The sequence below is a fragment of the Bombus vancouverensis genome, unplaced genomic scaffold (assembly GCF_051014615.1).
Source record: "Bombus vancouverensis nearcticus unplaced genomic scaffold, iyBomVanc1_principal scaffold0033, whole genome shotgun sequence".
Taxonomy (NCBI): Eukaryota; Metazoa; Arthropoda; class Insecta; order Hymenoptera; family Apidae; genus Bombus; species Bombus vancouverensis.
In genome coordinates this window covers 640,121-754,988 of record NW_027468924.1, presented here as the reverse complement: position 1 = coordinate 754,988, position 114,868 = coordinate 640,121, and the positions used below count along the sequence as shown (strand labels likewise).

At 38.7% G+C, this 114,868-nt stretch overlaps 1 long non-coding RNA gene and 1 pseudogene across 1 annotated transcript; both read left to right on the top strand.

The window, feature by feature from the left end:
- Positions 1 to 15,298: 15,298 nt before the first annotated feature.
- LOC143304373 (uncharacterized) lies at positions 15,299 to 21,086 on the top strand (annotated as a pseudogene).
- Positions 21,087 to 27,155: 6,069 nt separating this feature from the next.
- Positions 27,156 to 109,399, top strand: LOC143304396 (uncharacterized). Its single transcript, XR_013061086.1, has 4 exons — positions 27,156 to 28,006; positions 28,364 to 28,396; positions 28,781 to 28,908; positions 108,604 to 109,399. It is a non-coding gene; the product is annotated as an uncharacterized LOC143304396 (long non-coding RNA).
- Positions 109,400 to 114,868: the final 5,469 nt, after the last annotated feature.

The following is a 114,868-nucleotide window of genomic DNA, read 5'->3' as shown; positions in this document are numbered from 1 at the left end:
AATACTCTGAAATATCAGCTGTGCTATATATTTGAATCTAAAGTATTTCACGCTTTCTCATCGTTCAAGTTAGCTGTATCTGGAATTACGTCGTTTTCACAAAAATATCGAATACCGTTTAAACAAACAGGACCAAGATTAATTAAGAAATATTCGTTTCGATATTATATAGTATGTATATATTCTATATGTAAATAATATTCAGTTTTAATGAGAAAATTTTGCAAAACAACCTGTACATTTCGATATTATAATAACGAACTTTAATCATTTTTATTACGTTTTATTACGTTTTATTACGTTGACCAAACGGTAACGGCATTTGCAAATTTTTCTTCCAACTAGATTTCCAACTAGAAGGAAATTATTCAAATAATTAACTTTAAAACGTATGCATGCATGCGCAGAGACTAGATAATATGTAATATCGGTATTGTCAACAACTATTTTTCAGCCAAACAAAAGATATCAACTTTTCCATAATAATTTCAATATATTGACTCTTTATATTTGGATAATACGAATATAGATGTCTTTGTTTCTTATTTTTCTTTGTATTTCTATTGCTTTTTAAAACCAAACAAGTTATATCAGAAATCATTATTTACGAATTAGTTGTATTTAAATGTGCGTTGATAGGTGCGTTTAGAATGTATAATGGATAAGCTGTGTATCACAATAAGAGTCGAGTTGTTTTAAAAGTTTAACATATTCTTAATAACCTTAATTGTACAAGATGGCTTATAAACATTGACTTAATCTAAAATAAATATTTGACAATTTAATTTTTCTTCGAAATTCCATTCATTTACCATTTAATAATTATTTCAACATTTAATTTTACATTTTAACATTTAATCTCTTTATAACAAAATGTTTGCTCACTCCTTTTTGATACTCGCCGAAAATACCTACCAAATTTTATCCAATCCTACGTTACGTTATAATTTTAAAAACATTCTCTGTTAATGCCAATTTCTCTTTAACATAGTCTTTATAACATTTACTTAGTTCGTTCGTTTACTTGTACGTGCATACATACGCGCATACGTATGTAGATCATATGTATTTGTACATATAGTCATGACAGTCCGTGTATGCGTACGCGTATTCGTATACGTATTGCACGTGTAATGTATACACATGTACAGTATATAGTTTGCGGTCGTGATAAGATCGAGAAGGAACTTGCGCAATCTCGAGTTGCGATTACCACTGTCGTGGACAGACCCGTCGCCGCCACTGTCGATAGATTTTACCTGTATCTTGTATTTTCTATTCTATTAACGGAGAAACTACTCGTTACCTTAAAACTTTAAGATATAGAGATAGATACAAGAATCGTATGAAACTTCTTGATGAAAATGACTTTCGTAATGTTTCCAACGGTAACTCTACTTTTATCTTGCATTGCCATATTCTCAAGTCGGTGCTTAAAGGTTACGTTAACACGAGATACATACAACGAGGCTAGGCTATCTCTATCGCATGTATCGCGTAATAGTTGCCATTACATTTTTATTTTTTTCCCATCTATCTAGTATCCAGAATTTGAAGTTTCGAAGGAAGAAATTTTAATCGACCGAGTGTTTACAGAATATTTTTCTAGGTTAGGAAATACGTACCGTTCGTTCATTGCAAATCCGCGAGATGACCTCGAAAGTGATTTGCAGGCTTTGGAAGAGGCGATTGCAAAATCGGAATGTCTGATAGCAATACGCGTTTCCATGAAATTTCAGATACGCAGCGTGAAACATCGTGGATGAGCAACATTTGACAACTTATAGACGTTATTATTGGATTTCCTATATGATTTTACATTTAATCTGAACAATTGAAAATGCAAACGATACGATTAATACGATTGCTTTCAATTTACTAGTTCATTTCGCTAGACATTTATTCACATGTTACAAATTCCACGACTAATTTATTTTTCTTATTTTAAATTTTTAACATTTTTCTTATTTTCACATGTCACATGTAAATACATACATATATGTATATACGACAGAGGATTCGGCCGAATAACGTGATTAATAATAATTGATAATAACACGAGGCGATTCTTTATGCAGAAATAAGAAGGACATATAGAATACAAGTTTTCTTATGTGACGCTTCGTTCTCGAGAAAATCGGCTTTGAAAATTTGTCAATGATTCTATGCTCGAACGTGGCTAATTCCGAAATGGGCAGTAGTACGTAAACAACCGTAATTCCTGTGATCTTAGTAAAGCAATTATCTACCTTAGGTAGATATAAATATATAATAGATATATAAATAAATGCAGCGAATTTTTATCATTATTATTGGTAAATGTTCGCAAAACATGTCCATGATTCTTTGACATGTCGTCAAGGTCATCAACCCGAGCAGTGTTACAAAGCTTTTGTTCGAGTGTCGCCGTTCGTTAAAAACTTATTATTTAAAAAATGTTTAAACGAAAGTACATCATTTTTCGCACATTATTTACATTGAAATACAAGCTGATTCTTGATTAACTTAAAATTCGATTTGCATCACTGTTATCATATATATGATAAAGTATAATATTATTATATTCAATTATAATAATCAATGTATATATGTATATATGTATATTGATCCTACTGTATCGAAATATCAAATAATTGTAATATAAACTTTTCAATGTGACAATAACTTTTTAACAAACGGCGACATCTAATTGAAATCTTCGCAATGCTTTACTCAGGTTAACGACCTTGTATTATTTTTGAAAAATGACAAGCGACATGATAGATATAGAAGAAAGTATGTCGGTGCTAAAATTTGTATCAATAACGTCATTACTGATTGTGTTCGCTATTCTCACGTATACCGCTATAGGCTAACGCCCCATTCATTCGATCCCGTTTCCTTTTTTCTGTAACAGCCAGCCTCGAGTCAGTGATTTTCTCGTGTTCTTCTACTTCTTCTCCCTATTCTCTCAACCGTTTTCCTTTGTCTTTCTCAATTTAGTTCATTATTTCGATAAAGAATATAAGAAGAATGAATTTACTGTACGAATTCTTCTTAATTTATTATACGAAGATTGATTTAGCTTCAAGGAATAAATTAAAGCAGAAACAAAATACATCCAGCGTGCTCGTGTACATACTCAAAAATGATTGATTGTAATATGCGCAAGCCTCGATGTAATAAGGAAATACTATACAATACGATACGATACGATACGATACGATACGATACGATACGATACGATGCGATGCGATGCGATACGATGCGATGCGATACGATACAATTTCAGTAAAGAATTATTAGTAACATACATTTTGTAGAACAGAAAGCATTATTAAATTGTTTGAGAAAGTTGTATAACTTTGATTGTACACCATATGTCGTAAGATGAACTCGTTTTCTAATTATTTTCTTTACTGCTTATCTTAATGCACAACCTTATTTTACCCTTATCTTGCTATTACATTTATTTTGCTATTTTGCTATTTTATTATTTTGCTATTGTCTATTCAATCTAACGTATTCGAACGTTATCCAACTACTAACCATTATGTGTATACGTCTATCTATTATTTATTGCACAAATCTTTACCTTTTTATCTAATTTACCTAGTTAATTAGCTACGCACTTTATCTTCGCACTGTCCTTCTTCTTCTTTTCCAATTTCTTCATCAGTCTACAGCCCTATTTTTACTCCTTTGTTCTTTATCTCTCCTATACTAAATATCTATATATGCTATTACTGATCCCTCTAATTGCCTATACTCTCTTGTCACGAACTCAAATAAATAAATAAATATATATATATGAACTAGCAAGAAACTATAAACTCTGGCATAACAAGATTATTGTACGCTATACACTATATATTAAATCGATTCGATTCAACGATAGTTTACATTTTCGAAATAATTCTTGTAAATGGAGTGTTTTATTAATTCGAGTAACTTCCCATTATAAAAACTTCATCGTGAAAGGGGGGAATGAGAAGTACTATAGTTTAGGTCGGAGGAAAGTAAAAAAGATCAATATTGAGATGAAAGAATCGTATAACCTAAACAGGACAGCTAATTATTCTTACATAATTTTTAGTCTACATAACAGTGTAATTCTTGCATCGTTCTATATAGTTTTCATAATTCTGGTATATCAAAATACGATTTGGTAATAAATACAGAAATTCCATTAGCGAACATTAATTAAAATCCAATACGATCATAGAATGTCAGACTTTCGTTTCAAGTTCCTTGATCGAAGATAACTTGACTACGCGCTAGATTTCGCGTTCGACCTTCGATTTGATAACGTTAGGATAACATTTCGATGAGAATGCATTTATCACCTCACGCGGAGCGATTAAACCGACTCACATAAGATTTCATACACGTGAAAAGTGATATCCTTATTAAAAGAAAAACGAAACACGACATACTAGTACTAATAAAAGCGTTCCACAAATAGATAAAACTAAAACTACTAAAAATATTGCTAGCACTCTACAAATACTTTCCCCCTATATTAAAACAATATTTACTTTTTTTCTCTGCATTACTACAACCAAAAATTTAAATGAAAATGATTTCAATTAAATGATCTCTGCACATTTTTATTCGTTACTTATTCCACGACGATCCTTCTTTCCACATACTAGAATCTCCAACGTTCGAATTTTTCCAACGTTCGAAATTCGAATTTTTCTGTAGTTGTTTAAACGCATAAAGACGTTAAACATCTATAACGACATAATAACAAAGTGGATGCGTAGACAAGCATGGGCTGGAATTCGATAGCTCCGTTTCACATACAGAAGTCACCAAATTGCATCATGAGATGGTGAATTCCAATTTCCATGTCGATCTTTAAACACATAAAGGTGTCGAGCGTCGACGAGTCAACATAGTGGTTTCGTAGACGAGTTAGAGATCGAACTGGAGCTCGATAACTCGTCTTCTTGGCTTGACGGATTCACTTAGAACACGAAACGTCCATATACAGCGCGTTGCGAGAGAAAGAAGTCAGCGTGCGCGCGCGCTGCACGTGCACCGGGAGTCGGCCTTCCCAGAGAGTTAGGATGAGTTCGTCCGATGTTGCAGGGGTGGCGAGGCTTTTCTGGTCCCGATAAAATTGAGAAGGCGTCCTGTCGCCTAGTAGTTCGTTCTCTATTATTTTGCGTAGGCGTCGGGCGTCTGACTCGCCCAGCTCTTAATGAGTTCCTTTTTGAGGAATTCGTACTGCTCGCTCTCCGGTGGATTGACTAAGATGTCGCGGATGAGTCGGACATGAGGTTTATCGATATTCGAGATGGCAGCATTATATTTGGCCTCCTCGCTCGTAATCTGGGCGTCTTTGAACTGTGCCTCCAACACATTAAACCATAGCTCTACATCGTCCGCCCAGGACGGTGGTATGCGGACCTGAGCGTTTACCGCGTCCACGTTAGCGAGCTCGTTCTTGTCGGTAGTCGTCATCTCGAACACTCTAATACTCGCGTAGTTCGAAGTCTTGTCGGCACTCTCCCGATTATTTCTATCACTCAGATCACCTCGGGGTCACCAATGTGGAGGATAGATCTGTTTTGATGTAGCGAAATAACGTAGACGAATTATTGCCGTCGCAATCCGTTAAATATATCTTCAATCAAATAGTTAATTACAGACAAATTACGAGTCCGCTGGTATAATTTTGTGTCACGGAATAAATACCCGTGAAACACTCAGAGAAACTTCGTAGATCTGTGCGATGCCTGTTTAAGCGTCAAAATGCTTCGACTCTGTTCGATGAACTCTCACGCTCGTGATTGCGTCTGCTTATTTATACTGGTCAGGGGACAGCCGGAAAATTTGAACTCGACTGCGTTTGACGGTTGTAAGTAGCGGAGTTCATTACTCCTTACAATACTTGTGACCTAACGGTCTTGATACTCCGAAGCAAAACAACAACAGGATTTGACTTGTCCTGCTCACGTGCCGCTACAGTGCTTTCCGGAATGGTTTGGTAGAGCAGGTCTTGCGATCGTCTGGACAGTTCCAAGTTGGTCTGAAGAATGCGCATTTTCTCAATCACCTAAAGTTTCCATGGCTTCCTCCGTGCCAGCCTCCTTCCTCGCGGGCTTTGAGTGGGGCATTCCCTGCAGCGGCGAGCCCTTTTCGTTGTCACGTGCCACCGCAGATCACGCTTGCTTCCGCGTGTCGCAAGGGTGACGCCACGAGGACCTTGCTCGGATCCAGGGTCTGCGAAAGAAGGCGACCGGCCTTCTCCCACTTCTGGTCCTCGGAGACCTCCAGAACGACGTCTTCGGTCATAGTTTTACGTATCCTTGCCACTCTGCTGCCGACCTCGGCCACAGGGACCTTGTCCTGGGCCGCGGTCGACACTTCCGCGTAAGATTGGCCTGATTGTCCTTCAGCGTGCTCGTTACCGCCGATGATCGCGGTGTGTTTGGGGGAGGCAGCTTGTCTCCCGCTCCTTGTACGTTCTCCAATTCTCTCTCCGGGGCTTTCCTCGTGCTCTTCGCCCCTGTCCCCGGAGTTCTCTTTGTCGGTTGTTTCCCTGCCAGCTCCTTCTTTTTGTCTCTTCCTCTTTCAACGGTCTGCCATTCCATAGCAACCGCTTGTCCTTCCTTGGACGCCGGAGTGTGCGGAACGCCAGGCTCCACCCTTCTCGTGGTCTCCTCGGAGACGACCTCCATTTCCCTTCTTCTTTCCATGTTTTGGAGGCGTTCCTCCATCAGCTGGATCAGCAATGGGCCTAGCTCCTCCATTTTGCGTTCGATCGCGGCGAGACGCGCTGTCCCGCCGTTCTGCTCTTCCGTGGAGCGCGAGGCCAGCACTTTTCGGAGCGCCTCGTTCTCCGCCTCTAATGCCGCTATGCGCCCTTCCATGATCGGGAAGGCGCCAGGTGCGGTGTCCATCTTTTTCACAATCTCTGTTGCGCCAGCGGCGATTGACCTCGCCGCTTCTCTCAGCATCTCCACGTGTGTGTCGTTGAGGTTGCGAGATGTTTCGACAACCTTGGTTACCTCGGAAGCGGGACGGAGCAGTTCCGCTCGCCTGTCCGCCGTAGTAAATGTCCTCATCTCGACGGCCAGTTCCGTGGAAAGATATGGAGATCCGTTGGCCTTTCTCTTCTTCGCGCGGGGCGCTCCGACAGAGCAGGTCTCTTCTTCCTCCGAAATTTGCTCGGTCCGTAGGCTCCCCGTGTTCAGTGAGGAGCGGAAGGACCCCTCCTCAAACCCCACCGTCTTCCTCGTACGTCTGGAGCTAACGTGTATAGGCTCAGCAGCCAACTTCGCTTCGTCCCCTCTTCTCATGGTTTCATCCGCCTCTTTCTCCTCCTCTAAAATTGTGTCCTTTGTTCCCACTAGGCGCGCAAAATGAACACTCATACCCGCGCCTGCCACTGCCACCAGTCACTATCACTTTCATATGGCCGGCAGGACGCATTTTCGGCGCGCATACCAGTATGGTTGTGTCCGTGTAGTTCCCCTGGTAGCTCGTGCTGAGGCACTGTTGTCACGTGTTCCAATATGGCTTTCACACCATCACAAACTCACACATGATTTTATTTCACTTGTCACGTCCTTTCAGGACCGAATTCCGCTACTTTTACACCCACTATCTTTTACAGGCACTATCCCTTCATTGGCTAACTTCCTTGACCGAATTCTCCGGTTTTCCCGGAGATTTCGACCACGCTGACAGCTTCGTCCTCTCTACGACTGCTCCACACAGGTGCTCATCACAGACACTACCTATATTTCAAATATCCCAGAGCGGTCGATGCCCGTATGGAATCGATAAAGATTGGACCCACATAAAAATAAGTATAAAGCTCAGGAGTACGTCGTTTGGGTATTCAATTGTGTGTTCACTATCGTTACTATTCACACTCCGCACATCGTAGTACAAATCGACAAATTTTTACAATTTATTAATTTATCAACCACAGTTGATCATTTTACAATCCACAGAAAAATGCTCGATATTCTACTTTGTGTTTGAAGATACATAAAAAATATATATTTGACGGAGATGAAAGAACACCAGAGCCTTTGGAATTTTGGATAATCCCGCAACATTGTAATCTAGACAATTGTAGTTATTCAATCCGATTGTAATTGTTCGAGAGTTGTGATAATGAGCTTGGGCTCGAGGCGACAGTCAGTCGCCGAACGTAGCCGCGGTCACGGGATGAACAAACGGGGTCTAACAAAGGTATGGAGTAATTCTATAGCTCTCCTTAAAGGAAATATTCGTGGCGACACGCGACAGTAAACATTCCAACGGTTTCTGTCCCGTGGCTCGCCACACGCAGACCCTATTCTTCGAGTAAGATGACTGCCAGATGTCGATGCGTCTCCGCAGTACATGTTCGGCTAGCTCGAGGGCCCGTTATAAATCCTAAGATTTAGTCAACTAAAGTCCTTCAAACAGACAAACAGTCTTTGTCCCAACTACGAGAAGATACAGGATACCTATTTTTCAACGAACGACGTCTCCCACTAGAAACTTTCTCTCGAGGGCAGCTAGCATCTCTTTCTAACCACCGATATAGAAATTGACCAATTAGCAGCAACGCCAATTTCCCTTACTTTCTAAACGAAGGTTGCCCTCTACGAATCCGATGATCTCGCGTCCTTAGACACACCCCATCATAGTTTTCCTCGGTGGCATCATCGGGACGGAGATGCATTCTTTTTGCGATCTCATCGACGGGGAGTAACGCCTTACGGTTCGTGAGTGTTACACGCTTGAGTTAGTGTATCGCGCAAGTAGATCTATCATCCCGTCACATATATTCTCCAGATATTAGTTCCTATCTGTATACCCACGTCGTTATTAACAAGATGTTTATGTATTTCCGTTATCCTTATTTTAAAATTCACTGTTATTTTGGGAATTTGTTAAAAAATCTCTTAATCCTTTTAGGAGATGTATGGCTAAACTCAGATCACAGGTTTTTTTTATTTTATTGATTACATTCACAATTTTTCCAGTTTGGACATTTGGTAGAACTTTTTAGCTGTTAGATTATCATGTGGGTGGCTACCCCCAGTGGGATACCATCTTCGTGTTTGTTAGGTTGTGTCCTTTATGAGGTCTGCTGGGTGTTTCCTTTTCAATCTTCTATCCATGTGTTGATCATTTCCACAGCTAGTCGGTTTGGTTTCCTATTCTTTCTTTATATTTTCCTGCGTGTCTGTTAATTTCCTCTTTGTCCGTTGGTATTCCCAGGTCCTTCCGTATATCCTCGTTTCTAACGTACCACGGGGCGTTTTATACTATTGTTCTAAGAATTTTAGCTTGTACTGTCTCTATTTTGTTTATATGGCTCATTGCTGCTGTCCCCCATAGTGGTATTCCTTACGTCCAGATTGGTTTTATGATCGTTTTGTATATTTTTAATTTATTTTTTATGCTTAATTTGGATTTTCGACTTGTTAGCCAATGCATTTGTCTCCTTGTTGTCTGTATTTTGTCTATTATTGATTTTGTATGCTGTTTCCATGTGAGTTGTGTTTCTAGGTGGAGTCCTAGGTATTTGACTTGCCTTGTTTGCGGTATGTGCGTGCCCTTCAGTAGGATGTTTGGTGGTGCCTGTTTTCGCAGTGTGAATGTAATATGGTTGCATTTATCGGGGTTTGCTGTTATTTGTTTATCTTGCAGCCACTTTTCTATTTTTGTGACATGTTCTTGTAGTAATTTGTTATTGGCAGTATTTTGCTATTGGTAGTTGTTGGTATGTTGGCCGTGTATAGTGTGTATAGTATTGGTCCTAAGACGCTTCCGTCCGGAATCCCTGCCTTGATGTCTTTAACTTCCGAGTATGTGTCCTTGATTTTTATTACGAAGGTCCTGCTGCTTAAGTAAGATTTTCTTAACTGGTATATTTGCTCCGGGAATTGTTTCCTGATTGTTTGTAATAGGCTTTCGTGGTTTATTTTGTCAAATGCTTTCTCTATGTCCATATAAGAGGGCTGTACAGTATTGTTTGTTTTCTAATGCTAGTATTATTTCGTTAATGAGCCTGTGCATTTGCTGTATAGTGGAGTGTTGCTGTTGTTGATATTATGTGGTGTAAATGTGTTGTACAGGTAGTTGGAAAATTCTTCAGCTTGCTCTTCGTTGCTTCTTGCCCATGTGTTGTCTGCTCTTCTGATTGCTGGTACCATTTTTGTTGTCTTCTTTATTCTTTTTGTGGCTTTCCATAGCTAGTAGTTGTAGTTCTCGTGAGCAGATAGTGACTCGATGAACTTTGTGAACTCGTTGTTGTTGTGCTCTTTTATTTTGTTTTTTGTTTCTTTTGTGAGTTTGTTTAGGTGTTTTTTTTCTTTTGTTCTGTGTTTTTGCCATTTTGCTTTCGCTTTTCTTTTTTCTCTAATTTTTTCAAGTATGTCTGCTGGAATTATTTTTGTTTGTCTGTTGGTTGCTTCAGGTATAGTGGTTGCCCATGCTGCTTCTTGGATAGTTTCTGTCAATGTTGTCACTGCCTGTTCGATGCGTTCGGGTGTTTCCAATGGGATGTTGCAGTTGGTTTTGCTCTCGATTATTTCTTTAAAAGTTTGCCATTTGGTGGTTTTGTTGCGTGGTGTCTCTGGATTGCTATAAAGTATTGGTTTGTATCTGTATGCAATTATTATGCGTGTATGATCGGAGCTAAGCTCGAGACTGGGTGTTATTTTTAGTTTATTTGCGTTTAGTCTCCTTGTAACTGCAAAACTGAGTAGGTCAGGGATTTTGCTCAGGTCTGTCGGCCAATATGTCGGTCTTCCTGTGGATAATATATTGAGGTTGTTGTTTCTAATGTATTTTTCCAGAGTTCTACCTCGAGTGTGGCAATTCTTGACCCTGATCTTGATGTTATTGCCACTATTGTCGATATACGCTTTTGGCAGGACGATAATCGCCGATTGCGTGTCCATGGCGCCCTTCGTATCATCTGCACTTCCACCTCTCCACCATCTTTAATTTTGAGCTCCTTTATCAGGGCCTCAACAAGTTCCTCCCTACTCACCAGGGGATTCACCTCCTTGATCTCGGTCGACACCTTATCCTGTAAAGGCGTCGCTCGCACCTTATCGCCTATGAGCTCATTTAGCTTATTGGCAGCAATTTCCACATCGCTGTCAGTCCTCATCTCTATCAAAATATCATCAACTCTTGTTTTTCGTATACCAGATCTTTCCTTTAGGATGTCCTTCGCTACCATTAACTCTTTGTAAACTTGCAGCCATTCCTTACCCTCTCCTACTTTGATAAGAATGGCCTCAGGCCTTTTACGGGCTCTCGGCATCCTCGGCCCTCGATCTTCGATAGGCAGAGGGAGATGAGCCGGTTGCGATGAACATAATCGCGGTAACGTCGGGTGGAAACAACACGGATGGTTGCGATGAAGTTTTCGTAGAATGTACAGAGTATCGTGCAAACTATAGAGTCGAACAGACAAGGCCTAGTTCTAAGACGCGAAGGAAAAGCGAGAATAAGGCGGCTACGAGCAAATTTGAGGTAGTGCGAATACGAGATATCAATCTGGCCTCTTGTTGGCGAAGGACGTTTAACAAGAGGCGCAAGAAGGCGACAACATACAAGACAGGGGATCTAGTGAAGGTCGAGAGGACGTAGGGTGGTCCTGGGCTGAAGTTGCAGTCAAAGTTCCTTGAGCCGTACCGCGTAGTGAAAGTCTTGCGGAATGGTACAACGAGAAAGCGAATATGAAGGGCCGCCAACGACCTCCACGGCGGTTGATCACATAAAATGGGGGGGGGGGGCGTTGTTGAAGTGATGCGGCAAATAATAACAATTGTTTGAGGGACGGTTGTGCGTAATCTTCGTCATGTGATCCAAGTCTGCATACTCTTGGATCACCATACTATACACGGCTTCGAATTGCTTGTCGCGTTGGAATCGGCGATAAAGAGAGGCGAGTCTACTCATTGCAACGGACCTTAACGTCCCAAGCGTGGGAAGCTTCTCGTTGAATGGCAGGGCGACGATGTATCGCCCTTCCTTGTTGCGTTGGACATGGTTGCGGAAATGCTCTTCACATTGCAATTTCGATTCCGATAAATGTATGGTGGATGGTCCTTCATCGATTTCCCAAAATCGTGCGAGATCCGCTTATATGTCGGTTGTGGTAGCGTGAAACGAGTGTGTACATCGATTGAGCGGGTGGGCTCCCCCCGATAACCCAACCGAATCGAACCTTTTGCAAACACAACTCAGTATCCATGGAGTGGGATATTTTGCTCTGCCCGACACATAATGATGCTAAAGTTGGTCTCGAACTTAATAATATTTCGATTGGGCTTGGTATGTAGAATGCTGGGTCGGCTAATCTTAGATTTTTGGGTATCTGGATGGCGGACCGATCGATTGGTCTGGGACTAACGACGATATTGTTGGGATTATTAAGAACGTTGCTGTACATTCATATTTGCCATCCATAGAAACAATGGTTGCCGTTATCTGGCTCCTAGCGACTGTAGTCAAGTCGTCGAGGGCGCCGATTGGGACCGAACTGTTAAGGTAAAGAAAGGATTCGGAAATACAAATAGTTTACTTTATTTCACACACAGCAGCTATGCACATATCTTACACTCTGAAGACCTCGACAACCTTGTTGCACGCACGCTTGTTCTCAACCGACTCTTCCAGATTCTTCTAACATCTGGCAACAGTCTTTTGTCTCTATTAAGACCTGGACACCCTCTAATGCTTACACACACATTCACATGTACAGTATAAATGTATCATCTACCCAACACGAACATCTCCTTCGTTTCATGCCGAGGGAGTTTGCGAATTTCTCAGTCATGAAATTCATACTATATCCAATGTCTAGCTCGGCTCGGATTGGTAATGCTCTTTTGTCTAGCACATCGATCTGTGCTGTGACCAGCAGATCATGATGCAGTGTGACGTTTGGAGATGTGTTTGTCAACTCGGCCCCCCTTTTTGTGGTCTGCTTCTTTAGTCAGTTTTGCTCCGGTTGGGATTTAGACGAGGAGTTTGAGACGGTGCCCTTGGTCCGTGATGGGCGTGACTCATACGAAGCATGAACTTTCGTATCTCTTGGAGCCGAAGGTGTACGTTTCTGTGAAGATTCGGATGTCCGTCACGCATGGTGGAACGAACTCGACTTCGATGATCCAGATGGCGATTGTCCATTAGAGGATCGTTTGTGCGATGAACGACTGCCCGACGACCGACCGCTCGATGAACGGCTGCCCGACGACTAACCGCTCGACGACCGTGAAACTGCCTGTGTTTGTTGTCGGTTTAGGTCAGTATGGTGTCGTTGCCCGCAGATATGACACGAACTCGCTGTACACTGTGTCCTCGAGTGTCCTCTGCCTAGACAGTTTGTACATAGCGATGCCTTCTTTTATGAATTGAAAACGTTTTGTAGCCGATTTGGCTTTGAAGACCTTATAATATCTGAGTTCGTGGAGTCCGTTGCAGGTCGGACACACCAGCGTCCTGCTGGTTGTGGTAAAGGTTCGCCCATGCGGTGTGTTTTGTCGGTGACGATGATGTTTGTGGGTTGACCCTTTTGTTTCCTTTGCTTTAGAGAGGAGTTGATTTCCGTTTTGAGAAAATCCATCAGATGTTGATAGGATGGCACTTGTTGGTTTTGAAACGTGCGTTGCCATTTATGCATGCTGGCCGAAGGTAATTTCGACGCGAGCAACTCGATAAACACTACATCTGATGTTACAGGTTGTCTTAATTTTTCGAGCGCTTTGAGATTAACGTTGACGGTTTCTAGCAAATTCTCTATGGCTTCTGGAGTTTCCTTTTTGATTTCGGGATAACTGCGCATCAATTCCCAATGACGCATACAGATCCTGAGGGAACAATTAAATTTCTCCTTCAAGGTGTTAAGCGCGATGGAGTAATTGGCCTCTGTGAGTTCCCATGATTGGATACTTCGTGCGGTCCGTCCAGTTATAGATGAGCGTAGATGTTGGGACTTTTGGACCTTTGTTAAATTTTCATTGCGGTCCACTGTGGATGAGAACGTGTCGTAGAAATAGGCACCGTCAAATTGGGGCAAGCGGACCTCTGGTAAAGTGATTGGTGTCGGCTCCGGTTTTCCGCATGTATCGCGTGTTTTTGTTGGCGAAGCGGTTATTGCTGGTATTTGGTCAAAGAGATTTAGGATCCGTATTTCAATCTCCAGACGATCTTGCGATAAAGAATCTGCACGAGCAATTTCCCCCTCATCTAACGCTTCTAATTCATCTTTAACCGCGCTGATCTTCCTCCCATTCTCGTCGAACGATTTACGGCAAGCTATTAAAAAGTTCTTGTCTACCCGTCCAGACGCTTCATATTCGTCGAGTTGACGCTTCGTGGTTGCAAATCGGCTGACTAAGGCGCTTCGTCTCCGCCGCGATGTGCTGATCGGTTCAGCTTGGACCATATTTGATTTTAATAATAGGAACGAGTTTACCTTAGTCGAATGGACGTTGTCCGGTCGCGAGGGCTGGAGTGCAAATGTTTTAGGCGACGTAACAGTTAGTATACCATTGTATAAATATCTCAATACCTGATCGTTATTTTTACAACCGCGGACGCTAACAGAAAATTATTTTACGTGAAGATACAATTATGGAAATTGATAATTGTTCGACTAATCAAATTACATCGGATGCAATTTAAATTCTAGAGAAAAATGACGCGCCCGGGAGAATAGATGGCGTTAAATGCAATGATCCAAATTGAACTGAAAAGTCGTTATGTATTTAGAGGACTTGTGTGTAGAGGATGGTTGATCGTGAGATTTATTAGACGAGATTGCCCGTTGTAGAAACCGTCAAGTATATTTTAAAATGATTAAATAAATAAGAACAGATAATGTTCGCAAAGACACTCGCACTAACGGATTCGCTCAGACAGTGTATAATCGCTCGCTGATAACTTGTGAGTAACTGATCAATACTCGGTAGATAGTCGGTAGAGTCATAGGACGAGGCGGATCGAGAGCGACTCATGTTGTTGTTGTGCCTTGCAACACGGACTCCGCCTTGATGAACGAAACATATCGATAGGTAAACTCCGAACAAAAGAAAGTCGCAATAATAACCGATCCACCAGCGCAAAATGAAGCATCGAAGCAAGCATGGCTCGCCGTTTTCAACACGTTAAGCGATCAGATGAACCAACTGATGGCTCAGATGTGTGCGACGAGTATCAACCATTATTCGCGTCGGCGATCGAGATTGAAAAGTCGGAGTAGATCGAGGTCGCGAGAAAGAACGTACGATTCCGGCCTGTGCTATTATAACCAGACATTACGAGAACGCGCGCGAAAATGTCGATCCCCGTGCAATTGGAAATAGGGAAATGCGACCAGCCGTCCGTAAACGCGGCATACGACGACGGCTTGGAAATCCGCCGCATCTGCGTCAAGGAAAAGCTGACAAACATTTCGGTTTTAGTGGGCACTGGTGCCGACATATGTGTTTATCCGCGCAATAAGGTACGTGCGAAATCCTGCGACCATACGTACCGGAATCGTTACGACGCACTGTATTTCAGTCGCTGCATGGGCTTTCCCATCCGGGGATACGAGCTACGAAAAAATTGGTGACGACGCGTTTCGTCTGGCCGTCCATCAATAATGATTGTCGAACGTGGACGCGACAATGTATACCGTGTCAAAGGTGCAAAGTCACCAGGCATGTATCCTCACACGTCGGAACGTTAAGAACGTTAGCAGACCGGTTCGAACACATATACTTAGATATTATCGTCATGCAATATTCGCGAGGTTGTCGATATTGTCTAACGAGTATCGATCGTTTTTCGTGTTGGCCCGAAGCCGTTTCCATTGCTGATATGGAAGCGCCACCCGTTGCCTCGGCCCTCCTTTCGACTTGCATAGCTCGTTTCGGCGTCCCCTTAAAAATAACGACCGACCAAAGACCACAATTTGAATCGCGACTGTTTGAGGAGTTATGCCGGTTGCTCGGTGTCAAGCACTTAGGCACGACGGCCTATCATCCCGCGCCTACACAGACAACTGAAAGCGGCAATCGAGTGACACGATACGAACAACTGGGTCGAAATTCTGCCGATAGTACTATTAGGCATTCAAACCGAGATAAAGGAGGGCCTAAATGCAACGGCAGCCGACATGACTTACGGCACCGGCATACGATTGTCGGCGGAATGTTTCTTAGCAACCAAGCAGCGGGCCAACTCGGAATACGCGAACCGGCTAAAAGAACGGATGGAGAAGGTCAGGCCATACCCAGTGACGCGTCATGGCGAAAAGAATATTTTCATTTTTAAAGAACTAGAATCATCGCTGTATGTTTTCTTGCGCTATAACGCAAGGCTCTTTACAGCCGCGGCACAACGGGCCGTTTAAAGTTGTAAAAAGGGATGAAAAAAATTATATTATTAAAATAAGTAATCGCGACGTGTCCATAGACCGATTAAAACCCGCGTTTGTAGTACCGGACGATTTAGAGGAAAAAACCGCCGAATCTCGTAACGTACTGATTCCGGTAGGTTAAGCGAACGCCCGCGACGAAAGCGATGCAAACAAGAACAATCGAATAGCGGAAGAAAACACCAGGAATGAGTACGTTACGCGGTCTGCGCGAAGAGTACGTTTTCGCGATTGGTTTCAGGCAGGTTTCGTGTAAGAACCGTAAATTGTCGGACACAGAATATATTGTATATGTTCAACTTTTAAAATTGCGACGACTTGCGAGAATAGTGTAAATAATTTTTTTACGAATATGACCTAATAATCACGTTATCACTGGTAGGGGGTGATGCAGCGGCACATGAGTCATAGGACGTGGCGAAAAATATCGATAGGTAAACTCCGAACAAAGCAAAGTCACCGTTATGGGCAACCGTCGATCTAAGATGAATTCAAATTTTCTGACTCCCCCCCCCCCTCCCCCAATATAAATAAACGGACGCGATCAGGAGAGAGTTAGTATATACAGAGTATATACGAATTATCGATCAATATCTACGAGTTATTATCCGAGACATTATCCGAGTTATAGTTATCGAGTTTTTCGCGAGTGATCATACCCTAGCTTCGCGAATATATTTGTACGCGCGCCTCTCGACGGTATTTATGTTTATTCTTATTTATTTTATTTATTCTAAATATATTTGAATCCGTTTAAACTGGTGTAGTTAAACTGTAGTTAAACTGGTCGGGGGAGAGTCGGAAAATTCAAATTCGTCTTCATTCGACAGTAGCACGTAACGGCGACATTGTTTTGCCTGGAGTTTATTTACTATTACATTATGTATGTCCTAACGATATTGATACTCCAAGGCAAAAAAACAACAACATGATTTGAATTGTCCTCTAGCTCATGTGCCGCTACATGTACTTTCAAGGACCAAAACTGGCACAATTCCGCTTGTGACGCGAAACGGAGATTATCATTTCACTTCCTTGAACGCATTTTGCCATTGAAAGACGCTAATTTCTGTGACTTGCTTTATCTCTGTCATAAATGTTTATATTTAAAATTTCATAGTTTTTGTGCAAACGTAAAAGGTAAGTAAATATTAATAAATATTATAATAATATAATATAGTACTGTATAATAATATTAATAAATGCTTCGCTATTTACTAGTTTTATGTCCATTAAAGTATATTGTATTTTTCATTAGACTACTTTCATTTTTATTTGGTGTAATAATAAACATATACGTTAATATTCATTGACATCAGTGTAATTGTAAGCTTCACTGTAAATTTAATAAAATTGATAAGAACGGAATTGTTAAAAGGGTATATATGTATAATTAAACTAGATTTTATTCTCAACGTTACTCCATTATTTTACTATTGTTCCATATAAATATTTTTTTTTATATAATTTACATATGTTTCTAAGTTAAGTGTTTGTATTAATTTTATATATGTCATAATTTCAACCACAATATTAAATTATGGTATGTATTATTAAAAAGTGTAGTTTAATGTATATGTCGGAGATGAAAAGAACACCGGAGCCTTTGGAATTTTGGATAATCCCGCAACATTGTAATCTAGAGTTCACTATAGCTGTGATTAAACAATTGTAGTTACTCAATCCGATTGTAGTTGTTCGCGAGTTGTGATAGTGAGCTTGGGCTCGAGGCGACAGCCAGTCGCCGAGCGTAGCCGCGCTCAGGGGATGAATCCTTTGTCTAACAAAGATATGGAGTAAATCCATAGCTCTCCTTAAAAGAAATATTTGTGGCGGCACGCGACAGTAAACGGTTTCTGTCCCGTAGCTCGCCACACGCAGACCCTATTCTTCGAGTAAGATGATTGCCAGATGTAGATGCGTTTCCGCAGTACATGTTCAGCTAGGCTGAGGGCCCGTCATAAATCTTAGAATTTAGTTGACTAAAGTCCTTCAAACAAACAGTCTTTGTCCCAGCTACGGGAAGATAGGAGAGCCCTATTTTTCAACAAACGGCGTCTCCCACTAGCAACTTTCCCTCGAGGGCGGCTAGCATCTTTTTCTAACCACCGATATGGAAATTGACCAATTAGTAGCAACGCCAAATTCCCTCACCTTCTGAACGAAGGCTATCCTCGACGAATCCGATGATCTTGTGTCCTCGGACACGCCCCATCATAGCTTTCCTCTGCAGCATCATCGCGACGGAGAGTCATTCTCTCGTGAGGTCGTATTAGCGAGTTACTTAGAGTCTGTACGCTCGGTGGATATTCCACGTTTTCGCAAAGAGTCCAACTTAGATTTTTGTGAGCACGTACATCTATCATCCCGTTGACCGCGGATTCGTTATTGAACCAAAGACCAACATCACTAGTATCGCGAGTGTCCAACCGCCACGGTTGATTGTCAAGTCGGTAGTATCCATACTCGTATTAACAGACCGTACCTTCGTTATAACCCAACGATGGCCAATTCCAATGAAGATTTATCAAACGTCCACAACCCTACTCCTGACGCTTCTCCGACATATATATTAAATACTTATAAAGAATTTATTTGTAGATTTTAAATATGAGAACTAGATCAAAGAATGAGATTAAAGCAATGATTACCAAAGATATATCGAATATACATGTCGGAGATGAAAGGACACCAGAGCCTTCCCTTTGGAACTTCGGGAAAATCCGTAAAACTGTAATTGAAGTTTACAGTCGTAATTAAACAATTTGCCGTCATCCTGCCCAATTGTACTTGTTTGCGATTTGTGATAATAAACTTGGGCTCAAGGCGACCATCCGTCGCCGAACGTAGCCGCGGTCAACGGGACGGGCGCTTCGCCTAACAGAGGTGTGGAATTATAGTATGACCCTCATTAAAAGAAATACCAACAGAGGTACTTGACAGTAAAACATTCCAACGGTTCCTTCGGAGAATGAATACCTGATGTTGAGGCACGTACACAGCACAGGTCCAGTTAGCCCGAGGGCCCGCTATAAAACCTGGGTTTTGCCGGCAATTAAGATTTTCCAAACGGACAGACAGTCTTTGTCCCAAACTGACCAATTGACAGCGACGCCAATTTCCCTTACTTTCGGAACGAGGGCTATACCCGACGGATCCGATGATCTCGTGTCCTTAGACACACCCCGTGATAGTTTTCCTCTGCGGCATCATCGGAACGGGAAAGGCATTCTCGCTCGCGATCTCATCGATTAAAGAGTAACATCTTCGCGATCAGTGGTTATTTCACGTTTTACTAACAAAGAACCAGACTTAGACTTTGTGAGTACGTTCTTTTGTCATCCCGTTGGCCGCGGATTCGTTATTGTGCCTGAGACCATCGTCACTAGTGTCGCGAGTGCCGAACCGCCGTGATCAATTGTCAAGACTGTAATTATTCTATCATTGCAATAAACTACACCTGTGTGTACTGTACCAATGGCTAATTCTCGAGAAGATTCATTTGACGCCCACAACCCTACTCCCAGTGCAAATCCGACATATAGATACTATTATAACGTTGTTAAATACATTCTAAATTTTTAGAGGAAATGTGGAAACCGATCTAAAAAAAATGAAAGGGGTAGAAGTAGTTCAGATGAAAAAAACACACAAGGTCCTACAAAACATAGTAAAACAGAAAAGAATGTTTTAAGCGAAACAATTTCAAGGAGGATCGCTGGTACTTCACAGATACATTCACAGGATCATCTTTTTATAGTGGAAGATGCAATACAGCCAGAAAAGATGGAACCATTAAAGTCTTCAATGACAACAAGAAATAGTAATATAAAGAGAATTTTTTCACAGAGTGAAAACACGGAGAGTAAAAATTCTAATACTATTGATGATACAGTAATCGCACCAACAGGAAATGATATTGAAGAACTTTCAATGTGCGAGAATGCACTTGAGATATTTACTTCTCTTATGAATTCCACGATGGACATCAATTCTACTTGTACGCAGAAGATTAGATTAGAATCTTTATCACCAATAAAATTAAACGAAACTGTAGTAATTAATAAAAACTTGACTAGTAGTATAGGAAAAAATAATGAACCTAAATTTACATCATCGTCGTCAATAACATTGCAGGATAAGATGCAGCAGATAAAAGAAACGATGACAAACAAAGAGTTTGATGAATTACTCACAGAAGATGAGTCATCCCCTGAAGCGAAAAAGTCTAAAGCAAATATTAAGAAACAAGGAATTAAAAAACGACAAAAACGGCAGAACAGATCTATGACATCGAGCGAAGATTCGATACTTAATACTCCAACAAAACCATCTCCGAGGGAAAAGAATACAATTACAGGATTCCAGGAAATAAGAAACACGTATAAATCGAATTCTCTATTGGATCAATATATCAAGATATCTGTAAAAAAAAGAATTGAGGCATTTGAACAGGCAGGCATGAACAGTCCAAAACTTGCTGTTGATATTGATGCACCAACTAGAATAACTCGAACAAAAACATGAGAACAAAACACTAGAGCTGCTGCACAAACAGAAGCTTCGGAAAATGCAAACATTGCGGAGAAAGCGATTGCTCATAAATTAGCACGATAGTCGCTTGCAAAAACCAAAAAAATTCTATTAGCAAAACAGAATAAGGACGTCGATTGTTGACGACTTGGCGAGTCTTGTTGGTTTATGAGGAGATATATTTGGAAGGTTTACTGTGAGATATTATGACGACCGGCTACGAAAAAGGGCATTCTTAAGTTAAAAATAAGGATAAAGTTAATAAAGGAAAGAAAATTACGACACAGGGGTTTCGGAGCCCCCAGGCCCCGTCGGCGACTGGAGTAGCGTCCCAGGCTCGACCCGACGGTCATTATACGACTGGACGAACGACGAGAGATTTAACGAAGATTATCGTTGTAGCTGTTATACATGCGTGTAAAATTAACAAATACGAGTAGTTTTACTGTAACGTTATTACATACTTCCTGATAATTTCTCGTTATTTATACCATGAGAAAGAATCAACGAGGAACTCTTATCTCGAACGTGGATCTATTTGTCGATAATGCATGCTTGTAATGCTCGTTCATACAGTGTAAATATACGTGTAGATACGTAAACCTTTTATGACTTTTGTATCAAAGGCAGACATGCTATAATACTCGCAAGTGAAATATAATTCCACGAAAGAAAATGGAGAAAAAGAGTTTCTTTGGCAGTATGTTCTTCCTTGTTCATTACAAGTTTCCACTTTGTTGTGCTCCTGTTACATTATAATCCTGCTAGATTCACGCGCGTAAAATTTCACTTTGTTGTACTATATCGCATCATCACCATCTGTCGAACATCTGTGAGAAACGCGGTTTACTTTGTCTAAAAGCGAGAAAACGTCTAATTTAACAAATAGGATTTTCATCAACAGCGAGAAGGACATATACGATGTAATGGAGGCTGTAATGGCGTCCTAGGTCTTACGGTGGTTATCACGATGCCGGAAGTAGCGTTGAGCAGACACGTCAAGGGGGAATCAGAATCGCTATTGGGAAAACCATCACGAACATTTGTTGTTTGCGTCATCAAAATTCTATCTTCTGAGATATTTTTCGCGTTTCCGAGGTCATCGCCACTGTCCTCATCTTTGCTTTACGACGTATAATATCTCGATTTTACGGTAGTTAGAAATTTGTATTAATTGGGAGAACCTTGCAAAAGTACGCAGATCTGCTACGATAGTTAGATAGAGAGTATCGGCAGAGATCTGTTCCTTTATCGTGAAACTCTCTCGGACAACTTAAATGTTATAGATATCGGTTCTCGCAGCCAACCATTCCGTAATAAACGTAGATCGTCCAAGAAATTTGTCCATTGTCATCCGTTAATTTCGCGCACTTTTGCTTTATTTTAGCTACGTGGGAACCTATGGGAACCTATCTTAATCCGTCTCCTCTGTGCTAAATATCGTTCACGCATAGAATCAAAGTTACATAAAACCGCGTACAATTGCATCAGGGAATAATTTTCTCGTCTCGCAGGGCGAAAACAGGCTCACGAATAATCCCTCTGTCCTGGCTATCGAATGTACCGCAAGCACGTAGTTTCAAGCGTCCGTTCTCTAGAAAATGCGAAACAATTTAAGGCCGACGGTCGAGTCAACGGTGCGACAGTCGAGTCGGAAAGATCAGAAAGACAAATCGTCATAGTCCGAACACACCGGGGAGCAGAAACGCACTTCCATGATCATTTGTATCGTTGTTCGTAAGCTGTTGATTTTTCTTTTTCTGCGACGCTGCTATACCCTACGCTCTATGCTCTATACCGTTCTTTTGCACGCTATTTGCGTTGTACGCGAACTTTTTATCACTAGTAGATTGCGAAAAGGTCGAACCCGCGGTTGCGATCGCCCGCAATAAATATTTTACGTTCTCGCTCGAGTTTTACTTTATTTCAAGGACAGTCAAGTTAAGCTATTGCTCAGCTTCTCCTTTTATATCACGAATTTTACGTAACAATGCGTAAGTCAAGGCGGATGTAGGTCGTAAGACAAAGGAAAGTGTAAATAAATAAGACAAGGTGTATTTAAAAATAATAAGTTATTTATTATAATTTATTTAATATGTATACAGGCCATTCGTATTATAGTGGCGATAGCTAGCGTTAAATTAACAATGATAATTGAATGATCGAATGAAAATGATCGAAGAAGAGACGAAGCGAATTAAAAACTATAGTTGCAAATCAAATCGCGCTCATACGCAAAATTATAAAATACGACAGTATTAAATTAACCGATGAAGTAAGAGTAGAACTTGACGAATATATGATGAATACCACTAAAGAGAGACTACTAACAGATTCCATTCGATGAAATATTCAACGCTATAAATATGTACTGTTTATCGAAAATTATAAGAAAGCATTATGACATCACCTGTATAACACAGCAATAGAAACGAAATACAAAAATTATTAATTCATTCTAGATATATCAAGGCTAACTGTATTCGCTGTCACAAGTAATGTTTTCTTTAAAATAATTGTACCTTTGCTAACAGATTCGGCATGGGATATAGTGCGAGTATACCTCATACCAACCAAAAGAAGCCATGCATTTCTGGCACCAGTAGTTGAACATCCAATATTTTTTACACAACAATATACATACATGAGCGTTGATAATGAATACCTCGATCAAAAGTCTAATATAAAAATAGGAATTACAATGTGCAAACAAACACAAGCCATACACGATAAGAAATCCATTCACCATTGTGCGTCAGAAATCATCAACTTTTGCAGAAAGATAGATATTTGTAAATTTGCTGTTTACAAAATCGAAGACATGACTTTTTGTCGTTATTTCTATACTCAGAGGTAAGATGACAATAGTTATTATTTTATTGAATGGATAAATCTATCACACTGTTCTGAGCCAAAAAACCGTTATTGCACGCGCTTACAAAAACTAGGGATAAAAACAAAAAGGCATCTTAAGCATATCGATTAAATCAATCGAATGTAACTAGGATCACCCTTTAGTTACTATTTCTTATAATTAACGCATCTGCATATGGATGGCGAGCACGAACTCACGTTGTAATTTTCAACACCCCCTCTCATCGGAATTCGAATGCTCGTCAAACCAATGGTCATTATATGAGCACTTGGCTTGCCCAAGCTTTTCGTTAGTAAATTAACATATAGTGAATTCCAATGATTCCTTTTTGGAAAATCTTACGAATATATTGATGGCGGATGTCTATATGTTTCGTGCGACCATGGAATACTGGATTTTGGACTAATTTGGCTGTACTCAGGTTGTCACAATATATTTCGGTTGCTCTTTCTTCAGCCATCATATCAAACTTGCATAGAAATCGTCGCAAGTATACGGCTTCTCTAGTGGCTTCTGTTAGCGCCATGTATTCTGCTTTGGTGCTGGAAATTGCTACACTTTTTTGCTTTCTAGATTCCCATGATATAGCACCATTCGATAGTTTGAATATGAAGCCAGTTCTGGATTTTCTATCATCAACATCACACCCCCCCCCCGCCAGTCGGAGTCGACATATCCTGTTATATCATCACCAATATCCCTGAAACACAGACCAATGTTAGACGTTCCCTTAAGGTAACTGTTTCGACCGTTCGCGGAGAGACGCGATCGCGAGATAGCACGTCAACGAGAGTTGTAAGTTCCCGTTACGATTAAATAATCGACGCCACGAACTGATCGATCCCCTTATTTCGATTATGATAATAAGGGTAGTTCAATGAAATTCCACGGAATTAACACAAATAATGTTTATTTCAACAACTTATTAACTAGAAAGATATAAATGGAACAAAAAAAAATGTAACTGCGTTTGGTTGATAAATAATGCGCGACATATGAGATGTGTTGACGGTTCGACTTCTCGAAAAGTTCTGAACGCCTTTCGATTTTTTTTCGTTTTTTCTGGAAGGCGACCCCCACTACGTTCGGATCACGCCACATTCTTTTACGCGAGGTAAAATAACGGCCACGAGTCGACGTTTCTAGAAGTCGCCCTGCTTAATGAACCATGCGCTTGCCACTACAATGTTTGTTTGCCGGGCAGACGCGACGATCCGTCTGCGACATTATAGTGCTGCGATCGACAGTTAAGAATATGACCTATGGTAAGCCGCATGGCGTAACAGTAACGTCAGCCCCTTTTGGCGAATAACCAATGACTTTCCTTTGGGTTGTTATCAAAACAACTTTGCTTTCAATGGGGTAGTTGCAATTTCCGCATCCTCAAGACCGAATTTCCTCACCATATCTGTAATATATTACTCTTGACATACTTTTATCTCTTTGGTCTCTTTATCTTGATAAAATTGCAGACCCAAACGAAAATTTTATGCAATATTCTTCGAATGTCATACTTTAATGTACTATTGCTTTTAAAAAAGAAATTTTAACTGTATCGTCAGAAAAAATTCACAAAACACGCCTTTTTTTGTACGAATAAACTTTAACCCCCCCCCCTCTTAATAATGGATATACAGATTTAGCTTCATATTGGCTTCTTGAAAATCTTGAATGCTGCAAGCGATGCTCTGTTCTTACCGCCGAGTTACTTGACTCGTCTAGGGGACCGTCGCCCTATTATTTAGTGAAGTGAGAGGAGCCGGTTCACTATTGAGCTATGTTGCTGCGGTATAAACGTGAAGATTTCCCCTATAAGTTTAGAGTTTGAGCTTTGTATTGTAGTATTTAGCCGTTTCTCCAAGGACAGTATTAGGGTTGTGGTTCATATTTAGCCATCAAATATATCGCGATGAAATAAGGGAATACAGAGGTTAGGACAATTATCTAGTTATTATTCGATGGAATTTGACTGCAAGTAATTTTTGAATCACTTGTTTCACGAACGAATCGTATTTATTTGTTTCGGTCTTCGTTAATATTCCAAATTCTCTTTTGCTATCGGCATTTTAACACTAATAATAAGCGTTGAGAGCAATCTTGATGTGAACAGGATGATCAAAATTTTTACACCACACGCAACAAGGTTGATTTGTATTATCCTCTGGAATCTGGATTAATACGTTCCTCTGGATCATAATTTATCGTTGAATTTAACGCTGCGGCAGTCTGTTGCAGTTAGAAGCCACATGGCCTAAACGTTGGCAAGTCTTACATTGCATTTTGTTTGTCAAATCTAATTGCTGGTGAAAGGTCGGTGGCAAAATACTGAAAATCAGCCGAAGATCAGAAATTGAATAAAATTTCAGGCTGGCTTTTGACACTAATGTCATCAGGCCCGGTCACATAACTGGTTTTAAAAGTTGAGAAATCAATTAATCGGAGAATATAAGAATTCATCTAAACTTAGATGAACAAAAGAAATAACGATAAATGTACAATTTTAAATTAGATCTTTAAACCAGTCATTTGACTAGCCCTGTAAGGTTAGTGCTTATTAAATAGTTTAGTAGTCGTTGCGCGACATTTTGAATATTCATTCGTATAATAATTAGCGAAATAACTTTCCTTCGTTGATTCCTCCGCCATAATTTATTTTCATTATTTACATCCTTCACTGTACATTTCTTAATTCTCCGTATTCAAGATATTTCTAAGAATAAAAATCATTGGATTGGTCAAAATTTCAGATACTATGTCGTGATAATAAAAATGTTATAGAGAAAATATCAATGGACTTCAAATTTTTAATCGTGAGAAAATTATTCTCTTGCCACATTTTTCGCTTAGGAATAAATAACTTTCCTCTTTTATTATTTTTATATTAGTATTAACAGCGAATACGCACTTAAAAAGCGCTTAACCCTTCTTCTGCGGGTCATTTCCGACCGGTAATTTTAAGTAATTTTTCATTTTCTGCATGCTGTTGTTTCAATCTTGCTTTCTTTAACGAAATTAAGATTATAAAGTAACTAAGGTAATAAGTTAGACAAATGTGTCTGTGATGTTGCCAGTAGGGCTACGAATTATTGTACGATGTTTGTAAATATCGGTGTAGAGAAAGAGTCGTGCTGCGCAATTCGAAAGATTCCTGCTGCGTAATTCGAAAGGAAGTTCTCCGTAGAATAGGAATGTTTTTGTTGATGTATACATTTCTTTGTCTAGTAACGTGTAATCGTTAACTGCTTAGCTGCTTGTGCCACCGGCTCGTGTGTCCCCCCTTCCATCGCCACTTTGGAAGTTGCTATGCGAAACTAAGGTACAAGGAGTCATTTAGTCGTCTCATTTCGTACCGATAACGTGGATAACGTTGCGTCAGGTTTGTAACGTATTAAAACCTATTGGTGGCATCGGTTCTTTATTACTTTCATTAGTGTATTTTTCGCATTATTCATTACTATATTTTCTACCATCGTTTAACTTCGTAACATATGTTCCTTTGATAGAGGTGACGCGCAACTAAACTCAAGTACTTTAAAACAAGATTTCGCATGCGTTTCTGTAGTATTATTTAAGTATATTTAGTTGTGAACTTTCGAATTCTTGCAAATATTTTCAACTGTTTATAACGCGGGATTATAGTGTATTAGTGGAGTGTATATCTCATATTCTAGTAACGAACATTCATAGTATAATTCTTGCAAATGCTTACATTGCATTCATGGTACTCGTAAAAACATTTGTTCGATATCGAGGAATATCTTATAATTTTAAATTAATATTTTTCATACGTAAAAGAAAAGTAGCAGTATTTTCTAAATAAACGTTCGATAGAGAAAAGAAGAAAAACATCGAAACAATATTTCGCTTCTTTTCTACTCCCCATTCCACCCCACCCCACCCATAAACAACTTTATTTTTAGGGAATATTTGTGACCGCGTGCAATGCGGTTTGTAGAGTCAGTGTTTGCTCCGCAAAAGTATTTTTCAATATTTTCAAATCACGGTCGTTTTGATTAAATTCAATTAAATAATCACACGCGAAAGTAGTAAAATTTTATCAAACAATTTTCCACGCGACATTAGAGCTCTTGTTCGCCGGTTATAATTTTTGCGGTCGTGGTAATGTGGTCTTATTTTATATTCTTTTGAACATTCTTTTTCGATACTAGAGTCAGTGCATCAAGAAAACAAAGCCTCTGCAGGAGCTCAAGAATGTAAGTAGTTTTACATATTGTATTTCAATTTGTTCTATTTATTATATTTTTTTTGAAATATTGTTAATTATACAATAAAACGATTGATAATTTAGAAAGCTGTAAATGTCCTTTTTAATTGAAATAAAGTCTTAAAATCTTAACATTAAGGTACAATAAAACTGTCTGATACGTATCAAAAATCAGTGAATGTTTTATTCTCAAACTTTTATATTAGAGTTTCAATTTATATACTTATTAGAGTTTAGTCTTTATTGTTGTTAAATTTCCATGCTTATTATTGTGTATTAACAATATTAATGATATTTTCTGTTTTGTTATAGACATATCACAGCTTGAATTTCTTTGTCTTTTTAGGAATACTCCAACGGTGGCTCAAAAGCCAAGAATGTAAGTAACTTCACATATCTTACTTGAATTATGTGTATTCTGTATATTTTGCTTTGAATACTATTGATTAAGAAATACAATTTGATTCAAAATTTCATAGGTTAGGGTTTTCTAAGATTATTCTTCTATTAAAATAAAAAAAGTGTTAAAGTCTTAATACCAAATTATAAAACAAATGACTAATATATTTAAAAAATCGTTAGACTTCTGATTTCTAGATTTTAAACTTTTATATTAGAGTTTAAGTTTTTACATTTATGGATGTTTATTAGAATTTCAATCTTTATTATTACTAATGTTACGAGTGTAATAAATTTCCATTTTTCACAATCTCCAACATTCCAAATAATCAGCGATCACTTATCGTGTTTTGTTTTGTAACAGATTTTTCATAACCTCCATTTCCACCATTGGATTTTCGACAGTTCCTGCCTGATGTTAGTCCTTGAAATGATATTTGCTGAGATAATGCAGTGTCGATGGGAACGTTTTCCGCTTCTCCGCTTCTAATGGTGAGTCGCATGCGTTTTTGTTCCTCCGGTCACTCAATCATGTCGTAGGATGAAAGGTCCGAATCGGCACGGGTGACTGGTTGTATTATGTGGAATTTTTTGCGAGCATAGTGACCGCGGGTATTTTTTACACCCGTGAGTAGTAACATTTTTTTTCATAGCTTTATTTATTAGTTCAGGATAGGTCTTCTTACACATCGCGATTATAATCATTAATTTTTTAATAATTAGTTTAAACATATAAATTTGAGAATATATTCGTGGTACTGACAAATATGTATAATAGTATTCAGTATAAATATTTGCAAAAGGCAAATATCTAGACGAATATACTTGTATGACATAAATACACTTAATCTTAAGCAATGAATTTTAGTATAAATAATAGGTACCGAAGGAAAAATCGGATGCCCTCCGATTTCGTTGGAATGAAAGATGCTATTTTTACTCAATGATAATGACGATACATGCAATAAACGATACATTCATTTTGTGACAATATTAATTGTAATATATCACATTCTTTTGTTTGACTTCAGATACTATAAACGTAAGTAGAATTTAAAATATGAATTAAAATTTATTTCTTTTCCGTACAAGAATCTGTGAAATTTTATGTGCAAGAAGAAACTTCGCGACAGGCAGATTTTTGAAACAAAGCAATAATTTTGAACACTGTTTGTTACGTCGCGTAACACTCTACCTAGCCCAGGCCACACACCGCGGGCAATATGGCAACCAGATGTCTTCGGATACTCGCAGCGTATCCTCCATAGTTTCAAGTACCTTCCATAAATCTCATAGATTTCCTAGAAAAGGTCCTTCAAACGAAACAAACATCTGGTTCCGAGGAATTTCTAGAGACTATTGTCTACCACAGCTGAAAATGGAAAGTTAGTTTTTCTCACGTACGCTGCAACTTTCCTCCCACTAACCACTTTCTCTCGAGGGCGGTTAAGACCCTTCGTTTAACCAATTAACGACGAAGCCTACTCCCTCACTCTCCTAACTAAAATCGTCACGAACAAATCCGATGGTCCCGTGCGCTAGACACACCCATCCTTAGCTTTCCTCCGACACAGCATCGTCTCCCAAGACAGTACTGATTTTACATCCTTCGAACGGTCAACGTCCTTCCACCGGGTATACACACCCGCAGATCAGTCACTCACTCATCTCGTACATACGCATCAGCGTAACTGTCTTCGTTATAAGTTGTTGGAATAAACGGTGAAATATAACTTACTACTGTGTCATATTCATTTAACCACCTCTGTTATCTTAACCGAAACAGGGGAACGACTACTTCGCGGCGTCGATTCACCGAATCGTAGCGAGAATTTACGCCTCTCGCTGACGCGTTTTTCTCGCGACCGCGTCTCTCCGCGAACGGTCGTAACACTGTTTCTGCATTTTTGGAAATGTGCTTTGACGAAGAGATTGCCGAAGATTATTTCTATCTTGGTAATGCATTTAGAGACAATTATTCTATTTCATCGAGTCTTAGTCTTTTTTCAATTAATGTTACTTTTTTGATAATATTAAAATTTCAGTAATTTATTAAATTAATAAAGCAGAGTTATTATAATCCAAAACGAAGTAATAAAATGTAAAATCAAAGGACGTTAGTCCGTTAAATACAAATGAGACAAACTAATCATGCTTTTAGATTAGGATTTTCAGATTTAACAATTGCCGTGCCCATTGTCAGGATGTCATTCACGTGCTCAGGTGTTACTTGAATGGGAAAAAGACATTGGGCACGATGACTATAATTAATGCAAAAATTTCTCAGCTGCTGACCATGTGTTAGGGTATCGTGCACGACGTATTTTCCATATTGTGTATGTGTGTGGTTAGGCTGTGGAATTGCGTCGTTTTTCTCATTCGCTACAACTTAAGATACGAAAAATGTGGAGACGTATCAATACAATCACAATTCGTGGTAATATTAGCTACACGATTAAGCGTAACCACGCTGTGGAGGTGAACCTCTGATCGGTTAGACGCGTTTTCGAGTGACCAACCTGTTTCAGGGAATTTCATTCGAATAATCGACGGTATAGCTGGCACCAATGAAACATGTCATCGTCTCTGGCTTTGCCCGTCGATTTTTTTAATTTCGCGGTCGTGATCGCGAGTAGTTTTCGAAACGAACTTTAATATTGCTCGAGCATGCAAATGCAAACGGACAACGACCGCTATATGATCGTTGTTCATCCATGTGCACTCGGATCAGCTTCCGCGATTTATGTTTTTATTTCACCTTTATACTTTATTTTTTGGTTTGCGATTTTGAAAGTCTCGAGCTTACATGAAACTTCAGCGGGCATTGCGCCCGAAGAAAGAAGAGGTTACGAGCCGAAGAGGACCGGCCATAGAAGAGGGCAAGTACCAATGACTCCCCATCCTCTGGACTATCCAGAGCCCGGGAAGCCATTCTTGTTACTACTTTGTCACTACGCTCGCTTTTAGTATTTGTAGTAGTAGTAGTACTTCTTTTCTTTGGCCGATGTATATAACAGATAGTAAAAGTTAAAAGACAAGTGTTTGTATGTATCGTCGGAGAAAGGGATGAACGTATCGGGTTAAAACAAAAACTAGCCGGACAAGAAGGCGTGGAGACTGTACCGCGGCTTGGTAGATAAGCTAGATTTATGCGACGAATACAGAAGTTCGTAGTCAGATTACGATCGATCTGTCTGTACTCACGATCGCTTCGTAATCTCCAAGTTCGCATTCGACGAAAACGAACAGCATTGTACTGCCGAAGATTAAAATAGTTTAACTTTCGATTGATTATATTGGTAAAATGCAATTACGTTTCAGAAGTTCCGAGTTGACCTGTACGTTCTATCGTTTCGGTTTTTTAAAAAAAGGGAATTCAATTGTTTCAACTATAATTTATATTACATAGTTAGTATTCGATACAATATTCATCGTTATTAATTGCACGCGTATATACGAACTTTTACGAAATTGTTAAGGTATAGAGAGGATTCGGAAATACAAATAGTTCACTTTATTTCGCACACAACAGCTATACTTATATATTACACTCCGAAGACCTCGATAACCTTCTTGCACGCACGCTTGTTGTCAACCGACTCTTCTAGATTCTTCTAACAGGCTCCAATCGTCTTTTGTCTCAACTGAGACCTGGACGCCCTCTGACGCTTACGCACACATTCACATGTACAGTATAACTGTATCATCTAACTGTAACGATTTGACGATTCCATGAATTTTCATTGTTCGAATCGCTCGATTAATGTGATATTACATCGTTGAATCGCGTCAGCAGTGTTTAAATGTGATTGTTAAATCTGTCAATAAGTTAATTAATTTGGACGATTTAATAATCTATTCTAATAATATTATTTGTAGTAATTAGAGCACGTTACATGTGTAGGATTCTCAGAATTAATTTAACCGGACCGTAACTGATACTGCTTCCTTTTGTATCTGTTACAACAAATCAATCAAATACATAGTAGTTCGTATCGATTAGAGCGCTAGAAATTTCAATCACCGAGTAGTAACGATAAAGACGAACAATGAAATAGCGATATAAATAGAATAAACGACAATAAGAAATACGTGCGATTAAAAGTCATATCTCAATGGTAATTAAAATCGTATGCTGCAACAACGTCATTCTTTTAATCAACCATATCCTTTTCTCAAATTTTTCAACTTTAAAACGAATAGATTAAATTGTGTTCGTAATTCTAATTCTACTTTTACCGCGCAAATTTTGTATTGCATTATACGATGTACTGACCGATCCGAGACGAATGTAAAATATCAAAAAAAAAAAAGCGAACGTTATCCATTCAAGTTCTTTAATTAACGTTATAACTATAACTAGATCGTATGCTAATTTATCTTTTATTTACATGGAAACGACAGAAAGCAGTATTCATCCCTGGCGCGAGTCTCCTTCAATTTCCCTTCCTTTGATTATATTTCGCGCGATGCTAAAGAAAGTTCTTCGGTTAATGCTGTCTCAATATTTATATCTGCCGGAAGCTAATTGTTCAAAAGAGATCCTTTTATTTCACGGGCCGGCCGGAGCGTCGCTTCTTCAGCTCCGTGTTTTACCTTCTCTCTTTCCCTTTTCGAATCATAATTCGAGTTTCAAAGGAAAAGCTAAGTAGAATCCGAAACAAAACCACGTGGTCAGCCAGGTGGTAATTATTAACGCGACGGCAAGAAGGTTGCCGCGATTAATAAGGGGAAAGCAAAAATTCCGACGGAAGGAAATAAGAGGGAAGAAGAGAGAGGGATAGCGAAGAGATTAGTTGAATAGCCCGACAACGTGTTTCACCTACATGCACACACCTGCGTTGTAATGTTTTGCAATATGATATTATGCGGCACTCACAATATGACAGGGTATTATCCTCACGCAGCGCGGATTTCCATATTGCGGCTAACGTGGCATTACGCGAAATCAACTGTACAACTACGAGTTTACCGTTAAACGTCGTTAGCTACCGCGCCGTGAGTCTAAATGCACGTCGTGTCTCAATATCACGAGGACTTTTCTCGATTACCGACCTGTTAATCCACAATCGCCATTTTCTAGCGGAACAACTCGCGCCTAAAATATTTATATCTTACGTTGGATGCTCGACTTCGATTCCACCAGAACTGCCGTTTCATTTTTGCCAAATCGGATAAATAGCAGTTACCATTTTCAACGTATAACGTAGAATCGAAGTGTATGGAATAATGAGGGAACATCGTTCGTTTGCTATTACCAATTAAAGTATGAATTTTGAATAAAACGTTCACTGTGAGCTAAGAACTTTCACGTACGAAGAGTAGAAAAACGAAAATCACAAGTCACGTTTCTCGGTTTTTATAGAAAAACAATTTTCAATAACAAAATAGTAGTAGAACAGCTGAAGGTAATTGTAGAAAATATATAGAAAAAAGATAGCAAAATAGTAGCTTTTATACTTAACGATTATTAACTAGTAATCCGTTCGTAACGCGACTTGTTAATTATTATACGTAAATACATACAGCACGCAATCGCACGTATGTATGTTGGTCGAATATACGTTTTCCTTCTAGAAAGTAATAAAATCTTGTTCCAAGCTTTCAAACTTTTTGATACTAAATCCTTACTATATAAATACGCTACACTCGTAATTAGCCTCCGTAAGGAAAGACCCGTTTCAGTTAGTTACCTAAAAAAATATGGAAAATATTTCAGTTTTTAAGCTCGTTATACCGGCTTCCTAATTATACCTATTTTTGTACTGGCTAACTAACGTTCAATTTCCTTTATTATCCTTACACGATAAACACGTACAGAATGTCCTCCTCCTACGTCTCTTTGAATATTTCGCATATAATTAAAAATTACGTGAAAACACACGAAAACGTTATTAAAGTGTACCATTAATGTATAATGTTGCATTTGAACGAAATAAGTTTTACGTCGTTACTTTTATTCCATACAACTATATTTACGATAAAGACTTACAGTCTACGTAAGATCTAAAAAAAATATCCAAAATTTTAAGGTTTAGAGAATGGAACAAATCTCTGCTCACGTACCGTTTCCTTGATTGCGTTCATAAAAGTGTGAATTTGCGTGAACATCCGCATTGCTAAAGACTTGGAATGGTCGATTATAATTTCGACGATAACGTCGATAATAGCCTCAAATATGATTTAGACTAAAATTATATCTGCGAAGAATGGCGAAGAAGAAACGAAGAAAAGCGGATAGGAAATATTATCAGGAAGCATAGGAAGCGATTAGATACATTAAAAGTAGCGTTAAGTAAGACCAATATAAGTATGTCGGAGATGAAATGAAAACCGGAGCCTTCCCTATGCAATTTTGAGGAGGCCTTTTAATGCTTTAGCCCAGATTTTATCATAACTGTAATTAAATAATTGTCATCTGTAATTGTTTGACATTTGTGAAAAGCGAAAGTGGGTTCGAGGTGACAACTGGTCGCTGAACGTAGCCACGGTCACGGGATAAACGTTTTGCCTGACGAAGGTGTGGATTGGTTGTATTATTCTCCCTAGAAATCACATAGAATTGTACTTTAGAGATGCCGATATAATGGGACACACGTTGTATGAGGAATCAATCTCCAGACAGATATTGCCTAGCAACAACGATTGGAACCTTCTCGATGTTTCCAGCGAGAATACAACAAACAAATGCAGTCGTATTACGAAAAAGATTTTAATCAGGGAGGGATTCGTGTGATCGCCTTGGAAAGTGATACATCGAGTAATTTTTTCCGAGTGATTCAGCAAACGTATTTTTTTTGTGTTATAAAAATTGTTTAAAGTTTTCCCGTTGACCGTGGATTCGTTTGAACCCCGGATCATTGTTTATAGCGTAAATTAAATTCAATATTTGTAAATTTATCAATCGTTAATTTTCATTATTCGTTAAATTAGTAAATCGTAAGATATATTATTCGTTTCTTTTATTGTTCGATAAAACTTATTATTCTTTAATCTAATTAATAATTTAATTTATCATTTGTTAATCAATCATATCATTTACAAAATTCATTATTCATAATATTTGTAAAACCTTGTTTATTCGTGTAAATATATTCTCTGTTTTGTAAAACAATGGCTAATTCAAACGAAGAATCGTTACGCGCCTTAAATCCTAATGTTAACCCGACATCAGAAGTGGGATCAAGCCCAAGTGTCACTTTGGAACAACTCATGAAAATCATGAACCAGATGACTCAGCCTAGGGAGCAAAAGTCGAGTATGGAACCTAAGGATGTAACGTTGTCACGTTTTGATCCTGAAGGCACGGGCGCTGATCCATTCGCGTGGTGCTCATACACAGATGTGATTTTGAAAGACTATCCGATGCAAGATAGTGTGTTACTTTCTGCTTTAAATCGTGCCCTAAAGGGATCTGCTGCACATTGGCTTTCACAAATAGTGCGTGGTGGAAAACTTTCCTGGCCAACGTTTAAGGAACAATTCCTTTCGCGTTTTGGTGGCACAGAGACAGCCGCCACGGCATTAATAAGGATGTCCAGAGAACGACCGACGGAGACCGAAACTCTAGGAGCTTACGGTAGTCGCCTCCGTTCCATGTTGCAGATAAAGATGCAAGATCTAACGATGCCCGAAGTACTCAATGCCTTAACTCTTTATATGCTAAACTTACAAGATCAACGCTTTCATCGATTAACGCTCGCAAATAATATCAAGACGGAGGAACAATTTTATGATGAAATGAGAGCTTATCCTTACAACGATCTGCCGGCAACTTTGTTAGGAAATACATCGGAGGAACCTGAAGTTAAACGACGCAAGTTATCGCATTACCGGGTGAAGTGTCATTATTGTGGTACTCTTGGACACAAAATAACGGAGTGTCGCAAGAGGATGCGTAGTGAACAGCGGAAGGATACAAAGGATACACAACACCAGGAAAGAAACCGTCCAGCTTCATCGTCCAAGGTGGTTTGCTTCAAGTGTCGTGCGGAGGGTCATATCGCACCTGATTGTCCACAACTGCAGAACAGAAAATCCGGCTTCAAGAATGAACGTCGAGTCGACTCCTGTGTGGTAGAGCCTCCAGCTGGTAAATTAAGTCATCTGGGTGAGTCGTACCCATTTTATTTCGATTCCGGAGCCGAATGCTCATTAATCAAAGAATCCGTAGCTTCGAAATTTTCTGGCAAACGAACGACTGATGTAGTAATAATGCGAGGCATAGGGAATACTTGTGTTAACAGTACATCTCAGATTTTATCCACTGTATGTATTAACGGTTTTACATTGGAGATAACTTTTCATGCCCTTTCTGATAATTACTTAAAATACGATATCATGATTGGTCGTGAAATTTTGAGCCAAGGTTTTGACGTGAATGTTACACGAAACAGTGTCGATATTTGTAAGACAAAAATAGTTAACGCTTGTAGCAGAGTCGCGGAAGATGTGATCAACATTAATGAGGTCGACACTGATGTAGTTGGTAACGATAAAGATCGATTGATTTCTGTTCTCGAGAAATACAAAGAGTCATTTATTACGGGTTTTCCGCGGAATCATGTAAATACGGGTCAATTAGAAATTCGTTTAATTGATCCCAACGTTACCGTGCAACGAAGTCCTTATAGACTCAGTGAGGAGGAGCGGGGAATAGTTCGAGAGAGGATAGGTGAACTGATCCGAGCAAAAATCATAAGACCGAGTAATTCACCATTCGCAAGCCCTTTATTACTTGTTAAAAAAAAGAACGGTTCAGATAGATTATGTGTAGATTACCGAGCATTAAATAAAAACACCGTCGCGGATCGGTACCCTCTTCCTCTCATAGCTGACCAGATCGCGAGACTGAGAGGGGCGAAATACTTTATAAGCCTGGATATGGCCAGCGGGTTTCATCAAATTCCTATTCACCCGAATTCGACTGAATATACCGCGTTCGTTACTCCTGATGGTCAATATGAATACATGACGATGCCGTTTGGATTGAAGAATGCACCGTCTGTTTTTCAGAGGGCCATTTTCAATGGCTTAGGTGATCTTGCTTATTCATATGTTGTCGTTTATTTGGATGATGTTTTAATTATTGCCGATACGATAGATCAGGCGTTAGAAAGATTAAACACCGTCCTAGATACCCTCGTAAACGCCGGATTCTCTTTCAACTTTTCTAAATGTTCTTTCTTGAAGACGTCAGTACTTTATCTGGGTTATGTGATTCATAACGTATGTGATTCATAACGGAGAAGTCCGACCAAACCCAGGTAAAGTACAAGCCTTGAGCTCTTTGCCCGCACCAACGACTGTTACACAGCTCCGGCAATTCATTGGTTTAGCTTCTTACTTTCGAAAATTTGTTCCTAAATTCTCACAGGTAATGAAATCTTTGTATGCTCTCACTTCCGGTAGCAAGAACATAAATTGGACGGATAAACATGAAAAAATTAGGCAAAAAGTAATTTCTATTCTGACCAATGAGCCGGTGCTAATGATTTTTGACCCCAAATATCCAATAGAACTACATACGGATGCTAGTTCCGAAGGATTTGGGGCTATCCTAATGCATAGGGTCGAAGGTAAAAATAGAGTAGTTGAGTATTATAGCAAGCGGACTAGCCCTGCGGAATCTAGATATCATTCTTATGAGTTAGAAACGCTGGCAGTGGTAAACGCCATCAAGCATTTTCGTCACTATCTGCACGGTCGGGAATTTCTTGTTGTCACTGATTGTAATTCTCTGAAGGCATCCAGTGACAAGGTACATTTAAATGACAGGGTTTACAGATGGTGGGCTTACCTGCAAACTTTTACCTTTGACATTATGTATCGGGAAGGCAAACGAATGGCTCATGTAGATTTCTTTTCGAGAAATCCCGTAGATCTGCATCATCGTACGATCAACAAAATTGTAGAGAAAGAAATCAATCTATCTGAAATCTCCGATGATTGGTTGTTAGCAGAACAACGTCGCGACCCACAAATCTCTGAGATCGTCCGTAAGTTGCAAAATGAGGAGCTCGCGGAAGATATTGCGAATACGTATGAATTACGGTCTGGTACACTCCATCGGAAAATACAGAGAAAAGGTAGAACTCTTTGCTTGCCCATTGTCCCAAGGGGTTTCAGGTGGTCCGTCATTAATCATGTGCATCAGTCCATTATGCACTTAGGTTGGGATAAAACGCTTGAGAAACTATACGAGTATTACTGGTTTGAAGGAATGGCGAAATATGTTCGCAAATTCGTTGAGAACTGTCATGCTTGTCGAGTTTCGAAGGCTAGTTCAGGTAAAGTACAAGCTGAACTACATCCCATACCTAAGACCAGCATACCCTGGCATACGGTACACATGGATATAACGGGTAAATTAAGTGGTAAGAGTGACTCGAAAGAGTATATCATTGTTTTAGTTGATGCTTTCACGAAATTTGTATACCTGTATCATACTCGTAATACCATTGTAGCACTTAAGTCCGCTATATTTTTATTCGGCAATCCCTGCCGGGTAATAGCAGACCAAGGAAGGTGTTTTACGGGTAAAGATTTCCAAAATTTCTGCCAGAATAGACATATTAGACTTCACTTAATAGCAACTGGTGCGAGTAGGGCCAATGGACAGGTAGAGCGTGTTATGAGTACGCTGAAAAATATGTTAACGACGGTGGAAACGACCGGGCGATCTTGGCAAGACGCGATTGGGGAGATACAACTGGCCTTGAATTGCACTACCAATCGTGTAACCAAATCAAGTCCTCTGGAATTATTAATTGGGAAGGCAGCTAGGCCCTACGGTTTATTGTTGCCTGATAATATTGAGGAAAAGGAAGTAGACATCTTCAATGTAAGGCAACAAGCGATACGGAACATAGGGACTTGCGCCAGTTGTGATAAAGACCGGTTTGACAAAACGAAAGCGAAGATAGTTAGGTTTAATCTCGGTGACTTTGTGTTACGTAAGAACGAGGAGAGAAACCAAACAAAGCTAGATCCGAAATTCAAGGGTCCATTCGTGATAACGGAAGTTTTAGAGGGGGATAGATATATTTTAAAAACTCTAGATGGCAAACGGTCATATAAGGATAGACACGACAAGTTGAGGAAGAGGCCAGATGGTTGTATTCCTGCTGAGTTGGATGTCTGCGGTGATGACAGCGACGGTGATAATAACGATGCGAGCACATTGATCTCTGGGAATCATTAACGCCGCATTGTGGTCATAGTAATATACCCAGTGTAGTGTATGCGCCTTTTTATAATACTCCCAGTGTAGTGTATGCGCCTTTTATAATTCTCCCAGTGTAGTGTGTGCGCCTTTTATAATTCTCTCAGTGTAGTGTATGCGCCTTTTATAATATCCTCACTGGTGCCCTGCGCTTTCTATAATATCCTCACTGGTGCCCTGCGCTTTCTATAATATCCTCACTGGTGCCCTGCGCTTATTATAATATCCTCACTGGTGCCCTGTGCTTTCTATAATATCCTCACTGGTGTCTTGTGCTTTTTGTTATGCATCCAACGTGGTTATGCGATTCAACAAACTGAGATCTTTGTGTGGAGTCGAAAATGATCTGTCGTGTCATTGCGGTCTGACTGGTGATTTACGGAGTGCAACTGGCACTTTGAATACAAACTATAACACTAATTTGAGTTCTTTTTCATTTCCTTGCTTGTCAAATTTTTGAACAGAGCTTGTTGCTGAATTGGACCCTTGACTTATTTGGAACATCTAATCGAATGGTAAATAATATCAGTTACACCGAGTCTAATGTTAAAACTCTGTATTTTAGCTGCACACGAGGACGTGTGATAGTCAGTATGGCCGTGTCGGAGATGAAATGAAAACCGGAGCCTTCCCTATGCAATTTTGAGGAGGCCTTTTAATGCTTTAGCCCAGATTTTATCATAACTGTAATTAAGTAATTGTCATCTGTAATTGTTTGACATTTGTGAAAAGCGAAAGTGGGTTCGAGGTGACAACTGGTCGCTGAACGTAGCCACGGTCACGGGATAAACGTTTTGCCTGACGAAGGTGTGGATTGGTTGTTTTGTTCTCCCTAGAAATCACATAGAATTGTACTTTAGAGATGTCGATATAATGGGACACACGTTGTATGAGGAATCAATCTCCAGACAGAAACTGCCTAGCAACGGCGTTTGGATCTTTCTCGATGTTTCCAAGGAGTATATAACAAACTTTTGACAGATATTGCCTAGCAACAACGATTGGAACCTTCTCGATGTTTCCAGCGAGAATATAACAAACAAATGCAGTCGTATTACGAAAAAGATTTTAATCAGGGAGGGATTCGTGTGATCGCCTTGGAAAGTGATACATCGAGTAATTTTTTCCGAGTGATTCAGCAAACGTATTTTTTTTGTGTTATAAAAATTGTTTAAAGTTTTCCCGTTGACCGTGGATTCGTTTGAACCCCGGATCATTGTTTGTAGCGTAAATTAAATTCAATATTTGTAAATTTATCAATCGTTAATTTTCATTATTCGTTAAATTAGTAAATCGTAAGATATATTATTCGTTTCTTTTATTGTTCGATAAAACTTATTATTCTTTAATCTAATTAATAATTTAATTTATCATTTGTTAATCAATCATATCATTTATAAAAATTCATTATTCATAATATTTGTAAAACCTTGTTTATTCGTGTAAATATATTCTCTGTTTTGTAAAACAATGGCTAATTCAAACGAAGAATCGTTACGCGCCTTAAATCCTAATGTTAACCCGACAAGTATAAATGCAGAATGTTGGTACACGTTATCGTGCACATAAAACCGTATACCTTATATCGAAACTCGGAAGTATAGTTGCTTTTAAAACGGATGCCCACACCCCGCGTAAAACGTCTGTTTGAATGATAGGTGGGAGTGTCCGGAAGTCAGTGGCATAGCGCGAGCTAGCCAACGTGAATTACGAATTCCTTTGTTCGTCCTTTGAAAAAAGTCCGCCCTTGTCGGCATCAAAAGAGCATTAAAACGTAGGAATAAAAAGTCTCTCTATCGACTGATATACTTTATAAGGATCTGGCTATTCTCGAGTGTGACACGGTATTACCGCAAGCGCATGCTCGTACTTTACGAAAATCATTTTCGTAAATATCGAGGTTCTCACGCAGTTCTAATAGCTCGATTTTTATTTTACTTTTTGATTTTATTTGCTTACTCGTGGATAACAAAACGTATTTAACAAAAGCAACAACGTTGCTTTATTTACAACGATTCCACAAAATTTCTAACAATCCTGATATGTCAAAGTTTTCTCAGTTCTTCGAGTTCTTCGAGTTGAGAGCTCTAATGTCCTACATATGTAGTTCGCGAAAGTCTTGAGTTTTAGAAATCCATGAAATTGTTAATTATAAAATCCGTGATTCCTGTGCCATTCTTAAAAAGTCCAAATAACTCTATTCTATAATATAAATATAATAATAGTAAAAATTGATAGTACAGCATGGTAATAGCTAAACTAAAAATTTATGCTTTATAACATTTTAACACTGAATAGTGCTTTAATTCCATTAACAGACTTAACAGCAGAATTTAATCAATAGTATGATCAGGTGATATTTCATCTTTTCACGCGAGCACGTAATTCCACTGTTCTAACATAAAAATAACGAACGCTATTCGTTCGAATATCAATTTCAATGTCCCCTACTATTAACGACAGGGTACTCGTTGCTTAATTAACGACCTTAACCAACTACATTTCGATTTTATTAGCCTCGATCGAGCAACGAGCAAAAGGCAAGAGCGACCGCCGCCAGTTTCATCCCTTTTCCGTTCTTTAATCAGAATCTTCATCTATGAAATTGAAGCTTGCAGCAGCATATCGAATTAAAGTGGAAGCATGTATCGGTGAATAAATAGCCGACCGTTCGAATCGTTCGTACGTCTCTTCGCATGCATTCACGTTCGTTTTAGTTACGGTTTGTAAAAATTTTTAAGCGCCACGCCGGATCATTAATTTTTGTTAACACCGCTTCGCGAATATCGCGACAAAAGACGGAAAGAGAAAAGCGTGGTTAACGGAGATATGCACGGGGCCGATGCGTTCTCAGGACCGTATCGCGTCTCTCTGTCTGACACGAGCCACGTAATGTTTCCTGGCGGGACCGATCCGCTTCGATCGATCCATACTTGAGAGACAAAGAAGAAAATAAAACATTGAATTTTTCACGCGGACAGGAAATTGCGAGTGCTTTTTAAACATCCCTGTTTTTTAAGCGCAACTTTCCGTAATAAATCTTTTGTTAGTATGATATCGACAAATGCAACAGGGTTGCGTGTTATTACGCAAAACGGTATGAAAAATGCAACGACAAGGGTAATCGTTTCTTAGTAGCAAAGTATCGGATTGTCCGGAAAGGTTAGAAGTTTTGATATATTTTTATATTTTTGTTCATCTTCGCGCGGTAAAGAGTGACATGTTTTTGTAACTAATTCGATTTTATCATGAAATCTCGTAAATGATCGATAAAGAGTCGTTTCGTATCTACGTTAGTGTAATGCGAAGGAACACCGTCGTATAGAAATTTGCAAATATAACTACGCGTTAAACGATTATCCTTAGGTGTTACATCTGTAATTAAATCCTTTGAGAAGGATCTTGGTTTCCAGATTAATCTTCAGACGACTAGGATAACAGTCTGCCTGTTGCAATAGTTAACAACGAAATTACTTGGATTATCTGTATTTAGTATAATTATGTTCGTATAATTAATCGATCGTGCCACGTCTATTACACGCTTTTCTTATTAGTACGCAGATTCTGCAAGCGATGAATTTTTATAAACAATGTTTTGTTTATTTATTGTATTGGATTAAAATCCTTGTTAACGATTTTCCAATTGATACATCAAACGACGAATAGGACATTGTAAAGGGTTTGTAGTAACGTACTATGTAATCGAAAGTAGAACGTACGTTAAGAGAATATTGCTATCAGTAGCGAATTTTATCGTTGAACGAATTAAATAATCGAACGACTAATTTCTTTTAATCCGAAAGGTTCGACTTTTACTTCAAGTACAAATAAAAATATTTCATTATCTTTTCTATGTTTATACCACTTCTCAAATGTTACAGATTTTTCCACTTGTTCTTGCCATCGAATAATACGTTATATAAGTTTTAGACACTCGGTTGACATTTTCAATTTCGATGATCGATACAACTAATACATTTTACACGGTACAATGTATGTGAGTAGATATCTGAGATTCCAAATGATCGTATTTATCTTTTACGATTATTCCACGATACAAAATTATCTATTTCGCTATTCGTTTACTTATTTGCACAGTCCTTCGCGAGTAATAGCTAGTGATTATTATTTATGTAGTATCGTGGACGAAAGGCCTAAGAAATATCGGGCGAACTATGAACAATGTCGCGAGAGCCGAGGCGCCGTCGGGCCCATCGGTCTTTTCAAGTGCATAGTTTCGTGGAAAAGACCTACGTGACCCTGGCTACGAGCGTCTGCAGAACACGTGTGCGGTGGGCCTAGGAAAAAGGCAATAGGATGCGACAACGGCCAGAGTGCGAGTCGAGAAGCCGAGTGCGAGTTGAGCGGAGACAGAGTTTGCTAGTGGCGTTGCCGAGAGAGTGTGGATTGCGCTGTTTTCTGTACGTTTGGTATGAATAGTTCAAGTTAATCAACAATCGTCTTTTTCTGTCTGATTAACATCTCTATTGTCCACTCTTTGTAAACATATTACATCACGATATTACATTTATTTTTAATTGAATGTTTAAGGCGAGTTCGAACAATTTCGCTGTTTTCGTCGAAATATTTATGTCTACTCGTATAAGGTTGCGCATAATACATACCGTGCGGCATGAAAGTTATAAAATTTCAACCTCTTAAAGGGGAACGAGTACATAAATTTGCAGTTCGCAAGAAAGTTGTAGATCGAGGCAGCGTAAAGGATGTTCTAACGCCATAAAAAACATTTCCTTGCGTTTTTCTGCGTTGGTGGTAATGATATCATTAGTAACTATGATAGCACAGTATAATTGGTAACACGATACCTTAGTGCTGCGTGAAACTTTGAGACACTTTGTATAAAATATAGACGAAGGCTAGTAATTATTTTCTAGCGCTAATGCTCCTTACGAACTTAACTTCCTTTTTCCTCTGTAACCAGTCTTGTTACTTTGTTTCTCAAATTAATAAACCATAATTGCATAGTAGCGAACCACTGGAAACTCAACAACCATCAACTATTCCATTGTTTGTCATATGTAGGCAATTTGCGAAAAAACAAGGCATGCAAGTTACGATATAAGTGCCGTATACAACGCCATATAATTAATTCGATATAAAAATCTGAAACTTTCGCAAATTTTATTTTATTTGGAATTTTATATGTTATTATAAGGCACGTATGACGCGAATGAAATAATACATAGACGATAAAAGCGGCGATGAAAAGCATCGAATTTGTGATATACGTCGGCAGAGTCCTGCCGTACGATCGAATTAATATTGTTAATGGAAAGTTTCGAAATCGCAAGTTACAAGTCACTAATATCGATATGACAAATATCCTGCATAACGCGTTCACAAGTTTAATAACGAAATAAATGAAATTTCATAAGTAAATTTTACAAATTATAAATTATTTGATTGTCTCGTTTGATGAAAAATTACGAAATTACGAACAAGAAGTCTATAATCTACGACATGTGACTTGTCGATTTATTAATATTATTCGTAGGTAAATTACCGTGGAAGAAGACCGAGGCCCGGTTGAATTTTACCAAAGTATACACATCACGAGACAAAACGAACGACTAGTAGCAAAATTTGTTGTAATATGCCCAAATGGTCCATTAAAAGATTGGCTATAGTATATCGTAATTGAAGTACACGTGGCTTAGCTTTGTTCGTTAAAACGTCGCGTCGATTTTAAATATCACTGCTTGAATCAAGTCGGCGGAAGTATTTACGCTGATTCGAAAGAACATTATTTAACTTACAATTTAAAAATCAACGATTTCGAGAAGCTGAAGAATGTTTTTGATAACAAGATCGTTCCTCAAGGTTTACCTAGGCAATAATCTACGCTACGTAATAGTCAATTCGATTGATTCAATAAGAAAACTCATAAAATCTAGTTACAATATAAAAAATTTATGATCGATATTGGCAATATTATCCGTAACACGTTAACGCAAGAGTAAAAATAAGATGTAAAAGATGTTCGTATCGCGTACGATTACGCTCGATGATATGCTAAACAAGTATAAAGCTTGCAAGCCCATCATCGTTTATCCAATTTAATTGAGTCGTGAACGACAAGAAGGATTATTGAAGGATAATGATAGATTTTCTCGAAGCAAGCAGCCGCAATTGGGTTATCTGTATAGGAGTATTTACTGACCCCGGTCTGTTGCGCCACTCCATCACTTAGGGCAGGGCGTTTTCTCCATGAAGTTCCCTTGGGCTTCCGAGGTTATGTCCCAGCGAAAAAGGAAACTTTGTGCGAGCTGCGTTTCAAACATGTCCTAAATCTTTCGGATATCTACTCGAATAGAGCCAATCGATCTTTCCATTTGGAAAAGGGAACGATGAAAGAGAAACCAAGTATCAATTTAACCATCTTCTTGATTTTTTCATTTCACGTCGTTGCGATTTTTAATATTTTGCAATTTCTTTTGCATCATCTTCTCTACGATCTTCTGTTTGTAGGATTTTTCAAATTTAAGTAGTACCGTTCGTCGTTATTTGGAGAAACGGTTATTAAGAAATTTAATGAAAACGAATTTGACGAAGGGATGGTTTTACTATCGTATATTATAGCGTCGTTCATATCGAATCGTAATTGTAAGTATCTACTTAGTTCTCACCGTTAGTAAAGGATTTTATATATTATTTTTACTGGGTTTTTCTTCTTCAAAGAATTCTGTTTCGTATTCGCTACGTTGGCCATCTTTTTCGCAATAATCTCGATGCTCTCTAATTAAAAAAAAGAAAAATATATATCGTTTGAAATATATAATCTATTCTTTATTCTATAAAATATCCAGGCTATCAACGTATCTTCTATGCTGACAGTAGACGTACTTTCGTTCGGGAAGTGGCGTCTTTCCCAATCGATTATACAAGCGTACAAATGTAACACGCATATTATCTAGAAACTAGACCGGGTATTTCAGTCGAAATCTCGTCAAATATCTCTAGAATAGCTCCATAGAATAAAGTCACTTTATAAAGCGAATTTAGCGAATTTTTTCTTCATTGCATTTTAGACGTGTATTTAGGTAACGTGTATCTGGAAATCATCATTATCCGCATTCAAATCAATTTTTAAATAATGCATATTTTATTAAATACTTTGTTACAATACACATTGCAGAATTCCAATTACTTCTCCAATTATATCTTTAATATGGGAATACTACCGTAATCCCTCTATCTTTCCTACAGTTACATCGATCAATGCTCATTCTGTAACTTCGCGTTACATAATAATAATAATAATAATAATAACAATAATAATAATAATAATAATAATAATGGTTCTAATTGTGCCGCTTTAAATGTTGATTTCGCAAAATACGTTACGCGATATAACGTTGTACACGATACAAGCGAAATCAAAGAGTGGAACCATTAGTAATGCCACAGTTACTATTATTCGCAGTTAATTAAAGATTACACGCATGCTGTGCGATCGAACAAGCAGAAATATTCCACGGTTTTCTGAAACAATTATTTCAATGCCCGAAGTAAATAAATCGCCAAACTGAGTAGAAAGGATATAATATATTCGTTTTCGATTTACTATTTCATGAATGGAAAATATCATTTGAAAATAAGAAACAAAAGCTGTTCGCTATCATTCGAATTACATTTTTCGATATTCTGTTTTGCGCCGTGGCAGTTTTCGTCGGTGTCTAAACAATGTCCAGTCCGTGACGGTTTATATGCTTACATCCGCACGCCGATGTTTGACAATAGGCTCGATGATCGAGTGAAAATTTAACAATTTGCGCCTGAAAGCTCGATCGAATTCACCGTCACGCCTCTCTGCGCTTGATACCGTATTTAAGAACAATGCCAGATAGACGATATCGGGCACAATATGAAATCGAAGAGTGGAATTAGTAGCGATATTGTCAACGATAAAGGTTAATTAACCTTTGATTCTGGGAAAGAAGGGAATACGACTCGTACGAATCGTCGAAACAGAATCAATCGTGCCAGTGTATGGATAATAGATAACTAATTAATTGGCAATTAGCGATTTATCGAACGCTGAATATTTCTCCATAGATTCTCACGTAGAACTGTTCTTATCTTCTTTTCGTACAGGCATACGGGAAATAAGTTTTGTTATATTTAATTAATAATATATTCTAAGAATTTATACAGTAAATACACGCGGAGAAATATGGTATTAATAAAGTGATCCGAGAATTAAACGTAGGAATTTAATCGAGTTGACAAATTGAATCGAAAATAGATTTCAGTCTGAATTAATCCATCGATGTACATTTTTTACTTTTATTTCATAATTTATGCGGATCCCATTTTTCCTCTGGAAAAGATCTACTTATGGAAATTGGATAGATAAAGTATCGAATAAGGACAAGATAAGAGAAGAATCAAGCAATGATTGTAAAAGAGCGATAAAAATGATTAATTAACCTTCTCCGTTTTCTTCTCTTTATGATATTCATTTACGTTTTTTAAATTGTCTTTGAAAGGATTATTTCCCAGTTATTAGTAAGAAATTACTCACAAACCATTACGCCGGAATTAATATAAAATTTCCGTTATTTTACCTCCATTTATAAATTATCAAATTTATTTAAAAGGCAAAAGGTATAAAAAGAAGCGACTGATTTTAATTACGCAATTAAATCTATCAAAAAATAGATGTAGATATAAATGAGTTTCATTTTCGAAATTATTGATTTCATCCATTATTATATTATATAATCTTCCTTTATTTATACTTTGCCATTACGATCAAGAAGAAAATGAATAGAATAAAAATATCCGATAAGATCGAAAGGATATTCTTTCTGAATTTTTAACACTGCGAGATTCGCTGCGAAAAATTATATCGATATAGATTCTCGTTAGATTTTTCTTTGATACCGAGCGCAGGCTACCTGGTCAGTAACCACCAATCGATCTTAAGGTGTTTCCGAACCATTAATTGATATCGCTTCGTCGTCCACTTACATCTCATCGCAACAACAGGTCTTCTCGTATTCATATAAGCCAACGATGCTCTCGACTTAATCGGTATGTATCAGATTTTCTATTTTTATCCTTATTTTTGTAACTTCTTGCGTCTATTATTTATAAAATCTTGTATATCTTTGAAAAAAGTTAATATCTTTTACTCAAATCGAAACGAATCGAATTATTAATATAAAAATAATACGTGTGTCGATTGTGCAGTTAGGCAATGTAATTGCGATTACACGGATTAAAACAATTTTTATGCTGCGACGAGAATTAACGAAAATTGGTAAGAATAGAATACTCCAATTGAAAAACGAATTGATCATTAGATGAAAGAAAATCTAAATCAAGGTCGATGAATAGATAATAAATCTGCGGTATTCATAAAACTGAGTAACTAACTAGGATAAAGGTGGTCAGCTGTGTACACAAAGCGGATTAGCTTTATTATTAAGTAGTCAGCAACGAAACTTTATTACCAGCAATATTGGTTTTCATTGTTCGTATCATGGTACATAAACTATATTTATATTGTTGCGTGCCCGTGGCATAACTTGCTTTATTTGCATCTTTATACAATGGATTAACGTTCATGCAGTTTTCTGATTAAGACGAGATCGAAACACGTGCGCGCAATTCGAACTTTCGAACGCGGTTCGCGTTGGCAATGGCATTCCACACAGCGACTGTCAAATACTCGTGTTCCACACTGTGGCTGTCACATGCTTGCGTCATTGCCCCCTCTCGTGAAAAGGCGGGCGAGTCGATCGCGGCAACTTTATTCTGTTTATCGGCAACTTTGCATCTCAGCGGCCAGATGCAACGAATATTCCTTGTACCTCGAACAGGTACTTTACTATTTACCTGCGTCGCTTTTTACAGACAACCAACGCCTCGAAATTCGTCCAAAGTCCCAGGGCGAAACCGCGTAAAAGTCCCCCGCGAGACATCGGTATCCGTATCCGAAATTTCTCTATCCTCCGAATGACTAATTTGCATTCTCGCCTTCACTTTGCTTTTTCAATTTTGAACTTTTTGTTTCGTGAAACCTTCTTTCCCTCGCAAACCGCCACCAGAATCCCATCGGCGGTGCAATTATGGAACACCGGCTGATCGGCCACCCTCTGCTTAGTCTCTAGCCTTTTCCAACGAGACGCCCTCTTCTTGGCCCAGACTGCGGAGTCCTCTCTTCCCCTCTGTGCAACAGTCGGTCTAAGAATGTGTATTTCCCCCAAAAGCACTCTTACACTCTGCTCGCGTCTTGCTCAGAGCAACGTTCTACAGGCGCGTTCTTCGTGATCGCGCTGACCCGGAAGGAGATTTGCTTCTGTATTATTCAGGCTTCTTCATAGGACCGCCACAATCAGAGCTCGTTCGTACTCGCGAGTGGCCGCCCCGGAGCTCCGAAGCGAATCCACGTTCCAGCGGCCCCGACATTCACCGATTTCAGAGTCCCAACTTTCTCCTCCCGAGGTTCGCTGACACCACTCTTCGGATGACACGATTCTCCCATTCTTCGCCAGCGTTCGTCGCATCAACATCTTTCAACCGACCTTCGCTCTCGTGGATTAAAACGAGTTCTTCTTTCGAAGGATTCGCGACGAGCGTCCCGCGGTTCAGAACGAATTTGACAAGCGAGGAAGCAGTTGACGAAATTGCACGTGTACCCGCTACGTCGTCCTTTTCCCGTATCCCTGAACCTTTTCCCTTTTCCAGCAATCCTTCTGCAGCTGTCTTGACTTCCAACAGGCGTCCAACAGGTTTCAATCTCGTGATTCCTGTCCTCGATCTTTCTTCCATCCATCGACGTTCGTGCCTCCGAACGGGCAACGTCCACGGCCACCTACCACTCTTATTGCAACCGACGCTGTTCTTCCCAGCGGGTCCAAACTGCTTCTCTATCGGGTTCTAGAGTTTCTTCGCTAATTTCTAGAGTACCGGATCTGCAACCAAAGATCGAATTGGTATCCCACTCCTGACACCTTTATACGATACAGTTTTCTGATTATGCAAGATATCGATATCGTCGAGGGTCGACTTTCTAACGATATTATAACATAAACAGGAGAGAGAGAGAGAGAGAGAGAGAGAGAGAGACTTCTCTATAACAACACAGATAAATGAAATATCGTAATCTTACGATATCGACGATTATCTATTAAATGTGGCTTCGTGGGTATAATAAATTTTTATTATTAATTTAATGAGATATACAAAAATTCGGACCTTTCACTTTTTACAGTGAAATCGTTTAAAAAATCAAATACGATGTCAATTAATCTCATGTGACCAAAATTATTTTCTTATGTGATTTTGAGATTAAAGAATTATCTGTTTTTTCTACACCCTTCGCATAGCATGGAAAGTATGTCTTTTAACAGAAAGTATGTATCTTTGGCTCCTATAAAACTTCGTTAATTATATCTTTATGCCTAACAGGTTCTTTCATCTTTTAACTATTTTATATTAAAATATTTCTTTTTAGTCATAAGATGAAACAAAATTAGAGTAGAAGAGTCAGATAGTGAAATATTAAAGGAACGTCTGAAAGAGATAGAAAGAGAGAGTAGCACGATGACGAAGTGACAAGAAGAAAGGAGAGAATTTTACCAAAGAAATGACCTATCAACAACAGAAGTAGAAAGAAGAAGGGATGCTTTAGAGAGTAAAATAGGCGAGAAGAGAGAAATAAAACTACAAAGGCAATGGCTGTGCAGTAAGAGAGAAAAATCAAAATATAATCGAAGATAGAAAGAAATCGAGAGAAATTGACAAAAACGTCAAAATACCTAACAAGAGAAAGAAGGAATATACTACTACCATCGTTCTATACGTTTTTGCATCTTGAAATTTTCCAGTTTAGACATTAATATTCTACCGAGCACTGTTGCTCCTTTAAATTGACGTATCTAAAATTTTCAACTAATTTCGGTTAAATGTATAATAGTAGGGTTAATAGTAGGGTTTCCCTCCTTTTTACGGTTAGTTAACTTCTGGAAATTTGAGCATTCGATCTGATCGTTAACGGTTGATCGGTCGATGAATACTGCCTCGGTCCTTTCTGTTTCGATCAGAGCTGAACCACGTGTCTAGGGAATTAGTGCATCATTGAGGATGATACAAACCGATTGGTTTACGTACTAAAATTGTTCGCTATCGATTCACGGCCGAATACGTGATCGTCGAAAAGGATGCTTTTATCAAAGGGACATCGTAATCCGGAATGCAAAGTAAAATTTTTTGATATACACTTTTTACACCACACATTTATTTACGTTTCAATTTGGAATAGTCTTTTAAAAAGAGAGTTCTCCGATGTTTCGGTCATTTTACTTGTCCGATTCGAAAAAACGATATGATTCTCGATACGAGTATAAAAGTGGTCATAACGTAAACCGGAATGGAAAAGAATATTTTGAAAGTTAACAAATATCCTATCAATTAGAATTAGATGATCAAATTTTCATAAAAATATAATGCATAGTTAATTCGTTTTCGGACTACGGACAAAACGAGATTCGATAAACGAGCCAAGAATATCGACCAACGTTTTTCTCGCAATTTGTCAGCTTATCAACTCCTCTGAAAACACGCGGCGAAATATTAAACTGGCCTTTGAATTTCAATTCGACGTTATTCTAGTTCCGTGGTTGGAAATTAGTTGGGAATATTTTTATAAACGGTCCGGGGAATATGAAATACCATGCATATTGTAAAATAGGATGAAAATTGTGGCGTACGTGAATACACGCATGCAAACTTCTGCATAACTGTTTAAATGCAGATGAAGCAGAGTGGACGTTCGAATAGAGTGATTTAAATCAACTAACCCCCGCTAGCTCTGGCTGACCTTGTATGTAGATAATACTGGTACGGGTGGCAGTGCTCATAAATCTCGTAAGGAAATTTCAGTAGAAAGAAAAATAGTTCTCGGCTACAGTGATTGATTTACGAGCCACGAGATGCGCTTCATTGTATATTAGTCTCGCTATATAAGCATGCATGATCTTATATAATACATGTAGTAGAGGAGTTCCGTTTTAACTGCGCGTATCGTTGGAAACGTATTAAATTGGAAAGGTGGAACACAAGAATTTTGAGAACGCGAGCTAGACAGCATTTAAGACATCACGCAAACTAAACAGTTAAATAATATACTGCTAAAAGCGTTTGATTTACCTGAAATACCGTCTATTTTTCCCCGTGTTACCTCATACCTTTTTAATATAAGATCAAATAATATAATAATTTAGCGATACTCACAAATATGATTATTATTTCGTATCGTATTTTCGAAACAGACGCGATATTGATTCTGAATTTCAGCTCACAGAGAAAATTAATAACTTTCGAAACACGAATATCGATTCTTAGAAACGTAACGTTTAGAGTTAAAAGTTAAAAAATCGAAAACTTATTTTTCAGTATTTCGTAACGTTTAATTTGCGTTTTAGAGATTCATACGACTTGCATCTCGGACGTACGCGAACGAATATATTAATCCAAAACTTATAACAAACTAATAATCGTTATAAGTGGATGGTCAGTGCGTAGCTGTCGTAACTAGATACGTGGGAAATAACTTTTGAATTATAACAATGTTACGGAGTACTAAGTATGAATTTCGATGAAGCGTTGATCGGCTACAAAATGATAAAAGTCGAAGGCAACATTTTTTTCCAACTAGTTTGCAAAATAAGTTCCCAATAAGCTGGCGTAGATGGAAAAGCATTACGACTATATTTTTTTCGAGTGGAAACAATATCGGCAATGAAGAAAAGTGTAGATTTTGATGTTACAATCAACCGGTATGTGTTGTAGCCGATATCCGGGCTCAGCAATACCCGGACAATAGAAGCCAAATGAGAGTTGTACGTTGCGGCGACTCTGCTGGACCGACACTCACCCTCCGCTCCTCCCATCGTACCAAACCCTCGCTAAACAGCTTTTCCTCCATTTCTTTAACTAAATGTCAACAAATAAATTTGCAACGCGTCATTGACTAAACTTCAACGTGCGTTACAGTGTGCGTAATATAGTATTTCGATTTATTGACAGCCACTCCTGTCTATTTTCATACCGTCCTGTTGCAATAAAGAGTTCCTTGACCTGCGAAGCGTCGCACAAAATTGTTTAGGTACCGCAGGAAAGAGAACGAGGGAAGAACGGAAAAGGCAAAGCTTGTAACGCTTACGTTGCCGTCCTTTTTTAATACTTTGAATGTCCAGAAGGTTGCCGGGATAATATCGGAAGGTTGAGATTCACAATGGTGTAAAACAAATCGCTGCTAGTTTTCGTAAAACGGTGCTCTGCGCTTATTATTACAAAACATTCGTTATATTTTTCCCTGTCATGAACAAAGTATCGTAAAAATCATACTGGTATGTTTCAAATTTTGCCGTAAATGTCACAGTAAAAGAAAAAGCAAAACGAAATGCGGGAACGAGCTGATATTACCATGTGATAGTAAATGCTTGTTCTTACAGCAGTCTTGTCCTGTTGGCGACAGGAAACGGAAAACTTCGCATCGTTCGGAGAACGTTCCTTTGTATCGCTGATAGTTCGTCGGTCGGAACATCCACTGTCTCGTTCGTGAATTAATTAGCCAAGATTAATTCTTTGTCAATCGATAGCGAAATTAACGGTACTGAAAAAATTGTAATTTAGTTGCCACAAAAATTTGCAATCCATTTCGATGCTTTTTATATTCCGTAAAAAATAAGTAGAATCGAGCAAAATAGATTGTTCTCGATTTTATATTTATTTTATACAGTTATATTTCGTTTCACGTTTCACTATCTCGATTATTGTATACAAAATTCAGTGCTAAACACTTCTTGTACCATTGCGCGAAAATTCTTCCCTCTATTAGCTCGTGCAATGGAAGGTCTACTATACGTATAACTTGTATAAAGAACGTTTATCTCATAATCGGTATTACCTCGCACTTTGTCTCAAATATTTTGAAACTATAACGTTAAAGAGTATTTATAAGAGTATTTAAAATAAACAGTAGTACATGAATTTATTGTCAGCAGTGGTTTGTAAACTTTACGAATTTAATGGATATTTGTATTTCCTCGATAAACATTTTCTGGATGAAATTAATGGTAGGAGAATTTGGTTACTCGAGGCAGGGAAATTGATTAATAATCTACGTAATAGTAATCATAAAGTTATTGTATAATCTGCCAAGTTTACCAGTTGGAAAGTACCATAACTTGCACATCAGTTGGAGAAATTCCCTTTTGCAAACTTATCACGTCTCGAACTCTGGCGATGCGTGACTTAAGTACAACCTGGAATATTCGTGTTAGAAAAGACGGTTTACAAGAGTCAAAGGTGCTCACGGTTCTCGTGAAACTGTTTTTAAATCATATCAAACGGTTTTAAAAAAGCACGTGCATCGAAATGATAATACAGATCTGTATGCATATTTATATATATATGTATATATACGTACGATATAGTGGCTCATGAGTATTTCAACAGTTTAAACAAATTTTTTATGGATACAGCTTGCGTCTTGACGAAATGAAACAAATAATTAATTTCGTGACTGAACGATTCAGTCTATAAGAAATCTAGAGAACGAAACGAGAATTTCGTAATAGTGCTTATATACTGTTATTAGTTAAATATTATCTGCAGATATATTTTTAGCCTAAGATTGAAAACTTTTTATACGTTCTTGAGAAAGTTTAGATAAGGAAGTTATTTTTTAAGGTTTGATCGAAAGAGCATAGTTGATATATTATCGATTTTCATAGTTGTACTCAATTTTTCAACGTTATTCGTTATTATTTTTATAATCACGTTCTCTTCGTTCTTATAATTTTATAACACGTAGGTTACAGAACCGCGTGTATGTACGTATATTTCCAGACTACCGTTTCGTATACTAATAATTATTGCTGAAATGCAAAATAATGGGTTATACACGTACACGTGTACACACGTGAAAGCATAAACCACACAGGCTACAAATATGGGGTATAAACGACGATTAGTGGGCAAATTTTCGGCATTGTTTCATTGGAATTCGGTATTATCGTTCTATAACATCGTTCCATTGTTCGTATTGCCTTTGACTTGGTTTGAAAATCTGTTGGTGATTTTACGATTATTGAATTCTGCGAATGTCGAAATTAATCGTATTTATACATTATAACATATTTCCTACGTTGTATGTATTTCTGACAGCGGTAAAATAGCCCTTTACACTGACATAATACGATGTATTATCTCCATTTTTGCGAACTCCTTCGAACCTTCCGTATTTTACTATTTAACGTTGACTTTTAATTCGTTATAATTTTTAATATCATGGAAACAGCGTCAATTTAAAATTTATGTAATTATTTTAGAGACCGTACACTTTGCATCTGTATCGCTTTCCATGTATAGGTATTGAACCAAAATTTGACACCAGTTTCACCCAAAACGATACATTTATCGTTTAGTTAATTGATAATCGTATAATAATTGTGAACGAGTTAAATGTACGATTATATGTACAATAACTTGCGATTCGACGTAAATTTTGCATTCTATTAAGTTGCCAATAATCTACGACAATGTTTGATGCGATTGTAAATAATAAAAAATGGAGAAGAATCACAATTCATGGCGTCGATCGTATTCTTCGCGATAATTATATTCACCGTATTTCGTTACCACTTAATACCATCTACATAATGTTATAACGATACATTCCTTCGTATCATCTATAAATTTCACTGGCGTACATTTTATTTATTACATTCATCGCGTGACACTCTACACGCGACCATCGCCGATAATTAATTCGAATTCCTCCCGTTTAATTTGATGCTGCGAAATTATTTAATGCGATTATCGTTATTTCAAGTGCGACACCATGTAATTTGATTCATCCTTGTAACCACCTGCGCATGACATACGTAAATATGTAAATTAAATAGGCTATCGTGTTCGGATTCTGTTTGTTCGCAAACACACCTTCATCTTCGAGAATGTACATCTACCGTCCGCTATTTTTTCTTCGTCGTGCTACAAGGTAATCAGACGATCGTTGTTATTACGATCGTTTCTATTGCAATTCGTTGCAAATCCATTTCCGCCGCCAACTTACCTTCGCGTTTGTTTCGCGTCGATTCTTGGCGAGTCAGAATCGTTCCAGTTCCATATACCAAATACCTGTGAAAGTACAGCCGGCGAAAAATATACACGGATTCGAATCGTCGCGTCGTCGACACGACGGAACATTAGAATATCGAATGCGTGCAGTTTCCCCGGTATGTGCGTCGTTGCGTGTTGTACAGCTTTTCCTCTGTATTTAACCTACTCGTGTCGCTATTCTCTTTAAATTTTCACCAAACTCGTGTACCATTGCAACATTAATTCATTCAACGTAACAAATAGAAACAACAAAGGAGAAACGATGTTACGCGTTTCGCGTTTGTGAGCTTGATAATTACTACAGTTACCTTTGAATTTGAACATTTCAACAGGGAAGTTTCAAATTTGCCTTAAACTTGTCGCTTAAATCATATTTAATTATGTTTGAAGATCAGAGGAGAAAATCATGATACGTGTGCTCACTTTACCGCTAAACGGAAGAATTTTAGTACGATAGGATCGAAACTAAAGACAACCTGTTAGGACCAGATCTATAACTCTTTTAAAAATAGCTGACAAATTGACGAAATTTTACGAAAGTCAAAGATACAATTATTAGGACAAGCAATGTTTTAGTGCCTCCGATGCCATAATATTATTACGAGAAATATTTGTCAAATTTTGAAAAGAACAAAAAAATATGTTTAATTTCAAAACCAAATATACAAACAAATGTTATAATCGTTACGACGCTAATTAACAGCGTAATGAACTTTGAAACTGTTTTCTCGTAAAAGGTAAAGGAAATGTGACTTATTATTATTACTGTTATTATTGTTATTGTTGTTGTCGTTGTTGTTGGTGTTGTTGTTGTTGGCGATGTTGTTGTTGTTGTTGTTATCGTTAGTGTTATATTCATCTATTTAATACGTATGCATCAATATGACTCACGAATTTTCCCTCTAGTCTTTATTCGATGATTGTATCCTATCGTACTGATTTTATTCTGTTCGATCTTATTCTAATTCGTTTCATTTTAGATTTTTATTTTAGGTGTTCGATAATCTAGCGGTCATTTCCGAGACACGGTTAAATAATTTAATACTTTCTTTGTCCACATTTTAGTTGCGCTATTGCTTCCTCTTTTAGCGTTCCGTAATCCATTTCTAATTGATCGGTCACTCACGATATCCAATTTACATCTGCCCTCGTTCCTTACTAATTGTCCCGAATTGCTGCTTCTATGTTTCGTACGATAATGCATGTATCGTAGCTGTGAAAACAGCGAAAGAGTTATTTGCGTTCGTTTATTAAGATTCTATACGCGCGTATGTATTTTATAGTTTCCATTTACTATTACCATCTATTATTGCGTGTACATACGATCCAAAATATTTAGATATAGAAATATCATCGTTACTCATAAAAAACATAGTCCGTATAGAGTAACGCATATGTTAATCCTTACTTAACGATCCGAACAATTCTAAGAATAATGAATAGAACAATGAATGAATGAATAATGAATGAATAGAACAATGTCTATTAATAGAAAATAGATAATAGATATAGGGCAAGCAATTTCGTTCTGACGAGTGTAACAACATGTTCGTAACGTTTGTGTAAAGTTTCTTTTTTCGTCCACTTCCTTCCTGTGCAATCTATCGAGCGAAGATATTAATCATCAACTTTGATATACGACACGTGGCACTAAATGTGTGCAACGCCCAGTGGCGTGTCACGAAGCGATGCAGATTTATTGTATATTAATTTGTTATTTTAATTAAACCTAGTTGGTAGTCTTCGTTAGGAAGATCTATCAGGTTCGTTGCCAGACAGTTCGTATGGGATTCGGTATATACCAGACTGCGTTTAAGATTCGTCATGCTATCGTGTTCTGCCATTTTTCGATAATCTTTAAATTTCAGTCACGCGTCATTCTCCATATAGGGCAGACGTACGTTCAGATTCGTTTCGACACATTCGTTTTACGTAATAACAATTTATACAAATAACAAATAACTGCCAGACAAGTTCTAATTCGAATTGTAAATTGTAATATATACTGACTTGACGACGTTAACTTCAATTTTCCATGTTCTCGACAAGACTGCTATTTCGTTAAGCCGTGATTGTAATTTGTCCGAAGCTTCGCTGGATCGACGTCGGGAGCTAGGATTTCTGTGTCATCGGTATATCTTCCGTTTATACCAAATAAACAGTTCAAACAAACCTACTAAACACCAGCTTAACAGACATCTTTAATCTACCTCCTTCTTGAACGTTAATATCGTTCAAGGTTCGCGATCTCAACCGAACTGTTGCAACCCGACTGATCGCCACTTAGTTGATAGGTCGCGACAACATTGTTACACGAGTGGATCGCGATCACGAATACGATTACAAGCGCTTGAACATTAGCTATGTTGTCAAAACAAATTCGATCCGCTCGGCTGCTATAACGCGCGTCTATTTCTGTAAAGTGAATTAATTCCGCTAACAAGTCGGAACTATTTTTCATATAAATGCGAGGATATATGTACATGTTATATTTCATATAAATACGAAAAAGGAGCGTGTTATGTTATTATACGCACTTGGATAGACTGTAAGTATAATTTTAATTAAAAGCAGGTATAAGAAAAACTTTCCTCATGCATAGTACAAAATGTCGGATATAAATTTCATTAAAGAAAGAAAATTAAATTATTTTCGCTGAAAACTTGAGACAATTGAAATAGAGTGCGAATTACGTACAATCCTTCGAACGCAAGACAAAGAACTAATTGCCAATTAAGGAACAAATCTATATTCAAATAGGCAACAAATTCCTATGCAACTGATCGAAGTAAACTATTATAAAGGTTCGATCCTCGAGACTCGTGTAATAGCTGCTGACTCTAAATTAGAAAGAATTCGGCACGCTGTTCATAGTGCTCGTAATTCGCGACGCGCTAACGTATCCATCCTTTCGAATGGCTCACAGACCTATTTTGTCTCGCAGATAAGACAGCAGACCGCCTTTTCCGCACGTTTCGCGGTGTCCGTAATTCATAAAAAGGAAATGTCTTCTTTAATGATTTCGGCCAGAGACGTTATCTTGAAATGAATATAAGAGGACACGCTCGCTACGGAAAAACAGCTTTACAAAGTTAATGAAACGGGCTGTTATGACAAGGTTTCGGCTATTAAACTATGGACGAAGTGAGGCGAAGAAGTTGAAAAAACATACTGTTGAAAATAGGTTAAATTTCTCACGTACCGTCCGAGTTAAAATTTTATTTCTCAAAAACAGCGACTGTTCTTGACCGTGGCATAAACGAAACCCTCTGAGTTTCCGGATATAACGCTCAACAGTCGCTACTAACTCTTACCAATATGAACTCATAAATTTCACAGTATCGCCTGATAATTCATTATCAACGAAACAAGACGACATTGTTAAAGATTTGAATTTAACACCATTTTAGCAATCAACGTGTCTCAATTATCTTTTCCTTCGTATGTAGCATGAATATCTTGGTTATCTCAACGATAATAATTATTTCCAACATTCTTCAACAAAGATGACGTAATAATGCGTAAGCAACGATATTATCCTCTCAAATAGTACTAAAGCGAAGAAGACGTTAACGATATACATATGCCAATCTAGAAACTAGCGGGTAGTACGTGGCCAGGATTCTCTCTCGGACTGCTCGCGCGCCGCATTGTGTCCCTTTTTTCGCATCGGTCCTCGGCTGGTCAGTCGCTCATGACGTCCAATTCATTTTTGCATTCGTTTCGTACCGATGCTTGTAAATTGGACTTGCTGTAATTCAAAGAGAGAGAGAGAGAGAGAGAGAAGAGAGAGAGGAAAACCGTGGGTTTGGACCGGGTAATCTCGACCAAACGCCAGTCAGCAAATGTCCGTGCTACGTCCAAAACGATACGACGCGACGTACGCGTACACACACCAGTGCCCTCGTGTATGTAGAAAACGGAAAGAGAGACAGTCGGATGACAGAGCGAGGAAGGAGCCAGGGACAAAACGAAAGGGAGAGAGATGGAGAGAGAAATTCGAACCGCTTTGCAACTACCTCACAGTCACGGGTGCATGAATATGCTACCAAGGGCGCACACATGACTGCAATTCACCAATAAACCGCATATTAATCACAGCTGCAGAGTGACATTTTGTGAAGCACCGTCGACTACATAGTGAAACGCGTACAGATTATAATATAAAACGGTCTTCTCCGGAATAAAAGGATTAGCGATATTCTTATCGCTTCGTAACCGTCGTCGTCAAGGACTTCGTTTCTATGAAATTACGACGTACGCGCTGGATGATACGATGCGACGAGCGATTGCGAACGTCTTAGATGTTGTGCGATGATTCTTCGGTTAGCGAGTCTTAGTCTTATCGTTAGCAAGGTTCGTATATTTATTAACGAACGAACGAGTAAATGTTTCTGTGTTTTGTGATTTTCTATCGTTTAATTACTATTTTCCTTATTATCGGACGTTATACGGGTTATTCTTTAAAGGTATTTCGGAACAAATGTCCGAACATGTTCACGAGCCTGTGTTTTATTAATACAATCTTAGCTTTATGAAATAATTACGCCGAAAATGTGTGTGATATATACCGATGCAAAATATATGTAATTTAAAGCTTAGTTTGTGTAACAATCGCTAATATCAATGGAAATATTCGAGTTTGGTAAGCTTTGTAATGAAACTGCTGTCACGACCATAATAGAATACCAATAACTTTGATAGTATCTTTGATGGTTGCGAATAGTTGGAGCACTTACGTATAATATCGAACACGTTAATATGTAGCACGCCGTGAAGGTTCGCTTGTTGATTCAAGATGAAAACTCGTTAATGTACAATACAAGACTCAAAGAAATTTCTATAGAAAATTTAATTTACAATGTTATTTCAAATTATTTCTGGACTAACGGAAAATTTTATTTTAAACGACGCTATAAATTTACATTTCAACTATTCTTTTTCAATAATTTTATTTAATTTTCAAGAACTTGTACCGTTAAGCACGCCGATCTGTTTTTTATAATATTCATAAATAATAATCGTTTGTTTCCGTTGTATACAAAATTATATATATTACAACGAAGATTATACTTTAAAGTATAACGAAATTATAAGTATACGCTATATATTTGTTACTATCACAAAATAGAAATAAAAGCATTGATTTTGTCTAACAAAGTGATTTTATAACGTGTATTATTATTCTTTCATCGTTTTATTATAAAATAGGATATACAGATAAAAGGCAGTGATATTAAATAAAATATGTAGGACTTAACTAAATGTATAACAGTATTTTCTTCATCAACGTAGTATCGTACACCAAGTATTTGTCATTGGTATATTTCTATCTGTAAATGTTACCATTGACCTGTTGTTTCTTAAGTTTACAATTATTTCGCCGAATCTCTTCTATACGCAAAGCGTATCTTTCTTCTTTCCAATAAATTTACTCGAAGGAAGAGAAATAAGAGACGATTAAATTCTATATTTTAAACTTCGTATTATTTCTTTCTCCAAAAGTATTCGTACACGTTATTCTAATAATTATTCGATTCTTCAAACCTTTGTTATTAGTCAACAGACACTTTTGTTCTGTCTATTAGTCTTCTTATTTAAGAAAAACAGGATTAACTTTCGTCGTTTATAATTTTAAAACATGGAACAAAAAAGTAGAACTTTTGAGCGTACAAAAGACTGCCTTTATTAAAATAAAAGGCTACAAAATTTCTCTTCAACGTTGGAACATTTTAACAATGGCTTTATTATTCCTGCATACGTTAGGAAATAAACATATTATTGTTATATATATTGTTTATATATATAAACATATTGTATGTTATATATTCTTTATTTAAATAAAAAGTGACTCTTCTTTTAAGTCTACGAAGACTTGAACGAACGTGACTGTATATTTAACTTCCGGTTGAAACGATCGATGCGTAAAAAATTTATTTAAAATAAAACTAATCGTATCCCGATTGAATCGTCGCGTAGCTGCTCGCAACAATTTATACAATATATCTCTACCTCATTTTTCCTTCCAACGTTCCTATCTTTGCTTTATCAATCCATTACTTTTTCCCTTCTCGCGAACGATTCTCTTCGTCGATCGTTCATTTCTTTGTTCAATTGGCTCAACTATCTATCGATTCTCCGGATCTCTCCTTTCATCTTTATCTTTTTCTCTTCCGCCGCTTCCGACAAACATGCGTTGTTAACACGTAACTGTTTACGATCAGATGAAACGAATGCACGTAATTCCGTTTGATTCGAAGCTGGACAATCCCCCTGCTCTGTTTCTGTACCGGAGCCCAGCGTTGTTCGGCCGCTGGATTGCTGGAAAAAGGAGATAAACGAATTACCCCGTTCGCCAAACAAAACCTCCATTATTTGTGCCGGCGTGGCTCAGTTCGTTACGCAAGACTGTGCCTGCCTCATTCTGTTCGACGCAGCTTCGACGCAGCTTCGACGCAGCTTCGACGCCCCGGATCGATGGTCGTTCGAAAAACAGGCCGTTGCTAATACTTTCCAACAAAAAAAAAAAAAAAAAAATGCGCTGTTCACCGAAATTCTCTCGTACAGGTGCATGACACGCATTCGCGTGTAGCTTAGACGCGAAAGGGCGGGCAAGTAACTACTTGCGTAACCACGAAAATTGGCGTTTCATGGTCGAGCGTCGATACAAATTGGCGAATGATTTGTTTCGATTTCGGTTTAAGCTCGCTGTTTGTTAGTTCGCTGAAAATACTGTAGGAGCTTCGCGAGTTAATTTCTCGCGGTATTATACGTGTACATTGTGGCTCTAAAGTTTAGAACGCTCTTCGTGGAAACGATGGAAACTTTTATACGTTATTTGTACCGTTGCAGTTGAATCGGCTGCATTTTTAACGAGAACGTCGATGTTCATAGCGTTGTTGAAAATGATATGAATCGGGATACGATGTAACCATGTTCGGGCACATTTTATTTGAAATAAAGCAAAAAAATAGCAATTTGAAACAATTAATCGTTTCAATTAATCGATTATTCTGATTGTAACAATAACATAGAGAAAGTAACTTCACTGTGTTTCACATTCGAATAAATTATTTGAAATAATTATTAATAATATACCATTAAGTATATATGTGTAGAGAAAAGCAGTACTTTGGAGAAAATATTTAGAAATTTGTGGGAAAGTCTTTTAGGAAGCTAAATTTCTCTTTTCAAAAAATAACAACGGAAAGATTTATCTTTATTTTCATCGAATTAATCTTTCACGTTTAATCGTCAAGAATTTAGGCCTGCATGTGCCACTCAAACTAATTGGAAGATTTCTTACGTAGCTGCCGCGAGCTCCATTATTTTAAAGACAAAGCTGTAAAGCACAATGCTCTATAGACGAAATTCGCATAAAATGATTACTATACCTATTGAATTCGTGTCTATTATTTTTCTATTTATTTCTATTTAATCGCATTTCTCGTGTCAGCATCGGTATAATTCTACTTCTTCGAAATTTCGCCTACCCTAAATTATTTCGATTGATTCAGTTAGCGGTTAATTAGTAGCGCGCAGCAAATAATATTTTAAGCGACGCGTATTAAATGGAAGATCGTGTTAAATGAAATATTCGACGTCCCCTATAATTTTTCAGAGAGAATATCGGTTTTATTCTTCTTGACCTGGAGAAATATTAAAGTTTACACGAGAAATCCGGCTTATACATCGGTTTTTTCCGAACGACCGAAGGTCTGCTAATTAGCCACTAGATCTCGTTTTTTGCCATCGTTAGCGGACAACAGAGGCTCTTGGCCGAATATGGTTAGAGTCAATGTAAGACCACTCGCCTTTGAGTGGTGCTCGAAATTGGTTTTAATTAAATTTCAACAATACGTTTCCCTTTCGCGCTCTACCGATCTAAGCGAGTTATCGATATTGTTCCAGCGAAATAGTTGTTGTCAGAACCAGTCACGTTGGATTTCAGCGGGGCAAGCGATTTTAATTGCAACGAAAATAATTACTCGCGATTAGTTGGCGAGAGAGTGTCAAGTATACTATATTGATTAGCAAGGAAACGATTATGATTTTCTTCGCTCTCTCCTTGAAAGAAACGCGCATTCGAAGCTAATTAAACGGTTTCATCGAGCAGTTCTACGAAAAAGTTTCGAACCGGTCGAAACGTAAGAATCCTCTTATTATTATATCCCAAAAAGTTAATGGCATTTATCGACAACCGATCTTATCGTTAGTTTATATTCTCTTTCGATAATTTAGATTCGTTGCAGGATATTTAAAATGGTCAAAGAGTTTATAGGATGGGATAAATATAAAAAATAAAACAGGACGTTCGATCGACTTAATTATCGATCTATTAGATTTTGAAGATCGAGTATTTTCATCGGAATTTTCCTATCTCGATAGCTCCACTCTCCAATATTCAGAGAAATAAAATTTTATAACTGTATCTTTTGTTACTGTGTAGTCGAGCGAAGCAATCTCCAATAGCGACAGAACACTCTGTGAAATACAGTACGTGATTGAAACCTATCAATTTTTAAGACCGAATCTTTCGAAATTCATCTTGTATTCGCGTTTCGCCATTCATTTCCTACAGCTTGCAGGCGTACATTCGATATAGTCCATTGATACAACAGCCACCCCATTCTCTACTCTTTCGTACAATTTTTATTACGCATACATATGGCCTTTCCTTTTTGCCGGCATAATTGCCATCAAGGCGGATGAAAAATTATCGTTTCGTCTAAAGGAAGGTAGGTATATTTTGCGATGGTAGACAAGTTTTCAGTTTTCTGAATGAATTCAAAGTACGAAAAAGTATAAAATATATAGTCATCGAATCGATCTTCGTTCAACGTTGTATTTTTCAACTACATTTTCCATTACATACGACACAACTAATTATTTTTTCAATTAAATATTCAATATTATTCGGTGATTTCGCTATTTTATTAATGCTATCCTTTGAATCAAATGCATTAAATGCGCTAATACAAGTAAATTAAATTAGATAGTCGAATAACTACCGATAACGATAGTGAGAATGGAAAACGAGTCAGACGTTCTATGATTTTGCCCAACCAAAGACAGCACAAATTTCAATCTCTTGCTCTAATCTCTTTGTCGTATGTCTCGTGAACTTTACATTTTCTGTGTTTACTATACAAGCGATATGCAACATTTTACAAAATGATTAGGTCGAAAAGCGGAAACCTAGTGAAGCGTAAGTAGCACGTGTAGCGTATCTACCATTACCTTTCTTCAACTTTTCAGATTCCGAATTCTTTTTATTTCTGGATTCATGTCACATTTCCTAGAATTTTATGTATAGATTTTATATCGCATCTCGGCCATTTTACTTTATCTTCTGCGTTATACATCGCGGCTTTTAATAAAGCACAAGGTTACTCGATTCGATATTACAACTCATTTCACTTAACGTTGCATCACGTTTTTACGAATTAAAGAAAACTTCTCGTTTGATGTGTCACAAATCATCTGGAAATAGTATATAGTTAAAATTCAGAAAAAATATATACGTTTTATTACCATGTGCATTACGAATTTGATAATTCGTTCGGATTAAAAATATTCTTCGAATACGAAGAGCACAGCTGTGGGGTATTCGCGTACTGTTTTCCACGGAACAAGTACTTATACGATCTATGCATATAGATTGATACGAATATCTGTCTAGGTGCGCGATAGGTTGACCTGCGTTCAGTCAAGCTCATTAATATGCCTCTTGCACGTCTTGTCAAAAAGTGCTTCCGTTTTAGATTCGTAGATCGCATAATTCGATGGATAAGATAGATAAGATAAATTATAACCTCCGATTATTTCATATAGGATTCCAGCTCATATAGGATGTATACCGCCGTTAAAATATCAGCATCAAACGTATAAAGTTGTTACATAACTTTCGTCTACTGCTATGTTCATCTTTGAATCGTGTATAGCAACGTTTACAGTCATAGGAATGATTTCGTAGTCGGTTTTCGAGCATTTCGTTATCATACGAATACGCGAGAAACGTTTGAGAAGGAACTAAATGATGTTTAAAAGTAGACATGTGCTTCGAGTACGAGAGCAGATAATTAAAGTAATTAAAGTAATTAAAGTAAGGTTGTAATTTGTAACCAAGACCTGTGGCATCTGAAGCAAATGAAAGAAGTCTGGTAGCATTTAAGGAGAGTCGAACAAAGTAGTGGTGTTCCGGAGATCGCTTAAACGTCAATTAACATATTATATTCGGGTTTCGAAGACCTACGTCGCTAATGTGATAATACATATTCAAATAAGGCTTTCGCATTTTACTAGGGAACCGTTCGAAGACTGGCACGAAGGAGGTCGAGGTGCGAGATGAAAGATCGATAGAATAAAAGACAGCGAAGTCTCCGTTGCTCGAGCAATTACGTTAAACTACATTAGACATCGTTAGCTTAATCAAGCTAAATTAGACTTGGTTTAATTAATTGAACTGTATCTTTAAACTCTGCCGGAGAAGTACAGTGTAATTGTATGACGTGAACTAAAATCGGTGCTCGTGCGAGTCTTAAATCGTCGATGTTCGTTATGCCCATTATAAAGAACGGTATTACATGTCGCACACGTGTGATAGCTTTATTTTAATTGCATAATATTAATAAATATTAAATATTAATCGACGTTCGATTTTACTTTAAATATCGTTCAACGTGAATTTTCTTCGACAATTTTGATTACGTTAATCAAGCTATAATTAAGCGGCCCGTACACACGCGCTTCTACGGGAATTAAAGTCAACCTTTATTCTTCCATGGAACGAGAATGAAATTTTCATTTGCCAAAGCGTAGAAAACCTGCCCAATTATCTTACGATCCCGACAAAAGTTCTGGCACCGTCGCTGTTACATTTTCAAATTAGTTGCCTGGCCGATCGCGAAGCTATTTTATTTTTACAACTTGGAAGAAGATTAATTTTTTCTTTCTAGCCGGGTCAGGGTCCCGTCGTAAAAACCCTGCGTATAATTTCACGCAGTTTCTCGATGCACTGATCTGTACAGGAGGGTTCAACATCGGGTCGAATTGAAATTTCAATTTCACGCTTTATCGATTTCACCATCGATAATTGCAAATTGTGGTCAATCTGTATAAGAATCAGCAATCGACATAATTATATAATACGTCGAGTGCACCGCGAAATAAGATACTACATTATTCTTATTAGACTGTCTACAATGCAGTGCTATACATTTTTGAAGACCCTAGTTGTATGTTAAATATTCGGAATATGCAGTTCGTGTTTACGTAATAATGATATATTTTACATCACTAGACATCGTTACTACTATGCTTTGGATATTTTATCGTACATTCTTCGGTACTATTTTCTATTTATAATATTCAATAATATTTAACATTTTAATTTATAGATTCGAATAATTGAGAAAAAAGTACGTTTGTTATTTCGATGCGTCGCATCCGTGCATAAATTTTTAGAAAAATATTTCGTCTTATGAAATTGACATTTACAAGAAAGGTGCGACTATCTACCATGAGAGAATACCTAATTCTTCGTTTAAACGGCTAAAGTAAAAATTACTTTAGAATTTGTATTGTATCGAATAATAATATATATATATAATAAATATCAAAGACACTCATAGTCGATTTAATAAGATAAAATCTATAAAACATTCGAACATCTTCGACTCAACGGTATTCGCTATTCGTCAAAGTGAAGCAACTCTTCGTTTTAAATAACTGATAAATGTGAATATTTCAGTGTTAAATTTTCTTAAATTTCCGCTTTGCGTTTCTTTCGAAGGTATAATAGCGGCAACGCCAAACCAGGTTAACCGTGTTAAGAGAATAAGTTTTTATTTATCTTCGCGTATATCTTTGTTGATATTCGGACTACGCAGAAATTGATTTATCAGATCATTTTACGTATTTGAAACTTGTCAGGGAAATCGAGTTGTTATATAGATAATACGATCAACCAAAAATTAACTGAGAAAGAGGAATGACATACGACTGCCCGTAGCTCTCTCGAAGATCTCGTGAGAAAGTGACAAAAATGTACGACGCATCGGGAAAACGCAGTTGGTACTTTCATTTCTAGGGACTTGATTATTATGAAAGCGCGAGCACCGTGCAGTCTGACGACTACCACTTATCACGGAACCGTGATAACTACTTACCTACCTGCTCTTCTTCGTTTTCCCTCTCTACCTTCCCTGCCCCTCCTCTTTTCCTATTCCATCTTTACCGTAATCACAGTGTTTTAATGTGCCAACGTTCGTTTCTCCGATTCTCCTCCCAACGCCTAATTATTAGATCAACGAATACACGAATACGATACAGTCGTCGTGGACTTATTTTGCATTCCAACGAATCACCGCCAACAGATTATACTTGGATTTCCTTCTTAACAGAATACAGTTGCAAATTCTGACACGTTTAAATCAAATTAACCTGTTCGATAAACGATCGTTCGATCATAATATCAAGAATAGCGATCGACAACTTATGATTAAATAATTTACGCTATATTAATCGTCGATCAATTGTTACAATTGTTTCATCGATTGTGATACAACAATCCATCCTAATGATTTATGTAACTATTTTTTAACAAGTAATTAATAAATAATAATTAGTCGGTTTATTTAAATATTTATTTATTTTTTTCCTTTCATCGTTGTATCAATTAAATATTAAAACACTTAACCCAATACGAAAATAACGTATAAATCTGGCTTTTCAGATTTGTATAAACTGCAGCCTGTCAGCTTTCTATTTTTATCAGATATATCGTTCGATGCAATTAGTTACTGATACGCTCCGAATCGAGTATTTTCGAAGAACCGCCGCGTCGCCAGTAATTGCGTAGGATTATCCAGCTGAAAAGTAATGACAGCCTGTGCAGAACTAGGTGACAGACGTTTTCACCTTTTTGACATTTCCTTGTTATCGATTGGCTGCTCGTTAACGACGCATTCGCTATCGGGTTTGACCCAGTTACTTAATTTCCTTGTTCTCTCTTTTCGACATTCTTGAAATGTTCACCCTCTTCGCGAAACAAATCCAATTCCTACTTAACATTTTCTGATGCGGCGTCCTTACAGACGACAAAATTAGAACCATCACCACGTTATTTCGTTTCAGGTTTTTAATCTGCATGCAGATGAAGCATGCTTACGGTACAGCGTAAGAGGGCGAATAAAGTATATATCACGAGATAGTTTTATAAAGAAATTTATTCCTCGGTGTACTTTGGTCGACCAATAAGAAGACACAATTTGCCGAATACAATTGTATTCACCACGATATTAAGTTTTTGATATTCTAATCAGACATAAAAGGGAGACAGGAAAAAGGGCATAATGGAATTTATATGACAGGTATCTTTCGGAAAACCTGGATGACTCGTGGATGACGAATGAATTTAATACGTTATTCGGACAAGTGATATTTTTTAACATCTGGTTACACGGTTATATCTCTCGCTCAAAAGCACGAAATTTGTTCATCGACGGCATTCCTTTCTCTATCTCCTATAGTTTCCGAGAGATTCGAGAAAATATAATAAGACCTGACCTGAAAAATACTGATATACGTATATATTACAATTTATGTCGTTTCGAACGTCTACCGCAACGCTTTACTCGTAACCGAGTTTTATCGTTAACTTAGGAATACATAGGTGGAAACCAAAGTTTGGTCAAACGGGTCCCATATATTGTAAACAGCGACGCTGAAATGATTATGTACGTCGGAAAGAAAATACGGTACGAGTAGATTCCTAGAGTGGTAACGAGTGAGAGAAATGACGAAGAGAAAAAGCAGAGGAGAAAGAAGGAAGGAGATAGAAAGAGCAAAGAAGGCACGAGTTCTCAGCGAAATTAAAGCTTAATGCTTCTAACGAATACCGCGACCGACGGGGATATAAATCCAGTACGGGCGGAGAATTTGAGAGGGTCGAACGGTAAGAAGGCGGAGAGATGAAATAGGGTAGGAAGGATAACGAGGCAGCGAAAGCCAAGAGAGGGAGAGAGATGGAGAGAGACAGACAGAGAGAGAGAGAGAGAGAAGGAGGAGGGGACCGAACGTCGAACGAAAACGAAAATACTCGTCGAACGAAAAAGAAGTGCGTTTAATTAAACCGACAAATAAGTGCGGCTCTGGCATTACCGGCCGTCGCTTCCACGTTTTCTGCAGCCGCTGCTGCTTTGTGTTTGCGGATCCCTCGCGCTCTGGGAAAAGGCGAACGTCGAATATAAGTTCGATGGCGGCGCTTCAACCTACGTTTCAATTTGAATACTCGGCCACGCGAATATCGCCGATCGCCGCGCCATCTAATTAAATTTTCAATTAATCACGCGATCGTAACGCAACGTTATAGTTACCTGCCATTGATTCCGGGGAGGGCGGCGGACGCCGTATGTATGACGCCGAGGAAACGGATGTGTAGCGTACAGCCAGCGGAAGTACCAAGGAGCGGGATGTGGCAGCAGGGTTACCAAAGATACGTACGTTAAGTAAAGGCGATAGCCTTGGAAACGTAGCGCGACTCTTTGACCACTAATTCTCCATGGAATTATCGTAAAAGTTTTGTTTGCGGGTCGAGAGCACGGATGTTTATCTCTTTATACTCTGAATACGTAGTACGCTTTTAGTAGTTAGTAGCTTGTACATGTATGTGCGTATCAGTTGATGGGACTTTTGCATCCGGTATTCCAACAGTGTGGCTAGAAATAAAACTGTTTTCACGCTCTTTTGCGTTGTATTATTTAAAAGTTACGCGTGTACATTTTTATTCTCCTTTTATTCGTATAGTTTTATTCGTATCTCATCGTAACGCGAATAATCTATACGAATTGTTAGTTACTGATTTTCAAATTCCTGATATTGAGAAATTACAATCGATTACGACGTTCTTTCTCGAGTGGATAGAATTTCAAGTGTAAAGAGTCGAATATTCTCGAAGGAGAAATTTTAACAAGTACCGATAATGCAATGTGATTTCTGTATTGTACGAAATAACACCGTGAAACACGGTTATCGATAGGGTATTTATTTAGTGGAATATTTCTCGTTCATCAGAGAAACGTATTTCGTTATTTATAATAGATGGGAAAAGCATACTCGAAATAACAGAAAATGCGATTTCATTTGCGTTTCCTTTTTTTTGCACGTTTAAAGCGGTTCCTACGCGATACGGAATTTGAGACAAACAGGCAACTTGAAGAGATTGGGAAGGATCAGTTCGGAACTCGGACTATTTCGGTTCAAAGGCATACATATGTATATCTGAAACTTAAAAGTCTGGAAAAGACGCTAAGGTAAAATTCTAAGAAGTCCGTAAAATGCCATCAAACCACGTTTCTGACCGTTGCATAAATCGCCAAACGTATACGTATATACGTATACCGAAAAAGTAAAGGATTTAAGTAAAAACTGTTTTCAATTTTCAAAGTCGTGCGAAATATATACTATCAAGTTATTCGACGATTTAGAAACTCCGTTATTTTGCAGTAAATTACATACTTTATTACATGGTCGATATTTGAATTTTTCGTTGTAGTCAATTTTACTTAAAGAAGGAAATATGTTATTGACGCAAAAAGGGGACGCCTCTTTTATTGAAAAATTGCAGTAGATGTATTCTTCTCTGTTTTGTAAAAACTGAGGCAACGAGAAAAATACACGAACCTAAGTCTCTAGAAAACGACTTAATAAGTGTAGTATCGTGGACGAAAGGCCTGGGAAATATCGGACGAACTATGAACAGTGTCGCGAGAGCCGAGGCGCCGTCGGGCCCATCAATGTGTCATCGGTCTTTTCAAGTGCATAGTTTCGTGGAAAAGACCTACGTGACCCTGGCCACGAGCGTCTGCAGAACACGTGTGCGGTGGGCCTAGGAAAAGGGCAACAGAATGCGACAGCGGCCAGAAAGGGTCAGTCGAGAAACAGAGTGTGAGTCGAGAACGAGAGTGCGAGCGGAGGAGCCGAGTGCGAGTTGAGCGGAGACGGAGGTTGCGAGTGGCGTTGCCGAGAGAGTGTGGATTGCGCTGTATTCTGTACGTTTGGTATGAATAGTTCAAGTTAAGCCACAATCGTCTTATCTGTCTGATTAACATCTCTATTGTCCACGTTTTGTAAACATATTACATCACGATATTACATATTTTTGGGGGCTCAGCCGGGATTGGACAAGACAGAAAACGAAACGGTTTAACAGAGCTGTTCGAGCTAGTTGTGAATTTACCGGTACGCGGTGCGGTAAAAGACGATATCGTTGACTGTTTAAGTTTGTGTTGTGTGAAAAATGGCCAACGTCGGGGACGAACGATTGTCGGGTGAAGAGGGTTCGACGCTGGAGGAGCTGAGGAATAAGCTCGCGCGAATGAACCTCCCTATATCGGGTGCGAGGTCAGTGCTGATTGCAAGGCTGAATCGGGCGTGTAGGGCTGGACAATCGTATCGTAAGGGATCGACGGGCGGTGAAGAGCTAACCGGTCAACGAGATTTAGAAAATGTACAGAGAGCTGAGCGTGATTGCAACGAAGATGAGGATGTTGAGAAAATGAATACGAAGGAGTTGAAGGAGCGCCTCGCTAGTTTGGGTTTAAAAACGACGGGAAGAAAAGTAGAGTTACGCGCACGGCTACGAGCGGCCATGGATGGTAATGACATATCGTCGGAAGAAGAAAGCGACGACGAAAGTGAGGATGAAGATGGCAAGAAAAACGCAAGAGAATACAAGAGAGATACGCGAAGGGTGTATCAGGACCGTGACGAATGTTGTCGAAGGGCATGTGTTGGTTCGACACTGAGTTTTAGAGACGTCGAAGATGCATTAGAGTCGTTTAGTGGCAACAGAGGTGAAAATGTCGAACGATGGTTCGAGTCGTTCGAGGAAGTCGCTGATACGTGCATGTGGTCGGATGGGCAGAAGGCAGTCTACGCAAGGAAGCTGCTGAAGGGATCAGCGAAAATATTTGCGAGCTTCGAGTGTCATGCCAGGACTTGGCATGAGTTGAAGAGGGGGCTAGTGAAAGAATTTTCGAGGAAAGTCAACAGTAGGCAAGTTCATCAGAAACTTGAAGAAACAAAAAAGGAGAGTGATGAAGCATGTTTGGCTTACATGTACCGTATGCTCGAAATAGCTAGCCATGTGGACATGGAGGAGGAAGCAAAGGTGGAATACATAGTGGATGGAATAATAGACGACGAGAACAATAAGGCTATATTGTACGGCGCGACGTCAATCAAAGAGTTGAGGAAGAGGTTAGTGATGTACGAAGAGCAGAAGAGTCGCAGAGCAAAGTCGATTGTGAAGTCGACTAAAACCCAGAAGAACGGGAAGCCCAGTCAATCTGTAGATGCAATGAAGAAAAGAAGATGCTTCATTTGCGGTAGTGAGGATCATCTAAGTGTTAAGTGTCCGGAGAGGGGAGAAGGTGTTAGGTGTTTCAAGTGCAGCGGATTTGGACATATTGCAGCGAGGTGTACGGCACAACCGAAAGAGACTTGCGTAGTGTCAAGATCCGAAAAGGGGAAGTATGTGAAGGAAGTGGCGATAGATGATTGTAGGTTTGTGGCATTAGTGGATACAGGTAGTAACCTTACGTTCATACGAGCGGATGAGTATGTGAGGTTAGGATCACCACCTCTGGGAAACTGCAAACTTAAGTTTGATGGTTTTGGTTCCGCTGGCAATAGTACCTGGGGCGAGTTCACAAGGGTAATGACGGTCGACGGGTGCGACTTTACTGTCACTCTGCATGTTGTCTCGAATAAGGTAATGACAAGACACAGTCTACTCTTAGGTACCGACTTTTTAGACCAGGTAGAGTTGCGAGTCAAACGGGGCGAGGTGACATTTTTACGACTCGACGATCAGACCGACGGTCACGAGGACGCGCCGGATGTACTGAGGGTAAACGCGATAGAACAATCCGACGAGATCGACTTGTCACATGTACGAGAATCTCATTACCGTGAAGCCATTCGGGATCTTATTAAAGGGTATAGGCCGGAGAAGAAGAGAGACGTCGGGATAACCGCGAAAGTAGTTTTGGAAAGCGACAAGCCGGTAGCGCGAAGACCGCGAAGACTGGCGCCGTCGGAAAGAAAGGAAGAAGATGATTTGATGGAAGCGTGGACAAACGAGGGTGTCATCAAATCGTCAGACTTGGAGTATGCGAGTCCGATAGGTGTAGTTAGAAAGAAAGATTTGTGTGTGCGTGTGGCTAGATGGGCCTTGTTACTAGGCGAGATTAAGTATCAGGCGTGTCATCGGCCGGGGAAAAGTATGCAGCATGTAGATGCTCCGAGTAGGAACCCCCTGCCGAGCACTATGTATGTAACGGAGAGTGAAGACGGGCTGATTGCACGGTTGAGAAGGGCACAGAACAAGGACATTGAAGTCTGTAGGATTTTGGACGCCGCAACGTGCAGTCAGGCCGATGGGCAGGTAGTAAGAAACAATATTTTGTATAAGGAGTGTGAGGACGATGTGCTAATAATAGTATCGAAGGCGATGCGGGCTCAGGTAGTCAGGCAAGCGCACGAGCGTGGGCATTTCGAGGTTACCAAAACAGAAGCTATGGTCAAGAAGGACTTCTGGTTCAAGGGGTTACGCGAAAGGGTCGAACACGTGGTATCCAACTGCCTTGACTGTAGCCTAACCGAACGAAACATAGGTAAGCTGGAAGGGAACCTGCGAAATTACAAGAAAAGAAGAAAGCGTGCGAAGCAGTACCTGAGGAAGGACCCGTGCACACCTCGATTTTATGAAACCTTGGGTCCTAAATGCCGAAAGTGACGCATCTGATGACAGCGAGATAGAAGGCAACATCTGAGGGCAGATGTTATTGCAGGATGGCCGAATGTAGTATCGTGGACGAAAGGCCTGGGAAATATCGGACGAACTATGAACAGTGTCGCGAGAGCCGAGGCGCCGTCGGGCCCATCAATGTGTCATCGGTCTTTTCAAGTGCATAGTTTCGTGGAAAAGACCTACGTGACCCTGGCCACGAGCGTCTGCAGAACACGTGTGCGGTGGGCCTAGGAAAAGGGCAACAGAATGCGACAGCGGCCAGAAAGGGTCAGTCGAGAAACAGAGTGTGAGTCGAGAACGAGAGTGCGAGCGGAGGAGCCGAGTGCGAGTTGAGCGGAGACGGAGGTTGCGAGTGGCGTTGCCGAGAGAGTGTGGATTGCGCTGTATTCTGTACGTTTGGTATGAATAGTTCAAGTTAAGCCACAATCGTCTTATCTGTCTGATTAACATCTCTATTGTCCACGTTTTGTAAACATATTACATCACGATATTACATAAGAATACACGCTTCGGAATAACGAATGCGCCATATTTATTATATAATGTTTCTTTTAAGCTAAAAAATTCTTACTAATATATCACGTTGAAGCATCATATTTTCTTCGAGTCCTTTAAATAAACGGCGATGTAAAAGCACGAAACGGATCGATAATTTGGTATGGATGAAGTTGCGTTTCTTACTCGAATATTCTCCCTAGGGAGACGTTAATTTTTGAAAGACTGGCAATAATGTTTGAAACGACGCAGAACGTTTTGCATTGATCGACGAACAGTCGCATCTCCTTCGTGTCCCGTACGTACAACACGATACGTCGGAAGGAAGCCAAAGTAATCGCAACCGCAAGATAATCTTCTCCATTTCTTACCTTCGCGTTCCCTTACCGAGCGTCGCGGTAGAAAACTGCGTTATATTGCGTTTCTGCATGCATACTGTGTTTCGTGACGATTCATTCTGCGTGCTCGTAACAACAACAACTTCTTGTTCGTTCCGAGTAAGTACATATCTCGATGCGAGAAATTTCGTATTTGTTTTCTTCCTTTCTATTTTTACTTATCGATATATTTTACGATATACATTACTTATATTTTGTATATTTTATGTATCTTATATATATATATATATATATATATTTTTTTTTAGAAAAGTACGAGTTGTTATCGTTCCTTGTATATTTGAAAGAAGTGACACGATCAAATTACTTGTTGCAATAACGATATAGTAAAACTAGCAGCGATTAATAATTTAGTCTCGTATTATTTTATCGAAATCTTTTATTTTGTTATGGTTAATCTTCAATCTGATCATAGATTCTTTCAATTCTAACATACAAGAACGTATATAACGTTGAAAATCGCCATGTGCAAAATATCGTTTACTAACAAGTATAGTTAAATAGTTGAAATATCTATTTTCACAGATATTCATAGAGGAAATCCTTCTACCGGATTCCTTTCTCCCTCACCTTCGCGTCTACGATCCACCATTCTTCCCTGGAAAAGCTATTCTATTACGTTGATAATGAGATTTCAAAGCTATCAATTGCCATTATAATCCACCGCCAATATCCTCCCTATATCGCCCAAATAACTAAATACGTAACTTCCTCCGTGCTTAATCGTAGCATGAAATATTTGCCGTCGACGGCTGAGAATTTATTGTGTGAAATTCGTATCAGTCGATGGCTATGAAATACGCCTTTTTAAAATATTTATACGTTGTATGATAATTTATCTCGCGATGTTTTACAGGCCGATGACTACAGGCAATTTTCAGTTTTAACAGATAAATTTAGAAAGTGCATAGATGACAGACACGCTTCAAATAAATAAAAATCCATTCATTTTTATCTCTGATGAAAGTAGCGTCGAACTCGGTTGTAAAAATAACAATTCGTAACGATTTGTTACGTTGTGTAGTTTGAAATTGTCGTAGCTGAGATTGCAATTTCTTTACGATATTAAGCAATTTTACATTTTTTCAAACATATCTAATCACCTGCTTATTATATACCCGTTTCTTTGCTATTATCTTTTTATTGCACTTCTGTTTATAAGTATTGGGATATCTATATGTCGGGTTAACATTAGGATTTAAGGCGCGTAACGATTCTTCGTTTGAATTAGCCATTGTTTTACAAAACAGAGAATATATTTACACGAATAAACAAGGTTTTACAAATATTATGAATAATGAATTTTGTAAATGATATGATTGATTAACAAATGATAAATTAAATTATTAATTAGATTAAAGAATAATAAGTTTTATCGAACAATAAAGGAAACGAATAATATATCTTACGATTTACTAATTTTAACGAATAATGAAAATTAACGATTGATAAATTTACAAATATTGAATTTAATTTACGCTATAAACAATGATCCGGGGTTCAAACGAATCCACGGTCAACGGGAAAACTTTAAACAATTTTTATAACACAAAAAAATACGTTTGCTGAATCACTCGGAAAAAAAATTACTCGATGTATCACTTTCCAAGGCGATCACACGAATGCCTCTCTGATTAAAATCTTTTTCGTAATCCGACTGCATTTGTTTGTTATATTCTCGCTGGAAACATCGAGAAGGTTCCAATCGTTGTTGCTAGGCAATATCTGTCAGAAGTTTGTTATATACTCCTTGGAAACATCGAGAAAGGTCCAAACGCCGTTGCTAGGCAGTTTCTGTCTGGAGATTGATTCCTCATACAACGTGTGTCCCATTATATCGACATCTCTAAAGTACAATTCTATGTGATTTCTAGGGAGAACAATACAACCGATCCACACCTTCGTCAGGCAAAACGTTTATCCCGTGACCGTGGCTACGTTCAGCGACCAGTTGTCACCTCGAACCCACTTTCGCTTTTCACAAATGTCAAACAATTACAGATGACAATTACTTAATTACAGTTATGATAAAATCTGGGCTAAAGCATTAAAAGGCTTCCTCAAAATTGCATAGGGAAGGCTCCGGTTTTTATTTCATCTCCGACACGGCCATACTGACTATCACACGTCCTCGTGTGCAGCTAAAATACAGAGTTTTAACATTAGACTCGGTGTAACTGATATTATTTACCATTCGATTAGATGTTCCAAATAAGTCAAGGGTCCAATTCAGCAACAAGCTCTGTTCAAAAATTTGACAAGCAAGGAAATGAAAAAGAACTCAAATTAGTGTTATAGTTTGTATTTAAAGTACCAGTTGCACTCCGTAAATAACCAGTCAGACCGCAATGACACGACAGATCATTTTCGACTCCACACAAAGATCTCAGTTTGTTGAATCACATAACCACGTTGGATGCATAACAAAAAGCACAAGACACCAGTGAGGATATTATAGAAAGCACAGGGCACCATTGAGGATATTATAATAAGCGCAGGGCACCAGTGAGGATATTATAGAAAGCGCAGGGCACCAGTGAGGATATTATAAAAATACAAGCACTACACTGGGAGTATTATAAAAGGCGCATACACTACACTGAGAGAATTATAAAAGGCGCACACACTACACTGGGAGAATTATAAAAGGCGCATACACTACACTGGGAGTATTATAAAAAGGCGCATACACTACACTGGGTATATTACTATGACCACAATGCGGCGTTAATGATTCCCAGAGATCAATGTGCTCGCATCGTTATTATCACCGTCGCTGTCATCACCGCAGACATCCAACTCAGCAGGAATACAACCATCTGGCCTCTTCCTCAACTTGTCGTGTCTATCCTTATATGACCGTTTGCCATCTAGAGTTTTTAAAATATATCTATCCCCCTCTAAAACTTCCGTTATCACGAATGGACCCTTGAATTTCGGATCTAGCTTTGTTTGGTTTCTCTCCTCGTTCTTACGTAACACAAAGTCACCGAGATTAAACCTAACTATCTTCGCTTTCGTTTTGTCAAACCGGTCTTTATCACAACTGGCGCAAGTCTCTATGTTCCGTATCGCTTGTTGCCTTACATTGAAGATGTCTACTTCCTTTTCCTCAATATTATCAGGCAACAATAAACCGTAGGGCCTAGCTGCCTTCCCAATTAATAATTCCAGAGGACTTGATTTGGTTACACGATTGGTAGTGCAATACAAGGCCAGTTGTATCTCCCCAATCGCGTCTTGCCAAGATCGCCCGGTCGTTTCCACCGTCGTTAACATATTTTTCAGCGTACTCATAACACGCTCTACCTGTCCATTGGCCCTACTCGCACCAGTTGCTATTAAGTGAAGTCTAATATGTCTATTCTGGCAGAAATTTTGGAAATCTTTACCCGTAAAACACCTTCCTTGGTCTGCAATTACCCGGCAGGGATTGCCGAATAAAAATATAGCGGACTTAAGTGCTATAATGGTATTAAAGGAATCTAATTTACGAGTATGATACAGGTATACAAATTTCGTGAAAGCATCAACTAAAACAATGATATACTCTTTCGAGTCACTCTTACCACTTAATTTACCCGTTATATCCATGTGTACCGTATGCCAGGGTATGCTGGTCTTAGGTATGGGATGTAGTTCAGCTTGTACTTTACCTGAACTAGCCTTCGAAACTCGACAAGCATGACAGTTCTCAACGAATTTGCGAACATATTTCGCCATTCCTTCAAACCAGTAATACTCGTATAGTTTCTCAAGCGTTTTATCCCAACCTAAGTGCATAATGGACTGATGCACATGATTAATGACGGACCACCTGAAACCCCTTGGGACAATGGGCAAGCAAAGAGTTCTACCTTTTCTCTGTATTTTCCGATGGAGTGTACCAGACCGTAATTCATACGTATTCGCAATATCTTCCGCGAGCTCCTCATTTTGCAACTTACGGACGATCTCAGAGATTTGTGGGTCGCGACGTTGTTCTGCTAACAACCAATCATCGGAGATTTCAGATAGATTGATTTCTTTCTCTACAATTTTGTTGATCGTACGATGATGCAGATCTACGGGATTTCTCGAAAAGAAATCTACATGAGCCATTCGTTTGCCTTCCCGATACATAATGTCAAAGGTAAAAGTTTGCAGGTAAGCCCACCATCTGTAAACCCTGTCATTTAAATGTACCTTGTCACTGGATGCCTTCAGAGAATTACAATCAGTGACAACAAGAAATTCCCGACCGTGCAGATAGTGACGAGAATGCTTGATGGCGTTTACCACTGCCAGCGTTTCTAACTCATAAGAATGATATCTAGATTCCGCAGGGCTAGTCCGCTTGCTATTAATACTCAACTACTCTATTTTTACCTTCGACCCTATGCATTAGGATAGCCCCAAATCCTTCGGAACTAGCATCCGTATGTAGTTCTATTGGATATTTGGGGTCAAAAATCATTAGCACCGGCTCATTGGTCAGAATAGAAATTACTTTTTGCCTAATTTTTTCATGTTTATCCGTCCAATTTATGTTCTTGCTACCGGAAGTGAGAGCATACAAAGATTTCATTACCTGTGAGAATTTAGGAACAAATTTTCGAAAGTAAGAAGCTAAACCAATGAATTGCCGGAGCTGTGTAACAGTCGTTGGTGCGGGCAAAGAGCTCAAAGCTTGTACTTTACCTGGGTTTGGTCGGACTTCTCCGTTATGAATCACATAACCCAGATAAAGTACTGACGTCTTCAAGAAAGAACATTTAGAAAAGTTGAAAGAGAATCCGGCGTTTACGAGGGTATCTAGGACGGTGTTTAATCTTTCTAACGCCTGATCTATCGTATCGGCAATAATTAAAACATCATCCAAATAAACGACAACATATGAATAAGCAAGATCACCTAAGGCATTGAAAATGGCCCTCTGAAAAACAGATGGTGCATTCTTCAATCCAAACGGCATCGTCATGTATTCATATTGACCATCAGGAGTAACGAACGCGGTATATTCAGTCGAATTCGGGTGAATAGGAATTTGATGAAACCCGCTGGCCATATCCAGGCTTATAAAGTATTTCGCCCCTCTCAGTCTCGCGATCTGATCAGCTATGAGAGGATGAGGGTACCGATCTGCGACGGTGTTTTTATTTAATGCTCGGTAATCTACACATAATCTATCTGAACCGTTCTTTTTTTTAACAAGTAATAAAGGGCTTGCGAATGGTGAATTACTCGGTCTTATGATTTTTGCTCGGATCAGTTCACCTATCCTCTCTCGAACTATTCCCCGCTCCTCCTCACTGAGTCTATAAGGACTTCGTTGCACGGTAACGTTGGGATCAATTAAACGAATTTCTAATTGACCCGTATTTACACGATTCCGCGGAAAACCCGTAATAAATGACTCTTTGTATTTCTCGAGAACAGAAATCAATCGATCTTTATCGTTACCAACTACATCAGTGTCGACCTCATTAATGTTGATCACATCTTCCGCGACTCTGCTACAAGCGTTAACTATTTTTGTCTTACAAATATCGACACTGTTTCGTGTAACATTCACGTCAAAACCTTGGCTCAAAATTTCACGACCAATCATGATATCGTATTTTAAGTAATTATCAGAAAGGGCATGAAAAGTTATCTCCAATGTAAAACCGTTAATACATACAGTGGATAAAATCTGAGATGTACTGTTAACAAGTATTCCCTATGCCTCGCATTATTACTACATCAGTCGTTCGTTTGCCAGAAAATTTCGAAGCTACGGATTCTTTGATTAATGAGCATTCGGCTCCGGAATCGAAATAAAATGGGTACGACTCACCCAGATGACTTAATTTACCAGCTGGAGGCTCTATCACACAGGAGTCGACTCGACGTTCATTCTTGAAGCCGGATTTTCTGTTCTGCAGTTGTGGACAATCAGGTGCGATATGACCCTCCGCACGACACTTGAAGCAAACCACCTTGGACGATGAAGCTGGACGGTTTCTTTCCTGGTGTTGTGTATCCTTTGTATCCTTTGTATCCTTCCGCTGTTCACTACGCATCCTCTTGCGACACTCCGTTATTTTGTGTCCAAGAGTACCACAATAATGACACTTCACCCGGTAATGCGATAACTTGCGTCGTTTAACTTCAGGTTCCTCCGATGTATTTCCTAACAAAGTTGCCGGCAGATCGTTGTAAGGATAAGCTCTCATTTCAGCATAAAATTGTTCCTCCGTCTTGATATTATTTGCGAGCGTTAATCGATGAAAGCGTTGATCTTGTAAGTTTAGCATATAAAGAGTTAAGGCATTGAGTACTTCGGGCATCGTTAGATCTTGCATCTTTATCTGCAACATGGAACGGAGGCGACTACCGTAAGCTCCTAGAGTTTCGGTCTCCGTCGGTCGTTCTCTGGACATCCTTATTAATGCCGTGGCGGCTGTCTCTGTGCCACCAAAACGCGAAAGGAATTGTTCCTTAAACGTTGGCCAGGAAAGTTTTCCACCGCGCACTATTTGTGAAAGCCAATGTGCAGCAGATCCCTTTAGGGCACGATTTAAAGCAGAAAGTAACACACTATCTTGCATCGGATAGTCTTTCAAAATCACATCTGTGTATGAGCACCACGCGAATGGATCAGCGCCCGTGCCTTCAGGATCAAAACGTGACAACGTTACATCCTTAGGTTCCATACTCGACTTTTGCTCCCTAGGCTGAGTCATCTGGTTCATGATTTTCATGAGTTGTTCCAAAGTGACACTTGGGCTTGATCCCACTTCTGATGTCGGGTTAACATTAGGATTTAAGGCGCGTAACGATTCTTCGTTTGAATTAGCCATTGTTTTACAAAACAGAGAATATATTTACACGAATAAACAAGGTTTTACAAATATTATGAATAATGAATTTTGTAAATGATATGATTGATTAACAAATGATTGATTAAATTATTAATTAGATTAAAGAATAATAAGTTTTATCGAACAATAAAAGAAACGAATAATATATCTTACGATTTACTAATTTAACGAATAATGAAAATTAACGATTGATAAATTTACAAATATTGAATTTAATTTACGCTATAAACAATGATCCGGGGTTCAAACGAATCCACGGTCAACGGGAAAACTTTAAACAATTTTTATAACACAAAAAAAATACGTTTGCTGAATCACTCGGAAAAAATTACTCGATGTATCACTTTCCAAGGCGATCACACGAATCCCTCCCTGATTAAAATCTTTTTCGTAATACGACTGCATTTGTTTGTTATATTCTCGCTGGAAACATCGAGAAGGTTCCAATCGTTGTTGCTAGGCAATATCTGTCAAAAGTTTGTTATATACTCCTTGGAAACATCGAGAAAGATCCAAACGCCGTTGCTAGGCAGTTTCTGTCTGGAGATTGATTCCTCATACAACGTGTGTCCCATTATATCGACATCTCTAAAGTACAATTCTATGTGATTTCTAGGGAGAACAATACAACCGATCCACACCTTCGTCAGGCAAAACGTTTATCCCGTGACCGTGGCTACGTTCAGCGACCAGTTGTCACCTCGAACCCACTTTCGCTTTTCACAAATGTCAAACAATTACAGATGACAATTACTTAATTACAGTGATGATAAAATCTGGGCTAAAGCATTAAAAGGCTTCCTCAAAATTGCATAGGGAAGGCTCCGGTTTTTATTTCATCTCCGACATATATAAAATGCGGCAAATCTGAGGAACGATCGGGAAATTATTAAAATCTTCGTTATAAAATTATCGTTTGATTTGAAACCTATAGAGATTGTAGTTATCTTAGTTATCTTATTTTCCTGTATAACAACGTTCTATTTATATCGCTTTCACAAATTATGATACCAGTGTTCCTTTTTTTTTTATTACATTTACTCCTATCTAATTCCAGATCTTGATTCCGAGTTATGCGTGTTAGGGGAGAAGATTAAGTGGTGGGCTAGATGCGCGATCGATCGCGTTCCCTTTTTGTGATCCTCGCAAGCAGTTTCTACAAATTTTTGCACTGTTATCTTAGTTTTATCTTACTTTCAAAATATCGATTATAAAACACTTAGCTAATCGAAGGCCGAATAAGAACAAAGTATCCAATATCGAAAATTACTCGGCACGCACACACCGAGATAAAAATACATAGCCTATTGTAATATTAATTTATACGTAAGCGATACATGCCCTTGCTCTTGAAAGGTAACTTTTGTCACCGTCGATGAATTTATACTAGTGTTAAAATGTTACAGTATCATTTAAATATTGAAGTGAAAGCATAAACACTTACAATATTCATCAAAGCATTGTACCTAGCTTAGTTTGGTATGGAACGAATGAATATTCAAGGAAATCACGAAGCTGGTTAACGTCACCTTGTATGACACAATAGCCCGCAAGCAATCCCGTGTGCATGACTTTTGCGCTATGCATTGCATCTCTGAGAGCCGTAAACTGATCCACCTCGTACTCGCCGATGTTTATTAGTTTTATGTTTACCATTATCCGATGAACAGTGGATAGTCGCGACGACACTTTGTGTTTCCGGCACATTTCTCTCAATCACAGAATTCTAACCTGTAAATATGCCAACTTGAAAACTAATTTCTTCGTTTATCTTTGAAAGCTACGAAATTACGATTTAATTTTCATAGGGAAGATCAGATTGAAATTTCCCACGATCCGCTTTCCGTGTTTGTTTTTTCTGTTTAATATACAAATTTATTAACAGGTGTCTTTTATCTATAATTAAGTAACAATAATAATAACAATAACAATAACAATAAGTAACAGTAACAATAACAATAAGCAATTAAGTAATAAGTAAAAGTAACATAATTAAGGAACAATTGTTTTAATAGAAGATATATGCTAGAAAATATATCACTTGCTAAAATGAAATTCGTTCTAGGATCTTTTCAATTAACTCTTTCCATCGATCAAACTGTCTAAGTTAATAGACCTTTCCTCAGCGTGCTTAAGCGATTATCCGCATTCAATTGTTGGAATAACATAGATAAATACCATGACTCATACGGGGCCTAATATATCTATCATTCTCTTTAAAAAAAAAGTACATTTACGTTTTACGTAGCTCGATATTTTATTGTTGTTAAATTGTAGTGGAAATTAATGCATTAAGCTAAGCATAACTGTCACGATTATTCTAAAGATATAATGGCCACGCGTGAAATTATTTTTCGTTCCTATTAAAATCATATATCGTAAATAATATTATTTCACTTTACGTTAGTTTATACTAATTTACAAGTCTTGTCTCGATACAATTGCGAAAATTTGGCAAACTAAATTGTCTAGAAATAATACATAAAGCTTCAACCAGAAACTGATATTATGGAAGAGAGCAAACATATACGAATTACTTTCTATCTTATAATCAATTATATAATATAAAATTCGACGATTAAACAATAAGATAATGTATTCAAGTTTTTATCATTCGTTTATCGCCAGCGACTAATACTGACGTATATGCTATCACACACGCACAAGCTACAGGCAGAAACACACTGTAGTGGCACTTTCTCCCCAATATCTCGGAAACTAAGCTAGTCCACCCTCTATGTGTATAGAAGAGATCGTTGAAAATATCGAATTCTACATATAACGTATGCAAAAATTATCGAATCCGTGGATACAATGTTTCTACAGTTTCACCATTTATTTTTCTTGTTCAAACTTTTTCAGAATTCTTTGCTCGTCGGTCTAAGCTCCGAGCTTCTGACCGTAGAAAAAATGACTGAATCTGATCTAAAAATTCTTGTATGGGAAATTTCTCTTGCATGGGGAATTCTCAAACGGTATCAGAGGGTGAATTTGTGTCGTAAGAGTACTATAAGAGTATTATGGGGAGGGCAGGGGTGGAGGTGTCCATATAATATTTATCTAATCTTTACAACCACGTACGAATATTTAATTGTATCTTCTCGTAAAAAAACATCGTACAAGAATATTTTCAAAGAAATGTATACTTGGCTTACGTTTTCCTCATACCTAAAACTTGTTTAGTTTCGTTGCTAATCTAAATTTAAATTAGTCTGGAAAGCATGTACATACGTGGTATAAATTCCTACGACATATACCTTATAAAGAATTAGCTTTCCTTTATTCATGCGTCGTTATTTAGGATTAAATCTTCGCAATACTAAAAGTGTCATTAGATATTCGTTAAACACTAGAAATTTCAAGATGCAAATATTTTACCCGTTATCTGGAACAAGCAAAATTTGTTCGAATTTCGTACATTAACTTTGAACAGACGATCTTGGAAAGTTAAAATGACATTTTACTACCAACAACGCTATATATTTATTACAATTTCTTGATCTATCCTTGATTATTGGACAGCGAATCTTTATACGTTTTCTGATAGTTAAATTCACGTTAACATCGCTTAGGTCTTCCGTCATCGTTAGCATCAGTTAGGACACTGAGATTCCACGAAATTTTGTCGATGGTTACGCAATAAATTTCGCGAAAGCCTACGATAACTCGGTCTTCTTCGCTGACTTAAATTGTTTTATTTCAGCAAACTGGAAAACAAGTATATAGCAGTGCTTGCTGGAAAATTCTTAATATAATGGAAGGCCATATTTTACAAGTACGATACGAGATAATACTTTGTATACAACGTAGGTGTAATAACTTGCCAACTACTGGGAGGATGGTACAAAGTATAACGTTCAACATAGCAGGTGCAGGACGAGCTGCCTTATAGCTCTTTAACAGTAATGCTCAACGCACGTATTATAACGTCTCAAAACTTTATGGCCTTACGTTCCAAATTTTTTCCATGCGCTTTTTCCGCTACCTCACCGTTCTTATTTTCACACTTATTTCCCTGATTATTCGTGAGAAACTAACTTGTTCGCGTTTCTACGTCCAAGCTTCAGAAATCGTAACTTTATTCATTTCGTTGCAACGTTTGAACGATATCTATAATTATACGTGACTCGGATGTTTATTTATCTGTCCTATATTAAAGTGTATATTCAGACCTTGTGACAATTGTTCTACATTCTCATTTCAAATCATTTATTTTTCTGGCAAATGATCTTTCAATTCATTAGGACGATCTTTCTTTCTGCAACTATTTTGCAACTATTGCTTTTCCACTTTCAAGTCGGAAACTAAAAAACTATAATCGTTTATATATCCTAATTACAAGCGATTAACTCAGCATTTGTATCATTTTCATAAATTTACGAGATAAGCGATAGATATATCTGTTTTAAAATACGAACGTTTGAATCGTTTACATACATCATATGTTAACGCATTACGAATTTGTGGCATCGTTAACGATGCTCGATTCGTATAAACAAGCGATAGCAGTACCTTGGTTTATACTATACTAATCGAAGTTTGAAGTGTTTAGCGTCGTACCCTTTCATCGTTGCTTTCGATATTATGCTCGTTATATTCCAGAGACGGCGTTACCGAACAGCTAGGAATAAATATGTCGTATCGTTCTATAATCTGAATGCTGTTTTTAAACGCGACGATTAACGCTAAATCGGAATATAGGGCGACAGTCGAACGACGGAATTCAAAGTAGGATGGAACATTATCCATCATATCGAAAATCGTACAGTGACATATTATCTTCGAAATCAGATTGATTTCTTAGTTGGAATAAAATCTATTGGAAGGAATGGGATGCAATTTTACGTAATTGATTTGGATTATATCCGATTATAGAATTCGATGAGTGCCACTTTATACGTTATCGAGCAGCGTTCTATGTCCGTGATACCGTCTGTCGTTCGTACAATTATATCGCTAGGAAATATTACGTTGTAATCGCGAGGCTGCGAGTCAGCCAACAACGGAATACATCTATAAATATTTTATAAAATCCACAAGAAAAATATTTTTTATGAAAACTGTACTCAAGCCATTGTGTATATGTGTATGTATGTCGATGACAAAATTATAGATTCTAAGGAAACTTAGACTTTCTTTTCTTTGACTTTCGCTGTCGGTGCTCCAAGAAAATATGATTTCTGCTGTTTTAGCTTTATTTCGTTATCGGTCGCCTGTAATTCGCTTCTATGTTAATCTTCAGACTTGTTTATTAACGGAGACAAATTGTTGATTTCACGTTCACAATATCGGGAGCGTCTTCTTAAACGTCAACACCATTTCTATGGCTACTCTGTCAATCGTTTAATTTCCTTATCGTTTGCCGTTATGTAAAAAAATGTGAAAAATAGGGATCTAACGTTTTCGCTATACATATATCGATTAATAAACACTTTTTAAACCGTTCGATCATTAAATAGACCGAACTTGTGCGTTTATCGAATTGAGTACATAAAATATCGGCTGCATAAATTTTCTCAAAGAAATCGAACGATACAACAAATGCCTCCACTATCAAACCATGACAGTGACTGTTTCTTATCTAGCAATGTGTGATCGATACAAGAAATTCTTCGATATTCTAAGTATATTTCTTTCATACCCGGATCTCGAAGCTTTCCGTCAAAAAGCCATAGAAACCGATGAAAATATGGCACTTTCAATTTCTCCGATAACTCTGTAAGACGAAGGAAATGGTGTTCTCATAAGTCAAGGATAGCTACTCTTTTAACATTGTCGGTAGATCGTTGGAAAGCAGTCGTTTCGCTTGGAATTTCTTCCCTTTCTGGACGCGTCGTATCTCGTTTCGTCTATCACTTTTATTCCATTACATTGCCGCGAACCTGCACAGGTCACTCGTCGCTTCGGAACACAACCGTCAGGTGTACGCCAATACCAACACCGACTGCGTCAACAAAACAGACACTAATGTCACTAATGATGCTAACCGAGCTAACACCGATGGAATAAGGAACACGAACGGCCAGCGAGACCGATAAAGATGTGTTGCTGAAAGCCCAGGGGTCGTTCCGGCGCACGTTTTATTACTCTACGTGGCTCTGTGTCTTTTCTTCCCGTTGACGCAGCTATCCCCATATCGCTACTTACCTTACCTATCGCGCTATTTCTTTTTTTTTCGCGTTTATGTACCTTTTAATGTCCACCGATAAACGATGCTTTCACGTGCATCGCTCGGATATTTCAAAACTATTATTATTTTAGAGAGCGAGCTTTTTCATTTTTTATAGTCTGCTATTTTCTGGTCCAGAGGAGCTCTTTTCTTTGTTTCTTATCGCGTTACAACTCCGTCTATACGAATTCCATTTATTTGGACGAAATTAGTTAGCTAGTAATTAATTAACAGAATTAAACGAATTTCTGTCAACTGAGTTCATTTATCTGAACTATTGTAAACGAAGAATCATAGGTAATTAGAAAAAATTGGTGTTGGTATAAACGAAATTCTACCGTATACGCTATTTAAACAAGCCTTACGAAATATGCAGGATGGTTGGTATCTGGTGGTACAAGCGGAAAGGGGGCGATTCTACGCGAAAAAGAACTCAAAAATATAGAATAAAAATTTTTTTTTAATTTTTCTTTTTTTAAATTTTTGTAAAAATCTACAGTGAGATCCGTTATAACGAGACGCGATAAAGTGCACGCGTGCCGAGCGAAAATTCAAAGTCGATTTTCTCGAAAACGAAGCCTCGAACGAAAAATTGTTATTCTATATTTTCGACTTCTTTTTTCGCATAGAATCGCCCCCTTTCCGCTTGTACCACCAGTTACCAACCACCCTGTATATATATGATCGTTTAACGTTCATTATTTCCTCATATTTCGCAATTTGATTTACGCGAAAATCGAATTGGTTAGAATTTGAAAGATGGCTGTTGGCGAGATTAAAAGGCAAAACTAGTTAGGAAGATTCTACGCGAAACATCTGTAATATAGAGGCTCACTGATGTATTTGCCACGTAAACAATAATTACCGCATGCAATTAAGAGGATCCTTACTACGCGAAGAGGATGTAGGTGATGGGGTTGGTGATAGTCTGGCAACTTCTCGTTCCATATATAGCGGCGAGGCATCGAAACGGAACGACTGACAGCGCGTGTCGACACGGCAGATGAAGAGATTTCGACTTGGTTACACTCGATCTTGTTACTCTGTGTCAGAGCTGCGAGCTTTCCGGAAAATTTGAGTTAGCCTCGTTACTTAGCGAACGAATTTCAGTCTGTCGGCATTTTCTCTATAATCAGCATACGAGTATAGCAGCAGCCGTGTCATTGAAAAATTAACGTGCTGCTGGATAAATTATGAACGAATAAGATAAAAATTCATACGCCAGATACTTGTCCGACGCAAACGTTTAAGAATTTTATATCTGACACGAAAGTCGGAGAATTTTTAATGCGATTCAGAAATGAAATGATTTCCGATAAGATATACGAAGATTGATAGAACGAGTGGAAAACTTTCGAGTGGTTTAGATACATCTATCGATATTTTGTAAGTGGTACTTTGTAAGCCGGATAATTAGCGTTATCCGCGTATAAGATAAGTTTCGAATATTTTTAATATTAATCATATTACAGTTGCAAGATTTCGTAGATAATTTAAGGAATTGAAATATCATTATATAGAAATGTTCTGCTAATTTTCAAGTAATTATTTGCTCTCTTTTAATGATAAAAGCTGACTTTCAAAGCAAACGGTCCGCATTAAGCGACACAAAGCATTTGTGCTTTTACCGTAGAAACGAATAAATACACGAGTACAGCATTCGTTTCGTCGATTAAAGCTTGCAACTATAATATTTATATGTTCTAGGAGATGTTGGTTTCTTTCTTAGCGAAAGTAATAGTACCGTCCTGATCTTGCCAATAATTATTGTACATTTGATGATCAATAGTAAGTTATTACGGATTCTAATTTTTAAAATCACGTTACACATTCTTCGGTTCTTACATTTTCGTCTCTTTTTTTCTGAAATGTGCTATGTCTTACATGATTTTCCTCTTACTACTAGTTCCCACTCTGCTGTATTGATCATGTAATATCTACCTAGGCATGCATGTATATACATATACCATATCCCTATTCCATTACCTATTTCTACAAGACCAAAACTCCACCGCGTAATCTCGCCTAGTTCTCAAGTCAAAATTACCTATACATATAACTAGACATTGATTCTTATCATACTTAACGTTTTTTCTTCAGTGACATTATTTTCTTATCGTGTTTTCACATTTATACGTGTATATTCGTATCTAGCGTTTGTTCAGTCTGGAATTAAATGCTGTTTGCGTATACAATAAAGTCTTCGCCTCTGTTTATTTTATCCGAGCAATTCGGTCTTAACATTTATCTTGCCAAATACAAAATGCAAATCAATAGTCGCATAAACACAAAAATTGAATGAACGAAATCTTCTGTACTGAAATAATATTAACGACGACAAAAGTGAACCGAATCTGACAAATAGTACGCAACTGTGACATCAAAATTCATAAATACAGTTCACGATTTCGTGATTTAGCAACTCCGTATTTTTCAACAAATTTCGAAACTAGCAAAACGATGATCTATATCCTCCTAATGTCACGTGCCTCGTACTTTATCGTGCTTGCCCTATTTACGATTTCTTTGTCTTTCGTACGATAGGTTTTTAAAACTTACAATCGAAATATCTTTTTCGAACGCAAATTATGATTTCGTAATACCGAGAATTAATGCTTTCCAGCTAAAAGATACGAATGCAGAGAACTCTTGTGTGAATATAAGAATACCAACCGATGTATGGAAAATATAGTATGGCCAAAATTAACTCGTGATTAATTCGATTGAAAACTATAACGGTATCCAATTTCACCGATACATATAGCATCAGTTTTCAGAGCTAAAACTTTTTGTCACGTCTCCCTTCCCAAAATCGCTTCGTGTATCACTCTGAAAGAGAGTAAAGAGGGCGGGGGGAGGGGGCTGTCCTTGGGGGAAGCGGAAGAAGAGTGGTAAAAGAGGAAAGAATTCTATCAGTTGCGACGAAATTGAACGCGATCGATGGAAAATCACCGTCCAGAGAAATATTGCCCGATTAACCGTTAATGATTTCGGTTTCACGCAGAAGCCACCCTCGAATAGTTGCTTCAGTCGTGAACTTTAACTGCACCGCGTCGTCCCTTAAGCTGTAAAAGGTGCATCAGCCGGAAAGGAATTCGTGAAAGAAACGATTTCCCTCGATATGAAAATCGTTCGACCGAGCAGGATTTGCCAGCGAGGAACATATAACGTATTGTACGAATGTGCGCTGAAGAAACGCGGGAGAACATAACGTGTCACGTGTAGCGTTCCGCGTGTTCCGTCTGCTCACGTACTTAACGGCAGAAAGAAATCTTGTACCTATGTGTGCCCGACGATTGCCAAAAGGATCGGGGCAAAACGCACTCAAATCGATGTAATTCTATCCCGCAAGACGAATTTTTACACGAATTCCTCGTGTCATATAGCGGAGGGACGAAGGGAACAATGTTAAAAATTAGATGAATTTCCATGATTTAATTTTACGCATTCTTTACTTGTCGTTCTTTTTACTTATCTAATGTATTCAACCTACTAGTAATTGTACAATACAATCGTATTTGGACTAATATATATCTGGCCTCGTAACAGTGCGTATAATGTTCCTTAAAATCAAACGAAATTCTCTCGTTGCTTATGGTTTAAGTAATTTTTTATCCCACGTAACATGCCTATCCTATCTCTTTTGATTTTAATTTTTGTTTTTAACGCGAAAAGCGAAATAACACATAATTACGATTTGCGTAGCTTGAAAATAAAAAGAAGGCGAAATATTTGGCAACGGCATTCTTTTCCACGGAACGTTTCTTCTCTGTTCAAAAATTAATAATATTTATACTTAATACGAGGATCATCGAAGAAAATTTCTGATTTCCCGTTAGTCTCGCTTCGAATAAAACGATATTTAAGATATAATCATAATATTCAGTTAATTTACGCTAATAAGGTATCTATTTTTGGTATTATCGTTGAATTTTTGTAAATTCGTATTTTGCTCGCATACCAGTTTCTAAAAATCGTTTTGGAGACCACAGTTTGGCCAGGTCTAGTCTAAGGTAAACGGTTTGCTTCAAAGTGTTTCACTTAACCTAGTCACCACCTTTGAGTCCCTTCCGACACAGCGTTTCTTTAGAAGATTTCCCAATTTTTGAAACAACAGAGAGAAATTTTTAATTCCACGCGTTATCTCCTTCCACGTTATTTTTCTCCGTATTAGTTCTTTTCCCCTCGGAAGAGCACAATTGGCTCGAGGACCCGTTAACCTTCTACTTAACTATTAAGCTGGAATGGAAATACATTAATGGAATCTATGCCGAGATCTTAAAATACTTTCACGAAGAATCTAACATAAACTATTTACAAGTTATAATTGCCCCGATGTAATCGAAGGTACGTATTATATTTAAAACGAAAGTTACCGGCGTGTCAACCGCGCGTTTTAATTAAGAGCGTTGTGTTACTTTGTCAATCGTGTATTTTACTTTCTTCGGTGAATTCGATCAGATTCTGAATCGCTTCGTTTCCGCTTCTATCATTAAACAGAAGTTGCATTTTGTATTTACTGCGAGCTATCACATCGATTAATCGTTACGTGGCTCGTTTGTAAACATAGAAACACAAAGATAGAGTACGCGTGTCATACGTTAAGCGAACGTGATACGAAAAGAGAAAGAAAACGCTCGTCCCACGCCGATCTTACGCTTTCGTGTTTACCGTACTACCAAGGCATCTAGCGTCATATATTAATCGAGATTGAGATATAGCGTATATTTATAAAATTTGAAGCGGATATTTCAGCGTGTAAACGATTGTCGTTGTTAAGCTGGTAAGTGAAAGTTTGCTGGTAAGTCCGTTGCTAGCCGCGTAACTCACGCCGATCGTTACCTTACGGTAACACGCACGTGTCCTGGGTATCGCGTTGACAACAAATCGAGCAGAGATTCTATTTTCATGTTTGGCTGTACGATCCGGCGAGCCATTCTCCGGACGGAACGAGTTTCGAATGAGTTATCGTTACGCGCATTAAGCCCGCTACGGATAGGAGAGAGGCGGATGGAGAACCGCCGGTGAAGAGAGAAGCCGGAGGGACGCGAGTTACTGGAAGCGAGTGTGAAGTGATTTCAGGGGGTCGAGATATTTCAGGCTGCAGGAACGGTGAAATAAAGCGGCCGCGTGTTGTGCTGTTCATGGCTAGTTATTATGCTATATGCCATGTCCTCGCAGCTACTAAGGTCCTTATCGTAATGGAAATGTGAAGAGAGACGACGCGGCGAGGCGCGCAGCTCGCCGGCGAACTTACGAGCAAGGAAGATAAATGCGAGGATGAAAGGGACGCTGTTGTTGCGATACGGCCAACCAAACGAAGCTTTAAACGCTGTTCAAGTCACGTGACAACGAGATGTAACAGGGAATTTATCGAAGTACACATTGGATAAAATCGAACGAGTTGAAAGTAGCGTGCGAACAAAACACGATCGCGATTGAAAGAACATGATATTAAAAATGATAAATGACGAAAGTGTTGATATTAAGGGAAATGTAGTTTATTTTTTTCTCTGGTGGAAAGCTTCTTCGCCTTTGGAATATCCAATATTTACCATTCAGTTCTTCAACTATACGTATACGTTATTCAACCTTACGAGTCTTGAAGGAAATTTATATACGCGATGGTAAAAGTATACTCCTACTACTAATGATATTTATACTATATCCATCGAATACGCGATAATGTCGTAAATAAATTCAGAACGGAAGAACGAAAACTCGACGACCGTTTTCCTTTTCGAAAGAAATGAATATTTGCGAAGCGAGCGCGCGATATATCGTAACTGTGTATGATGTAGCAACGCGTGCGAAATGTATATGGATAGCTTTCGAAATACCTTAAAGGCCGTTGAAAGTTTAAAAGACTCGGTACTTTACGGTGATTTGCCGAGGAAATCGGCCCGAGTGATTGTTAGAATTTAATCTTGGAATTAGGATTAATATTCTGTGGAAGACACAATGTTTATGTTGAAATAATACAATGTGATATTTATTAAACAATTATTTCGAGAGTTATAAATGTGCGTTCTGGAATGTAGACAGTTGGCTAGTTATTCACAGACTGGCTTAGTGACCCATGGCCCTTGAAAAGGTTTAGAGCCCCACTCTCTATGCAGTAATGAGTGTGACCTGTGTGGGTGTCTGTGTGGCGTCACATGTGGCACAGAACCTTCTAGTAGCTTCTCGACGTGCCCGTCTAGAATGTTCCATCCATATCCTCACGCTTCTTCCGGCGTCCTTTTGAAAAAGCGTGCTAACTGCCGTGGTGCATCTCACGAACGCACGCTGGTGGGGATGGCGCTGGGCAACGAATGGAAGAATCTGTACGATCAGACACTCTATCCGCATGCGACTGATATCGTTGTATTCCAACAGTGATTACGCAGTTTGCGCCTCTATCATTGCTAAGCGGAAAATGAAAAAGACGAGAATGGGCGAATCGACTGGAGAATGCGTAACTTTGTCTCCATTATCGTTGCTCTGCCGCAAGGTTGGACAAGGAAGTCCGAAGAAGAAAATACTCGACAACTCGGGGATCGAGCCGTGCATATTTGCTAGTAGCTGGCATAAAGAGGCCGAGATACTGTCGTCATAAATAGGAATGTAAGCACCCACGGGACTAAGCAGACGAAATTCTTATTATTTTGCGGCATTATAAAGGGGAAGGAAGCGCGACGTCGACGTCGACGTCGGCACTCCGCTGATTTCTACCCATTCCCACGAAAATAATCTCGCGGAAGCACGCAAATCTGATTTTCTTGCATTCCCTTCCCTAAAATTTCCGAGCTTTCTCCTTATCTTCTCTTGGTTTATTTCGCTCGTTAGCGCGAGATCCAACATATTTACCGATTCGTACGAACATCTATTAAACGTTTCGCAAGAATTTAGGCTGTCGTTTAGTTTCACGTGCTTTTCAACCTTATTGGAGCAATTGTAATTAATTTTCTTAACGTATGGAATTCCCCTAAACAAAATCGATCAAATTTCAAATCAGATACAGATAATAATATTTAAATATTTCATCGAGTGATTATGAAATAATTATCGATAATACGAATATAAGTTAATTTTCTACAAATTAATTTAACTAGGAAAAAACTGAAATTCTTTCCGTTAATCTTACTCCGTTAGCTTTTGCTATTTTTACTGTTAATCGTGAAAAATCGAATAGAAAACGTTTTATCAAATTGTCAGACCGTTAACGTTCGATTTTTTATTTTTGGGCGCGAAGTAATTTATGCGATTAGTTTTATTAATAATTCACCACACGTTCTTTTTCACGCTAGGTATTAAACGAAACATTCATCGTCGCTTTTTTTCTCTGTTATTCGATTCATGGAATCGTTCTTTGATTCATGGACTTGAAAATAATTTACCAAAAATAAAACCATCCACCTAAAGTACATCTCGAGATAAATCACCTTCGACCATAAATCTTTCCATATACTTTTGACAAAAGGGCGAGTTTATTTCTATTTCATATCTGTTTCTCTCGATTTACATGGCAAAGTTCATTGCACCGAGGAGAAAGAAGGGGAAAAACGGGCAAGAACGGGAAAGAACGAGCAAGAATGCGAAAGCCAATGGGATTGAATAAGTGACGAATATTTAACGTCGACCTTCGCTCGGTCGATTACTTTTCCCATTTACGGGCATTAATTGCTTCACTCGGAAGTACGTTTTCCAATTAAGCGAAAAGCCATTGACTAAACACAATCGGCAATGGAAATGTTTCTGACGCAATTAACGTTACGTGAACTGTTTGCGGAAACTTTCGAAAGAGTCCGAAGGGGTTAATAACACCTTGTTTCCGTGAAATCTGATGCTTTCTGTTTCAGCTCGTGTATGTTAAGATGTGATTGCCGTGTACGTACCGTGAATCTTAGATCTTAAAAAATTCATCGACTCTTCTGTATACGTGTACATAGAAATATGTATAGAGACGTAAACACGGATGGAAAACCACATCTTCCGTAATTGCAAAGGGAGCATCAACGTGTGTGCAAATTACGTAAATCTTTTCGTACGAACAAGCAACCGTTGATGACTTTGCAGAAGAGAACGACGAAGGAGAAGAAACGTCATTTGCAACGAACACGCTGCACCGCTTTTATTCGATTAACGCTTTAAATGTAATACAAATTAGAAAACGAAATACACGCCTCGAAAGTAATGTAAACGATTCATAGCATTGACGGCGATTTAAATAGCACTTTTATCATTAGTCACTACCGTCGCCTTGTTCCGCTTTTTCTTTCCGCGCTCAATAAACGTACAAGCGTTTCATTGATATTTCGCTCAATGAGAACGAAAATTCTATAAAAAATGACAACTGGCTGTTATTATAAACATAATCGATATATGTTTTATTAAATTACAATGAAATATATATCAGAAATGTAGTATCGTGGACGAAAGGCCTGGGAAATATCGGACGAACTATGAACAGTGTCGCGAGAGCCGAGGCGCCGTCGGGCCCATCAATGTGTCATCGGTCTTTTCAAGTGCATAGTTTCGTGGAAAAGACCTACGTGACCCTGGCCACGAGCGTCTGCGGAACACGTGTGCGGTGGGCCTAGGAAAAGGACAACAGAATGGGACAACGGCCAGAGAGTGTTAGTCGAGAAACAGTGTGCGAGTCGAGAAACAGAGCGCGAGTCGAGCGGAGACGGAGGTTGCGAGTGGCGTTGCCGAGAGAGTGTGGATTGCGCTGTTTTCTGTACGTTTGGTATGAATAGTTCAAGTTAAGCCACAATCGTCTTTTCTGTCTGATTAACATCTCTATTGTCCACTCTTTGTGAACATATTACATCACGATATTACAGAAATGTTACAACAACTATTTATATTGGTATTGAGAATGTAAACTTCATTGCGCGATATTATATTAAATATTCTTGTTCTAGAAACGAACGAATCGAGTAATTTTTAAAATAAAATTTGTTAAAATATTTAGTAAAAGTCATTTATGTTATATATTTCTGCTTTATGTCTTTCATATCGCAAATTGCATAGCCAAACATAATCTAAAATTAATTTTTGGAAATTCTTTGGTTTTAAATAAAGTGACGTGTAAAATTGAAATTTATTGTACAAAATATTGTGTGTTTTGAACGAGATATCGTATCTTTAACAATAATTTTGCATATTTTGACGCGTTAAAAGCTTTCATTGTTTCGCTCTGATATAGGCAAAAACGTTTCTCCCGTGAGATATACGAAGCTAGTTTATTACATTTTCTGCACTTTAACTAGAACACTTATTCACTTGTCAGTTAACAAAGTCTGTACATCACCGGCACCGAAAATATGTTAAATTACTTCACACGCGTGACACGTAGCGGTAGTTCGTTCGTATCGATGTGGTCATATTCGCTATTTTATAGAAAACCAGCGAGATCTTTTTGTTGAATTTATCAATACAGTAATATCCAACTTTTCGAATAAGACATTTTTTTATAAAACAAAACTTAATTGACATTGACATTTTTTGTTAAATATATGCGTGTTAAATATTAACAAAAGATTCTCGGTACCTTTTTATTTATACAGACGAAAAAGAACGTTTGGAACGCAAAATGATACAAGTGAAATGTTTACAACGCTCCTCCTACTTTCATACCACACGATGCGCCACTTCGAAACCATCGAATTTTATTAAATAAAATTTTCCTGTATTTCTTATCGTTTCGAGAGATACGACTTTGTCATGTTACGAGAAAGTATCCGCATACCGTTAAAGGTAATATCACTGATATTTTTTACACTACTGTCCATATGTCATTGGAGACTTCTTCTCAGCGCACCTAGGATAAACACATTTTAGTATATTTCACGTGTATTTTACGTACGAAATGATATCGATACTTATCAATTGTCTGTATTGTAAGGAAAATAGGGAAAAATCGTATTAATCGTTTGCGATATTTTATTACTATCCTGTTTTATCTAACGTATGTTTCGATGTATCGATCGACTCGTGAACGAAAGTGTATGAAACGAACTCGAGACGTTGTTCTTGACAAATTACTTTTCTGAATCACCAGCAAACTCGTAAAGTCTACTCTATTCTACGTGATTACTCGACGTTTACTCGTGTTTCATGCTCCATCTGGTAGAAAAAGCAGAATTCCAAGTAGTCTCTGTAAAGGAAATAACCTGATTGATAAAAATAAGTGAAAAGCAAGAAAAAGAGCCGATTTCCAACTACATGAACGAATTCTTTAGGGGATGCGGTCTAAAACGACGCTGGTGTCGTGTAAAATTAAGGTAAAAATAAGGAACTTGTTAATTTCCGAAAAGAAGATTAAGTTCTTTTTATTTTTTACTCAATTTATACAATTTTTTCGGTTCGCGATGATACACTTTCGATACTTGGATTAGTTAAGAATTTTTTTATTAGACTGACTGGATGATTTTGACGGGAGCATTTATATTCTTCCATTCGTTGGAGTGGGAGAAGGTTTTGTTTATACTTAGTGTAAAATTCGGAGAACGGCTGGAGTGATCGAATGCCACTCAGGCGACTGAGAACAGATGCTGACCGGACGGTCACACGCGATAAGGCGTTCGGAATTTCGGTTTGTTATATACAGTTGCTCGAATTTCGTCTGTGACATTCCCCCCTTCTTAGATTGAACTTGATCCCTCAAGTTTTCTTCAGAAGACTTTTGTGGAATCGGACTTGACGTGGCTTGAAAATTACAGCTGATTCCTCCTCTCCATCTGAGTGGTATGTGTTGGTTGGAATATAGATGTTGGGTGTTGAGCCCAGGGTGAGTGGTACTGGTGGGGCTGTCGCATTGTGGCTGTTGATTACAGTTTCATTTCGGCAACAAAATAAATTGATACATAATTTGTTCTGTATACATTTCCTGATGCATTTGAATACCCCTATTTTGTTTAATCCATATATACCTAGTATGCCTAATGCTATGTACCCTAATATCTGGAGCGTGGTTAGTCCCCAATACTGTATATTTTTAATTCTGTGTTCGAAATTAAGAGTTTCTATCTCGTCGCCTATTTTATCGATCGTTGTTTTATAGCCTTGTAAATTATCTATTATTTTCGGTGCTCGCTCGAGTTTATCTAATAGATGAGTGAAACTATCGTTTGTTTTGAGCGCTAGGGTTTTTGTTTTGATTTCGTATATGACTTCGTTTTTTGTTTCGCCTATACGCATGTGTTCGTCTTTGTACAATATATCGCAAGAAGTGTTAGCTCTTATGATGGAAGGCTTGTCAAGTTTTTGTAAGGTATGTTTCGTTTGGCAAATTGTGTCTATTTCTATCGGATTTGCTGGTATCGCAATGTAACAGTTGCTAGTTTTGAGCGGTATAAAGCTAATGTCTTGAATCTTAAGTACAGTTATTTGACAATGTTCAATGTGTGGTTTGAAATTTATTATTTCGCTGCGACAATCGGTTTTTGAATTTCTGTCATGGATTGGTAGTGTTTGTTTGCATATAGTGGTTCCGGCTCGATTCTTACAAAGTTTGTTGAAATACTCGATATCAGCGTTTATAAATGAAAGACCTGAGATTAAATATATCTGATGTTCGACTACTGGAGCCAAAAATACTCCATTTCTTTTACTCGGGATAGGATATATCTGTAATATGTTCCATTCTGTGTTAGAGACTAAAGGTACTATGATTTTGAAAAATATTTTGTCATCTATTGTGAAGATTTTAAGATCACTGATGTCGAGTATGAATTGAAAATGTTCGGTTTTGGCAGAAATCGCGGTGTTGTACATCTGGCTACCTATTGCCTTGGCGTAATTTTCTATGAATTCATTGGGGTCAAGTATTTGTGGACTAATTATTCCTTGTTTGCCTAATATCATGACGTTAAGTATTTCATCTAATTGGAAGTGTAAAGTTTGCATCGCGGTGTCGACTTTCATGATCATCTTAAGCATAGATCTATCGATATTTGCCTGCTGTTGTAATTTTAATATATCACTATATGATCTCTCTAAGTGGTTTAGGTTTTCTGAGTTTACAATTTTTCTAATAAGTGCTGTTTGATTAGCTATTATGGTCTTGATTTTATTATTATCATCGAATAGTTTGTCCATATTTTTGTTTATGAGCGTAAGATCATCATCGTCGAGAGTCCCGAACAGACTTTTCGATACGGAACCTATGATGTTAAGCAAACCTCGTGTGCTCCGGGTATGTGTTAACGCTTTCAAGTGTTTTGCGAGTTGTTTTAGGTTATTGATGCGATTTTGTAATCCGCCTAACTCTTCGACGTATTGTTTGCTGATTGCACGTGAGTCTATTGTTAATTTATATGATTCTATTGCGCTTATCTGTTCGTATATGTCGCTAGTGTCTAATCCTACTATTACATTGGCAGTGTCGCTGTATAAATATCCTTTTCCTATGTTTTCTACGAATACAGAGTTTCCTTCTAATGGTGTAATATTTATTTGCGCGGATACTATTCCGGCAAAGAGGAGCGTCGACCTGGAAAGTAAGGTTTTAAACGATTACCGTGTATCTTTTTGTCTTGAATCAGATAGTATGGAGTACATACTTTATCAATCGTGTACGGTCCTAACCATTCCACATCAAGTTTATGCCTTTTATGATCGTTATGTATTAAAACAGAGTCTCCTTCTTTGAAAACTGATTGAGGTTTTATAATTTTACGTTTTTGATCGCGCTGATATCGCTGTTTACTTTTGATCAATGTTTCGCGAGCGTGTCGGAGTCTAGAGTCCCATTCCTTTTTGCGGAACGTGACTTCGTCTGCGTATGTGCGTTGGGGATTCTTGGATATTGTGGAGGGAAGATTGGCTTGGTGTCCGAATGTGAGTTCGAATGGCGTGTAACCAGTAGAGTCGTGTATCATTGTGTTATATGCAAGGCATACAAAGTTAAGTTGATCGTCCCATTCTTCATCCGAATTTCGCTGTATCGATTTTAACATGTCTGTTATTACTGCGTGTGTCCGTTCTAACGATCCGTTACTTTGTGGGTGGAAGGATGTCGTTTTGATATGTTTGATTTTGAACGCGTCTTCGTACTGTTGCATTAAACTAGATATAAAATTCTGTCCGCGGTCAGTTAATATCTTTTTTTTGGAGCGGAAAAGATGTAAATGTAATGATTCAAGAGTGCGTTCCAAATTGTTTCCGTTTGCTGAGTTTTTAGTGGTACGAGTATTAAGTATTTTGTCAATTCGTTATGTATGGATAGAATGTACTGATTGCCTTTTTTCGTCTTTTTCAGTGGGCCTAATAAGTCCATAGCAATTTTATCGTTTGGTTCGAGGGGTGTGTCGGTGATACAAGGTTCTTCGCGCGGTCTGATACGTGTAGTTTTAGATGTTTGACAGGTGTCGCATGATTCTATATGTTGTTGTATACGTTTCATCAAATCTGGTACTCTGTGCCGTTCACGAATGCGATCGTATGTCTTTTGTATACCGGGGTGTCCTACTAAATCGTGATTTTCTTTCAATAATTCGTCTATTTCTTCGTCGCTATATGTTTGAATTGGTTCCCATGCAAAATTTAATTCTTTTACGGTGTCGTTCAGGAATAGTAAAATTTGTTTGATCGCGTTCTTTTCGGTCTCTGTGAAACTGTCGTCGCCTATACCTATCTTTTCGTTTATATGAATAATTTCGTTTAATTTAGTTAACCATTCGATTCTGTCGTAATTTCCTAGCTCTGTTTTGGATAATTGATAGAAAGATTTACGGTTCGGAGTCATTTTGAGAATTTTGGGTAACGCGTCGGTAGATTTTTCCCAATCGTGATATTTTTTATCGAGTTCTATGTTCAAATTTTCGCGTCGTCTGGTCAGAACATGTATTCTAGATAGTGCGTCGGCTGCAGTATTATCTTTTCCTTTCGTGTATTCTATGTCGTATTCGTATTCTTTTAGTTTTAATCGCCATCTCATCAAGCGTGATGAGGGGTCTTTGCAATTCTGTAACCATTTTAGTGCTTGGTGATCGGTTCGGATGAGGAATTTCCGTCCTAACAGATATTGTCGGAGGCGTTTCACGGCCCATACTATTGCTAAAAGTTCTTTTTCTGTAGTGGAATAATTTCGTTCCGGTGGGTTTAGAGTTCGCGAGATATAACAACATGGATGTCCGTCCTGTGATAAGATTGCACCTATACCTTCGTTACTGGCGTCAGTCGTTAATGTGAATGGTTTCGCAAAGTCTGGGAATTTTAGTACGGGTGATGAACAGAGTTTGTCTTTTAATGTCTGGAATGCTTCCTGGGTTTTATCTGTCCAATGAAATGGTGTCTCCTTTTTTGTAAGTTCGGTCAATGGTTTCGCGATCTTAGAAAAGTTTCTGATGAACTTACGGTAATAACCTGCTAGTCCTAAGAACGATTTGATGTCTGTGGGATTACGTGGCTGTTTGAAATTGCTAACGGCTTCTAATTTTTTGGGATTTGGCTTTACACCTTCGGCGGTTACTATATGTCCAAGATATTCTAATTCTGGTTTGAGAAATTCGCACTTGTCCGGCTGTATTTTGAGTCCGAGTTCGCGTAGGCGTTGCAATACTATCGCGAGGTTGCTATTGTGCTCTTCAATCGACTGTCCGAATATTATAATGTCGTCTAAATATACGAAGCAATGTTTATTTATGAGTCCTCTTAGCGCGGTATCCATCATGCGTTGAAATGTTGCAGGTGCATTCTTTAAACCGAATGGCATCCTATTGTAATGATAGTGTCCTTGTGGTGTGGAGAATGCTGTGTACTTTTTAGAGTCTATGTCCATTGGGATTTGGTGAAATCCGGAGGATAAATCGAGGGCTGAGAAGAATTTTGCGTTGCCTAGTTGAGATAGTATGTCGTCTATGTCAGGTAATGGATATGCGTCCTGGTCAGTTAGTTCGTTTATTTTTCTGAAGTCTATTACAATTCGCCATTTCTGTTTCCCTGAGGCGTCTGCCTTTTTTGGTACTACCCAGACTGGTGAATTGTAAGGAGAATCAGATGGTTCTATAATGTTCTTTTGTAGCATTTCGTCCATTTGTCGTTTGATTTCTTCTTTATGGCATTCAGGCGGTCGGTAAGATTTTGTGTTAATGATTTTATTTTCTTTTAACGTTATTGTGTGTTTAGCAAGATTAGTGCATGGTAATAAGTCGGTCTCTAGATTGAATACGTCAAGGTAGAACAGCAATATCTTTTCGATTGGTTCACGGAGGGTTTTCTCTATATGCGAAAGTCTAACTAAATCTTTAAACGTGGAGACTTGATCATACGTATTTGAATTTTCGATAAAATTAGTCATTTTGGCTGGGCACTCACCACCATTGATAAAGCATATCGTTGTCGGTTTTCCTTCCAGGTAGACTGTTTTTGACACTGCTTGTTTTGGAGGTACGTCGTTTTCCTGTTGCAATAAAAGTATATTATTGTCAAGTTTTAATTGTTGATTCGAGAGTTCAAATTTGAATTTAGATAGGGCTGGCAAACCGAGTATGCCGTCTTCTATAATTGGAAAGTTGTCTTCTACCACAAATAATTCTAGAGTTTTGCCAAATAGTTTTATCAAAGCGTGTTCGTTGGTTTTAAATTTAGAGTGTCCCATCGAGAATTTCCGTTCTTTTGTTATTCTTGGTCGTAATACGCATCTTCGCTTGAGTATATTAATTCCTGCTCCGCTGTCAATGAGGAATTTATGTCGCTGTCCGTCGGATCGTAAAAGTACTGTGGGTAGTCTTCCTGTTGTGGCGTTAATTCGTAGGTCTGGTCTATTGGTTCCTCTATTTCTTCCTTGTGTGTCTCGAGATTGTGGACTGCTGGTGGTCTCGGAAATTGGCTGGGTGTTCGAAAATTTTTACATTGACTGGAGACATGTCCGATTTGGTTGCATTTGAAGCATTTTAATTGTGTCCTTTGGGCAAGTGGTATTTGTTCGGTTTGTCGGAAGCTTCTTGGCATTGGATTGGGTGTTGGAGTTGGTTTTTTAGTGATCGGATTAGGATTATTGGTTGTTAGTCGTTGCTGCTCAGGAAGTCGTAATCGTTCTATTGGTTTTAGTCGTCGATTTCGATCTTCCCTGAAGAATCGCTCGATGTCGGTGGCTTTCTTTTCGGCTTCAAGGATATTGTATGGTGGATTGGCGAGTAGTAATTGTCCTATTTCGCCTTTCAGGCCTCGGATAAAATCGATCACGGAGTCTTTTAAAATCCTGTCGTTCATAGCTCGTCTAGTAATTTCGTCACGGTATTCGTTCGTTATACTGTATTGTAACTTATTGAGTGCTCTGCGGAACCTGATGATATAACTTTGCACACTTTCGTCGTGACGCTGTCTCGTTTCGCGTAGCTGGTCTTGATGTTCTCTAACAGAGTCTTGGGTGGCTACGTTTCGTCTTAGGGCATCGTACAGGTGTCCGTATTCGTATATCGATATATTGCAGATGGCCATTGCGGCTTTACCCGTGATTTTCCCGATTTTAATCATTTTTAATAGTAACGTGGGTTCGCTACACATGGCTCGTAATTCGCGTACTTCGCGTATGAATTCTTCTACTCCGATATTGTCTTCGCCGTTTAATTGCGGAATACATACTATCGCGTCTTTGGCCCGTAAGCTCGGAGAGGCGAATTGCGGTGGACGGTCTTCGTAAGAGGGATGGTTGTCTTCTTCTGTTCGAATTGGAACGCATGGTGGGGAAGTTCTATCTCTCGCGGCAACAGATTCGTCCATAGTAATAAGGGAGCCTAGTTCTGTAGTAGCGTCGCGTCCTATTTTTATTTTAGAGATATTTTTGCCTAATAGTTCTATTTCCGCTGCACGCTTCTTATTTTCACTGTCGGCCGTCCGTTGTGTCTCTTCTACACGTTGCGCAAGAATTTCAATTTGTTTTTGAATTACGTCGAGTATGGCACGAATCGAATTGTCCGTACCTCCGTTTGTAGAAACGGTTTCAATAGTTTCGACTTTGTCTTTTCGTGATGTGGGCATGATTCTAATTGAGCTTATTGAGTCTGAACTACTGTTGCTATTTGGACTCGAAGCGCTTGAGAAACTGGGTTTTCTCACACGGTATCGTGAAAATGAATCCAGATTTTTCAGCTTACCGTAGTAGTTATGACCGTTGAGGAGTCTCAGGGATGTTTCCTCTCTGGTTGGTTTTAGATTCCGAATCTTATTCGTAGGCTTGCTCTGCGCTGACCGTAGTCCTCTCGTCTAGTTTCACCGTAATGGAACGTTGAAAGTTGCTGCAGGGCCTCGTAGTAGCAAAGATTCGCACTGGGTCCGTTGATCCTTCGATCTTCAATGATGCGCGTACGCCGAAATCGTAATTTCGTTTGCACTGAAGTGAATAGATCCTGGCACGGATCGCCAAAAATGTCGTGTAAAATTAAGGTAAAAATAAGGAACTTGTTAATTTCCGAAAAGGAGATTAAGTTCTTTTTATTTTTTACTCAATTTATACAATTTTTTCGGTTCGCGATGATACACTTTCGATACTTGGATTAGTTAAGAATTTTTTTATTAGACTGACTGGATGATTTTGAAGGGAGCATTTATATTCTTCCATTCGTTGGAGTGGGAGAAGGTTTTGTTTATACTTAGTGTAAAATTCGGAGAACGGCTGGAGTGATCGAATGCCACTCAGGCGGCTGAGAACAGATGCTGACCGGACGGTTACACGCGATAAGGCGTTCGGAATTTCGGTTTGTTATATACAGTTGCTCGAATTTCGTCTGTGACACTGGCGTCGGTAACCATTTCGAGACAGCCGATCTATCAAACCGGCCTAGATCGAGACTTTTAATACGCTCGAATTTCCCGCGAGAGTTACCCCCCGCAAGCAGCTTGGATGGATAGGCACGTACAATGGAATTATGGTTCCCCTATGTTCCCATTACTATGCCATCTACGTTATGCGTTCTATGGTTGTGGTTGCTCTCCTTTCGATGCCCTTAACGACGCCCTTCGCTGTTTTATGCCCTTCGCAAATAATCTCCGTGTATCTGACCGTGTATCCGCCTACGGAGTGAATGACCTTTGATCGACGATATTTCCTCCTAATGCACGATACGAATGAATCGCGTAGGGCGTGCTCGAGTTCACAGTCCATTTTGTTAGCGTTATTCCAAACCCTTATTAACTTTCTATGAACTTTATAGCGTTCGCTTCGTACAGGGATTTCAATCGATTTTGCCCAATTTTAGCGCGTTGTTCGATTTAAAGAAAAATTTCAACATCATTAGTGTACTGTATGTCAAGTAAAAATTTTCACGATCATCGAATCAACGAAAAAGAAATTGACGTCAATTTGATCCTTGCCAATGTAAATGTGATATTTTATCCTTAGTAAGAAGAAGAAAACGCGTAAAAGAATAAGTAAAAATATTATGATATCTAAGGGCGTCCTCGGATCGTCGCTACGATATACCTACCGTTGATATTTCAAGTTTGATCAATTTCTCAACCAAAAGGATCAGTATGTACCGTCAATGCGATATTTATTGATAAACGCGTCGTTAGTTTAGTTAGATCCTTGATCGATTTTTATCTAGGTAGATATTTGGAAGAAAATATGTCAATTTTATAGTAGTTGTATTTAATTAATTGATCCGAGTGTTCCTTGTAATTAAAGTTAGAGTATCGAATACAAAAATTTATTACGATATTTCACCCTTTTCTTTCCTCAAGCTGGAACGCGATGTAGCGAAATGTATTATTGACGAGTTTATAATTAAAACATATATATAGTCTTAGGTTTAAACTAAATCTAACCGTAATATGATTGATGCCACAAAAATCGTTAATATCATACCGTGGAACGTAATTTGCAAATTGTACAACTAGGTTGTAGACGCACGGCCTGATATTTGTGTTTCCATGAAATTCTAATGAAGGCTTTAAGATTAATTGACGGAAGAACATGACAGACTGTCCTATTTCATATTCTCTGGAAACAATCCAGCAGTAACTTTAGAACGGGTAGTCGCATTAACTTTATGAAAGCTTATTGCATCTTTGACGATTCTATTTTGACCGAAGGTTGCTCACTGATTTTTTTTTGCATTATATTTCACGTCTGTTGCATGCTCGCATAGATCGACGACAACCATCGATTTCCAAGCAGTACTTAACTGAAACGAGGTGGGAAAGATGCTCGAACGGATCATCGCCGCCCGGCTGGAGGCTCACATGACCGAGAGGGCGCCCGGATGGCACGACAGCCAATACGGATTCCGCCGCGGCCGCTCGACCGTGGACGCGGTGAAGAAGGTGAAGACCATGGCCGAGGACAAGGTCTCTCGAGAAGGGGTGGCAGTAGCGGTATCACTCGACGTCACCAACGCCTTCAACTCGATCCCCTGGGCCAGGATCGTGGAAGCCCTGTGACACTTCGAGGTCCCGGCGTACCTGGTAGGGATCATCCGAGCGTACCTGACAGACAGATACATCGTTTACGCCGGGAAGAACGGGGAGGAAAGAAGAGGGATCGAGCGCGGCGTTCCGCAGGGGTCGGTGTTGGGACCGATACTCTGGATCACGGCCTACGACTCCGTCCTCCGATGTCCGATGCCCCCGGGAGCAGGCATGGTGTGCTACGCCGACGACACCCTGGTCCTGGCCGGGGGACGGTGGTGGCACGACACGGCGAATCGCACGGAGGACGCCGTGGCGTGCGCGGTGCGCGGTGCGCGCCATTCGAAGGCTCGGCCTGACGGTGTCGCCGGCCAAATCCGAGGCACTGTGGTTCTTCGACCAGCGACGAAGAGGAACACCTCCTCCCGGACTGTCGGCGAACATCCGCGGAGAAGAGGTCCCGGTGAAACGCCAGATGAAGTACCTGGGTCTCACGATCGACAGCAGATGGACCTTCGGACCGCACTTCGAGCAACTGGTCCCGAAGGCGACGACCGCAGCCAACGCCCTGTGCGACCTCCTACCGAACATCGGCGGAGCAGGATCGAGAATCCGCCGACTCTACGAGGGAGTGGTTCGGTCCCGAGTCCTCTACGGGGCACCCGTCTGGGCCAGAAGCTTGACGGCCAGTCGCCGCAGCCTGACCTTGCTGCGGAGACTGCAGAGGACGACCGCTATCCGCATAGCGAGAGGCTACAGGACGACGTCGTACGCGTCGGCGACCGTGCTGGCGGCATCCCCCCGTTCGAGCTGTAAGCCCTGGCGCTCGAACGCGTGTACGAACACCAGAGGGGCCCGACGCCATCGACCGCCAGCCAGCCGGCCCCGAACATCCGGGAGGAGGCGAAGAAGGAGACGTGGGAACGATGGCGCTCGCAGCTGATCCAGGAGGACGCCGTGCGGCCGCACCGGGCCGTTCGCGCCGTGCTTCCCAACTGGGAGGCCTGGAGGGATCGAGGCGGAGCGCCGCTGACCTTCAGGATGACGCAGGTGCTCACCGGCCACGGAGTGTTCGGCGAGTACCTGCTAAGGATTCGGCGAGAGGCGACATCCGTCTGTCACCACTGCAAGGAAGAGGAGGACACGGCGCAACACACGCTGGAGTTCTGTCCGGCATGGGCGGAACCACGACGCGTCCTATGGCTCGAAATCGGCGAGAGCTTAGCCCCCGAAGCGGTCGTCGCGGCCATGCTCAGAGGGCGCCAGGAGTTCGCCGCCATCCGCACCTACTGCGAGCAGGTCATGCTGGCGAAGGAGCGGGCGGAAAGAAACCGGGAGCGAGCTCGCGATCCGTCCAGGAAATCGCAGCGCCCGAGGAACACAACGCGCCGCAGGGGCGCGACGCCGCCACCGGCGCCGCCGCGGCCACCATAGGAGCGCGAAAGAACCAGGAAGAGGCGTCAGGGGACGGGGTCCCCAGGATGACGCAGCAGGAGCGAGGCGCTAGGGGGCGTGGTCCCCCCCCAGCGGTCCAAGAAGAGCAGGACGCCTCCCTTCGACAAAAAAAAGGAGAGATAGTCGCCCGGGGGTAACCGGTAGTAATTCGGGAGAGATCCCGGGTGCATCTCGACTCAGGCGTCAGGACAGGCCACCGTGGAGGTTTTAGCCGGTACGAATCCGGCACTACCCAGCGCCCTCTCCCCGGAGGGCGCGGGGCGCCTATGAAGGTTTCCTCCACGAAAAAAAAAAAGTACTTAACTTGTTAAGGAAATTCGAGGATTTGGGAATACAAATTATTTTCTATATTTCCATATAATAGTTATACACCTATATTCCTCTCTAAGAACGTCTTGCACGCACGCTGGTTGCCAACCGACTAGCCTAGATTCTTCTAACATCTGGCAACAGTCTTTTGTCTCCACTGAGTCCTTGACGCCCTCTAACCCTTACACACACACTCTCATGTACAGTGTAAATGTATCACTTCCCTAACACGCCTCCTTACATTTATACTGTACACTTAATTTTATTTACATACTTGTCGAATTAACAAAATATTTTACATTTATCGCTTTCTTTACATTTCTCTTATTTTACATTCATCCATGACCTAAACCTTTCAAATTTCTCTCTACACAGTGCCTTCGTAAAAATATCCGCAGTGTTTTCTTCTGTACTTACTTTTATTATGTTTATCTTATTTTCCTTTACGTACTCGTGAACGTAGTGGTAATGAACTTCGATGTGTTTAGAATTTTTTGTAAAAGAGTATAGTATTTTGCTATACTCATTACTCCAGAGTTATCCTCATAGATTTTTACAGGGTTATCGTCTACATTTACATCGAAGATTTTCATTAGTTCTCTGATAGTCATTACTTCGCTCACCGCTTCCGATAGAGCTACATACTCTGCATACGTCGAGGCTTTTGTCACACACCTTTGTTTTTTAGACTTCCATCCAATTACATTTCCATACAATCTAATTACATACCCAGAAGTCGATTTCCTATCTATATGATCTCCTGCCCAATCAGCGTCCACATAACAATCTATCGTTTCGCATTTTTCATTTCTTTTATAATGTAGCCCTAAATCTCTAGTCCGGTACAAATATTTCAATATTCGCAAGGCATATTTAAAATGTGTCTCGTTACAACAATCTTGAAATCTACTCAGATAATTCACACTATAACTTATATCGGGTCTGGTATTTACACTAATATACAGCAATGCGCCAATTAAATTCTTGTATCCAATGTCCTCTCTATTTATCTCAGCTTTTTCAATTTTTAAGTTGGTCTCCATAGGTGTACAGTACAATTTGCTGTTATGTAATTTATATTTGTTTGCTAATGATTCTATGTATTTCTTTTGGCTTAATCTCATTTCATTTTTTAAATAATCATACTCTATATTTATTCCAAGATATTCTTTTACTTCACCTAAATCTTTCATTTCAAATTTATCAGTTAATAATTTTTTACACTTTGTATCTTCCCTTTGTTTTTACTACAAATCAACAAATCGTCTACGTATATTAACAAATAAACAACATTTTCTCCCTCTCCATAAGTATATAGGCACAGCTCTATATTGTTCCTTTTAAAACCTAATCTCGTCACATACTTATCAAAACACTCATACCAGTCCCTCGGACTTTCTTTTAACCCATAAAGCGCTTTCGATAATTTACAAACTCTATTCGTTCCGTCCGCATATCCCTTTGGTTGATTTACATATACCTCCGAGGTTACTTCACCATTTAAAAAGGCAGTTTCTACATCCATTTGCTCAATTATTAATTCATTTTGACAACAATATGATAGCAATATCTTAAAGGTCTGATTACTCGCCACTGGAGAATATATGTCATCGGCTACGTTTCTTTGTTGAAATCCCCTTACCACTAATCTAGCCTTATACCTGTCCTCTGATTTTTTCGTGTAAACCCATTTTACATCTAATACTTCTTTGCCTTTTACCCTTTCTACCAATTTCCAAGTTTTATTCTTATAGAGACATTCTATTTCCTTATCCATAGCCTGTTTCCAAACTTCATTATTTTCGCAACCAATCGCCTCCTCAAATGTACGAGGGATATCTACTTTACAATAATTTGCATGAATCTCGCAAATATTTTCCTTTTCTGGATACCTTACTGGAGTTTTCTTAATACCTGTAGATCTCCTAGGAGTGTTTGAGCTTTCAATACTACTATTATTTTCATCTTTCCTACCTTCTAACTCTTCCTTATCCATACCATCCAATGAATAGTTATCTTCGCTATCATTTCTATCTGCCTCTAATGAATTTTCCTCAAAACCGATACATTTAGTGTCTGTCTCAATGACCTCTACATGTCTAGCTATTGTTATTTTTCCACCTAATAAGACTCTGTATCCTACTTCACTATATCCTAATAGAATTCCCATATCTGCCTTCTTGTCCCATTTGGAAACTCTTTTTTGTTCTGGCCTTCTTACAAAAACTTTACTTCCATATAGATGTAGATTTTTAACACTTGGTTTTCTCCCGAAGAATATTTCAAAAGGTGTCTTTCTTTCTATAGTATTCGCTAATATTCGATTTTTCAAGTATGCCGCTGTACAAACTATTTCCGGCCAGTACCTTTTATGTACTTTCGCTTCCGCTAACAAGCAACGCGCCATGTCCATCACTGTTCTATTATACCTTTCCGCTGTCCCGTTTAATTCATGTACGTATGTTGGTCAATTATTTATTCTTATACCTTTATCCCTAGCAAACTTATAAATTCGATTATTTAAATATTCTTTACCATTATCGCATCTTAATATTTTTAACCTCTTGCCCGTTAAATTTTCGGCTTCATTTACGAACTGTACGAAAGAATCAAAGACCTCATCTTTTGATTTTATACAATAGATCCTAGCTATTTTACTATAATCATCGATAAATGAAATGAAATATTTTTCTCCATTGAATCCGGTGGTCTTAAAAGGACCACATACGTCCGTATGAATAATTTCCATTATTTCCCTAGCCTTAGTTCGATTATTTTTGAAAGGTAAGTTATGCATTTTGCTTTCTATACACACCCTACATTTCAAAAGTTCCTTTTCAAATTCATTCGGTATGCCAGTCACTAGTTGCTCTTTACCCAAAATCTCTAAATATTTAAAATTTACGTGTCCTAGCATCCTATGCCATCTTTCCTTTTTACTCATACCACTACGTTCGGCGCTGTTTACTAAGTGCTTCTTCCCTTTCAATATACTTTTTATTCTATATGTCCCATTTTCTTTGAACGCTACAGCTGTAAGTTTATTATCCTCATCTATTACTTTCGCAATATTTCCTTTGGAAATAACCGTATTCTTATTGTCTGTTAGTTTACCTAAACTAATCAAATTTGCGGACATTTCTTTCGCGTAAAATACTTTCCTCATATTTATTTCATTTTGTTTTCCGAATGCTTCAAAATAACTTATAACATTCCCAACTTTTGTCGCTTTTATCGGTCTATTATCGCCTAAATATATATTTACCGGTTCTTTTAGGTCGATAGATTTATCGAAATAATTTATATTATTAATTATGTGATCAGTACAACCGCTATCTAATAGCCACACTATTTCGTTCTTACTTATCTCATTCGTCTCACTGCTGTTTGCTGCGTGCGCCGTTGTTATCCATATGCCTGCTCTTGAGTTTCCATGCTCGCCCGTGCCGGTTGTTGATCGACGATGAAAGTTTCCACGTCCTCTGCTCGTATTGCCTTTGTTCCCTCTTCCTCTGTTTCGACCACGTGTTGGCCCATGCCAATAGCCGTTACTGCTTTCCGCTTGGACGCCATTTTGACACTCTCTCGCAAAGTGTCCTAATCTTCCACATCTGAAGCATCCTTCCTTTTTTGCAGAAAAGGCGTTGGTTTGCCTTTCTCCTCGATTGGATTTATTTTTCTTCTCTGCTACCTCTATTTTATTTTTTACATACGCTACCGTTTGATCCTCTTCTTTCAATGCGTCTATTATGTCCGCTATGTAGCTGTATTCTTCGGGTAACGTATTCAGCATGTAATTCAGCTTTTCCCTCTCACTTACTTGTGCGCCCGCACTTTTTAATTCATTGATTAATTTTTCGAAATCGTTAAAGAATGATGCTGAATCACTGTAGTTCTCCAGTCTTATGTTTTCCAATCTCCTTCTGCATACGATCTGCAGTGCCGTCGACTCTTTCAAGTACATTTCATCGAACCTTTTTATTATATCATACGCCGTTTTTCCTTCCCTAACATACTCCAATTGTCTGTTCGATATTGCACTATAAATTATATTAATCGCCTTCAAATCCTTTTTGTCCCAGTCTTCATCGTCTCTTTCGTTCTTCATTCTAGTTGTAACAACCTCGCATTCCTTATATTTGAGAAACATCGTGATTCTTTGCTTCCACATTCCATAATCCTCACCATCGAATATAGGTATCATGATTTCCGATCTCTCCATTTTAATTGATTCCTTTTTTT